Here is a 121,896-nt window from a genome sequence, read left to right as displayed (position 1 = left end):
TATGTGTACATATCATTTTTTAAAAATAGATGATGCTTAAGGCTTATTATTGGAAATACATTTTAATCAGGCACTTTTGTCAAGTATATAAAAAAGTATGTTTCAAAGGATTTAGGTGGAAACTGAACACAATTCAGTGTTTTCTGATCATTATTTACAATAAAACACCACCACTTATCATATTATATCAATGCTCTTGATCAATTGGGTACAAAGGTAAGACAAACAGCTGGCCAATTTTTTGGACCATAGTGCTACTCACAATTAATGTAAACAGATTTCCTTCACCTATAAATGAACAGTGACTTGAACATCATGAGAAACTTTTTAAATGAACACAAAAAAACTGAACATTATTTATTTTCCTTCAAGGCAGCACAAATATAACACGTTCACAGTTACGAGTGAGGAATTGTTTGTGTAAAAAAGTATCTGCCATAAATATAGGATACTTTAACACGGAGAGAGATTTTGTATCCTTAGGAAACACTGAAATTCTTCTGTGACCTTGAGAATCTGAACAACGAAAAATTTGAACAATCAGTTATAAACACAATCATGATTTTCTTCAATAGGCACTGTGGATTTTCAAAATGATAAGTTGAGCCTTTCAATGAACATCAAAATATGTTGACAAAAAAGAATCTGAGAAAAAAAACAAGAAAAAACACTAGTAAAATTTCTAGCACAGAAATGAAGTATGGTCAAAAGGCAACATTTACAATCATATTCAAAGTGTTAGAAAATAATTTACAAAAATATGTTTCACAATCTTGCTAGAAGAATGTTCAATGCTGCTATTATTTAGTTTGAAATTGTACAAACTGTACATTGTAGTAACAAATACATCACTAAAATCAAATCACCAGTGCTTTTCAACAAATATGGGTGTCATAATATTATTCAGCCATGTCATTTACATACACAAAGCAAAGTAATCCAGCATTTTATGGTATATTTAGCAACAATTACCAATTGTTTTGAGTAATGATTGAAATATGCTACACAAAATGTACCTATAAATGTCAGTACCTTGATTAGGGAACAGTGGAGTTTTAAATTAAACTTTCTTTGGGTCGAATTTAGTATAATAATGGATAGCTTGATGTATTTATTCAAACATAAACATCCAGTAAAAATTATCAGTCTAAGCCTATGACAAAAACAACAACAACAACAACAAAAAAAAAAAAAAAAAAAAAAACATCAAAGTTATCAGGTTATCAGCCTATATATTGTAACAACAACATGATACCGATTTTCACTGGCCTTAAAAATATGTGTTAGACTATGTGTTCAAAGACTTGATAACAAACATGAGTATAAAAAGGACAATACATTATTTCCAGTTACATTGGCAGCTCTTTCAAGGTGCTGTTAAAAGCTGCCATGACAATATCTTCAATTTCTGTTACTGTTATTTCTTTGCAGTTTTACAAAATTCCTGGCACAGATAGCTTGTCTTAGCTAATTAAGTAGCAACTTGGTGCTCGATTTTATAATCCTCACAAAATGGGGAAAAACTTTTTTTTTGTATATATTTCGTTTCATAAGCTACAATTGTGTTCCCATTAGTCAAGCTAAGGGAGGGGAAGCAGCATGTAGAAATCAATATGATCACTGTTGTCTGCAGGAAAAACTTCCAAGACTGTGTACATTGGCATTTTTGCAGATACTGTAAATGTTTTTGTTTTTTACTGTTTTTATATAAATACTAACAGAAAAACATATTCCCCAAATATTTAAGAGCTTAATACTGAACACACTTAGAACACTTTAGAATGGGAACTGTTAATAAACTAAAACAAGCTCTGATAACAAACATACTGTTACAGCAACATATACACAAATATAAATGTATGTCAATAAAATCACAGGTTATAGCAACCGCTTGACACATGTCATTCTTTTTAAACAAAAAACATCAGTACAAAAATATAAAATACAAAAAAAGTTTTTTCTTACAAAACATTGACATCAAACATAATGTCCTTCAAAATGTGCAAATGCTGGGCCAAGAAAATTGTCAATTGATCTTCAGGATCGTTAGAACAGCATTATAAAACAACTCAAGTCAGTAAGTCTAAAGAAGCGTGACAAAAGCACCGCTTTCTGAAACCTCTGGCCAGCCAGTGGGGCAACATTACATACAACATGATATTGAGGACTATGCCAGAGGAGAGGCATTTTTAGAGTACCTGAGCAGGTGGGAATGCTTTCTGGTGAGCTCTCCTTAGACAGCATTAAATCCTCAGTTCTGTCTCCTCATGTTCTAAGGAGTGCTCACTTGTACCCATAATGAAGGACGAGTGACCTCCAAAGGGAGCAATGGCTGGGGAATGGGCAGCAAGTGGCGAAAGAGATGGGGAAAAACTCGGAGACATGGCTATTGAGGAAACAGTGCCATCATGGTCAATGGGAGATCGGCGCAATGAGGACAGGTGTGGAAATGTTCGGCCTACAGCAGGTTTCGGCAAAACAGTTTTGGCCCCTGGATGTGCTACAGAGGTAATAAGGGGAGGAGGGTCAATTCTGGGCTTGGGATCTGTCTTTGCTTTGGGATGAAACGGCCGCCGAGGGTTAGGTGGCGCGTTCTCATCTTTTAATCTGGCAATTTCTGTAAAGACATTAGCCAAAGGCTGAAACTGAGGGCACCAATCGAGGAGGTAGTCCCAGTTGTAGCTGCCCCTCAGTTCCTCATCACTAGCCACAATAGCTGTAAGAGAACCATCCACAGCAGGTTTACCATCCTCCGGGAAAGCATAATCTTTCGGATGCGAGATGTTAAGCCCTCTTCCAACCCCAAGATAACCACCTCCTTCATCACGATAAGTTGGCAATTGGCTTGATAGTAGTGTCCCACTTAAACTTCCCAGTTTTTTCCCTTTAAACCATTGATTTGCATCCATCCCCGGCTCACAGGAAATGTCAGACAGCTGGTCTGCATCTTGCTGGATACCAGAGTCAGGTCCACGAGCAGCTATGTGTTCTTGCATGGAGGATGAGATGCTGGAAACTTGAGGATACTCATTAATCATCCGGATCTCATCATCTTCTGCTGCTTCCGCTTCAGCAGAACCACGTCCACTGGAGTGAGATGGGTCAAGAGACCCACCTCGTGCATAGGTACCTCCTCCGCTCCCAGTTTGGTCTGTTGCATACCCAGGAAGAGTCTGATGATACAGCTTATCACCCCCTGGAACTTTTGATTCTTCAAGACTCTCCAGAACAGTACCGTGGGATACTATTCTGGCGCAAGCCTCTTGTTCTTTGTACCTTTGGGATCTCAAGAGGAATATCACCACAACTACTATGATCAGGAACACAATGGCTGCCAATGAAGCTGTTATAGCACTGGCAAGTACCACATTTATGTCTGTGTTCAAGCCGAAGGATGTATGAGTGACGTCAATTGTGACCTGGGCAGAAACTTTTCGGGAATTCTCCAAAGGACTGTGAGCAGTAACATCCAACGTCATCTGACGTGTCTCTCTTTTGGACCGGCTTGTATGTCGATGATATGCATCCATCTTGAGGGATATCACTCCTGTAGTCGTGTTGACCTCAAAGTAAGGTGAACTGTTTGCGAGTGTGTAGAGGACAATGCCGTCCACCCCTCCATCCTCATCATTACCATTTACTTGCCCGATGCTTTGCCCTTTCTTGGCTCCCTCAGGTACATGGAAGGCGAAATCTGAGTTAGTGAAAACTGGGTCATACTCATCTTCACCAGTCACAAAGACTTGAACTGTGACTGTGGCCGAGTAGTTGCCTGCATCCATTGCCATAGCAATAAAATTGAAAGCGTTTACCTTCTCGAAGTCTAATGTAAAGCGGGTTCGCACCTCACCGGAAGTTTGGTTCACAAGGAAGGAATCTTTACCATTGCCAGAATTATGCATGAGGAAATATCTCAATTCTCCATATGCTCCTTTGTCATGATCAATGGCATGTAGTATGGTAACTAGAGCATTTTGGGGCTGGTTTTCACGAATGCTTGCTGTGAGTGATTTAAGAGGGAAGTAAGGCCTGTTATTATTGATGTTCTTGACCTCGACAGTTACAGGAGCAAGAGCGAAGTGGCCCTGACCGTCTGAGGCCTGAATGATGAACACATGAGAGGACCGTTTCTCAGTATCAAGAGACCTCCGCAGACGAAGGGACCCAGTCCAGCGATCTATAGAAAAGAGCTCAGACTCGTCTCCAGAACTGATTGAGTATTGAACCTCTCCATTAGATGTTGAGTCAGGGTCCACTGCAAAAAGCTGAAGTATTTCTTTTCCCATTTCTGCCCCTTCATTGACAATAACGTTGTACTCAGCCTTACTGAAGGATGGAGGGTTATCATTGGTGTCCATTACAGTGATTAAAACTGGAACGCTTGAGCTTCGTTGTGGTATGCCGCGATCTGAGACCACAATAGTGAGATTGTAACCATTCGCACTCTCAAAGTCAAGCTTATCAACTAATATCAGCATTCCAACTGTCTGAAATCCATGGCCCTCAAGGAAACGAACACTGCTCTCGATTTGGAAGGCGTTACCAATGTTTCCACTGGCAATGGCAAAATCAAACCCGCAGTTGTCCCTAGATAAATCCCCATCCACTGCTTCCAGGGTTAGGATGGTTGAACCAGGAACTTCGTCTTCAGATACAGAGGCTCTGTACTCAGTCTGGTGGAATACAGGCGCATTGTCATTGACATCAGACACATGCACCTGAACTGTGGTAAGGGCAGTCAGTGGAGGTGTTCCACTATCACTGGCTTCAATCACCACCAAAATGGAAGGGCGCTGTGAGTTAAACTCAACCTTCTGCTTGATGAACAGAGTACCTATATAAAGAAATTACATTATAAAGTAAGATCAGGGCTTTAACTAAATGCTTCAAAACAGTAGTTCTTAACTGGTGGGTGACAACCCAAAAATTATATCCTGGACAGGGTCCTGGACTGCGGTGCATCCAACTATAGAGTTTTTAGGCATAAATTGATCTATCACTGGTAATACGGCTAATAACAACACAATAATTGGAATAGTGTTTTTTAAATTCTTTAGGCTTGTAAATCACATTTCTTCTATTGTTAATGATTTACAAATTTTCCATTAATTTTTTCTATTCAGTATCATTATGGATATTTTGTGATCTCTGTAGTTCACATTACTTTTGTTTGATTAACAAATTTTAATACGTAATTGAAGTGCCACTTGACATCCTAAAACGTGGGCCCTGAAGAAAAACCAGCTGAGAACCACTATATCAAAAAATTATGTCTTGTTCCTTAAGAATGTATTCTACATCTGACAATGATTTAGATGAAGAACAATAAACAAAAGGAAAACAATAGGCACAAAAATTACAAATTACCATTGCTTGGGTCAATGTAGAACATGTCCTTTGTTGACACGACCCTGTATGTTATCCTTCCGTTGTCTCCAGAGTCCTTATCTGTAGCAGTTACTGTGATAACTGAGCTTCCTGCTGGCGAGCGTTCTGCTAGAGTCACCTGCCAAAGACATAAATCGGTCTGAACACTGACGGCTTTGAGCAGTACACAGCATCAATTTATTTTTTCTTTTACTTAAAGAAATATTTTTGTAAATGTGGTGCTCACATGGAATATTTTCTAAACAAGAAATATGTCTCTTCGACATTTAAATTAACTGCAAGTGCCTTTAAGGGTTTTACCAGTGAAACAGAGTGTAGAATATCAAAGTTAGAGTAATCTGTTATTATTGCAAGGCTCCCTAAAATACTTTTGATCGGTCAAGTAACTGTTTACTATGTTTTATTCAAACATCTTGGGTACCAGTCTTGGGAAAGTTACTTTGGAGATGTAATAGGTTACAGATGACAAGTTACACTTTTTGAAATGTAATACGTACAGTAGTGTAACTATTTCAGTTACTTTTTAACTGATTACATTTGATTACTTTTGAATGACTTTTCTAAATTTCTAATGAATGTTTTCAAAACCAGGCAGGGTTAACCTTACAGTAGTATTAAAAAAAATTCAGTAGTACTCAACACTGATTAATCCACTTCATCAAATGAATTAAGATTATACAAATTAAATTTTAAAGCCAACACAAAATCAGGCTCTAGCACCTCTTTTTACTTTTATTCTGAGGTCAAATACTGATTTAAAATCATAATAAGATATAGATGAATAGATATGTTACTGTTTTTGTCTTTTTGCATAGCTATGACCCACTTTGTAATCGTAAACATTTTCATAAGTAACTGTAATTTAGCTAAACATTTTTTCTAAGTAATTGTAACTGATTACAGTCACATTTATTTTGTTATTAAATTACTTAATTTGGTTACATGTAACTAGTTACTCCCCAACATTGTTAGGTACTTGGGTACTTCAAACATCTTAATGTACTTTTTCTATCAATGTTCATCCTGAACGTGTGATTTTTCCTAACATACCTCATAAAGGTCCTGGGAGAAGACTGGAGCATTATCATTCACATCCTCCACAAGCACGGTCAGATTTGCGTAAGTCTGTTGTCTTGAGTCTGAGGAGCTGACGGTCAGCGTGTACCATGTTCTATCTTCAAAGTCCAGAGGGGCAGTCAAAGACACCCCGCCTCCATAGCGATGTATTCCAAACTTTCCTTGAGTGTCTGAGTCCAGAAGTAGGGAATAGGAGAGAGCCGGCCCAGAGTCCACATCATTCCCTGTGACCTGAGTGATCACGGTTCCAATCAAGGTATCTAGAGAGAGAAATACAAAATCTTGATAACCCAGTGTGAAATGTAATTTATTGTTTCCGTCTGTGGTTGCACCTTTCAAAAGTATTACATATTCCTGGACAAGGCCCACCACTATTGGACACATTGTACAACATCAGTGACAGGAAATAACCATTAAGGACCTTGGCGAGAAAAACCCCTGATAATTGAGTCAATCTTTCAGCACGGTGTGCCTCACTGTTTGTCTGCCAGAAAAAATAGGAAATTTTGTTCATTGATTACAGGAGTGATATAGAGTTCAAACAGCAGTCAACTTACTCTCAGGGACCCGGACTTCACGTGGAACAGGGATGGTGGGACTGTTGTCATTCAGGTCTACGATGATCACAGTGAGAGTGGCAGAACCTGCTAACCGAGGACTGCCTCTGTCCGTTGCCATAATAACCAGGCTGGAGACACAACAACAAAATTCAGAGTCTGGACAATCTCACAGACTATTTTTATGCTGACAGGAAAGAAATTTAAGACGTTTTAAAGTGCAAACTCTAATAATAATCAAACGAAGATAAAAATCATATTTTCAGGGAATTTAAATGTTTGAACCGCATCGATGGAACTGCCTCTACAGAAGTGTCATTTCATCAATAAATACATGGGCGTGACATTTTTTTTCTTAGCTATTTAAAATTAAAAAGACATTACTTTTCAATCACTTCTGTTTAAGGATAAAGTTGGTAAAAGAAAATGATCTAAACTGCTATAAAAGCAGATGGAAGAACTTAGTACTTGGTCTGTGTCCAGATCTCTCTGTCCATGATGGCAGCGGTGGTTATACTGCCTGTGACAGGGTCGATCTTGAAGAGGCCGCTCATGGACGATGACCTTATGGAGTAGGTCACCTGCCCGTTCTGACCCTGGTCCAGGTCATTCGCCAACACCTGAGGAAATTACCGGTGAAATTGGCAATGAAAATACAGACAGATTCGCAACAGCTGCTCGAGCGTAACATGAACCTCTAAGCAATGTTGAGCTTGGAACTCAAATTATTTAGAAAAAAAGAAAAAAAACTTTGAAAAAGGGAATTGGTTGTGGCTATGTGGGACAGCTGAGCCTATATTCTCACCATGGACAATGAAAACATTGTGGGAAATGCAAAGGAAACTCTTTTGGCTTGCACTGAAAATATGCTGTATTTAGGCCAAGGGGTGTTGTACTCCACAGCTTTTATGAAGACTCAACCACTGAGAAAACAAATGGGAGATTACTGTACCTGAATGATAGGATGATCATAGCCCTGGGCCTCACGAACATAAGCAACGTAATTGTGAAGTTGAAAGCGTGGTAAGTTGTCATTGACATCCTGCAGGAGAAGGTTAACTGCCATGAAGGAACTGGAGGATGCGGTTTCAGCCTTGACCACCAGGCGGAGTCGTGGGGTCTCCTCAAAGTCCAGATCTTTAGAGCTCTCAACCCAAATCTCACCTAAATAAGGAATGTATTATGACTAATACTGAAACATCGTTCCCTTTTTGAAAGACTACTATCACAAGTAGTTCATGCAATGACTTAGATTACCTGTGTGGGGGCTGATGCTAAAGGACTGCTGCTTGTTGCCACTGAAAATGCTATAGTTGATGCCACTGCTAGATCCATCAGGATAGTGAGCCTGTATCTGAACAACTGCTGTACCTATAAGAAAAAAATACCTTTATTGATTAAAAGGAAATTTTCCATCAACTTGGCATGTATGAAAGATTAAGTGATGCACAATATATTATTACCATATCGGTTAACGTCTGATGTTTTATTTTATCATGCATCTCATTTCCCTTAGTTTTATATTTAGATGACTTTTGCCAACATCTAACACTCAGGATATTTATCTTTAAAAACTTTAATAAATTAATAACACTGCTGAATGTAATCTTTAGCAAACCTCAAAATTAATATCCATTTTTCATACTGTACACTGAAATATTGTGATGCCTAAATTCACTTGTAGCATTTAAAACAAACTGATTTTAGATGTTCCTGTTTTAATTTTTACCGTAATTTTAGAGTGGCCAAACAGTGTGTTAATATTGCTGCATTCTATTCTAAACTAGACATTCATATCCAGTTTTTGGCAGACGCTTTTACCCAAAGTGACTTAAACTGCATGCAAGGTATATATTTTATCAGCTCATGCATTTCCTGTTAATTGAACCCGTGACCTTGGTGTTGCTAGTGCTATGCTCTACAGTTTGAGCTACAGGAATATCAGTTGGATATACTGATGTACAGGGTCATTATCACACCTTTAGCAGCATTCTCCTGCAGGCTGACATCCCTGGTGTTGCGAGCGAAGCGGATGCCCTGGTAACTCTGCTCTCTGATGTACACGATCACAACTCCCAGAGAGGACTGCGATGGGTTACCCTGATCCATGGCCTCCACAATAAGGGTCCGCTGGCTCTGGGTCATCGTGTGGAGCTTTTCGGTGGCCTGGATGTCCCCAGTCAAGGAGTTTATGCTGAAGCCTTTGACAGGATTTGCAAACCGATAAAATACAGATCCATTTGCACCGAAGTCTTTATCTTCAGCTCTCATGGTGGCCAGCACCTTGTGGTTGGAGAGACTAATGCTGGACACATTGATGATGAGCGGGTCTGTGATGAAGAAGGGGGCGTTGTCGTTTACATCTAAGATGTGGACGGTGACTTCAGCAGAGGTGTTACGGGGGTTGGAAGCTGAGGAGTCTATGGCGTAGACTTTGAAACTGTAGGAGGCCACTTTTTCTCGGTCGAGGGCTGTTGCTATAATAATGCGACCTGTGTGTTGGTCCACAATGAACATACCTCTGGATTCGTGGCTCAGGAAGTAGACCACCTGACTGTTGGACCCTTCGTCCTTGTCAGAGGCTGAAACCTCCAGAACAAGAGACCCTTCTGATGCATCTTCTGATACCTCCACTGAGTAGCTGCTGCTGGGGAACACTGGGCTGTTGTCATTCAGGTCCAAGACACTGATGTCCAAAGTGACAGTGCTGGTGAGGGATGGTATTCCTTGATCTTGTGCCTCCAAGGTGAGGGTGTACTTTGCTTTGGACTCTCGGTCCAAAGGCCTGGAAGTGGACAGCACACCTGATTTCTTGTCCAGGTGGAAATCACCAAAATGGTCTCCATCTGAGGAAAGAAAGTTATGAAAATAATGTCATCTGAACGATTAGTGTTGTCCCTCCTCGGGTATGTGCAATATAACAATATGAATCAATTTCATTAATGCTGACCAATGAAGGGTGCAATGTATATATAGAATATATGTGTGTGTGTGTGTGTGTGTGTATATATATATATATATAAAATTCAAGTTATTATTCAATCCAATATAATACACAAATAAATATTTTTCTTATGTAGGAGGAATAAATAAAACTTTTCTTTCTATTAAATTGTTACTTTATCAAATGAAAAAGAACAATAAATAAATGGAAATAATTTAACATTTTCCTCACAGGACCAAGTAATTCATTAAATCAAATTAAGCGAAATATAATAAAATATTCATAACCATGATAGTTGGGTGTATTTCTTGTACATATGTCAGTACAGGCTGCCACATAATGTTTGACAAACTTTTGTGGAATGATGTGGAATAATGAATATTTACTGCAAAATGATTCATAACATCTTTAATGAAGTGACTAATAGTACATTACTGTTCAAAAGTTCTCAAGTGGTTATTTTTTTTATAAAAAATATTTTTATTCAGTATGGATGAATTTAATTACTGAAAAGTGACTTTAAATACATTATTAATATTATTTAGCTGCACAACTGCTTTTAACATTGTTAATAATAGGAAATGTAAACAGTGTTATTTATGTCTCTTATCATCAAATAAGCATATCAGAATGATTTTGGAGGGGTCATGTGACACTGAAGACTGGAGTAATGGCTGCTAATAAATTAATCTTTGCTATTATATAAATAAATTACAATGATTACTGATACTGATACTAATACTGAAAATGATTTTAGGCATGAGCTAAACATATGTGAACAACTAGCTGTTTGTATACAGTATATAATAATAATTTAACATATATTATACAACAACATAAGTATTGCTTCATGGCATTAATACCAATGATTTTGTAGTGCACCAGCCCACTGTCCCCGGAGTCTTGATCTGTGGCTCTAATGGTGAAGAGCGTCACAGGCTCCTGGTTCTCAGGTACCTCCAGACTATAGTACACTCTCCCAAAAGCCGGTCTATTGTCATTCTCATCCAGCACTGTGACGCGTACTGTGGTCTTGGCAAAATTGGGCGGAGAACCACCATCTCTGGCATAAACTGTTTATGAGAGAGAGGTTATAAACTGGCTAAACAAATGCTTGCACAACCGTGACATGACATTGGCAGAAACACAAAACTTCAATCTATGCTCTTAAAAGCATATCATTCTCATTGCAATTAAGCGACTGTGTTTTATCTGAAGTACCTGTCACAGCATAAACCCCTTGGGCTTCCCTGTCCAAAGCCTTGGTGGTTGTTATGACTCCTGTCACCGGATGAATACTGAAATCATCTCCTACAATACTTCCATATGTCACAATTCCATTGGTCCCTAAGAAAAAAGGATAAAGACATTATAAGAGATGAATCTACACAGTTTTCTTGAATGTAAGTCCAAAATATCACGTCTGTGAAAAGCCCATCATTCTTAAGAGGCTGTGTTCACTTTGAGCAATGGACTTTTCTCACGGAATGGGTAAACACATGGCGCACCCTGTTTTTATTTGCTTGTAGTTAATACCGCTGTCTAAGCAGTTGGTCTCAATCGCCCTCCCCCTGCTCCTTAGATGGCAGATCGCGTGCAAAAGGCGAGCAATCTGGCAGAGTGTCACCTGTTTACCTCGCTAATTGTTCATGGAGAGAAAGTTTATGATCCTTCTGTTTTATTTGCCCCTGAGTAAGTCCAAGAGAATGCAGCACTCCCCCCGGCCTGGCACCAATTAAAACCACACACTTTTATTTGTGATGGATTTGGCTGTGGTATCCAGTGTTTTCAGAAAAATGTTAGACAAACATTCGTGTCACATTTAAAGAGGACGGTGTGACCACCGCCAACTTCAGAAGGTGGAAATTAACTCTTCTCACTCGATGCGTGCGTTCACAGACAGTACCGTTTAGCATCACATCATCAAGTATATATGAGCCGTTGTGTGGCAGAGATACAGAAGAATGTAAACAAAATTATTAGGGCTGCCAATTTTCTGTTAATTTAGTGTGATTAATTAAATAAAGAACATAATGTGATACAAAATTACCGTAATTAATCATGCTCCTGACTCAGATGTACATTCCACACAGGATTTTCCTACCATCAGACCAATTCAAGATTAAAGTACCAACTTCAAGTTTTTGTGAGTCCACAGCTAATCTGTACCTTGCCAAACCATATTTACAGGGAGCATGTTGCACAGAATGAGTAAAGGAGACATTTGTACAAAACGTGTTCTTGTTAGGAATCAGCTACATAGCAAGATGTTTTGTTGAACTACTCTTACATCTTATAAATGTGGCACTCATGATGTAGTCTACATGTATACATAGCAGTGTTATTTTTGTTAAATAAAAATACAACTAAAAAAAAAGTTTTTGTTATTGAAACATAGCTAAAATAAATTAAACGGTAAATATTAGAGGAAATTAAATTTACAGGAAAAAAATCCCCAAAATTAGAAATGTTGCCCTTACCAAGTAACTGAACTAATTACTAAAACTAATCTGAAATAAAATACAGCTAAATAGAATTATAAAAAAAAGAATCAAAATGATTAAAGCACAAAACAAAACATTAAAACAAACTTAAATTAAACTCAAATCTGAAAACAAAAAAATCTCATTTCAAATATTAATAAATACTATAACACGAAATATAAACTAAAAATATTAATAAATAATACTAAAATGTCACAAAAATTATGCTTATAAACAGTGAATCAACAACCCTTTAGTCAGCCCCATTGAATATTTTATTTTCGTGAATTAACAATTATTTTCTAAATTAAATTTCAATATTTATAATTAAATGAAATTAGAATTAAATATGTAAAGGATAATCAATGGCTAGCTGTGCATTAAACGATTTGAATGCATGACGTGGAGGCGAAGAACCACCCGATGCGAAGTGCATTCAAATCGTTTAATGCACAGCTAGCTGTTGATTATCCTCCTTATGCCATGGTCATTTGCCAGCATTCACATATTACAGACATTTTACTGGAATGATAAAAATTATGGTTATTTTCGTCACATACAACTTGTTAGATGTTACTATGTTTACCGATGTTTATAGGAAGCGCATTAATATAGAACGTGATTAAACTGACCTGGAACTACCTGTGCAGTTAAACAAATTTAATCAACACCTGCCAGCCAATCAGAATCAAGTATTCAGACAGACCATGTCATAAATATCTAGATTTTATTTGATCCGTTTTCACCTTTTATTATGACAGGACAATATTTAGACAGAAAGCAAGAGAGAGTGGGAACGGAATTGGGAAAGGTCCATGGGCTGGGATTTGAACTCGGGACGCACGAAGCGCAACAACGCTATGCGTCGGCACGCTGCCCACAAGGCTACTGGCGCCAACATATAAATGACTTTTCATTAAAATTAAATTCATTATATTAATTCAAATCAATAAAATATTGCTTAATATAATTGAAAAATTATAAAATATGCTTCATTAATATTACCACCAGTGGTCCTTACACAACATACTGTAACCGCCATGTTTATATGTTAGACATATATTAGTGTACTTTACCTTGGTCCAAATCAGAAGCTGAAACCACAAGCACAGTAGTTCCTGGAGGCTGATTCTCTGCAATAAAAGCTTCATATTCACTTTCCTCAAAGTATGGCGCCTCATCATTTACGTCAATCACCTGGATTGACAGTAACTGGGAGCTGCTGTGCTGTTGTAAACCGTGGTCTTCTGCCACTATGGTCAGGTTGTAGAGGTCTTGCTCTTCACGGTCAATTGGTCTAAGAATAGACAAAGACCCTACAGGGGAAATAAGCAAAAGTGTTAGGCTACCATATGATGAATGTGATGAATGCATAGTGTCTGGTATTTCTTTTAAGTGATCGCCTGCTGAACTGCATTTAAACAATTAAACAATAATGAAGCCATGATGTAAATTGTTTAAAGCAAAACCACTCGCACTTAAGCAAAGCCTCATTCACACGCTCGCACGATGAATGATTTCCATCTTGTAGCACACTTTGATCTTGAATAAGCAACATCACAGCACGAAAAGTTGACGCCTTTCTGTTGTGTTAAAAATGAGTGGAAGTCATTTTTTCCCATGCACAGCCCTCCCTACCTGAACACTCGCCACTGTAACAGCTCAACTATCTGGCCACAGTTTATGAGTTTTTTTCCACAGCAAACAGAAAGAGCGCATAAACAAGCACTCTAGACACGCAACGGCCCGGCCTACCGTGCCCTGCTCAAATTTGGGGGTGCCAGCACCCCTGTCGTTAGCCTACCACAAGCGAGCGGTGCTCCTATTGATCCAATCTTAATTTCATGCTTTTAAAGAACCAGACGCAATGATTCAAAGCAGGCTGTAAAGACATGATGGGAACTGAGACACTAGAGGGTGTTTTCGTTCTGTTTCGACTTATTTTTCCCTCTCTTCTATCTCCATAACACTGAGCTAACATGCCTCTGAGGTCTTAATCTGGTAAGAATTACAAGTTTGAATATTTTCAGACAACTTGACTCCTCACCAGTCATGCTCCGATAACGTAAGGGGAAACCAAGCAGAAGAAAGAAGATGTTTTGCTTTTCTATTCTCATACTGTATTAATAGTTGAAAGGCATTCATTATGAGCTTCCCAAGCAAGTGAGAGTTTGCAAGATCGGTTTGTCATTTATAAAGCAGACAAATCTTATTTTAAAGAGACAGACCATCCTATGATCATTTTCTTAGCCCTGTAAACAAAACCTGTAGGATTACAAAAATGTGGTATGATCTAGCTCCATATTCTAATAAATTCTGGTTAAGTGTGGAGTCCATAAGCATATCAAGGTCCACAATAACAGAGAAACACAATCTGTTAGTGGTAAAACATGCTGTAAATAGTTACCAGCTGGTGTGGTGTGTACTGTCTTACACTCTTGCTTTATGTCATGATGTACTAATGGACAAACACACACACAGATGAGAGAAACTGTTCCGAACTCACAGCACAGGGCAGAATTTCTGGGAATGGATGAGATGTTGAGCTGGCAGTTTTTAGGATTAAGAGAACTACAGGGCATTTAGAGGATTGCAACTTGGGAGGAGAGGAAAGATGCGAGTCAAGCAGAAATGCAGAATCAAAATGATGGTGCATTTTGCATGCTATGCAATCTTCCACAGAAAAAAAGTCTGGAAGTCATAAGGGTCTGGAAAGACATGAGGTTGAGGAAATGATGAACTAATCCCTTAATGTCCTGTTCACACAAATGTAATCATAAACAGTTAACTGCAACTGCTGCATGTCCTGATGTTACTGGTGTTTTGAGTAATTTGCCATAGTATTAAAATCACTCAAAATGCAAGATGCATCAAATAACAAGGTTTCAAATGAAGATAAACAATCAAGATGCAAAAATACGCTTGCACTGCAGTTGTGCTTACCCTTCTCAATTTTACATAACTTCCTCACACAGTCTGTATGATGTGTAGCATAATCTTATAAAATAAGAGAGAAAAATTACTTTTTACTTTTAAAAACGTGTTTAAAATCCATTATTTTGTCTTGTGAAATAAATGTGAATATACACCACTGTTCAAAATATCTCAGGAAACAATTACATTTCTAAGTATTTTGAAATGAAAAACAATTACTAAAAATGTTAATAATATTTCAGAACACTACTACTTTTTAATCTATTTTCGATCAAATAGATGCAGCATTGGTGCCTTGGAAATGTTACTGACCACAAACTTTTCAGTTTTTGGTAGTGAATATTTTGTCAAATAGCTTTATTGGGCCTTCCATTAAAAAAAAAAAATATCAAATTTTATTTAAATTAAGAGCATAAATATATAGGGAACATCAAGAATTTCATTCAGAGGAAGCTGTTGATTGGTTTACCTGTATCTGGGTTAAGGCTGAATTTTCCTCCAGTGTTGCCGCTCTGGATACGATACGTCACACGTCCGTTCTCTCCCTGGTCTGCATCTACAGCCATGACATAGACCACGACAAAGCCCACAGGCTGGTCCTCCATCACACTCACCACAGACGGTGAGATGAACACAGGGTCATTATCATTCACATCAGTGACAAATATGCTGGCTGTGACCGTCCCACGGCGCCGCTGACCGACATCGGGGGCCAAATCCGTCGCCCGAACCACCAAGAGTAGTGAAGTGGTCCTCTCATGATCCAACATCATTCCCAGAGAAAGAACTCCTGTGGTTGGATCCAGGAACAGGAGATCTGGAACGTTTGGCCACTGCTGCAGGATGGAGTACTGTACTTCACTGTTGGGTCCGCTTCCGTCTTTATCAATGGCCTGGAAGGTGTAGATAGACGATCCAGGATCTGTGTTCTCAGGGACGACTATGATAATGGGATCTTCGGGAAACTCGGGAGCATGATCGTTGCTGTCCTGGACATCGATTACCAATGTAACAAAGTGACTTTTAGGGAGAGGCATGGAGAAGTCATCGACCTCAATCTGGAGAGTGTATCGAGGAGCTTTTTCGAAATCAAGCTCACGGGCCAGGTAAACATCACCCGTCTGGCGGTCTACCACAAAGGTGCCATCGCAGTCGGTGCCTCCCACCACAGTATACGTGACCTGGCCTACTTCAGGAAGAGTCTGAGAATCAGGTGAACGAACAGATCCCAAGATCGAGCCGGGTTTAGCTCCCTCTACTGAATTCAACATTATTGATTGGGAGTTAGTGGTGGGTGATCCTTTATTTGAGCTTACAACCTGTAAAGAAAGACGTTTATGTATTAGATTTAAAAAATGAAATGATGAATGCAAAGCACAGCTAAATGTTAGACAACAGGAATGTAAATATTGGGATTATACTGTACATGATACATTGCATTAATCCTGCTTTACAGATTAAAGAAAAAAAAAGAAAGAAGAATTCCTATTCAGGTTTTTGTACTGTATTTTTGTACAATGACTTTTTTCTTCAAGACCTACATTTTATATGGGATTTAAACAGGTTTATTTCTGTTAACTGAAATTAAAACGAAAACCACACACAAATCATTACTTACAATAAAATATCAAAAATATTTGTCTTTAAATTCATTTTAAACTACATATCAGAACAGATTTGTAACCCATTTTTAAACTGCATCCTGCTAGTTGACTGTTAATGAAATACAACAGAACAGAAACAAACTGCAGCCCATATTTTCTTCTCTTTTTACAAGGAATGAAAAACTTTTTGGGGGGCTTTTACAAGCTCAAACAACAAACCTGCTAGCATTAATCAGAGTTCATTTGATGGGTCTGTGACTGCCAGGAAAAATAATACTAGATTAAAGTAAACATAATCATAATAGGAAACTGTTAGAACATTCAAATGTGCAAATATTCTTAATAAAAATACAGAATCCTCATGGATGACTCCGAAACACTTCAAAGCAAAATAACCTCGCTTCCTAATATGGACGCCTGTGGTTTCTCTTAGCAGATGAGACATTGTTTTGATAGTTATGAGAGACTGTGTATGTGTGTGCGTGCACAGAAAGAGAGACAGACACAGAGAGAGAGAGATGGAAACAAACATTTAGATAAGGAAAGACACATATACAAACTCAGCACATGCGAGACACTTAACCTCAAAACCTATGCGTTAGAACTCAAACAAGTTTGAAAATAAAAGTATGCACTACAACACAGGTGCTCATGAAAAACCTATTATTTTTTGTACTATGATTAAATCATCATTATGCACCGGTGTGATTAGTATATTGGCAGTAACGAGATTCTCGAGGCCAAGTCTTCTAATGAAACATAATAGGACAGAGGGGTAATTAATCCCACATTAAGCAGTAAATGACATGTCAAAGCACGTTCCAACAAAATATCTACTCTTTTCACACAGCTGCTTTTGAGACAAACTATTGATTTCTGAAAGAATCAAAGCGTTGCCAGAGCTCTTTTATTCTAATTAGATCTCAATTATGAACTTTATTATTTGTCTTGGCACATCCATAACATCAATGAATGGTTATACAGCATAAATGTGTTTTCCAGGCATTTGCACGCTGGAATTTACTACTGTTGCTGCTCCGTTGACTCGTTTGAGAAATATTAATTTGATCACTGGGGTATTTTACAAGGAGTTTTCTGTTCTTCAAAGGGCTACTGAACTGTATTACGAGACTTTGACGCAGCATAGCAGAAAGCACAGCTGGCACTTGTATCGGTGCAGCTGGGAGTCAGTCACTCCTACTTTGAGTGTTTTACACCGTAATATGATGCTTAAAATGTTGCAGACAACAACGGAAAAAATGGAGAAAAAAGGTCTAGGTTAAGACATTCATCTTTGAGCACCTAAAATTAGCCAGCTGAGAGTATTTTTCCCGGCATTGCTTGGGGAAGGTTACATGACTTGGACTAGGAAAGATGAGTTGGCTATGGAAATCTGCAATGCAAGAATCTAAGCCTTGATTAGGCCAACTAGATCATTTCATATTTCCTTTGCATGATGTTTAACCTGAAAGTGGATGTAAATGAATCCATTCCTGTAGAGGATAATTTACAAGTTCATATTTTCATATAACAGTATTAAATAAATCATTTTGCATATTATGAAAAGGTGATGAGTAGATCCATGTGGCGGAAGGAGTTATTTTTAACTTGCGACAAAGCCAATCTCTGATATGACCAAAGACCTTTGTGTTAACTTCACTTTTTGAAGGTTTATAGCCATAACTAATCAAGGCATATACATTGCTAGGAAATTTGTCAGGAAACCTGCCAAAGAATGAGGGTCCAGAAGGCTGAAGGCGTATTACTGCTCAGATGTTTAATCCATCTGTCATCCAGTGGATTTCATTTGTATGATTTAGAATGGTTAACCTCAACCTAGTCACCGTTTCATCTGACCTGAATTTTCAATGTTATGGTGGAGCTCTGAGGAGGTGAACCTCGGTCCGAGGCCAGAACGACGAAATTATATTCAGGACGCTCTGAATGGCTCAAAGGGGAAGAGGAGCGCAGCTCTCCGGTGTTTGGGTTCAGTGTGAAACGTTCAGCTCTGGGACCTACAGCAAAGACAGGATGGAACGGGTCAGGTTTGTGTGCATCAGCGTGATAGAGAATGATTGGACTGACCATTTTTCTACTGTAGAAAGTGTGCATGACTTCAGTGTTGATCCCATCTGGATTTCATTTACAGATAAATTACAGAATGAAATAGTTATGTGTCAAATTCAGTAAATGTGTTACAAAACATATTTAATGATCTCACATGTCAACACATTACCTTCTACACTTCACGTTATGCTGTCTGAGCTATGATGAATAGCAGAATATTATGGCATGGGTCTGGTACGATATATTTTTGATACCAGCATATGTTTTTAGTATTAATATCAGTGCAAGCCTAACAACAAACTAAATCTTAGATTTTTAAATTAAATCACCAGTTCATTGTTGACTGACAATATGCTTTGCATCTGGTTTTGACACACTGTAAGACAACAAAACAACCGGTTTTGATTCAATGCATCTTTCTTACCAGACATGGAGTAGAAAATAGTTCCATTTTCTCCTTCATCAGGGTCTTTTGCATGAATGGCTCCCAGAAGGAATCCAGATGGCTGACCTTCTAACGCCTGTACAGAGATTTTAGTTAACACTTTTATCAGTACAGCTCATTCTCTATATGAAATTTGTATCATTTTTCCTCTGTAAAATCTTTGTAGAAATTTTAGAATATACAATATTTCATTCAAGAGTTTTGTAAACATTTTAATGGTTTTAAAAGACGTTTCTTATGCTTATCCAGGCTGCATTTATTTGATCAAAAATACAATTGAACTGTTTTCTACTTGAGAAGCTGAAATTTCATCAGCCATAACTCCAATGTCACACAAGCCTCCAGAAATCATTCTAATATTCTTAATGACCCCAAAGTCAGAGCTTTATTGCTTTTAGCCCATGTTTATTATCCATGACATGTGAACTCTTTGACGAAGCTAACCTGTAGCACATATACTGTGTGCATTTAAAATGTACAGTCTTTCTCCTCTGGATGACATAGCTTCGAGATTTATGAAGCTAATATTATATCTCATACCTGCAGCAGGAGCTCTCTTCCTGCATGGCTGAAGGAGGGCGCATTATCATTCTCATCCAGAACCGTGATGAAAGCAGTGCCTGTAGCACTGCGTGGAGGGGTCCCTCCATCCTGAGCCACCACCATGAGCTGATAGCTGGACTGAAGTTCACGGTCGAGGGAAAGTTTTGTGCTTATCTCACCTTTAAAAAAACAGAACAGATGAAAAATCTGAGAAAAAGAGAGAGAGAGAGAAAGACAAACTATTTTATTGCACTATTTCATCTGTGGCAGAAGGCACAGATGGTACATCCTGACTTCACCAAGAGGAACCCCCACAGTTAACATGGTGCCAGAAGTCTGGAGCTGTGTGTGATGGCTAGTATGTTCGACAGCTCCACATTGGGGATGTATCAGAACAGTCAAATAGTCATTCGATAATGGACTACAGGTTCACTGATGTCTAGTTTGTTGGTGTGTTAGAAATTTGGGATGTTTATTAGATGTTGGATTGTAGTTTGACATTCAAACTCAAAAATGAAAGCATGTTAACAAGAAGTCAGAATAACATTGTTTTTGTGAGGACTGTGATAGCTTTCAGAAATTAAAGGTTATAGTAATTATTTTACCCCATTTGTTGAATATCTGTCAGTTTGTATGTTAACAGTCAGTAACTGTGAGACTATCAGCATGACAAATCTCTCTTTGGGAAGATGTTACTGTCAAATAGTCATTCGATAATGGACTACAGGTTCACATTCAAACTCAAAAATTTAGAATTCAGACTTCAAATTCCTTTATTTGAGAAATATTCTCTATTTTAAAAGTTGGTTATAGTTACAGTATTTTGCATTTTGAATATCTGTCAGTTAGCATGCTAACAATCAGTAACTGTCAGACTATCAGCACACTAAAACTGAAACTAAAGCTGCTACACAAAATTCACAAGTTCACCACCTACACCTAAAATTACAATTGCAGATGAATCACTTGGTTTGAGCAATGTTCCACATTTTTGTGAGTAGTGTGAAAGCTTGGTTATAGTTATTTAGCCTATTTATTTGTTGACAATCTGTTAGTTAGCATGCTAGCAATAAGTAAATTTAAACATATGAGCACACTAAAAATCTATTTGGAATTTTTACTCTAAATTTAAATTCAAGAACTCATATCCATCAAAATGAATACAATTACCCTCAAACTTCAAATTATTTGCCTTTTTTTTGTAAGAACTATAAAAGCTTGGTTATAGTTACTTAGCCTATTTATGTGTTAAATATCTTAGCAATAAGACAAATAATGAACATGACATGAAACCAGCCAACTTATATAGTGCTTTCTTAAGACTAACTAGCTGACTAATTCATAAACAAGTCACAAACTAGTCAATTTTCAAAAAACATAGTTTCGCACATCCCTACTCTATACACACAAAGATAATACTACTAGACTTTTCTAGGTACCAAGCTGATCTTTTCATTCTGAGTCATTTTGGTCTGTTAGACCATATTTGAAGCTCACCTGTGTGGGAGTTGATCTGGAAGTGCCGATCCAGATGGAGCAGGCGGTAGCTCAGCCGACCGTTGAGACCAGCATCCCTATCGCTGGCAGACACCCGGCCGAAGCCAGTGCCTGCCGGCAAGTTCTCGCGCACTGCCAGGAATGCTCTCTCTTGGGTAAACCGAGGGGTGTTGTCATTTTCATCCATCACTGATACACGCACTGTAGCGCTACCCGTCTTCTTCAGCTGTCCGTTGCCTGATGTGGCCAGTACAGTGAGCAGGTACATCTCCTTGGCTTCTCTGTCCAGGGCACTTTTCACGAACAGCCAGCCGCTGTCAGACACGATGCCAAACCCTGCAGCATCACCATCTGGGTGCAGGTGGTAGGCTAGTGGGGCAGAAGACGTAGAAGACGGCCCAGGGGTGATGCCGCCATCTCGGTTTACAGCTCGCACCTGCAGGAAGCGAGTGTTGAGAGGTGTGCTTTCCTTCAGTTCTACTCGGTACGTGAGACTATCGAACACAGGGCCTTGGCCGTTCTCTGCTTGCACGTGGATGACCAGGGTGAAGGTAGAACTTAGCTGAGGTGCTCCGCTATCTTTAGCAATCACCTGCAGGTCATAGCGAGGCATGGTCTCGTACGACAAACTGCCAATCAGGCGGATTTGTCCGCTGTTGCGATCAATGCTGAAGGTTCTCTGGGCACTGCCGGTGAACAGGTCAAAACTCAGAAGACCATTAGGTCCAGAATCATGGTCTTCTGCTTGGACCTTATACACCACTGTACCCATCCGGGTGTCTTCAGGTAGAATCAGTGACTCGGAAGATGAGGGCAAGAAGACGGGCGCATTGTCATTGACGTCAGACACTGTAATTCGTATCCTAGTCTGGCCAAAGGCCGGGGGGTTACCGCAGTGCGCCTGGACTTCCAGATTTAAGCTAGGTTGGGCCTCGTGATCCAGAGGCAAGCTCGTTCTCAAAGCCCCAGTCTCCGAATCAACAGTGAAGTAGCCTGTGGGGTCACCAGAACTAATAGTGTAGGAGATATCCTTCGAGACACCTGAGTAGAAACAGGCAAATGGCCAGAGACCCATTATTTCACAGTGTAGGACGAAAACAAAGACGAAAAGTTATTTTTCAACACATGAGACCAGAATTTAGTGCTTCAAATATCCAAAGCAAATTGTTAAAAAACTAAGCGGTGAAACAGAATCAATGATTAATGTCGATTGTAAATGAGGTGTGTACAGTGGTTCCATGCATATTTGTACAAGTGGTGCACCATGGATAAAAAAGCCAGAAAGACGTCTTTCAGCACACTTGAACGCAGTCCAATGTGACTGATAAATGTGGGTACACACTGAAGTCTGGTTTATGTGTTTTAACGTGTTGAATAGGGATTTGTGACCAAAGGGGGGAATAAAAAATCTCTGAGATTAGCTCACCCACCATTCTTAGTGCTGGCCCGCACAACACCAACTTGTGTTCCACGCAGGGCATCCTCAGAGACCACGAAGAAGTACTGAGCTTGCTCAAACACAGGGGGGGCGACCAGTCCTGCCACTATGCTGATGTTGACCCTGGCGTTGACTGGAGCAGTAAGGCCCCCACCATCTTGGGCTGAGACCACCATCGTTATGACTGAGTTTGCCTTTCCATGTAGAGCACGCGACAGTGAAATCACTCCTGAGAAAATGCACACCCAGAAGAAATATTTTCATTAGGTTTAGAGGAACCAGAATACATCAAGACACAAAGCACAATATCTCTTCATCCTATACACACACCCACATACTACAATTCTAGTTTGGGATCAGTACAATTAAAAAAAGTACAGAAAATAATACTTTTATTACTTTTCCAGTGTAATAGTGAAAATTCAGCTTTGCTTCAGCTACAATAATACTGCTATTCTTACTGTTTTTGATGTAGTAAATGCAGCCTTGTTAAGAACAAGATTATTTGAAAACATTTTAAAATACCAACCTTTAAAATTTTGAATGAAAGTGTGTATTCACACATACATACCAACTAAAAATACATCCAAGCTATTAATAACTCAAATTAATGTGTACTTTTAATAGTCTCACCAGTATCTTTGTTGAGGGTGAAGAAAGGTGAGCTCCCTCCAGGTACAGTCCGATATGTCACTCTGCCGTTATCTCCAGCATCTGGATCGTGAGCAGTCACCTTCAGGACGGAGGTTCCTGGGGTGCTCTGCGTACTCAGGCTCACTGCATAGTTCAGAGGGTAGAACGCTGGTCGATTGTCATTTATGTCTATCAGGTCCACACGCACATAGGCCACTGAACTCAGTCCACCCTAGGAAAACACAGCCAAGATTAAATCTTCTTCAATGGTCATTAAAGATTGAACCAATATGAACATACAACAAAATCTAGCTAGGTAACAATACAACCAACTGATGAAGGCTGGCTCCATAGCCTTAAAATCTTAAGACACAGGAAATATTCACAATTGACTAAAGTAACTATACTAGACAAAATATTTGGATTAAAATATGCAAGAAACACTGAAACATTTCAAAGGCTACTTTTAGGGAGAAAATAAATTGGTTATATTCCCTGTAGAGAACTGCAATCTGCCAAGGGCACAGTGTACATGTGGGATACGGTTCTTGCTGCTAAACATCTTGCCCGCCTGGCATCCCATATGGAGCAAATGGCATGTCAGGAAAAGCCTCAACTTATTAAATATTACAAGCTGATGCTCTTTAGGGCCCAGCTGCCCTTGATTGCTTTAATGTGTCTCCTGAAATTTCCTTTCTTTGACGCCTAGCGCTTTAAAGTATTACTTAGGCACAGCATGCTAAACCGCTACTGAAGAATTACTATGCAGGCAATTTTTTCCTCACTGGCTTCCTAAACAGACAATATTTGCTGCACTTCTGAAAATAATCCAGGCACAGTTGATGTCACAATTGAATTGGTGAGGGATGTGGTTGCTGGGAGTCACTGGACACTCACCCCATCCACAGCTGTGACGGTGAAGTCGTAGTTGGCTGGTCCCTGGTCACGATCCAGGCTGGTGGTAGTACAGATCTGTCCATTGTGCTTGCCAACAGTGAACTGAGATGGGGTCACACTGCCTGGACCAGAGCCCAGAGAGTAGGAGATGGAGCCAAAAGAGCCACCATCCGCATCAGTAGCTGTAACCTGGAAGAGAAGAGAACACATCAGATTAATGTTTAGCCAAATGTCCCAAAAAGCTTAAGGAGAGAAGCCAGACACTTTCAAGTTTCAATGGTATTTAATCAAAGGTTCTAACCTTTATTTATACAGTGATTGTCTTTACACTGAATAGTAATAATTATGTAAGAATTGATATCCAACCAGCAGTATATGACTTTTGTGGGTAGGCTGAGTGAAAACAAAATAAAACAAAACAAAACAAAACAAAACAAAGAAATCGAAATATTTTCAGCCTTTTTTATGACATCCGATATCAATATTTATATGCAATATGCGTTGAAATCATGCCCTGAAATCATTCAAAGTCATGATCATTTTTCAATGGTTTCATATAAACAATCATTTTTAAACAAACTGTTGCCAAATAAATTACAAATTTAAAAAAGTAAATAAATAAAAAATAATAAATACTAAAAAATTATCTAGGCATGTTTACAATATATATTTTTTTCAGTATATATATTAATAATAATAAATTATATTTATTTATTTAAATATACCAATATGATAATACTTCGAAAATAAATCAATACAGTATTTACAAACATATATTTTCATTTAAAACATTTAGGTACAAATGTAAACAGATTATTGAATCCAAGGTTCAACTAAAACTAGTTCATTAAAACAACTTGAAATTATTAGAAGAAATGAAACTTCACTGCTGAAACTGAATTGAGACTATATATTAAATATTTAAGTTAAGTATATAAATGAGACTAGATATCAAAACATCAGTCAAAATACTGTTACTTTCATAAGGCAAGGAGAGATTGTGAAACAAAGTTACTTGATCTTCAGGAAACGTGTCTGAATAATATGTGCCTTGTAATACAATGTTGAAAAAAAAAAAAAAAAGAGTAGAAAAAATATATTGCGAATATTCAACATACCCTCAAGCTCTAGATTGAATTTAAATTTTTATTTTCTTCATTTTATATTCCAACAACACTCAGCACTTTCCTGTCACAAATAAACCTGCGACTCCTCTGAGCAATACCACTGAACACATTTATCTAACTTGGTTCACAGCCTTTGGCAATCAAATGTTGCTCTGGTGCTCTGCGGCAGGTACATATACTGCGGTAAACTAAAAGAGCACATGGAGAGCTCCTCTTCTACACTTGGGTTTGATCAATCAAGCCAAAAGGAGGGAAGCTACTGGCAGCTAGCAGACATAAAGACTTTCACAGCCACAGCGCACAGCTCAAGAGAGAACATCAGACAGATAAACAAATGGAACAAGAGAGAGAGAAAGAAAGACAGAAAGAGACTTGTATAGAGGTGATGACTATCTGGGAGAAAATGAAATACCATTCCATGCAAATACGGAAAGTGAAATTACTTTCTATTCAGCTTCTTATTCATCAAATAAAAGGAAAAATACCGCTTCGGCTGACATTTACCAACTCTCAAACAACATTACACTTCGGCCATGGGCCGTCTGGAGTGGATGACGGCTGAAACTGTGCAAACAGATCCTGATGACATTGAGATGAGGGTATTTGAGTCTGAGATCGGGTTCTGGCAGAGGCCGTGGAGCAAGTGTAGGAAAAATAATCATCATGAAGACGAGAAGTCTCAGTCCACAGTGGAGAGATGTTCCACGTTTTAACCATCAAGCAAACCTTGATTTTTAACAACCGAGCCGGGGGCAGGGGGTGGGGGGTGTTGGGGCACAATATTCATAAACACCACACTACCTATCTTTATTCCTCTCATGCTAGCTTGACAGAAGTTGGACGCCTGAGGCCTGAACAGCGAGAGCTTGAGGTAACAAACCATGGAAGGGGCGGTTTGACCAAGGATCTGCTTCATGGACAAAGCCATTTTCCATAAAAGCCTGGCTTGGGCAGAGAAAGCTGGGAAATGTCTGGGGGACTTGTGGGTCTCAGTGTAATCCAACTAAAGAGCTCCAAAGCAGCACCGTAAGATAAATATTTCCTCTCGGTCACAGAGCTGCTTGAACAGAAAAAGAAGCATGTTGGTCACAATAAGAAATCATGTATTTATTACTGTACTCAACAAGCCATCTTTAAAACATCTGTCAGGTTGACTATACGTATGGTACATGCAATAAGTCGATGGGAAACAATCAGTATTAAGCACGTAAAAGCTTCAAAGGTAGAAGACTGAAACCAGAAGTGGGATAGAGTTTCTTTTTCCATCTCGCCAACAAAAAGGATTTAAATAAAGTGGCTTCTCAAAAAGGGGAGAAACCCAAGCTCATAATTTTTTAGAGTGTGTTTGAATATGTGGTGAGATGCCAGTAATAATGATGACTGATTGAATGATTGTCTTTTTGGGTCCTGAGGGGGCACCTAAAGTGCATGCAAACACAAAAATACGCATATACGTTTTCACACACACACAGGAGCCGAGGGATTTGGGGATGTACTGTTCAAGAACAGGGTTGCCTTTGCCAGTACAATAACAGTTCATAAGAAGGTTAGTGGAATCTCAATCTTGACTGAATCATAAATGGGTCAAAGAGTGCTTGCGCTGCTTTCTCGAAATCTCTGCTAAATCCTCTGTGCTTTTCCTCACCTTAACTCATGAAGACACGTAGACTCAGACACGCCAACAGCACACAAGAGCTAGGCCTAGATGACCTCAAAAACTGAATTTCACCCAATAATTTTCTTAACTCATCTCAAAAGCTATAAAAACAATACATCACAGTTGTTTAAAAAAGCTAAAATGTGTAATTTTGCACCACTGAAGTGAATTCCAAACATTCAAAACACATTCTCTCCGTCTTACATTGGTTGGATAAACCGATAGTCCCGCCCCCAAACTCAAACTATTGGTTGAGCCAATGTTACTGCCTTGGGATACTCAAACAAACAGAGGTTTGGTCTTTAAGTTAAGTGTGGTTTAAATGTCATACATAATTTATTTTCAGGGTGTGAAAGTGAGGCAAGAGTGAGGACATTGGACACATTTTGGAGCTCTAACGGTTCCCGTGTCTCTCTCTCCTTGTGCGAGCGAAAGACGTGAACCGCTCTGAGCGAGCCAAGCGAGACTTTGGCTGGTCGAACTGTTACTGAGAAACGAGCCAAAGGAATCCAATGCTAACTTGTAGAGTTTTGTGGTTCACCCACCATTCTTCTTGACTTCTTTTTTTGGGGAGAAAAAGAAACATTCAAGTAAGCGAACATAAGATTAATTGGGAGAAAAAATAAGGTTTTCCAGTTCTTGTTAGTTTTTGCTAACGCAAAGGATCTGGTTTCACTGCATTTGGTTTTCTCAAGGCTACACAGCTCATTTAGTGACTAATGTATAACTGAGAGACCTGACTGATGCTTTCCCAAGAGGGACTGCTGTATATGACAACAAAGGTTTTTGATTTGCTAATTGACCACCTTGGAATGAAAATGCACAACTTTTACTTGGATGTCTGTAAAATGTCTTTCGACAAACCACTGACTCAAGGTCGCCTGTAAGTTGGTCATTTGATCACAATATTGCTTGGTTTTGTGATTGATAGAGGACTGTGAAACTGTTCTGTGGGACAATTTCCATGCAAATGAAGTTCAAGATCTATCATCCAACTATGGTACGAATTAAGTAGATTTGCTGCGTATAGCTCATTCAGCATGCATAACTGCTTCATTTAATTCTGTGGCACGTTCCTATTTAAACAAACCATCTTACAGCATTGCTTTTGCAAAGCCTGTTCTGTACTACTGATCTTCTCAGTGAAGACATCAATAAACATAAAACCAAAGATTACATCAGCCAAACACAGACAAAACCCCCAAATAACAGCAGTACAAGACAGCGAGTTGGTGTAACTTGGCACTGGGGTCATCTGGAGCGACGTCTCTTTTACAAACATGACATGGGGAGAGTACAGTGGTGACTTTGCTTAAATAACAAGCAACCCACAGGGTGATCCAACTGAAACAGCGTAATCTCACGAAAAAGAGCTCAGTTTCAAACATCTTGCCTTCTTTGCAGCTAATGTCAAGAGCTTTGATCGAAGAAATTGTTTTTTTTATTTAAATGTTGCACAAACTTGCAGCAAGTTCCACATATGGGAACTGTGGTTAAGTTGGGAAACTATAAAAGGCTAAAACACAATACAGGAACTAACAAAAGTTAAAGAAATAGTTCACTCAAAAATAAAAAATAGCTCAATTTCAAAGCAGATATTTGCAGTACAATGAAAGTAGTGGGGGTCTGAGACTGTCAAACCACAAAAAAAGGACCAAAAAGCATTTGAAAAAAGTATCGTAAAAGCAGTTAACAACTATAATGTGCCCAATGCAGAGTTTGATGAAAACAACAATGCTAACAGACAAAAGTCCTTACAATATAAGTGATTAAACTTGGCTAAACTTATAAACAAATAAAATCCTCGCCTATGTAGTAGATTAACAAATTGACAAAAAATAAGAACCTCACACAACATTATACATTAACCAAATACATAACCAAATGTACATTTTTTAAAATATCAATTCTCATTTATTTATTGGGAGGTCTGATTCATTTTAGCGAATTAGACTGTTTGGATGAATCTTTTCAATGAATTAAAGAAAATGATTCACCAGTAAATTTGAGTCACTGGCTAATATTCATGCACAGCATTTTACAATCTTTATTGTGATAAATAAATTTGTAGTTAAACACCATACTACACATGTAGTACACTCTACTGCACTTCAAATCTATCAATGACAAACACAAAACAGTTGAAAACAACTAGAAAAAAAAATACAAGCTTTTAAACATTAAAATAAAAGAGCAGAAGCAAAAAAAAAAAAAATCATGGAGGAAAGAAATTCTCTAAATATAAGACTGAAATAATTAAATGATGAAAAAATTTAAATTTGGGGGTAAACTGACCAACCAAGGCTTCTAGTTTAAAAGTGGTGTTTAAATACAGGTTACTGTCTGAAATTTAGAGTTAATATCAAAAGTCTCTCAGTTTAAGCCACAATATGGCTTTCATATTTTCAATCTGGTGCTATATCTCATTTCATTCCATAGCGGGGATGATAAGAGATCAAACAGAAAACAGCACATTCTTTTCTCAGAAGGATACTTACAGACAAAGCCAAGAACACCATAAACATACTATGCTCCCAATAATTTCAATAAAGCATTTTATTGAAGCTATCATTCACATCATATGACTTCAGACAGACTAAAACAGCACACTGATGAACGATTCCCAAACCCATGGGAGGACATGCACGAACAATGACTGATGGATAGATACAAATATGAAAACAGGGACTGAGTAAAAATAGAGATGGATGGAAGTGTAAAGAGAGTGCTGAAAGGGGACAGAAAGACATGGACTGATATATATTGAAGGACATGCTATGAGTTATTGCAGCTGTTTATTGAGCGATCTCTCTCTTTCTTTTTCTTCTTGGCATGACTTCAGAGAGCTGAGGAAGAGGGGGAAATGGGATACCTCCTACTACTTTCTGGCCCACTTGACCAGCGGCCGAGTGAAAGCCGCACATCCCTTCGGCTCATTACAGTCACAGAGCTGAAGCATGTAACATGTCTTGCTTCTTTAAGACCAGTGAGCATTCTTGTTTTATCCATGTTGCAAATTTATTTGATGTAATTTTATTTTATTGTAGCCTCTAGGGAAACCACAGTGGCTCTGATAAATGACTTGGTGTTTAGAACAACCAGACAAAATTTTATGACATACGTATTTTTCTAGTATTGCATATGCCTTATGACTGGGAGCGACTGGTTATTATTATTTTAACAGCAACATGTTTACATGTTTAAAAGCAACCACATATCTTGAATTATTCAGTCATGTGACTTGTTGAAGTTTTTTTTTTCTTTTTGATGAAAACAATGTTTTTAGGTATATTTAAGGCTATGTTTAAACTTGTGCGTTTTCGTTTTAAAATGCATAACTTTTGCTTTGGTTATGCCATTCGTTAACAATACTCTGGCATTTTTTTTTTTTTGAAAACTAAGACTTTTGAAAACGACTTTTGCTTTGGTTATGCCATTCGTTAACAATACTCTGGCATTTGGTAAACAGACCCTTTTGCTTTGGTTATGCCATTCGTTTACAATACTCTGTCATTTTTTAACCTTGAAAACTAATACTGTATATATCTATGGTTGTACCTGCATGAATGGTCATGTGACATGCGTTTTCAGTTTTGTAGTGTGGACGGAGATAGTTTCTGAAATGCAGTGAAAACGCCAGTGTAAACGCTATTTTAAAATGAAAACGCTCTAGTGTAAACAGGGCCTAAGAGTTTTTTTGATATTTTTTTTTTCAAGATAGTTTAGCAAATCTATCTATCTATCTATCTATCTATCTATCTATCTATCTATGATTTTTTTACACTCATGCTGTTCCAAAGCCATGTGACTTGCTTTCTTCTGAAATATATCTGAAATATCAAAGGAAATATTTAATGAATGTCTGATTGAATGATGAATGGAATTTTTTGCCTGCTTCTTCAGTGCAAAAGTTGCATGCCTGCCACCTCTGGATGGCAGACAATAGAATAGCTCATAGTGGTTATTGTGATTATAAAGTATAAATGATTACAATTTGGGTTGTGTTTCAGGCAAAAACAGTTGGAACATGTATTGCTTTAATCATTGAGGTGATTTATGATGTACACTACCACTGTCCTTAATGCACAGATATTCATTAAATTATCTCCTTTTGTGTTCCAAAAAGTCATATGGGTTTTAAATGAGATGACGGTGAATAAACAATGGGAAAGTTTTCATTTTTAGCTGAACTATACCTTTAAATACTGCTGTTTATCACAGTTTTTCTTACAATCACATCTTCCAATAAGCTACCCCACTGTCAAAACAGCTTACAGCTTGATAAAACATAACAGATTCACTGCATCCACTCACTGCCAAGAGTTGCTCAAAAATCTCCAATGGTCGTCCACTTGGACAAAAACAGCAAATAACATAACACAGACATGTTTTATGAAACATACCAGATGCATTCTCTTCATAGTGAATTTTTTAAATGACGCACTTTTAAGTGGCTGGCAGTAACCCCAAAGGTCACCGTGACCTGCATCTACTGCGTTGTTACACCTCAGAACAAGCTGTCAATGGGCGCAATATGGCGGTTTCATATTAGCAAACATCACTTGTACATATTTCCTTCCTTTGAGTAATGGATCGGCATGACATCATCGGAGCGCTCCTCCAGATCTGTGAAGTATACGCGGCACTCTCCAGATGTCCATTAAAAGGGATCTGCAGTATAATGGGATGCCTGTAAAACATCATATACATGTCAAGATCACTGAGCACTAATTATTTCTTCATGCAAGGAAGCTGGGCTCCATCCAGGTACAAGCCGCCCGCCAGGACACTATCATCAGGAAATGTCCAGAAAGAGTCAAAAAGTCTCAGGTTGAAAGAAGCTGCTGACATGGACTGGTCATGTTTCGCGTTTTTATCAGATGCAGACTCGTATTCTGGTAGTCGACCACAATTTATGTCAGGAATGGTGTAAATGTCGGAGTTTTGGATGTAAATATTGGGGTTGGAAGAATTTTGAAAGGTGTTGGTTTCTAAAATAACACAGCTTCGAGCTTTTCATCTCTGGCCTTGACGGTGACGGGGAGGGGTAGCAGCAGGTATTTTCGACTGGGGTAAGGTGCAGATTTTTGGCAGAAGATCACAGAAGGGCCAATTCAGCATAAAGAGGACTAATGACACCAGGAGGACCGGTGCAGAGGGACTATAGAGTACAGTTTCCCCGTTTTCTCTCATGTCTCCATAACTGTGAGTGTTTGTCTTTCATCTGGCCTCCGCAGCTGGAGGTGATTAAGGCATCAAACCATGTACGGAGAAAAGTGATAGATTGGGGATATCAGAGAGGAGAAGCAGAGACAGAGGGGTTAATGGCTGCAAGAGGAGTTATGGCCTCAAAATGGACTCGGGGTAATAATAACTCGATGTGCTTTCAGGGAATGTGACATTCAAATAAATGTTTGAAAATGCATTTGAATAAACACTGATGTGCCGACAATGTCTGCACAGTTTAGTCAATAGATCAAATTAGACTCAAAAATGAAAATTCTGTCAGTAATTACTCTCTCTCATGATGTTCCAAACCCGAAGGCAGTTTTTTTCACCCATTAAACACAAAAATATTCTTTTAGCTCTTTCCATACAACGATTTCATAACAAATTCAAAATGATCATGTCCATTAGGCTCTAAAAAGAGCAAAAACCTAAAAAAATCTTAACAGTAGTCAAGTCCACACACACACACACACACACACACACACACACACACACACACACACACACACACACACATATATATATATATATATATATATATATATATATTCATATAATTTAGATTAGAATTTATTACATACAAATTTTTATATTATTTTATATTATATTAAATCAGACAGATCGTTACTACAGCTTTTGATTAAATTATTTTTTACAGCCAGGTTATCTACTTATATAAGATGTTTTTAAGAGCTGGCTGTGTTTACTATTGACCTCTCTAAGGTCTACTAAAGCTCAGAGTGAGCAGGAAGCCAACCCTATCAAAACTAAGACTCGTGCCACCTCTGACAAATCTTTCCCTTGAGAATTAAAAGACCAAGCATTTCCAGTGGTCATTTTAACAGGAAAAATAAACATGCCAAAAGCACCTCTGGAAATGTACGCCGGGTGACCCTTTGCACTGACCCCATCACGCCTTACGTCTCAGAAGTCCCAATCACTGTCAATTCATTTTTGAATTGCCACACAAGAGACACGGCTCTTTTACGTTTTCACACAAGCATGAAAGCCCATGTTTTTGTTAAAAAGACAGAAAAGGAAATGGCAAAATCATATTGAGAGATCGGGATTATTCTGAACAACAACCTGCTAAGCGGATGTGGATATTGATGTTATAATAAATGCATAAAATAAAATCTAATACATAATAAAAAATAGATACAATAAAAAAGTGGGGATTTAATTAATTAATTAATTAATTAATTCTTATTATTTTATTTTTTGACCACCCTAATTTGGAAAAACGGGCAAAACAGCTTATTTATTTCAGGCATGTTGTTGACCAATGTTGCCTTTGAAACTGTAAACCAACTCCACTCTTCAGAAACTTGAATGAACCCAGATGAATTGCACTGAGAGTTTAGTGGGATGCTGAAGGGATGTCAGCAAAGATGGAATAATGCGAACCATGCTCGCTATGGGATCTAACAGTACTGATGTGGCTTATGGCACCGCTCTGCTGGTCAATAACTCCCTCGCAGGACTGCTTGCACAAACACAACACGCACACGGTAGCAAATTCCACCCGCAGCACTGCCGCCTGGCACCCGTGTTGGATGGGTTGTTGAGAGGCCAGTTGCAGAGAACAGCAGGGTTTTTCCGATGGATTGGGGCCGTCACACGCCTTCCTTGAAAAAAGTCAGAGAGCACAGCTTTTATACGGGTCAAATGTAGTACGGTCAGTGCTTTAAAGTATGATAGTGGTAAAATTGTCTGTGGCTTACATGAAAATACATGGAATGTAAGTGGACTTGACATTATGCACACATCATTTGAGTACGAGATATATTGCTTTCAGTTCAATGTCATTTTAGATGCTGGTCAGTAGGAATCACTGGCCACATCACTCATAAATGTCCTCAAGGCAAAAGGTAATAGCCGTTCTCCCGAACTCAATCTGGCCTGGTATTAATGTTGCACAGCACAGCAGAGGGAGCCAGATCAGGTTGTCCACTTTCTATTGTCGTTTCAAAGTGATCTGTGAGTGGCTACTGACAGTGTAATCATTTGCATATTCCTAGCCTGGAAATACTGGATTTGCATCTAATGGAAAGGGAGGTACTTTTTCACTATTTTCTTTTCCCTCTTTTCCTGAAACACTGAGCAATATGAAAATTGTATATTTTTATCAGCAGACCCAAATATATTTCCTTTGTAAATTGTAAATCCTTTGTAAATAAAAACAACTATTTTGGTGTAGATTTTGGCAAGACAGTTACAAAACTGCAATAGTTTTCCTTATTTTTTACTTTTAAAAAAATGTTAAAATTATATATATATATATATATATATATATATATATATATATATATATATATATATATATATATATATATATATATATATATATAATGTATGTATAAATATATGATTACCATAAATACATAGAGTGGACTTTATTTGAAACATTCATCCACTCATTCCATTATCAGCTTATTTACTTTATATACAGTATACTGCATCTGTTTTTGAGTGTGCTTTTGAATTATTGCAATCATGACTGTGTTCTCCTCCTAAAGATGCATGAATGCTGGGTTGCTGTCATGGCCAGATGTCTTTGATTTGTTCATAGTTGTTTCCAATTTGTAAATCAACTTTCAAAGCATAAATTTATGAGAAAACAAACAAAATCAACAATGCCCACAAAAAAATGAGGCTCATTCCTCTGTGGCATGGGTCTTATTTATTGAAAAACTGCTATTGTGAGTTTAAAGGAAAAGTAATTCGGAACTATAAACATGCCAAGTAAGGTATGAATTTAAATGTATTTCAATCAAAAAGATCTTCTACAAAGATTTGACTTTACAGCGGTCAACAAACACATAATTCAAGCAAACCAATAACTACAAATTTATAACTATGACGTATAATTTGACTCAAAATGTGTGATGAGAACAGACCACAACACCATATTAAACAAAATGTTACACACTGAAAACCTCACAGACAATCTTGGAATTGTGTTCGCAAGTTTTGTAGACTCTTACACATCACATTTTCTATAAAAATGTACTTTTTAATATCTTTTAAATACCTTTTTGCCACTTTGTTGATTGAAATAGTGAGAGAGGAGACATGAAACATGAAAAGACAAACTCCAGCTCATATTGCTTACTCACAATGTGTCGTTCCATATATGGACTAACCTCTAGGCTCAAAATATTTCTATTCACATCCGACATCATCAACTTACAACCTCTATAGAAATGTTCCCTGAGCAGAAAATTCCACGATTCCATTGTTTGTACATGACACTCTGAAACAACAATTCCTGAAGTGGGATGCAGTAAACTCTTGCTTTCTCTCTGTGGCTGCAGGCACTTCATGGTCCAGATACATATGACAATGGAAAGGTGCTTTACTGTTGCATAGGGATCTGGAGACCATTTCACAAACACACTCTTTAATTTCAGCAGGCTTTAATCACAGTCTCTGCTGGAGAGAAAAGCACTCGCTTGCCTCAAGCTCATCACTAACTGGCACATTGAGTTCAGCTTGCTGTATAGTATGGGAATGGAAACTATTTATACCACAATTGTGTTTAAAAGCCCATTTGGTTTTGGTTTCTTTCTTCTGTGAATTTAAAAAAAAAAAAAATTGTGGGTTTTCATACAATGGAGTCCAGCGTTATTTAAGACCTCATTGACTTTGATAACATGGACAAAAACTTTCTTATAAATATATTCTTTTGGGTTTCACGAACAAAAGAATGTCACAGTTAGTTAACATGGCATGAGGAATCATATAGTGTTGAGTAAATAAACTGAGTATAAAGCTAAATGAAGTGCCAACTGTTAAACAAACAGTTGGTTTTAATCCAAATGATGAAATCTATTTAAAATGTCCAATATATTAAATAAACTGAATATACTGTATATCACGGTTATCACTGTTAACCAAAACTATGAAAAACCTTTTGTTTAACTGAAATGAAGTTGAAATATATATAAATAAAATGTAAATATTAGATGAAAAACTAATAGAAAATTAGAAATGTTCCCTATTTAGGTAAGTTTGTGTTGAAGCACTATAATTTATAAAATCTGAAACTTGAAATAAAAAAATAAAGCTAAACAGAAGTGTTAAAAATAATAATAAAAATGACAAAAGCACATAAAATTACTAAAATCAAATGAAGTAAAATGAAATCCTAAAATATTAAAAGCTAAAATCTAAAAATAAAATCTAATTAAATTAAATTGATGTAATATGATGTAGTATAAAAAAACTACACACACATACAAATAAAGTTAATAAATTCTTTTACTAAGACTCATATTCCTCATTTTCTTCAAGATTCATGTAACATCTCATAATTCTTTTCCTTCATTAAAGTGCCTCTATTATACCATTTCCTACCAGTTCCTAATATTGCTCTGAGAGTCTCCTACAATAGGTTTACATGCATGCAAAGTCAAACAACGCTTTCATTTTCTCAAAATATGCATTTAATATCACCTCATTTTCCAACGATTCTCAAACGATTCGTTCGAAGCAGTTCTAAGATTCAGTCTCTCTAAACCCCTCCTTTCTGTGAGCCGAGTCTGCTCTCATTGGTCAGATGGACCAGTCTGTTGTCATTGGTCTACCCTGTACAGTGTGTGTCAGAAACGATACGCCCATTTGCCATAGCTCCGTATTTTGATATAAACATCTGTTATTTATCATACTTACAGGTTGTGATTAAGTTGAGTCAGCTCGTCCAAATAAACTGGGTACTGAGCCATCTTTCAAGAGCAAGTGTTCTGTGAATACCTCATTGAACTCCCCAAGATTAGAGAAGCAGTCGTCAGTAAAAAGACGTATTCGAGGGCGAGTCAAGTTGTTCGCGGCCGGCCAACGTAGAATGGGAACGGAATGGGATTTGAAGTACTAATGACTCATTTACACTGTTCGAGATGATTCTTTCTTTTGGGAGACAATAACTTTATTTATCGTGCACTTTTGGCTTTACAACATCGTTTGCATTCACATACTGCTACATTACACAATGCATGAAAGGCTATATATTAAAAATGGTATAATAGGTGCACTTTAACTTTCAGTTCTCATTACCCATTCCAAGGTTCTTTTATCCTGCCTGTCTATCATTTTCCTCACATCTTTTAATCTCAAAAACAATATATGTGTGATTACAGTGCAGAACGACCCCTAAACAAGTTCATATCTTTGTTATAACATCTTTTTATATAGGGAAGTTTTTTTTTTTTGTTGGGGCGGACGCAATCATTTTAAAATAACTGTTTAGGTCACACAGTTAATATCAGCTCTCTGGAGCCGTCCCTATAAACACACATGGGCCCGTGACACTGGCCGATAAACACGGCTTTCTGTGAGGCCCGCTGGGGCTGCTTACTGGAGTGTGCCAAGCCGTTCTATGACGCTCAGACAACTGTTTTTAGAGCAGTGGGATGGTCCCAGCGGAGGTCATTCCTCCTCCGGTTCAAGCCAGGGTCGAGTATAGAAAAACACACAGTTTGGTGAAGGAGACGGCACAGCCAGAGTGTGTTTAGATCAATTTCTTCGGTTTCGCTGGCACTTGTTCATGCAAGTAAACAGACTATTCATTTAGCAGCCTACACATGGTCACTAGAGGAATAATGACCTCTGTGAAAAATGACGGTGAAGTTGCTTTTAAAAGCAACACAAAAAACTAAATCTGTTGGGCCAAAGTTGGTAGACATCCTGTGATAAAAAACATGTGATGGAGATTCACAGTTTCTTACAGCTTGGAAAGTATTAATGTTTGGCATATTATAAGGTGTGACACGAATCTGGGTGGTGTGCATTATGATAGATGAAGTGACTAATGCACATTTGTATGTACAAGGCGAGCACAGCTGCAAATACGTTTAAAAAAAAAATTAAACCCCTCTTCTCAGATATAAAATAATTTAGCTGTCTGCATCAACGCACCCATTTATTAACTTTTGCACGAATGTTACACTGGGAAATATTTCATTTAAACCTAAACATTTATAATGATGAGTGATCAGAATGTAACTTATGCAATTGTCCCTTAAATACAAGCACACTTCTTTCACTATACTGAGTTAATTGCATAATTATATTGTAAAATAAGCTGTACGTAATATATAGCATTGAGAGAAGACAAATAAATCACTCTCTTGACAAATAAATCCAAAAAACAGGAGGTAGGCTATCAACAACTGTGTAGTTTGATGCATTCTCTTATTTTTCAATTCAAGTTTCACTGTATTGGCAGACAAAGAGTTTAGCCTCTGCTACGTGTTAACTTCTGGTTTTTGTTGCCACAATGCTATTTTTTACACTCATGAAGAGCTCCAAAAGCTCAGAGACAGAGTTTCTGCTTCAGTATCTGCCAATTATTCCATCCCTTGCTAAAAAAAAAAACTCTGAGATGGTTTACCAGTCTTAGATTGTCTCTCAGTCAGGTTTGAGTGTTTTAAAGGAGTTTTGGACTCTTTCAAACTGACCAACCAGCTAGAAATCAGTCTGCCAGATCTAGAGACCACCTTGACCAACTTAAATCAGCAAAACTCTTGAGGTTGTACTCACTGGTTAAAGAGGTCAACATTACATCACTGGTAAGCAAAACAAATTGTTTAGTGCTGTGGTAACACACACACACTCACACACACAAAACTCGTGTTATGTAATACAGAACCAGTGTTCTGGTCCAGCTGCTTCAGGCAGATCCCAGCCGGATCTTCAGAGAGAAAACAAAAAGAAATGGCGTGTGTTTTCTCACGAAACAACAGCTGGTGCCCAGATAGAACTGCTATTTCTCTGTTATGGGTTTTTCCTCATGTGGGTTTTCAATCATTCTGGTATGAAGACAGCTCTTTCTTAAAGGGATACGTCATCCAAAAATTTTAAAATTATATAACTATATAACTATTATATGACTTACTCGCCCTCATGTTGTTCTAATCCTGACTGTCTCTCATCAGTCGAACACAAAATAAGATATTTTCATCAACGTTGAAGTCCAAAACAACATTGAACCCCACTGACTTTCATTGTATGAACAAGTAAACAATTACAATTAATTGCACACATTTTTCAAAATAACTTTTTGTGTGTTATACAAAAGCTCTACCTGATAATTAATTTTTCTGACAGATTTGTGCTGATCAGGGTTGTTATAGTTAACTAAAACCAAAACCATGAAAAACACTTTCAGTACTTGAAATAAATGTCAGCTGAAATACAAATATTTAAAAATATATATTTATATATTATTTCAGCTATTTATTTTCTAATTTTCATTTCATTTAACTTTGTGTACTAAAATAACTAAAATAAAAATTAATAAAACCTATATAGACATATTAGAAAAGCTATAATAAAAACACAAAACTAAAAAAAAAAAAAAAAAAAAAAAAATATCTAATATCCCAACTAAAAAAACATCAGGGATTATTTTGACCATTTGAAGCCTTGTAGTACTGTTTTCATGCATCTCATTTTGTGCACAAGGCAAAATCTGTCCCAACTACAGCTACTTTATTAGAAGAGTACCCTACTGGTCCAGGGACAGTAATTTAAAACAATAATATTTTAAAAATGAAATGAAAAATAATATAATAATGTTGTGTAGTCTATAATACTATATACATAGCCAGTTAATACTGTCACATAACAAATCTGTTTCAAAGATAAAATTAAATGAATCGCTAATTACAACATTAAAATAAAAATGTAAAGCTAGAACAAAGCTCTTGACAGTCGCGGTATAGCATGATCTCGTATTTGTTTCTGACCATCGCAGCACAGCTATATGGCAAGAAAATTGACCATTACGTTTGTACAATAGAATGTTCTCAATGTAGAAGTAATAGTAGTAGATTATATAAGAAGAAGAAGAATATAATAAAACAATTATTAAAATTTATTTTTAAAAGGAACAATCACACTATTTTTACTTATTTTTAATTTATTTTTTTACAGTAAACCTCTGTCAAACCACTGTCAAAATCAAAAGGAATTGCAACATTTTCATTTGATTTGATTTTAAAAGATTAAATTGTCAATGTTTTATGTTTGTAATAAATTATAGACACAGAAAAATTAAAACAACAATTTCTGAAATAAGTAAAACATTCCATATGAATATATTATTGTAAAAATTGTAATACAATTTTTAATTAATAAAATTAAAGACTTATAAATTCAACTTATCAGAAATGTTTTAAGATTACTGATTGATTACATTTAATTAACCCTTTAAATTGGAATCTAGGAAAATGAAAAACGGAAGTTCTTATGGCATTTAAGAGTACAAATTATATGCTTGATCACTGTTGTAATTATGAAGGGGTCCTTGGCAAATTTTCTTACCTGTAAGGGGTCCCTGGCCCCCAAAAGCTTGAGAACCCCTGCTTTACATCACTTAATTCACCCCCTGTTAATTTACAGCACAGTTATAGTTAAGTCACTGAGATGATGCACTACTTGAGGCATCTTAAAAACAACCTCTCCCATCCTGGTCCAGACCTACATAAACATCCTCAAATCTTCAGCATCCTCCCATTCCATCACGTTATCACTCTGTGGGGATTTGAATTTACTTTAGATAAATGTATCACTTATACAGTTAAAGATTTTAGTTTCTGTAACACTGTCTTATGCTTTCTGTCTGTATATGGATGATATAACATGAGTGCTTTTCTTCCATCGTGCTGACTATCCTAAGGATCGACTCACTTCTGATGTATAAGCCTGCTTCTATTCAAATAAACAGATCTGATTCTGATTCATGATTCTTGTGAATATGGAATTCTTACATACAAACTGTCTGCTAGTCTTTCAAAAGCAAAGCCAAATGCACTTAACCTGAGGGTCAGCCATGAGTACATGATGGCAATAAATACTTCTGAGTTAAACTGTAAAAGGATATGACCGTTATTATACTGTAGGTCTGTGTCTGCAATATCCAGAAGATGTCTTAAAGATGATTTACCTAGCTGCAAAAACAATTAAAAGGTCATTCTGATTTCATTTTTATGTGGTTTAAAGGAATACTTCACCCAAATGTTAATTTGCTGAAAATGTACTCATCCTCAGGCCATCCAAGATGTAGATGATTTTGTTGTATTTGTTCATTAAATACACACAACTTGTTGATTACTCACACTACTTGTGGATTATTATGATGTTTTCATCCGCTGTCTGGACTCACATTCTGACGGCACCCATTCACTATAGGTAAGTAATGCTAATAAGAATAACATTATGCACTTTTAAAGTTCTGTAAAATTTGTCATTACAATCTGTCATTGTCATTACAAAAAACCCCATCAGTTTCACATTCTCTAGATAGAGAGATGTCACTGAAAATGATTCAGGGTTCATACAGTACGTGCAGCCAGAAGCTGTAAGTTATCAGATTGGCTCATGAATATTAAATCAGTGACGTAGCGTTCGCATTCTCTCTGTTTATATAAACCAGTACAAACCACAATCTCACCTAAGCCTTTTAAAAACACATAAATATAATGTGCTTTGACTATTTAAAAATTTAAAGAGATAAGACATGTCAGGGAACTGAATAATGAACCCATTTAATGATATAAAACAATTTAGTTTGCAAAGGCTAAGTGCTTGGTTATGTTTTATATTGCTTCCTCGTGGCAGGTTAAACTAAATCTAATCTGATCAGTTGTGGGTGTGACTGCCATGTGAGGTCTGGGATCAAAGGTCAGCTAAATGGCCACCTGCCCCCCTGTGACCTTTAACCCCAACACTATCCATTCTGTCTTTTATGTGCAACCCAAGCAGTTACCACATGGTGGGTGTCTGTATCTACCTGCAATGAGAAGGAAAACTGAGATGTCCAGATCAGTTTCTACAAAGAAAGGTAATACAAGAACAGAAAAGAACTAGTCAAAATTTCTAACATTTTCTTGAATTATAGGACCTTGGGATATAATGTTTTTCTTTTTTTAAAATACAATAACGATCAACAGTTTGGGTTCAATAAGATGTTTTAATATGTTTGAAAGCAGATAGCAGGCTGCACATATTTGATACAGTAAAAAAAAAAAAAAAATAGATTACATTTTAATTTAATAACTGTTCCATTTTAATATTTCTTTATAGATTTTTTAATATTTATTTGTAATATTTAAATATATTTCTGTGATAGTAAAGCTAAATTTTCAGCAGCCATTACTCCAGTCTTTAGTATCATAAGCTCCTTCAAAAAAAAAAAAAAAAAAAAAGTTCACTGTTTATGCTATATAATAATAATAATACAAACAAACAGTAATTTTACTAAAAAATAAGTGCTATTTTAACAAAACAAAAAAATGTTATTAATAAATATGTCGTTTATTGTTTTTATCAATGTTGAAAACAGTTGTACTGCTTAATACATTTTGGAAACCATGATAGACTTTTTAAGCATTCTTTGATGAACAGGAAGTAAGTTAAAATTTTTATCAATTTATATATCCTTAATAAAAGTATTCATTAAAAAACAATCTTACAGAACCTAAACCTTAAATTGGGTAGTTAAAACTAGCATAAACCCAATGGTTATGGTAGTGAAATTTTCCAAATCAAACGGTCCAACAAATCCATGTCCATATAATGTTTTCTTTTCCTTTTTTTTAATTTTCCATTTTTAAAATTCAAATGGTATTTTTGCATCTGGGTTATTCTCATCTGCCTCTGTAATTAAGTATATGCAATATCTCCTGCCTCTAAATAAAGCAAATGATCTTTAGACATCTCTCCAACTCAAGTCATTATTAAAGGAGAAATCCAGCAATGGAAAGTTTTCAGTGAGCACAAATATAAGTTTTTCAGCCTTAATATGAGACAGTGCTGTTTAAAGCCTAATCCTATACAGTAGAACCTTCAGAATGAATTCAGAATACTTGAGGATTGTCTGAACCACACAACTCCGTCCCAGGCTGGGATCAGGTTCAACTGTTACTCTGCCATTTTTCTGAAGTGGCTTTTTCATCTAAAAACATTTCTTTTTCACCGAGCCTGGTGTTTCTCATAAATCAGAGTCTCTATCACAGCCTGCTCTATTGTTATGAGTGATTCGTCACTCCAATGACTTTGGACGGGTCACAGTTTTGAGTTAAGACATCTGGGTCTTTTAATGTCAGTACATATATTGTTATCTCCACGAAAACATTACATGCAACAGCTTAGGCATATGAAAGAGATGACCGTAAAAATCTAGACAGGACGTGTGTGTTTGATTTCCAGTGATGACTGTGTGCACGCAGTGACTGATGCTGTTTAAGAGGGGACGGGTTATAGCAACACGCACATGCTGGGCAATTTGTCTTTCAGGCCATATCTGTCACAAAACACTCAAGCAATACATGCAAAAGGAAATTAAACGTGCAACACACACCTGCACCAAGATGGACTCTAAATTCTGATTGGATGAGCACTGTTTGAATTCTTCAATCATCAATTCATTTCTATATTAATGCAGCCTTAAACAACCTTTAATAATTAGCTTCTTTTCATCTTGACATGTATAGGACAAGTTCTGCTCTATTTAAATGACGTGAAGCAGTCTTATGCCATGAACATATCTAGCATGGTATAAATGGTGTAGGTAAATCTCCAGCAGTTGACACACACACACACAGTTTTATACCATCCAGCCCAGCTTATACACATGTTCAAAAACTTGCTGACAGCCGGCTTGCAACTCTCCAGAGACTTGACCCGTAACTTGACTCACTGGCCTCTTCCACTTCTGTTTAATTGAGTCGAGATGCAATAATGAGAACATGTCCATGAGGTTCACGCTGATGAACACCACACTAAATACCTTGTGTTTGCTTTCCAGATGCTTTATATGAGAGTAGAATGCTGAATCACAAGAAATCTTGGAAGTTTTATATCATTAACCTTAAAGACGACACGAAACATTCAATTTGTAGTCCATTTAAGCTGCTTAATGAGATATATTTCCAAATAAAATGAAATAATCAGTGAGAATTATCCACTTGGATCATTAGGTTAAGACATAATTGGATAAAAATGGTTACTGGGTAATATTATTTCTCCTCACCCACATGGACTTGGTTACATCCGCAAAAAAATGGTTTTAGAGACAGTTATTACATTTTGATGAAAGATTATGAAAATAAGCCTTTTTATTGTATATTTCATTTACAAAGAGACTGAATGCATTATAAATATAAAATAACAATTGGGTCAATTGTTTATGTTGACTTTCATATGGTCTTTTGCCTACTTACAGTATGTCATTCATCTTGTTTCTAACTACACAAATATGAAGAGGTAACATTATGTAAAAAATAATAATTTGCTAAAATAACTTATAAAATGTAATTTTAATACCAATGGATTTCAGATGAAAATAAAATACATTTAATTAAATAATAATACATTTTATTTATTCATTTTCACTAAAGAACAATGCATTTGAAATTAAAATGTTATTATAAACTATTTATTTTCTATTTTTCCCAAATTTCAGGGGTCATATGGTTCAGCTAAGCCCACATTCCAACAAGATCATCCTTTTTGCTTCCTCTTTCCATTTCATCTTGACTTCCATCTTTCTGTTCTCAAGTTACGCAATACTGTGAATTGCATTTTAAGACTTCAAGCACAAGCATCAGAGAACGTGGTCTCAAGACAGGAAGATTTATGCCATCTGTAATACACCTCTATATGGACATCCACGTGAGGCTACATATGGTCTTCATATCAGTAGCAGTAAACAGGCTAGATTTCTAAAGCACCTGTAACATGAAAGAGGCCCGTATCTGCGTGTGTTTTGTTCTGGCTTTGTAGGGGCAGCTTCTGAAGCCTCTTTCCAATGCAGGCCTCTCGGTATTAAACTGTCAATATGCTTCCTCAGCCGGATGCAGCCTTGCTAGAGTAATATTAAGAGGTAAAAAAAAAGAAAAAAAGAAGTGTATATATATATATATATATATATATATATATATATATATATATATATATATATAAACTATTTATTTATTTATTTATGTTCTATTTAATTATTTCCTATTTCTATCAATGTTAAAACATATGTTTCTCTTGAGTAGATCAGCAAACAGTAGACAAAGAAGAAAATACTGAAGGAATAGGGTTCAAACTTCCAGTTGGCACTGCAGAAATTACAGGTCTTACGGGAAGATTTGAGAGTGTTGGACTGAAATCTACTGAAGCTTTGCAACACTTTAGGGAAATTATGGTTCTTCTATTTTTCCGGCTTACAGGGGAAATCTGCTGATGGGGCAAAGAGAAGCCACTGGTCACAGACACTGAGCCACATTAAAACGTAAGTACATGACCCTAAATTACAGAGAGCCAATATTAGGTCACCGTTAACTTTAATAATTTAGCAGTAATTGCAAATCTACAGCATTGCATTTTCCAAAAAAGAAAGTAAGCACCATTTAACGTTGACTACTGTACGCATTGCACTGTATTTAATTGCAATGTTGGCGGTAATAATCATCATAGGTCACTAACCGCCACCTATAAAAACATCAGATCATTGAACCTGGGAGGTCCTGGTCTGTTTCTAATAACAAGAGAGGAAGCATCGTTATTTTCTTTTTCTGTACTGAAATAACATGTTACGAATAATATAATTTGGGTCTAGTTTATTAAATCCAAAGCATCACCAATAGCCAGTCGCTTCTGTATGAATTTAAATTAAGACTCTGTCCCAAAACCTTGTGAGCCATGAGTACGCATAGCAGAAAATAAATGTATAAAAAACATGCATGAACACACAAAATAAACACAAAAATACATAGTGGGTACAAAAAAGTCAATTTTTAACTATACTGAATTATTATTATTAAAATGTTTTGATACTGAATGAAATAAGGGCATAAACACTCAAAAAAAAAAAAATTTTAAAATCAAATGCATGTTGATCTTGTTTGATTTTCTACGTTTTCACATCCATAGCAAGCATTTTGATAGGATGACAAATACGAAAAATTATGAAAATTAAGTGTGCAATGACCTTAAGAGGTCTTTTTAGCTAGATGTGAAATTTTCAAATAATCTGGCATCTATAAGAAATTTAGAAAAAGTTCCCAAAACAAAATGTGAATAAGGTCCTTAATCATATAAACAGCAGAATTGGGGCTAATGAGGGATTTGAACATGCTTTCTGTAAGACTGAGTGGTGCTCAGGACAGGCAAGTGTTAAGTAGAAAAGCTGAACTCACTCAAAGAACAAGTGTATTGTGCTCGTGAGCAACAGAAAGTGAGAGATGAAGAAAAAACGAAGGGAGAGACGGATTAATGATGAATCATGGGATCTAGCACACTTTGCCTCACCAGTAAAACCTAAGCTCATTTGATGGGTTAAAGACTCAGGTCTCACATGATAGCCAATGTACTTTGAGAAGAAAAAACAGCAGAAAGTGTGTGAAGGGTATGGAGAAGGAAGGGGTCCGATACTCAAGAGGATTACATCTCATTTCTGGTACACGGCGAAGGGCTAAAGGCAGCCCGACACCACCAGATAAAAGCTATGAGGAGCTAAAGAGTTGAGGCTGGACTCTTATAATACATTAAGACAGAATGGGGGGCCACAGCTGTCATCCTGACAGTTTGGGTAAATTAAAGATGGGTTGAGCTGACATAGAGACCAAACTTTTGAGCCTTCACTACTAATCTCTCAGTAACTTCTAAACCACATTTAAAATCCAACTGGGCCATTACAGCGAGGTTTTATTTTTCATAATGGCATATGAAGACATAAAGTTGCATTTGAACTTGAAATAAATTCAGCTTTTTACAATCTGCAAATGCCATACACTTTGTATTCTGTCAATTATGCGTATCCCGAGAGCTAGTTCTTTGTTTTTGAAGACATAAAGGCCTAACTGGAACTAGTACATGTGTGAAAGTACTGTTTGAAGACATCTGCTGTACTTTTAACAGTGTGTATAACACATATTTACACCAAAATACCAATATCAAGACTTCTTACAGCTCAGAGTTTTGTTGTGAGGGCAGTTGAGATGTAAACAAAAAAAGATGCAAGATGCATGATTTGTGGGTGGTGTGGATGGAAAGTTTCTTGCATTTTTGCTCCTCATCAATCAGGAACACCGCTGACACTGCACTTTTGTCCATTCACGAGTACATCCACAAAGAGGTCTATCCAAGAAACGCAACATAATGTGAATAGAAACCGCTATGGTAGGGAAATCACTTTAGGTCTGTTCCTTCGCCTTTCTCTTGACAAAGTCACGGAAAAAAGCACTTGTTTTGATTTATTGCTGCTTACAGAGACTATTTCTGACAGCATATATCTCACTTTTAACTACACTCTTAAGGAGGCTGGATGTATGCAACTGCGCTAGCGAGTCCTCAAACAAAGTCTCTGTACGCAATGGCCAAAAAACTAAATTCCTTGGACCACACAATATCCACAAATACAGAGTTAACTGTGGCTCTCATAGGAAATAGTGCAGTTTTATCCGCTCTTCTTGTTCCATGTTCACAGTTCTCTGGTTTTACATGACATTTTTTCAGCAGCATTTGACGCTTAATACTGTTTTCTTGCCTTTTGAAACTGCCTACACCAGACGTTCAGAGAGAAACATTGTTAACCTTATTTTTATTCAACATTCAAAAAGTATATATATACAGCATTTTTCTAATCAGTTTAGAATTAAACCCAACCTTTGACTAAAATGTTCTATTTATATAATTTTACATTATCAGAGATCATTCCTCCTTAGTTTTTGCAATCTGTCTTGAGCAATCGACATAGCGCTTTTCTTGTTTTCTAAAGCTACATTGTGTTGTTCAAGATCAAACTCCTTATTAAACAGGCTTTTGAGAAGCAGATGAAATCACAAATTGGCAAGAGCGCTGGGTACAGCGGTCAGTGAAAACCAACATAAGATTTGGCAAGAGCGTATCGGTGACAAACGAAAAGAGTTGCAGGTACGCTAATAAAAGTCTGTGTGGATATGTTATGACAGGCCAGATATATCTACTGGGAAACAAATGCAATACAAATGATGCAAAACATGTCATAACATCTCAGGAATATGAACTAACTGCAATTTATTGAGACCCTTGAACCTGAATTATGAGCAACTATAACCTGAATATGGTACAAATTAGATATTAAATAGCCCATACAAATGATAAATGAGTATTTATATCAGCTCCTACACGTTTCTCAATCTGTATGGTATGTATTGAAAGTGCATGAGGTAATCTTTACAAACAAAACCACGGTAAACCTAGCAAAACCTGAACTATCAAACCAAGTATAAACAACTTCCTCTGCGAAGACAACATGACCTCTCGCAACCTTCCGTAGAGGAATGTGACTAATGTTCACTTAACTGTAATCAGTGACGTGCAGAATGAAGATGTATGCCACATTTTGTATTAAGGCCTATGCAAGCATATGCCTTTCATAAAGACTTGGGACAACTCCATGAACACCGCGATCCAAGAGTGGGTTCACTCTAGGTTCAGGGAGTCTTGCAGTGTATATAATTCACATGTAAAATAAGGTCAGCGTGAATGGAAATATGGTCCCTGGTGTACTCGAGACACTGTTTGTCTGTACTCCCAAAGATTTGGGAGGTGAAGAGGGAGGTAACTGAAGCCCGGTGCACTTGAAGGGACAATATCATGAAGATAAATTTAGCTTTTACCTAACTAAATAGCCAAGTTTCATCTGTGGTACACGTGCATCCATGACAAGCCTATAGGGAATGTTTTTCTCTCTGCTACCTAAGGTTCAACTATTTTATATTCAAGAGATAGTACTGAAATAGTACTTATAGAAACTACTGTCAATATTTACTTCATATTGTTCCAAATCCGTTTATTTTAAAGTTTGTCTCCATTGTTTTTTTGTCCTTAAACTGATACAATAATGAATATCAATCACTGAACTTCACAGACTTACATTATATCAAATTTTTTTTAAAAATACACTACCATTCAAAAGTTTGGGCTCAGTAAGATTTTTGTAAGATGGGGTTAGCATGAATGCATTAAATACATCAAAAGTGGTAGTAAAGTTATATTTTAGTTATATTACTGTTTTATAGTATTTTTGATCAAATAAATGTAGACTTGGTGAGGATAAGGGCCTTCTTTCAAAAACATTAAAACATCTTACTGACCGCAAACTTTTAAATGGTAGTGTATATGGTTTTATGTTCCACAGAAGAAAGTCATACAGGTTTAGAACAAGTTGAGGTTGAGTATAACAGCGTGAACTGCTTAAAGAAACAGCAGAGAAACACAATTTCAGAAGTAGCTTAAATTTAAGGATAGTCAAACCAATGTGTGATCATGCGTGAAACCACACAGTCATAAAACTTCGGTGGTGATGCCGAAAATTACACCATAGTACTAGTATACTGTAAAGACAGGATTAGCTTATAATTACAGCTGACTGACCAGTCTTTGAACTTCAGCATTCTTGTTGGCCGTGCATGCGAAGAGGGGCTCCAGATGTCCTCGACTTCATTGATTCTCCAGATGTTACGTATAGAATGGATAATGGATTCGCTGGCCCTGAACATAAGTTTTCAGTATTTACAGTAAAAGGTATTTAAGGGTATGAAAACATTGGCCTCACGCAACCATTCCAAATGATGGGTTTTAGGCAAAAATGTCTCTTTAATAAAACAATTAATATTTAGCACCAACTTAGAAAATCTTACCATGGTGTGCACCAATTCATATTTCTGTTGTATGTGAACTGAATGTTAAAGCAAGACCCTTTGAAGCCAACTCTCAAGCAAAAGTATACCAGTGACTGTTTAAGAGAACAAAAAGGCTTCTGTCTTTCTTTAAACACTGGGAAACAGCCTTGAGGGCCAGCTAATATCTACTGTAGCATTACATCAAGTTCTTCTCATGATCTCTACAATGCCTGCATTTTCTTTCATATCTCTGGGTTCTTCTCACACACACACAAACACAACCTATTCATTTGCTAATTGTTGACTCTCCTAGTAGAGCGCTGTGAACTCATGGCAAACTGCCCAGCGTAGTTGTAATACTAAGGATTCTTCATTTCATTACATTGTAAAAAGCAAAAATGCTGTTGTGATCTTTAGAAGCCATTTTGAACCAATCTGACCCTTAAACATGGCCTTTGTTTGTCTAATCCAATGCATTCTGATTGATTCGCCATGAAAGCTCAAGGATAAATCTGGGCAAAGCTCAGCCATAGAAAATAAATAAATATTTGTGCAAAAACAAATAACAAAATGTGTTGACAGTTACGTGGTTACAATGGAAGTCTATGGGGCAAATGTACAATAGCCACAAAGGCTTCCATTGTAAGTGGATTTCTGTCAGCACGTTGTTTTGTTTGTTTTTACAAACTGAGGGATTATTTACGGTTCACTCCAAATGAATGCATTACAGTGTGCAACAAGCAAATATGCATTTGATCCTCAGATCATTTATAAAAACCATATTAGTTCCTAACACAAGAAAACTTCAAAAAGTGTTTCTTTCAATGATTATCACATGCAGGAATGTGCATTACACACTAGTTTTTGTTGTACGAATGTTAGAAACTAGTTTTACCTTCCAAATGCTCTTTTAATTCATATTTTGTCTCTGAAATGCAGTAAAGAGCAGTGTAAGGCCCATGTTACACTATCAGTGCCAAAGAGAAGCTGATCCCAAACAATACAATATTCATTCCTGAAATGTTTTAGTAACTATTTTGTAAATTCATTAATCTGTGTTCTGAGAAACAGCAGTGAATCCCTAAAACCGCAACACATTTTGGAAGTGTGAAAGCGTTTTATGCAATTTAAATCTCAAATGTGAGGATTATCTTTGAAGAACTAATTAAAATGCCTGAGGAAAGACCTTGAAGTCAGCTAGAAATATAAAAAAAACAAGGGTTATTAAGTCCGGGTATCAAACTACAAGAGAATGTTGAACGACTTTCCAAAGTGGGACTTGCACTGAAAATGGATGGAACTTGTCAAAATAACTGACAAATAAAGATTAACATCAGAATCTGAAACTTAGAAGGTAAAATACTACAAAATGTGTGTATAGTGGTGTGGTTACTTGTCTATATGTGTGTACTGTATGTCTAAACATGAAGTTAGAAAAGTTTATTCAACTAGTGAAACAAGAGTCTGCTCAAGTGTCTCACATCTGTGGTATTTTCTTGTGTGTTTATGGGACTCCTGGGAAATCTTTGGATGTAACGTAGCTTAATGTCGGTTTGAGGCGACTAACAACTGTGTTACATCAACCAGCAGGAGGAGGCAGGTGAAATTTAATCCAATCAGTCTGGTTTATTTTGTGTGTTTTTGAAACAAGAGTAAACTTAAGCATGTCTCAAAAGTTCAAAAGGGACAAAGAAACTACAGGGTAACATCCAGACGCAACATGATGAAGTGATAAAAGCTCTTTCTTCAGTTTAAATCTGAGTTGCTTCCCAACCAGCTGTGACAAGGACAATCGTATGAGGAATAAACAAAAACAGAAAAAGGTAAAAATGTGAATGCCTACAGGTTTTGTGACATCAGCAGTGTTTTGCTGTGGTAATCTGTCAACCGTTGCCAGGGCGATGTGTCGTCATGCAGAGGGAACATTAGCAGGTCTGCCCAAACCAATGAACCATGATGATGAACCCATACAAAAGCACCTTTTTTGCAATTACTTCAATGAAGAACGCAGATTCCAAGAATTCCTCTAAGTGAATGCATATAATCTTGATGGACACACAACAGAGTAATTTAACCCTATAAATCACCACAGCTATGTCCATTTATCACAATTAATAGATTTTCTGAATAACATTTGCTAATTAAACCCATACTTGCACAGTCCCTAAATGTCTAGAGCATTAGATTAAGGCTGTCAATGACTAAAAACATTAATATAATCAATTTTGTGGTACATTAGTTAATTAACCAGATTAAATCTTAATAAATAGTATATATCAATATATCAAAGTTCATGCATGACTGTGGTGTTATAGTTGTTTTTCATCATTTAAGTTCTAAAAATAATTATTGCACTAAAATGAAACATTGAACAGACAGCTGTAAGTTTTTTTTTTTTCTTTTGGTACAGTTTGATTTTTCATGTTTGTTAAAGAAGCCTCTTATGCTCACTAAAACTATTTAAACAAAAAATGTAGTTCAAAAGAACAGAATTTATTTGAAATATAATCTTTTGTAATATTATAAATGTTTTACTATCACTTTTGATCCATTTAATGCCTCCTTGCTGACTAAAAGTATGAACTTTTAAAAAAAAATCTTCCAACCCCAAAATTTTGAACAGTAGTATACATAAACAGCGCACAAAGGTAATCCGTCTTAAAAAAGCAATAAACACCAATCAACCATCCCTTATGTGTGTGAACTGTTGTGTAATCATCTAATAAGCATGCTTTGGGTAACATTTGTGAGCTATTTCTGTACTTATATTGTTTAGCAACGCCTTACCTGACAGCCTTGCATATTTGGTTGCTCTTACTGCAGGGTTTGTGGTGAGATGAGTGGGTTTAATTGTCAGGTAATCTATGGTTACCGCATTCCACCGAGATGAATGCAACACTCTGGAAACCAAGCAAGCCATTATTCTCAGGTCAGAAGAACTCTTTAGGGCTCCATTCTCACACATAGAGCTCTAGAAAGTGTATGTGTGGTTGTGTTGAGTGGGAGAGAGGGTATTTGAAAGAGCTAGCGAGGAATGAAAGAACAGAAAGAGCAAGATCTGAAAAACATCATCTATATTGCAAATACGTCAACATGTCTACCAGGCAAATCAGCTCTTTTAATTAATAAAACAACATCAGAGCCTGCATTGTGCGTGTGTGAATAATTGGTGTGATCAGAAACCTTGGGGGCTGTTAAATAATCATGACATTACTAAATCAAAGGCTCAAAGAAACCATATAGAAGTAACAGCACCAGTCCAAATCACAAGTCCCATTTGTTTTCAATCACATAAGTCAACTTTCCTTTCATTACATTTACACTTTAGCTTTTGGGGTTGGCAGTGGCTGATTAATCTACCACATTAAAACCAGAACAAACACCCCGCTTCCGAGCTTGCTTCCAGCGGGCTCTGACAGTTTCCCGGGCCAACAAATTAGGGATGGATGGCGTGTGTGCAGAAATCCTGTTAGGCTTTCTGTTGATGGCTTGAGACTTTGTGACAGCGGAGACAATGGCTCTGCTCTCCGCACCGGGGTCATTTTCATCAATTAGCCCACATAGTCCTCAAAGGCTAATCCAATAGCCCGCCAAAAGTGTTCTCACGGTTACAGGGGGCTGTCTGAATTAGCCCGGTGGGCAGGCGGCCCAGGAGACGCAGACACACAACAATGCAGTCTTCAAAATGAGAGAAGAAATGAGATTTGGACAGAAAGAGAGTGCTGGCGAGGAAATATACGATGGATACGAAAAGTATTTGGGCAATAGGGCTGTAACTGGATAATGCACATTTTAGAAATGTACATTTTATATATTTATCTTTATATTACTTATAATGGAAATACATTCATGGATTTTTAAATGTGGTTTAAAGGAGTAGTTCACTTCCAAAACAAAAATTTCCTGATAACAAAAATTTACTCACCTCCACGTTATCCAAGATGTTAAAGGTGCTGTATGTAGGATTGACACTGAGTGGTTGAATTAGGTATTGCAGTCCAAATTCAAAATATTGGAGAGGGTTTTTTTCACTCTGTCCCTCCTCCTCGGACTTGACACACACGCAGGTTGGGACGAGTGCACTTGATGATGAATGAAATTAAATACGCTGTGTTTTCCACCAACTGGCAACCCGGGGTGCCAAAATACAATTGGGTAAACTGGCAGTGGGCGGGTTTCATAAACCAAAACAGAGACCAACATTCTGGCCCGGAACGCACATTTTCAAGGGAGAATAACTGACTGTAGCATTGTTTTTCAGATAAACAAGTATGTTAACAGCGTGTTTCTTAAATATCTGCAAACATATTATGGTATTTTTATGCTTTAGTAGAGTCAAAAACTTACATACAGCAGCTTTAATGACTTCCTTTTTGCAGTCACAAAGAAATTAAGTTTTTTGAGGATAACTTTCCAGGAATTTTCTCCATATAATGGACTTTGATGGTGGCCAATGGGTTGAAGGTCCAAACTGCAGTTTCAATGCAGCTTCAAAGGGCTCTGCACAATCCCAGGTGAGGAATAAGGGTATTGTCAAGTGAAACAATCTGTCAGTTTCTTACAATAATAAAAAAGGTTTTTTTTTTTTTTTTTTTTACCCACAAATGCTCGTTTTGCACCAGCTCTGCGATGCACATCTTCACATATTACATAATCACGTTGGAAAACTCACAGGCGGTGTCTGTGTAGTTTGGTTAAAAAAGGTAGGGTAGGATGAAAAACTCCATCATATTTTCTCCAACTTCAAAATCATCCAGCATTGTTGTTTTACCTTTTTTGTAAAGGGCATTTGACTTTCTTTGCACATTCATTCATCACACGTATGTGATTACATAATGCGAGAGGGTCAAGCTAGTGAAAGACAAGCATTTGTGTTAAAAAAATATCTATCAATTTGTATTTTCTTTGAAAATGACTGATCGTTTTGCTAGATACCCTTATTCCTCGGCTGGGCTTGTGTAGAGCCCTTTGAAGCTGCACTGAAACTGCAATTTGGACCTTCAACCCTTGTTCACCTTTGAAGTCCACTGTATGGAGAAAAATCCTGGAATGTTATCCTCAAAAGCCTTAATTTCTTTTCAACTGAAGAAAGAAAGACATGAACATCTTGGATGACATGGGGGTGAATAAATTATCAGGAAATTCTCATTCTGGAAGTGAACTACTCCTTTAAGTGTCCAAATACTTTTTGGGCTTAGAGAGAGAAAAAAGAGCTTCATGACTCACACAAACCACTCTCGGTTTCTTTATACAAAGATTATGTGGAGGTTAGCCAGGGTCAGGCTGACGTTTGCCACCAGGGCAATAACTCATCTGCACAGTCAATATAAAACATCGAATGAAATGATTGAAAATGATGGAATACCAAAATCTGCCAATGAAAATGATGCTTCAATGTCTACAACTTTAAAACAAGCAACCAGTCACCATGAATGTCCCAATTGTCCTATTTTGGCCAGGTAGCGAGGTTCTATTTACAAAGGCTGTGGAAACAGAAGATAACTTTTGGAGTAAAGTCTACTTTTTTTTGGAAAGACATGAGTTAAAACACTGAGTCACTATGTTGTATCAGTCAGACTGGGCCAATAGCACTACTTCACTTAGCATGAGCAATAAATACATTTACAATCAAAACAATTATAGGAGATTCTAGATTGAAACCTTCTGTTAGCATTTGGCTATATATCACAGACAACCTAAGAGAGCTAAGATATCATGTAAATTTCAATTAATTTATCAGTGATTTACAAAACCTCTCCAGACTGGAGCAATGCTAAGTGTTGATGGAAATCCTGATTAAAACTAGCATCACTGCTAAAGCTGGCATTTCAGTGTGATGGCACTCCCAAATTCGTGCAAAGGTCTAGATAGATCCGCCCATCTGGACCACAATATTCAGGCAGCTGGGTCCGACTGCGTGATTGCCAAGCTAACAACAATGCTAACTGGCAGCCACAACCACACGATTCCTTCCAGGAACTGTATAATTTGTGTTACTCAACAAGTGTCATGGCATTCAAGCCAGGTGCTTCATTTCCAAAGGCCGCACAATGAGGTTCAACTTGGGCGAGTAGATGAATTAGATTCCGTGATTTATTAACAAAGCAAAAATATATGCGGATTTGGCAGTCGACATGCGAAGCTCAAAGGATTTTGTTTGAGCGCAAACAAGGCCAAATCAGTGAGCTGAGAAATTGCCTCAGTCTGTTATTTTAGAAATCTAATTTATTACTGTTACTTGGAATTGATGCTCTTATTTATTTTTCCGCAGACATCTACAGAAGGTATTTCATTCAAAACTTTTATTTGATTTCAAAGACCATCCTGATTGTGACATTCACTGAACAATATGCAAGTAGTTAACATCAGTGGTTGCTAAAAACACCCAGAACAACAACAACAGTGGTTAGGGTGGTTGCTAAGGTGTTGTGAATATTTTTTTAAAAATTGTTATTTGGTTGCAAAAGTGTTTTGGGTGGCTGCTAGGGTATTTCTATTTGGTCACTAAGGTTATCTTAATGTTTTTACAAACTTTCTATGTGATTGTACAAGTGTTCACATGTTGCCGGGGTGTTGCTATAAGGTGGCTAAGGTTCTGAATGTTTTTGGGGGGTGGCGGGATTGGAAAAGGTCCTCGAGTCAGGATTCGAACTTGGGATGCCCGTAGCACAATGACGCTGTATGTTATTAAGCAGTTGCAAAAATGTCCTGGGTGCTTTCTAAGGCAATTTAATATGGCTGATAGGGCATTCTGGTTGCTTCTAAAGTCTACAGCAGCATGAATTGAAGTATCATTCATGTCTGTAGCACTGCTCTGTGAGAGAACTGCATGCTGAAAAGCAATTAATTAGATCAATTAGCCTATATATTTAAATTTTTTTTCAAATATGAACATTAGTTATAGTGATGGCCATACCAATGAATAATGGTGCACTGGTTAAAAGGTGAGGCCAAGACGTGAATGAAGATTTGTGAGGTCAACTACAATGTACTAGAACGAATAAAGCAGCAGAAGTCAAAGACTCACAGATAAGACTGGAAGTTATTGCAGCTGCTGCCCTGAAGCACCTCCCACACACACACACTTTATCAGTCTGGTGTATCCTGAAGATACCAGCCGAATAATTTGTAAACACGCTGAGAGAAAGCAGAAACAAGACATTTGCAAAAGTTGCTAGATATCAAGCTAATTAGAAACGTACATGATTTACTATTTTAAATAAAAAAAATTCAGTTCCAACTGAATTTTTATTTTGTAATTCCAAGTTCAGTTTGGGTCATGAGAAGCCCTCTGTGTGGCTCCTAACTGAACCGTTTGAGATGGATGGACGCAACTGCCAAGCGGTGCAAGTGAAAATATTAAAATCAGCAGAATCGGAGCCTTGCGGAGTGCCTCCAGCGTATCGCTGGATTTGGACACGATTTGCAGGAATGTGCGGAAGCTAAAAGACTAACTGAACCTGTCGGACAATCTTAGAAAAATATTGTTCCCCGGTCTAGTCAGACCACAACAGGCAACTGGACTAACTCACCCTGACGTTCACCTCTTATATCCCCGTCCATCCGCTACCCCTGCCAGACCAGAATTTGAACCTGTGGGATGATGACTAGGGGGGGTGATAGTTGTGGGTCGCAGACATCCCTCCTCTCAATTTCAATCCTCCGGGAGTCGCGCTCTCCTAGCATTTCATAAACAAGCTCAAGAAGTGTGATTCAGGATGTGGGGGTTGGGAGGTGAACGACACCACAGATGAATGAAGAAGGGCACGGAAATGCATGGAAGGGCAGCGCATTTCTCAAGACCCAGTGACCCGAGCGTCTGAAACCCAACAACAATCTCTCTTTGATAGGCATGAAATGTGGAGAAAATTCAAACAACTTCAATCTATAAACTCAAGCTGTTGACTGATATGTTAGCACACTTGCTAACACACTAATTTGTAAGCGGATCAGCAAAGGTGTGAGTGAAGTGTGTGTGTACGTGTGTCGGAATGTGTGAAGCCGACCAAATGTGCCGCTGTGTGTGGTCATATCACACACTCTTGGCTTCGACATGTGCGCCTTTTTTTGGGTGTGGCAATGATCTGCACTACATAATAGCGCACACATCTCACCAGGCTTAGCTCAGACGACCAGACGCAAATGCATGAGCAGGCCAAGCTCTGCATGATGAGATGAATATTAAAAATCTGAGCTGAGAGGAAGACACATGCTCACTGGGGGAGGAAGAGTCAGGACAGCTGGCCTGGGAAGCACCCTTTGGACGCCTCAGATTGTGTTGCTGTGGAATTGCAGAGAGTTACGCTAACCTTTCCCCTGGAAAAACAAAATGAAAAAGGGGTTGATGTTCTTAAGGTTGACAAGTTAAGCCTGTTGTTGAGGTGTCATCTAGTTAAAGGGGTAGTCAACTCAAAAATGTCATCATTTATTCACTCCTCATGTCGATACACACCAGTATGACCGCAGAAGACAAAGATGTTTTGAAAGAATGTTCCAACTATTTTTAACAACAAATCGGGTCCAAAACAACACCAGACCAAATTCAATTTCATTGTATGGAAAGAATATTGTTTTATTTGCTTATTTAAAAAAAAAAAGTCAACTTACTGGCAATATAAAACATACTGACTAGCAACATCCTGGAAACACACTGGCAACTACCCAGGATACTTCAAGTCAGGATGAAATGAAGCATTGTATAGATCTTACTGTGAACTATTCATTCGTATGTATGATTTATTCCTAAAAAGATTATTTGACCTCATAATTCTTAATCAAACTGTCATAACGTTTTTGATTTGTTCTTTTAATTCGTACTGGTGACATATGCTTGACTTCTCAAGTAATTTAGTCCATTTAAACCCCATCCCTCCACAATTGACGAAGCTTGCATTCATTTTTTGATTTCTCAAAACCCAATCAACAACCTATGTATAGAACCAAGTCCCTGCCCTTATGGTGTGTGCAATAAGCAGTCCACTGATTGGCTTGCGCGACAATGCATCATACAAATTTTCCTATCAAGCTAAAATTTTTCAGCTTACGCAGAAAACAGGTTTGAGGCATATATCTTGCGTTCGCAGCAATCCCGTCATCCAATTTGTGTCACCTGGTGCGCATTCATGTCTTTGCACTGACTTTGTATGCAAAAGTCAATCAAACCCAGAATTTTTTTTTTTTTTTTTTACTTTCAGACAAGTTTGATCACTAAACCTTTTACATTTTAAACAAAGCTTGTCAAGGTAACATCCTTACAAATTAGTTACATGAACTGCAATTCTGCTTACTGGTATAAAGATGAGATTCACTCCATGCAGGGGTGTGGGAGGACAAAGATATTATGAACCAGAGAGAGATTTTTGTGGTACACATTGGTGTCATCTGACATGATGTCTGTCACTTCGAGGTTGAGGCCTTTAGTGAAGGATATTAACCTCTGGCCCTGCCTGGCTTTCCCCAGGAGATATGTAGTAAGGGAGGGGAAATCTGTGCACCATCTCTAGTTTCAGTGCCAGGCAGCTGGGATTCTGAAATGGGTCTATTCCCTCTAACTAATCACAGAGGGCCATCTCTGGCCTATTGACTCCCAGAGCTTTGGCGAGAAGAGCCCTTGCATGCTTGTTCTGCCTGACTCATTTTGGGCGGCTTTGGTAAGAGACTCTTAATTTCCTCCCTAGTGCACAACTAAGAGCAGACGTCCAGTATCCCACAAACCCCAGGGGCAGAACTGCACTAAACTTACCCTTTTTCCTTGACGAGAAACTTTCTAATGGCTCACATTGGATGTCTTTGTGTGTGTCTCATACAGATATTAAGTTCAGAGATGGGTGTTTTATCTTCACGCAAGACCTGCTAATATTACTTTGGATCCTGGTGCTTTAGGTCTTTCGCGCTAAGCGGATATGATTAGCTCACATCTTTTTGATAGCTACAGGCTATCTTAAACTTCCATAGTCCTTTTTGTCATTAGTTTTGACCCAAATAAATTCAAACCGTAAGAAATAGAACTTTCTTCCTCTGGTTTTGCTCCATTGGAATGTCCATGTTAATGCATTGCCTTTGATGTCAATTATTATGTTTCATTTTAAAGCTATTGTTTCTATAAGACATTATCATTGAAAACATCCACGATCCAAGATCATTTTATCGAGAAAAAAAAAAAGTAAAAACAGGGTATATATGTTTGGCACATATAGTATAATATATCATGAATGCATGATACATCGGTACTATTTCAGCCAATATTAGAGTTTTTTTGCATGCTCATTTCTATATATATTGATTCTCATTTTTACATTTAGATTACATTTGCCATCATCTTTTGTATTTTATTTATTTATTTATATTTGTCCTTTATTTAACCAGGTAAAACTTTCTGAGATTAAAAATCTATTTTACAGAAGTGACCTGGCCAAGATGCAGCACTACATTTCATAAGAACATTAAAACAATATGTTGAAAACAATTAAAAACATTTACAAATGAATTCTTCCTTTAACAGCTCATTAATCAAGAATTTTAAATTGTTCATTGACACTAAGGTCCGCAACTTCATGTTGTGTTGTAAAAAGTTCCAATCACTGAGGGCTGCAAACTGAAAAGCTTGTTTGTGCAAATGGACCCGAAAGAATGTACAAGTCCTGTGAGTGCAGAGAGTAAGCTCAAAGAGCTTTAGGCTGGGTGAGAGAACAAAGATATGGAGGCAGCAAACCCAAGATGGATTTATAAATGAACATGTACCAGTGATTACGTCTGCATGTTGATAATGATGTCCAACCAACTCTTTTATACAAATCACAATGATGGGAACTAACATTACAATTTAATATAAATCTGAGCGCAGAGTGTCCAGAAAACCTAAAAGTTTGGTAGATGCCGATTTATACAGAATGTCTCCATAATCAAGGACTGGCATAAATGTGGCAGAAACCAATCTTCTTCTTGCCTCGGATGAAAAGCAGGGTTTATTTCTGTAATAGAAACAAAGCTTTACCTTTAGTTTTGTCCTTAGTTGATTAATATGGGATTTAAAAGATAAAGAGTCATCAAGCATAAAACCGAGATATTTATATTCTGTCACTACATCAATTATAGTACCCTGTGAGGTTTTGAGTGATAGTTGATTTGCTGCTTGTTTCTTTGATCTTGAAAATAACATGCCTTTAGTTTTAGTCACATTCACAGTCAGTTTTAGGCCACAAAGCCTTCTGGAGTAAAGACACAGTTTGGTGTAATTAAGGTGCGCTACAATAAATGACAGTGTCATCAGCATAAAAATGAAAATATGACCAATATTAAAATCAAGATTATTAATATAAATAATATAAATCAGAGGCCCCAAAACAGATCCCTGAGGAACACCCATAGTGTTCTACCCACTAAATAGCATCATCTAATGCTCATTTAAAGTTATTCCTAAAAAAAAAAAAACACTAATAATTAATTACATTTATATTTTTTTCTTTTATCCAAAGCCACTTATCCAAAAACAATTTGTCAACAATATTCATAATACACCATACATTTACAGGCCTATTAGACAACTAAAATAGGAAGCAAGCTAGAGATGAGAAGAAATGCAGAGAAGAAATAGAAGTTTTATACAATCATACTACTATCATGGCATATTATTCATATGTATTAATTATTACAATTAATAGCAATATTAATGCAACAATTCCAAAATGAATATAATTTAAAGGGGTCCTATTAATCTCTTTTACAAAGTCTTGATTTTGTTTTGGGGGTGTAGAACAGCCTCTTATACTAGGTTGATCGAAAAACTAAATTAAAATAACGGAATAATTTTTCACATATTTTATATTATTACAACACCTCTCTGCCCAGTCTGGCATGAACGGCTGGAATAGTTCCTGTATCAAATGAAAGCCTTCTGAAATACGAAATGTGCTGTGACTGGTTAGCTGGGCCAGTGTGTGTTGTGATTGGCAGCACTCAGCGCCTGGTCGGGAAATGTCATGCCCCTTGCCATAGCCACCTGTGAGCTTCAGTGTAATATTGCATCAAAATCAAATCAATTTGAGCGTGATTTAAACCCGGATGATTGTAACCAAGTTTGTCTGCCTTGGGAAAGCTAGCGTGTATTCGACATAGTGATAAAACTTATAGCCTTCTCTAGTGCAGCTCAACCAGGTCTCATCCCATTCGTCGGTATTTGTGATATCACAAATCCCGGAAAATATGCGTTGTAGTCCAAACAAGTTGTTCGTTGTAGTTTTTGAAAAGTGATTTGTGTTAAATAAAATATCTCCTTTTGAGGCGGACTTTGAGCTTTGTAATTTTACAGATCTTTTTTTTACGCTCAAACAGCAACATTACAGACTAAACAAAAGTTGAAAGAGCATAATAGGACCCATTTAAAAATATATAGTGAATATATGAAATGTTATTATCATCCATTTATCTTTTATCGTCCAGAACATGACAATTATTATTGGTTTATTGGTCTCTGCGAAAATTTTTAAACCATTCTATGTATATATTATAATAATTATCAGTCTATATATTGCGGTTACTGCTTGAAGACACTATGAAAAAAAATCTGAAAGTACTACTGAGCAGCAATACTGAACAGGCTCTCTAAATAAAAAGGATCCCACCTTTGATCTCCTGTATGCCATTCATCACAGCCTGCACCTATTCACACTGTTTTCTCAGGAGCCGCTGCAATTCGTGAGCAATTTAAATCGACTTTAACCAAACAGAGCACGGTGACAGTCTGTCCAACATGAAAAGGCAGACCCAATCAACTCCACGCACAGTGCTTGACAAAATTAGCCTCATTACCCTCACAAGCCATTGTTTTCTTAAGAATAATGAGCAGACAGTTACTGCTGACCAGAGGTTCCATGTCGCATTAAAGAGGTCGAGTTCGTCTTAAAATAAACACGCCGCATTTACAAATCCAGACCTGCATCAGCTTCATCCTAAAGCAATTACATGCAAATGGCAAAGCTGAGTTGGTGTTTTTCCATTTTAAAAGATCATCTATTTCTCCCCACATTTACACTCAGTGTCCTCCCCCCATCCATTCACTTTTTTTTCACTATTCCATGGGCAGATGACAGTTTCTGATGAATTGGACTGTGGTTGGATAAAGCAGGCTCACAGAAAGATTGCTACCAGATGAAGGGTCTTAACTTCTGCCTGGAGATAAAGTCATCGGCCCCCTGCTTTCCTTCAAGAGATGGTACACTCAACTCTCAAATATCAAAATGAATGATGTCCCGAGTCAGAACCGAGGGCTTGCTTTGGTAATGAAATATTTAGGCAAACAAAACCCCCATTTTGGTAAAGCCACGTCTAGTCCTCAAACTCCGCAGGTTTCCAGGGAAACACATTATGCGGCAGCATTTACTGCATATACTCGACAGGAATAGTATGCTAAATATTCATAAAACTCATTCAAGAATTTGCGATAATGAAATGGACTGCAATCCTGCGGCTTGAGAGGTTTTTTTAGGAAGGGGTTAAGGAGAAAACAGAAAGAGACTGAAAACAGTTAACTGTTTGAGTTGGAGAAGTCAATAAGAAAGGTGGCAGAAGACTGAAGATGGTGACAGATATTCCAGAACAAGACCAACAGTGTAAGAGAGGATAGCGGCCAGGAGTTATAAAGTAAAATGAAGTAAGTGCTTTCCGGAGTGCCTAAAACAACCAAAACGATCCACATTAATCAAATGACCTACAGAGAACAAAACACACCAAATGGAACTAAGACACAGAAAGGCAGATACTCCAAACAATCATATACAGTAATGAGACCCAACTGTTCATAGGATTGTACAAAATGCGATTAACTAAAGAAGAAATCCATCTATAATTTTAGATAAGATCTGAAAGAATAAATTTGCAAGTATAAAAAAGTAAAAACGGCAACACAGAGCTAAGATCACTTTGATATCAGTCAGTTATGCAATACCAGGAATAAATTAGCAATGGGTTAAGTAGCAAGCATTAGTGCACATTAACGTGCTAAATGTATGTGTGTTTATAAACATATGTAAATGTGTGTGTGTGTGTGTGTGTGTGTGTGTGTGTGTGTGTGTGTGTGTGTGTGTGTGTGTGTGTGTGTGTGTGTGTGTTTTCTGCTTTCCTTATATTTCAGAAAAAAAGTTGAAAAAAATTCTTGTGTTTTACAAACAGAAAACCAGCAGCCCCTTTTTAAACTCATAAAGACAATCAAAAGAAGCAGTGTCAAGAAGACATACAGAGAGAAATGAAATATTGTCCATAAAAAGCTAACAGAATCCAGATGTTCCTCTGTAAAGAAGAGAGAAAAAACGGCATACAGTCTCCTTAATCCACTTAAAATCTAAAATTTCCAACTGTTACGAAAATATTTTTCCTTTAAATGCATTCCATATGAGGATGTATATACAGTTCTGTTGCATTTCCCTGCTGCATTGAAGTTAATTGCAAATTCACTAATGCTACCTGGCATGTCCTAATGGAGTAAATAAGCAACTCAAGTCACTCAAATCTAACTGAAAGAGTCTTTTCTACTCATACACAAAAACCTTTATTTTCTGATTGAAAGCTTTTCTAATGTGACGTTTTCCTGAATGCAAATCAAACAATGCTTTCCTTCAGCTGTTTCCTATGAGAAGAACCTAAAGAAGTAATGTTGTAAGTGATGAAGTCATCAGCTAAAGGGTCACTGCATCCCCCGAGGTTTATGTCAGGTGGAACAGGCGCCTCAGTACAGAAACCAATGCTACGGTGGATCTTTTTCTGTTTAAATGGCAGAGTCATGAGTATCAGTCTGACTCATTTTATCCGTTTGCAGTCTGCTGGGTCAGTGTCAAGAACCGTAGAGACTCTTTAATCAAATGTTGGATCGTTCCTCGGTGACGTCTCTCTGAAACTGGGTTAGCAAGACTTTCTGCTCGGCTTTGCTGTTATCTTAGCCTTTTGCAGAATGGATATGACACCCTTAAAAATAAAGGTTCGTTATTGGTTTATTGGTTCTTTACGGTTCCATGAAGATGCTTTTACATATGGACACTTTCTACTTAATAAAAAGTTCTTTATAGTGGAAAAAGGTTCTTTAGATTATTGAAATGTTCTTTTAACAAAAAAGAAAGGGTTCTTTAAAAAGAAATATTCACTTTGGAGAACCCAAAATGGTTCTTCTGTATCATCACTGCAGTTTTTAAGACTGATATGACAAAAGGGGCTTTCGCACTGCAGGAAATGATCCATAGTTCTAGGAACTCCGTTTGGGGGAACTAAATTAGCTGCTACTTCAGAGTAGGGTCTAAAACAGTTCTATAGAAACTACCAGTGACATAAGTGTATGCTGATTGGCCAAACACATAAGAAACACCGGCTACCCAGCATTTTCAAAAAGTCATGTAAAAATATTTACTCCACAAACATGGAAAACAGCGTTAATGGCGCATTTACCTGTTGTCTGCAGCGTTATGTTCTTTGTCATATGAGATTTAGTCCGATTTTCATGCTCTTCCTATTGTGTAAATTTTGAGTTTACATTCCATCTCTGTTATTACAAAACCCACGTCACGCAACAAGAACAGCTCCAATCACGGCACCCTCCATTCACCGGATGTTGACGTTTGTAAAAGTACAAACGTTGTGAATAAATATGTTGATGATGGCTGCTTCAGTGTTTTGTAAAAGTACGGAAAAGGTTGTTCTTGCTGCCGGTGCAAATGCAACCAGGAGAATCAGCTAGTTCCTAGAACTATGTGGTGCGAAAGCCCCATAGAAGAACCATTTTTGTTCCCCAAAGAACCTTTCAGTGAACAGTTTTTGAAAAGTGAAAAAAAAAAATTTTCTCTTTTTTTTATTTTGTTAATATCTTTTTTTTTTTTTTATAAAGAACCTTTTGTGAAATGGAAAGTTTCCATAGATATTAAAGGTTCTTCATGGAACCATCAACGCCAATAAGAACTTTTGTTTTTAAGAGTGTAGATCAACACACTTAAATAGTGAAATCGCAAACAAACTGAATACAGTTTTAACTCAACAGCTATCTATAGTTTGTAGTAGCTGTAGACCCCCAAGTGAAGAGGTACAACAGACTCTGCAACCAGATGGTTTTGTGGTCTGGCCCCTCCCGCTCCTGGAGCCCGCCTGAGCCAGTGAGTGTGGCGCCTGAGAGGTTAGCGGGTGGCCCTCATCAAGACACCATCTCCATCCAGACTCTATTTTTATTTCAGTCGCTACAAGACCCCATACCCTTCTATTTTCCACTTTTACCCCTCGTTCTTCATGTCTCCACAACTTTTTAGTTCCCTCACTCCTTTTTATCCTGATCTCATGAGTTGGGATTCTGTCTCTGGAAAACAGACAAAAAAATTTTGGTTTCTGGATCCCAATACATTTTAACAAGTATTTGTTTTCCTTGCCAAACTCTCTCTCCAGCAATACCATGGCAGCTGTACCCGAGTCCAAATGCATTACAACAAGTTCTGTCGTATTGCATGCTCTGATGACTTTTCTATCGGCGTCTCTCAACGTCTATGCTACACAATGGCATGCATTCACCAAACGAGGGATGTCTCGACACTTCCGCATGGGGCATTTTAAGTGGACGCTTTCAGGGTTGCCAAGCATGCTGTTGTGATCATCGCACTGAACAGCGCGTAGAAATGGAGCTGGCGGATGCTGAAAGGACCATGGTGGCCCTTTCTGAGACCTGCATTCAAATGCGTTAAATGTCACGATTGTGCATCGGAGGGAAAGGATCACTGTATTTAACCAGATAATCCAACATGAGGAGTCAATTCACGTACAATGTGGTTATGTGTATGACCCCAGCTGGGGTTCCCTCTGCTTTCAGACGGGACGTTTACCATCACAATGTGGTCGTCCTGCATCCATTCGCCCGGGAGATGGAGACAACCTGGTGTTGATGATTCAAATATAGAGGTTTAAACAAGAGATCTACCCCACTTCAAATGATCTTGAGTTGTGGGTGTCAGTTTGCATGATGATATGTTGTCACAAAATAAGTTAAGGTAAATTTCATCAATTTACAGGTCAAATCAACTGTTTGGATGAGCAGGGGATTTGTCACGGCACACTCTTTGTGAGAGTGAAGACTCAGTATTAGCATTGCGAGCTTAAAGGATCAGTATACATACAACATTAAGCTGCACAGTTCTCTTTGTTCACAATGAGGTGATAGGTCATATTTGTCAGACTCAACAGTAAGCCATAGAAGTTTCTTAAAAAGAGCCCAACTGACAGAATCATGAGAGTTTTATTTGAAATTATTTATAATATGAGTTTCATAATTACCAAAAATGTCACTAATATTTCAAACTAATGAGCTCAAATCAAAGAATGTAAGAACTTGAGATCTGCTTTCTGAATCTTGAGAGAGATATTCCAACACTTTGCACTACTGTTCAAAAGTTTGGTGTCAGTAAGATTTTTTGAAAAAAATTAATACTTTTATGCAGCAAGGAAAGAAAACTATTTCAATAAAATGCTGTTCTTTTGAACTTTGAAGTGAGTATGAAGTGTTTTCAACATCATAAGAAGCACCAAAGCTTCTTAAACACTAAATCAGCATTTAAGGATGATTTCTGAAGGATCATGTGAGACTGAAAACTTGAATAATGGTTGTTAAAAATTCAGCCATCACAGGAATAAATTACATTTAAAAATGTAGTAATACAGTGAATTTTTATTATGTTTTATTTGATTTTGAATATTTTATTATTGGTTGTTAAGTTTTTTTAATATGTAATAATATTATTAAGTTTTCCTTTTTTGTTGTTTGAGATTATTCAAAAACATTTAAAAAACACTCACCAAACACAAACTTTTGAGTCAGTTGCGTGCACTTGGACCCTGTTACCCTGATACACTTGCAGATTGTTCTAGCTCCATCACGAGTAACAGGTTTTTATTCCATTTAAAGGGATACTCCCCCCAAAAATATTTTTTTTTTCATTAATCACTTACCCCCATGTTGTTCCAAACCCGTAAAAGCTTCGTTCGTCTTCGGTACACAATTTAAGATATTTTGGATGAAAACCGGGAGGCTTGAGACTGTCCCATAGACTGCCAAGTAAGTAACACTGTCAAGGTCCAGGAAAGTATGAAAAGCATCGTCAGAATAGTCCATCTGCCATCAGTGGTTTGGAACAACATTGAGGTAAGTGATTCATGACAAAATGTTCATTTTGGGGTGGAGTAACCCTTTAATATTTGTCAATGTCTGTTTATGCTGTTTATAAATTCAAAAGGCATGGTTATATCAACAAATGCATTTTTATATCAGTTTTGCATTAGTTAACATTATCAGGTAGGTTTAGGGTTGGCTGTAGGGCATATTTCCAACATTAACTTTTAGCGACAGTCCCCGGATATTTGAATTCTGAACCGCGGCATTACATACCAGAAGCAACATAATAAGAACACAGTAATACTTACCTATATCAACATAATAAAAACGTGCCAGGGTTCACGAATTGAACCAGTGTTTTAGCGCATCTCAGTGGACATTTCTCTTGGAAACTGTGGCGAAACATGCAGTAAGGTACATAAAAATGGTGTTACACAAAAAGTGCACAGAGAAACATATTTTTATGAGACTAGGTTGGTTAAATGACAGAGTAATATATTTATATATACATATCATTTAACATGCCCCATTAGAAGTGCTAACACTTGCAATGCCTACAACTGAGATGCTTGTCTTTTGAAGTTGAAAGTAGGCATTAATATTGTAATACTTACAGAAAGAACCCAGATCTTTCCATTAGAGATCCCCTGACATCACATGGCTAATACGGTCACCACACCACCCAAGCTTTTCTCAAAGACCACACCAAACCCTGGTGTCTCCAGCATTACTGAGCCTAAGCTACCAGTTGACTTTAATGAGCTTCATTATTTGACCCAGCGATGGTCTGTGATATGGAAAAACGATGGTTGCTTAGCATGAGAAAGCAGCTGCCTCCACCACCACAAGTCATATCAAAGCACTGAAAGCAAAAGCAGAGTCTGAAGTGTTCATTAAAACTGTGCTAGTCTCAGAACCAAAGCCTCTGAGGCTAATGAACTCAACAGTGAGCGTACGCACACAGTGGAAAAAGTGTCACAAAGGGTCTAAAATGTGACATGTTCTTAAAAGCTTTTAAATCAGGACTGCTTTTTTAGTTATATCTTAAAAAAACTTTCATTCCCCAATATAGTGCACTTCAAACCACCTGCCAGAAGGAAACAAAGAGGCAGCTGCCATGTTAATGAAACAAATGAAAGCATTTTCAAGTAAGCAATAATGTACAATATTAGCTAATCTCTGGTCCTTAGAGGAAGAGTTTGGCTTTAACACTCCTCTAGTCATGTAGACAGTAGACACTGGGTCAAAAACCAAAACAAAATATTCATTTTAAATCAGTCTTTGGTGTATAATGCTGACCTAAGAAAAAAAGTGCTTTCAACCAATGGGAATTAGTCTGTGTTTCACTGGAAGAAACACAAGAACTAATCTTTCACAAAGCACCAATTTGCCTGCATCAAAGGTAGTTCATAATTTATAACCTACTAAGTGCTATAAATATTTAAGAACATCTCTGATTACAATCATCAACACTTTGTCTGAACAAATTAAAACAGATGGTCTATATGAGGATATGTGTGGGGTTCTTTTCTACTTCTAAAAACCCAGACCAAAAAGAAACAATCAATTCACTGAATAAGATGATGTCGGATGGATTGTTTTGGAGACTCCTCTGTCTGTGTTGGACCAGAGAGCTCAACTCTACTATGGAATATCATCAGAGTCTCGGGCCCATATTCAAGTTCCTGACAAACAAAATGTGACATATAATCAAATCACTTAAGCTTCACTGGTTTCGCTCCAGGGAGAAAATCTGAAAATTAATTAAAGGATGGATTGCAAGGTGTTTTTAATGGTCGCCAGCTCTAGCCACCTTGATCGACACTCCAGCTTTTTTGGTGCCAAAAAAATCCTCACCATTTGTGTGTTTTGGCCAATCTTTTGACAAGGTTCACAGACGCAAAATAGGCCAAATCCTGTAGACTTTGCAGCAAGCTTCTTACAAGGAAAGAACATAACTCAGTGAAAGCTATACTGAAAAACAAAGATCTCTCTACCATGTCAACACTGAATTAATTGTAGCAATTCATTCTAGTTTCATTCATTCCACTAATATTGTTATTAGGATCAATGATGAATTAAGTGTCGATGAGAAAGCAAGGAAATATATATAAAAAAAAAAAAAAAAAAAAAAAAATTTATATTAGACTTTTTGCAATAAATAAATAAATATATATATATATTTATATATATATATATATATATATATATATATATATATATATATATATATATATATATAAAATTGTAAATATTGTAAAAAAAAATTACAAATATAGGAATCAACCACGATATGAGTCACACCACATAATGCTTATTATAGTCAAATCAAAGAATGCATACATACCATTTTAAAATGCATTTTTTAAATAAATTAATAGCCTAGATATGTGAAATTAATTACAATAAGCATCATATATAGTATATGACCCATTAACAACCCTATAGCTGGCAGTGTTTGCTCATCAGTGAATGTGGATAAAAGAGAGACTACATTATTTAGGTGTGAGATTAGTCTCTTTCAAAAGTACAAGTGTTGTCTACTTCGATAGCGCCTCGCTTCTTCCCTGTCTGGTGGAAAACAGATAATAAATTTAATCTAATCATGCTGGCACCTCATCAGACCACCCAGATCCCTTATCAGGACCCTGGGGAGACAGATCCGCCAAGACAAGGAAGTTGCCTCATATGTACACAAACAGGAAACAAAGAAGAGAAAGAAGCGGAGGAGGAGGGGGGGGGATGAGTCTGCCGGTGTGTCCTTTGAGTTTGGCCGTCAGTGACCCATGCCCTGCTGCTGCCACTGTCGGCCAGGCATACATCACACATACTAGATAAACACACAGAGACCAGCAGGCTTTCATTCAACAGACTCAACAAATGTATGTGCTCTTAAACAGCTCATTGATTTTCTGTAGAATAAACTCACTCACTTGGAGACATAATCCGCTAATAGCTAAGCAGCCTTTGATGAGTATATTGAATTAGACATGTACACAATGAAGAACTTCACAAAGACAGAGATGCTCTATTTTCTTAACCAATAAAAAGTCTAGAAGTGGCAGCCATAGTAAAGTATAATTAAGGAACAGCAGCACAAGAAATGGCACTCTCAATATAAAACTTGTCTTCTTCTTATCATGCACACGTAGTGGGTCCCATTCACTAATGAGCAGAAAAGGTTTCACACAATTTTTAAATGCTCTTATCCACCAAGGCAACATTTATTTGATCAAAAATGCAGTAAAAACAGTTATGTCATTACAACTCTCGGAGGGATTGGCATGGTAATGTACATGACAATGTTAATGTGTTTGGTCTTGCCAGAATAGATCTGCTATTCTACACTTTCTACTGCCAATATATCAACAACATGCTGCTGTGAGCATGTAAGAAATACTGCTGCTGCTGCTGCAAATATACAGTAACATATATGAAATAACCCCCATATAGCATACAAGAATCACCCCACAGCAGATCTATACAGGTGGAGCTGGGGAAGGTGGAGGGTTTCTGAAGCGTGCCACAACTGCTACAGCAAGCACTAGCCATGTATTTGAATGTTGAGCAGTGAGCTCATTGACTGCTGATACAAAAAGAACCAGTCAGCGGTGTCATTTGATAATGATGTCATTATGTCATATTGAGTTTGACCTATTGGACTACACCATCTGTTTCATGACAGAACTTTGGATCAATATTGTGAAAAATATATTACATTTAAAAAAATGATTGTTTTGTATTTTAATATATTTTAAAATCAAATTTATTCCTGTGATGTGAAGCTGAATTTTCAGCAGCCATTATTGCAGTCATCCGTGTCATATGACATATCAGAAATCATTTTAATATGCTCATTTTGGTACTTAAAAACATTTCTTATAATTGTCGATGTTGAAACCTTTCTGCTTAATATTTTTGAGAAAATCATGAACAGCATTTATCTGCTTTCTGAACTGTCGCTTTTGATTAATTTAATGCGTCCTTGATGAATAAATGTATTAATTTCTTTAAAAAAAAAAAAGATAAAAAGATTTGCAATAAACTTATTGATGATTCATAATTTCTGCATTAAAACTGCATAGAACTACAGAGAATAAAACCCAGGCCAAAAATAAAATCTAAGAAAGAAAACCCCCATCAGGCCAAACTAGTTAGCAGTATGATAGCAATCCCCTTCAAAACTGAAGAAAGACACAGAACAAAAGTCTGTTCTCATTGTCATGTCAACCAATACTGCAGCCCAATTCCTAAGATGGCTATTGCTCATCACAGTGAGTTGTTTAAAAGTCCCTCCACCTTTCCTTATTTTGTCTTCTCTATCTGAGCCTCCATCAATCAGTATTGCTCTACTTTTTTTAGAGCCTTCACCACTGCATGCCAATCACCTCCTTCCTGCTCTTTGTTCTGTTCGCTCATATTTTCCGGACTTGTCCCAATCCATTTTTCTCTTTGTTCTCTCTGCCTTCGGTGGCCGCTCCACAAACTACCGGTGCCAAGAAATGATGAATAGCTGTAAGTCATTTCATCGATAGCAAACGCAGATTAATAGGGATATTTAAAGCCTTTACTTATGCTAAAATCCATCGTGAGACATCAGCAAAAACCCTCACAAGTTTCTCCTGTAACCCACGTCATTAGGCCCAGATTCAAACAACCCGCAGCGGCACCTCTTACTGGATCATAAACCTTTTCGGCAGCTGCCAATGGTCATTTTTCCTTTTGAGCCTACCAAGTTTGGTTCTCTGAGATGATGTGCTGACAGAGCTTCAATTAAAAATGGAATAAAGACAGAAATGTCATTTTTTTCTCTGTATACTTGAACGTTTACATGCATGCAAATCAACAACTATAACAAACCTTTGCTAATGTCATTTGCAATGATCTGGACATTTGAATTGGAATCCAAGGTTAATTTTTTTCTTCTCTGCAATAAAAGGAAGCATGCATGGACTTTTTGGATGATATAAGGAATAAATGAGAAATAAAAGCCTCTGTAATGGATCCTCCAGGATACTGAACTCGGCAAGCTAGAGAAAGAGAAAGCCAGAGAAAGGTCATAAATAATCACATTTGAGTAAGCATAGATGATGGTTAGCAGTGTTAGAGTTTATAGACACTGACACCAGTACAGATTTATGCCACACAGACTTATAGAAAAGAAAACCGCACTGCGGCGTGTTCGCTGTAGTCCAATTTAAGCACAGTACTGAATGCATCTTTAAATATTTAAAGTCAAGATGAAACATTATTCTTCGCCATCCAACAACCCATTCGACATATTTCAGAGTGAAGCAAGACATTTAATAAGGAAAATTACTTTAACCAACTTAAAATGTCTCTAAAACCAGCCAACAGACCAGCTTGACCAGTCTAGGACCAGCAAGCCAGCTAAGGCTGGTTTAAGATGGATTTCTTCAGAAGGGATTTAGCTTTTCAGATGATGTTACTGGAAAAAAAGCCACATGAGATATCGCAAGTTATCAAATTTTGATAAGTATTTTTCTTTGAAATGAAGAATCGTCAAAAGAAACACCAGAAACATGTCCAACGAAATAAATACGGTCCATTTTGATTTCATGTTGTCTTTAAAGAATAGTTTCTGAGTGTCATCCAGGAGAAGAGGTGATCAAGTTCATTGAGGAAGCAGCCTAAAATGTAAGAAGCACTTCTCAAACAGAAAAGGAAGGCTTTGATAAAGCAGTCAGGTTTACACTTGAACCAGACTTCAAACAGAAAGAAGAATCGCTATTGCATCAGAACCCAGTAGGTCCGCATTTCCATCCCTGAGTCAAGCAACACTATTCTGACAGCATTAATGTTTTTGATTAGAGACATTTGATGATATGACATGCTCTGAAATTTTTGCCCTGTACAAGGTGCATTAGCAATGCATAAATCATCTTGTGTGGGATACCTCCTGGCTGTCTGATAGGAGGAATACATTTGAAGGGAAAAGCAAGGTTGTAGTTGAAATAGCACAGGGATGCTAAAAGATCAAAGCGTCGATGCTTCAGAAGATGACGGTGCACAGATTTGATTCTGAGATCAGATTCCAGTGGGACACCTGATGGAAATACATTAGACCAGTGGTCTCAAACTGTGCTGACTCGAAGCTGACACGCCTCATGAAAATTACGACATTAAAAAAATATAAACATAATATAAACTGGTATTGTTATTTTACCACATTTGATATCTAATTTTGGAACTACATACAATTTTAATATTGTCTTTAAGTGTCTAAGTGCATAGCCTATATTTGTACTTCCTTACAGAAAAAAAAGCTTAAACCAGCCTAAGCACATTTTTCTAGTCTTAGCTGGTCTCCCAACCTAGTCAGGCGAATCACGTTGGCTAGTTTTAAAGAGGTTTTTGGGTCCTTTTGACCTGAGAGACAATTTGACCAGGTTGGGAAACCAGCATAAGCCAGCTAAAACCAGCTTAAACCAGCAACCTGACTGGCCACAATGCTTTAAAAAATACAAAAAAATAATAGAAAAAATAAATCAACTTACAAAATGGTGAGACATTTTTCAGTTTGCTTTTAAATTTATTTTAATATAATAAATAATATTTTAAAATACTATTAGTCAAAATATGTAATTATGTTGCTCACAAAATAATCTTTTCTCAATGCTAAAACATGACTGAGAAAATATGTGGTGACTAAGTGGTACTTATACATACTGATTAGATGTTGACTGATATTTTGCAATATTTGCCTTTTTTGTTTTTGGTCAATACATGTCAAAAGCTGGACTTTTTTTTAATGATGTAAAATAAATATAAATTGAATTGCAGCATGTTATTTATGTTATTTACTAACTCATATAAATAGTGGGCTATTATATACAGTATACCGGCCATTGCCACCCTGCTCTCTAAGATATCATTAATATAAAACACATCAGTTGATCACAGGTGGAAAAGTTTGAGAAGCACCACATTAGACCTTTCATTTACTCTCCAGCACTCCATCATGAAGCCCCGATGGATTCTGACTTGAGGCAGAGCTGGAAACATGTGTCCAACCCCTTGCTACCCTCTCAGCAACACTGCGCCTGTTTTACAGAATCATTGACAAGCCCTCTGCGCTCCTAGCTACCGCCTCCAGCCTCTTTTAATGCAGCCGAGGAATATTTGAGGAAGATGAAGGTGCTGTCATTGATGACCACGTTTCTGGGCAATGCACCATGAAGTCTTTCGAGAATGACTGCACTGCCCTACTCGAGAAAAGAGAAGAGGGAAAAAAGTTACTCCAACACCTAGTAAAAGCTCAGGAGTGGAAGGTCACCGGTATTCCATTCAATCGGCGAGAAGTTCTAAAGATCCTTCCTCCTCAAGGATGGACGCTTTAATTCCCCCAGTATTTATGAGCTGTGAGGGATGGCGTATGGAACATCATTTTCAGGAGTGAAAAAGCTTTAAGATCACTAAGCTCCACGCTTGTTCTTTCGCAAGCTCGCGGACTATCTGAGGAGGTCGCCAGCTTACCATAAATCCGATTCTCTCCTGGATTCCTCCTGGCGGTGTATTGTGTCCCACAGGTGCATTTGAGACGATCTAGAGAGGAATCTAAGGCAGATTATGATCTCTCTTCCCACCTTAACACCTTACGATTATACAAATCACTTACGAAGAGGTCCTCAAGAGATCTTCTAATGATGATTTATAATACAACTATGTGGTTTTTATGGAAGCACATCTGATTTACTGCAAAACTATATGAAGGTGCATCTGATTTACAGAACAATTATATGTGTTCTTCATGGATACACTTCTGCTATGTCAGAAACATTTCTAAAACAAAAACATCAAATAGACATTTTTATTAATGTAATCAAAAAGCAATGTGAGCTGAGTGCACAACTTTATGTTAAAATACATAAAGAAATCAAGTGTAAAAATGCTGAAATGTTACATTTCCTGTCTCCTTTTCTGATGCAGGACATCTTGTGTGTTCTGCTGTTTGTATATCTGCTGTACTAAACCTTGAGATTTACAGATGTGTTTCTTTCAAGCAAGCAATACACTTTCAAACATCTTACTCTCAGCGTTATTCAACATGGACCTAAGTCATAAATAAAGCAAGTCAAACAAAATTATGTTCTCTCACCTTTACACTAACAATTACTCATCTCACTGAACTCTAAGTAATCCTACTCACAATGAGAAACAGGACAATCTGACTTGGGTTCAGTTCCAGAGCGCCGCCTGCTTGGTAGCATTATTGCATTCTCGTTATTGCAACTGGCAGAGTTTAATCAGGGGCCTGAGGTTGCTGGCAGACATAAGGGATGCATTCTTTAAAGCTGCGACGCTCGGAATATGGAGACAATTTGCTCAGCGGTTATGATGTTTAGGCCGGAATATATATAAAAAGACAAGATGAATTACGAGAGGGCACTTCCATGAAATTATAGTGCGCATTGCAACAAGATGTGCCTGACATGTAAGGAAGCCCATTTCCGCCTCAGAGCAAAAAATAAAACATTTTTTTTACAAATTATTTTTGGGAGAGCCATATTGTGAGACGTAATAAAAACCCAATTCTGAGTAACATTTATTTATTTACAATCTGAGGTGGAAACAGACTTCCATAAAATCCTTCTGAAATAAGTAAATTTACCTTGTTTAACGCTGTTTAGATATTTTTGCTTGGAAAAAAAGACAAAAAAACATTGATATCAAATGTTTTTTGTGAGTGAAAGAAAAGGAAGAATAAGGAGACGCCACGCACACATTGGACAGAGGAAGAGACACCGGTGGGGAAGCATTCACAGCTAACTCCAGCTGCTGATTTGAGGCTTCTCTCCAACTGCTCAGACACCACTGTCCCTCTGGAGTGTATTTTCCTTACTCTCTTTTCTATCTCTCTGCCGCTCATCCATCACTATCTTCACAGAATCTTGGCAGTGATCTTCAGAGGTCCTGCTCACCTGCAGCACAAAGTCTGGCAAAAAAACAGCGTCTAATGACAAGCACCCAAACAGCACTACCTAGATTCCAGATGTGAGCTTTGGACCCCAAAACCATAGTAAAACAATGTTGATATAGTGCCTGTCCCTCAAGAGAGATTGGATTTATGTGAATTATAATATGTAAAAAAATTTTTGTTATCGTGTATGTCAATAGAAATAGGATTGAATTGAGTAAATATAGTTTTTATCAATCTGCTGTAAAAAACAAGCTATTAATTGCTTATACACTTCTAAAAACTACAGTTTTTAAAGATTTATTTTAAGTGAGCATTAAGCGATGACAAAGGTAATCTAAATTGTAAAAATAGAGGAAATGAGCATGCATAATATCAACCGATATCTGAAAATCTCCAGTACTGTCTGCTAAGCCTCACATTTTCATTTGTGTCAAACTTAATATGGCATCTACCTTGACTAAGATCCAAAGCCTGACTAGCGAATACCAAACAGCTATAATGAAAACACAGAACAAACCACAAGACCCGTCCCAAGTAACTATTCAAAAATCTCTAATACCAAAACCACCGAGCGGTCCATAAGTCTTTCATCTCCCTCTTTCTTGCTGTTGTCTTACCACACAAATACATCTTAAATTTGTCACAGCTAAGCAATGCACTGTGAGCACTTTCCTTCACACCCTAGTAAGTCACACATTTCCCCCCTTGTTACAGTTGGACAGATGCATTGGATTTGAATTGATGGGCTCTACGTGCTATAAAAACACAGGCAGTTGCCTCAAGTAGAGCAACTCTGACCTGGACACCCACAAAACGTCCAGATGTGCGTCCATGTTTATAATCCCTTCAGTGCGCCCGCTTGGCCTCAAACGAAGTGTTCGAGGAAGTATTATATTTGCAAACACATTAAGTAGTACATCTCGTTTCCTGCAATTTGGCTGCTCTGTGTAAATACTGTGCTAAACCACAGAGCCAGGGTAGCAGGGGCACGGCAGTATGCGGCAGGAAAGAGCAGCACGGAGGAGAACTAAAAACAGTGGAGGCTTGGCCCAAAAGTGATAGAGCGCCTGCAGGGGAGAGGACAGCAGTATGCCATCGAGACTGTCTGCCTGGTTTTCCCTCTTCTTGTATTTGCTTAGTTGGTTACATTGATTGCAAGGTTTGGCTGTAAACAACTGCACACAACTAAACAGGGAGCTCAGAAGTTAATATTAGCAAGGCAACATTCAACAACATGAAGAGAATTTGGAACCGTTTAATGGGCATTCCATTTCTTCTGTTTACGCAAAAACATCTACAAAACTTGCAACTATTTGGAAGCTACTTGTAATTGTTTAAACTATGCCATGTAATGAGAACAGCAATTTATCAAAGTGAACAAAACAGCCCAATAAGTGTGTGTGTGCATGTGTGTGTGTACTTTTTCCCAGTCTCTTGCTTCCTATAATTAATTTGCTTTTTTGATATGTTTACATTTTATTTACTCTTTAATATATATACATGATAACTGCATTTTATTGAAGTATATATTATATTTAGGTAACAGTTTAGTGTAGGGACAAATTCTCTATTATTAACATTTGTTTATTAGTACTTAGAAAGCACATAATTTGCATTGTTGTATTCTACATCCCTAATCCTACCCAATACCTAAACTTAATAACTACCTAACTTACTATTAATAAGCAGCTAATTAGGAGTTATTGAGGCAAAAGACATAGTTAATCATGGTTTATTAATAGCGAGAATTGGACATTAAAAAGTGTGACTGATATTTGTTGTTTTAATTTTTAAAGGGTTATATATATTTAATTTGACATTGGAAAAAAAAAAAGTTTCCCTAGACCACAAAACCAGTCTTTAATAGCACGGGTATATTTGTAGCAATAGCCAAAAATACACTGTATGGGTCAAAATTATAGATAATTAGTGATATGCCAAAAATCATTTGGATATTAAGTAAAGATCATGTTCCATGAAGATATTTTGTAAATTTCCTACCATAAATATATTAAAACTTAATTTTTTAATAGTGATATGCACTGCTACGAATTTTATTTGGACAGCTTTAAAGGTGATTTTTTCAATATTTTTATTTTTATTTTTTGCACCCTCAGATTCCAGATTTTCAATTAGTTGTATCTCGGCCAAATATTGTCCTATCCTATTTTTTTTTGAATGATTTGATTATTTATTCAGCTTTCAGATAAGGTATAAATCTCAATTTCCAAAAATGTACCCTTATGACTGGTTTTGTGGTCCAGGGTAAGAAATATAGATAGCAAACTAATAACTGGAAAAAACAAACAAAACAAAAAAAAATCATAAATTACAAATTTGTCATTGTCAACTAGTTGAACTAAAAGACTAACTGCAATCACTGCATTTTGCATTCACGCAAATAAATGGCATTCAAATCGGTCTGTTCTCTTTATTCTTACAAAAACCAACTACATAAATAGTCTACTTCCATAACCAAAAGTGTTCATGTTGAGCTCCCCAGGCATTTTCTACACATTTTCTGCAACAGAATCCAAAGAGATTTATCAAAAAGTGGTTGCTATGATTCTCTTATTCAAGTCTGTTGTGAAAACGAGCAAAAACCATGCAAAGTTGTCTGGCACCAAACCAGACTGGAGGAATGATCGTCTTTTGTGTCCACTAAAGCAGTGTGACCAAGTCATTGGAAAAGCGGAGAATGGCTTTTGGAGACGAGAGGAAAAAGGCAACATCTGAGGCATATTCTGAAACAAAAAAAAACTGGACATCTGATCAAGAGAAAAATGCCATATGGTAGTATGTGTGCAGCTTAATGAGGCATGCAGACATCCACTCCTCCTCAGACCAGGAACCAGGACCATGCAAAAGCCTGCTGAGCTCCACTTGTCGATATTTTGAGTCCAGCATTCAAAGAAACTGAGCCAGTGAGTAAAAGCACAGCAGTGAGATCAATATAAATTTGCTGTAAACAATTTTTGAAGGAACACAGCAAAAACAGATTACATTAAATACATATAATTTCTGAAAGTCCTAAAATATTCATAGAATTTCATCAAATATGTTTAAAGTATTTGGAAATAGATGACTCAAATTAATTTTAAGTGCCTAAACATAATATGTGGCCAGTACTGTTGAAGATTCAGAATCAGGAAATAGAAACAAAAATAAATAAATAAATAATTTTAAAAAAATATTAAAATAAAAAATGTCTCATTTTAGATGTTTGTTTATAAATATATTAATTTATGAGAAATGTTTCAAAGTCCAGATGCATTCTGGATCTTCTCAGTGTTCTGTTAATTGCTAGGGAAAAGTATGGAAAATAAGTAAGCTAAGGAATTGCACATACTACTATCAAGTTTTTGGACAGCAGTTGCTGTCAGTATCCGGAAACCTCTTTCTGCTTCTGCCTTTCCAACAATTTGGCTGATTTAATGTCTAAAGATGGAGGAAAAGAGACACAGCTGGAGTGCACTTGTCTGATGCTGTGAGTGATCACATCTCTGGCTGCAGTGATATGAGTAATATGCCCCAAATTGTCCCGAACACGAATACACCTTTGAAAAACCTGGCAACGAGGTAAAGACATATAGTGCTGCCCCTGACCAAAGAAAGCCCTGCGAGTCTATTTTTTAAGGCACGGGGGCAATCAAAGACTGTGGAAGATAAATGGAACCATATCAGTGATGTCTTTTCAAGGACAGTGCAGGGCTTGGAGTTCACTTCCAGCAGAGAATTGCCAAGGCACGACTGAGACAGGAAACGACTTTGAGGCTACAAAGGAAAACTGACAGACGCACAAGTTGTACTCAGTGTTCTGAAACAGGCAAATGCCAAAATATTTTGGTTTGGCTCAAATATTCGGACTCCTCTCAAGTTCTTAAAGAGCCTCCAGTGTTGACAGATCTCTCAGAGAAGTTTTTGGGGTGGTGAGGTTGTTCTGACACCCTCCTAATGAGCTGTGAAGTCAGATCAGATAAGGAGCTGTGGAGACACACAGCTCCCCATGAGGAAGGAAGAACTTCCCATAAAAGCCATGACAGTAGAGGATTGTTGGCGCTCATTTCGCCTCCTTAGATGATTATAGGACTGGAAGGCTGGAAGATTTTTTAACATTTTAATATATATATATTTAATTCATATATTTAATCTAAAATGCCGTCTTGCTTTTTTCTCAATAAGAAGAATTATAATTTTAAATTTAAATTCCAACCAACCACTGTAGCTAAGATGATTCAAAAGAGTAAAAATCTAGATAAAAATAAAAGGTGTTTTACACAGTAATTTTACAGAATGAACGCAAGGAATAATATTTAATGACTATAAAGATGAAAGCAATATTTATCAATATACTTCATCAAAATATTTTGAGATGTGAAAAATCTGAAAAAACAGGCACTTCCATTAAAATTTGTGAGCGATGATGAAAACAAAAGGTTGAATCAGAGTTTGGAATCAATTCACTAAAATTGATTTATAGAAACTGATTCAGTGATTCACTTAAATCTATTCCTTGAAACATTAAAAAAAATGTTTTTAACTGCTTAATTTTATAACGCTAACAGAATACTGCTTATATAGCCTTAATATTCAATTTATCTCCAGTCCTACTGTGCATGAGAACGGTACTGTTTTCTGGAGCCCATTATATATCATAGAAAAAGAGCACAAACAAGCACAAAGATGAGTGTTTCAGGGGGGAAAAAGTGAATAAAGGGTTTAGAAATAGAATGCCATGCTAACAAGACTACGCTAACAGATGATTGTTCAGGGCCCTCAATGAATCTGAATAGGACAAAGGCCTTTCCTGCCTTATTGTGCTGTGGAGACCTGTGGAGCAACCACACTCCATCTTTTTCACAGCTCTCTCAATTCAAATCATTAAGAAAAGGGAGACTTGACTAAATGTACCAATTATGCAGCTGCCTCACACAGAGTGAAAAACGCTCGTCACCCCGGTGGTGAACATGTCCAAGACCGCAGTTGGAGTGTGTTGTGAATAGTAGCCTTAAAAAGTGAAGTGTCCTAGCAGAGGAGACAAAACAGCAGCTGAGTTCAAGCCATTCTTGTGCATTTACCAAGGAGAAGCCTTTCATCTGTGTCCTCCATAGGAGCTCCAGACTCTCAGACTGGTTAGAGGGTTCTAATAATTACACAATTTACTTGCCTGACTGGACAAGGAGCCTGATTAAACGTCAATAACAAAAATAACTAGTGAAGCACTGAAACTTGGTCACCAAATATTTTTGCGCGAGAATGATTCTGATTTTACTGCAATCAGAGTAAACAGAGACTGATAGGTTATAGATAAGCAACATTACACAACCAAGTTTCCCCCAGTATCAATACAATTGCAATGTGACATTGATTTTATACAACAGTAGTTCAATAAACAGTAAGTTTTATTTCAACTTTATTTAACAGTAAAATTAAGTGACATTTTAGCTCAATTTTGCTGATGAAAATAGTTCCAATCAAAGCCACAACAGTTGTGTGTATCCGAGCAACACACAGCGGTGTTTTGTTACAAAATGTATCCACGTTTTTGAACGAATCGAGTGAGTCAATGATTCAGTGGCCCATTTATAAATAAAGTAGTCACTTGCCTTGTTTCTAAATTAATCAGCCATTTGAATGAATAGGTTGAATGAATGAATAAATGACTCACTCATTAAAACAGTAATTTGCCACCACCTAGAGTTTGGTTTCATATTTAAAAGTATCATTGCATTTTTCCCAATTTAGTCCAGATTGGGGGAATTGTAATGCTTAATAATTTCTTTTTTTTTTGTAAATGTTTTGCATTGAAAATATTTTGATTTTTGCGTATGCGTATGCTGTCAATTATAGGTCTTAGAAAGAAAATCAGACTCTGCAAAAATCAGTATCGGCAAGGTCACACTTACAAAAAAAATGGAAATCGGAACTGACAAAGAAAATTGCAATCGGTGCAACCCTAATGAAAATTAATAAAACAAAAAACTATCATAGCTATCATAGGGAAAAAATCATATATTAAAAGCAAAATCTTTACAACCTGCCTCCATTAATAATAAAAAGCCACTACATACACATAACACTAGACTACGCTGAGAAACTGAATTGAACTGAATTGAATTTGAATGGAATGATACCAGTTAGGATAACTTTGGCAGCCCTAAAATACAAAAACCATATTGAAACTAGAAAACTCCACAATTAACAATGATATTATATAAACGAATGAAAACTAAATTGACTGATAATTAACTCAGTTTTACGCTTTATAAATAATAGCGTGAAGTAATTGAAAGCAGTTATGGTCATAAGAATTTAGTAACATGTCTGATCATTTTAGACACCCTTGATTCCAATGCCACAAGTCTTTTGCATGTTATCTTTATGGTTAAAATAAAACTGGGTATAGACGCTAGAGTTTTCACACTACAAAGGGTGGAAATTCCACCAAAATAAAAATAAAATCCAGTTTATTATTCCTCAGCCCAATGGCAGTGAGGCACAAGTAAAGTGACAAAACCTAAAATGTAGTAAATCTGCAGTGCCAGTACACATTAAACTAATCATGCTCCGCTGTGAGGGATACACTGGAAAAAATGAAATCAAGCCCAGTTCAGATGTTAAATGAATGATCACAATAGCCCCATTGTAATGGCATTTGGACAGAAGCTTTGATTCAGAAAAAGGGAGGCGGTGGGAACTCTGCGCTCAGGGATCTCTGATGAAGGGAAAAAAGCAACTCATCAAGTGCCGTGCTGTGATGCTTGGATGTGGATTTGGCAGTGATTTCTGCAGTCTGTGCATCATCAAACTCCCAACTGCTCTTGAGTGGCATGCCAGCTCCCATCTACAGCAGTCGTTCTTGCCACAGCCTGAGAGACAGTTGGTTTGGACCTCGTCCTTGGCAAGTTCGCTTTGATGGTTGTAAGGATAGACTTAGTAACTCCTTATATTGTTCTCGTGTTGAAAACTGAAGTCTTTTGGCAACTGTCTGTAAACCATTTGCACTCATTCAATGAGGACGGAAACTGACAGTAAGACAGGAGCCACTCGATCAGATTTGATTTGCACTTGATTTGTAGACCCGAGTGCTGCTGATCCGATTCCTAATTCCGAACTTAAGTAATACCACTTTAAACTTCTAATTTTACTCCCAGACCTCCCACTTGACCCTGCGCAGCTCCTATTCCCACTCTACAGCAGAACGGAGTCAGCCAGTCCCAAGACCTCTCCCAGGCACGATCCTCCCTCTCTCCGGAGAAACCCCAGGGCCAAGTTCCCGTCTGCTGGGCCCTCTGTCAGCTCGCTGAAGTGTGTCTCAACCCCCGCCAGCACAAATCCACCACAGAGAAAGCATTAATGTGTCTTCACTTGATATGTGACCATGTGAAATTACACGTTTTGATTTACTAGGAAATGTATTACGAGTTTTGAATTTGCCTGTGGAGAAAATTATTAGAAAAACACTTTGAAGTACCTGTACAGACACTGATAAAACACAGAGAACAAAAAAAAGTTTGTGTCTTTTATAGTCAGCAGACAAAAGGGACTATGAATTCAAGGCCAGATGAGACCAAAGTGCAAACCTCAACTGACCTCTTTTCACATGAGTAGTAAGATTATGAATCTAGAACCGGTCCTTTGTAAATACCAGAACCAAAAGACGTTCGCCCACAAATGCGGACAGAATACCATACTGAAGTAATCTGGCAGAGTTTCCTACACTACGTGTTCAGTGACATCACAACACCTACTGAATCTACAGCTTGAAACAGAGAGCAAGACTAGTCCAATCACAGAACAAATGTCTCTAATGATTCGGTTCACTGTAGTGAATCAAACACATACAGCGCAACCAGCATAGTCAAACTGACTCATTATCTAGCAATGGAATAATTTCTTCCAGAAATATTTTTATATTTAACATTTAACTTAATATTTAATAAAAAAGAACTAAAAGAATCACTAATGAAACCATTAAAAAAAAATCATCAAGAGGAACTGCAGCCAGAAATGCTTAATTATTTATGATTAATTTCCCTAGTGAAAAGTCCTTTACCTTTAAATGTGAACTCATCTGCAACACCTTCTGCACTACAATGAAAACCATTGTGAGGTGTATGGAGGACTAGAAATGACTTAAGTATAAATAAATAAATAAATAAATGTAGAAATACATAAATAAATGGATAAAATGTAAAATAAATATTACAATTTCAGATTTTTTTATGATTTAATGTTTGTGAATACATTATTTTATTTATTATTATTATTTATTTTTTGTGCATTAACATTTGTATTATATAATTAATTAATATTTATTAATATACATCATTTATTAATGTTTATATATATATATATATATATATATATATATTTATACATACATACATACATACATATATGTGTGTGTGTGTGTGTGTGTGTGTGTACTGTCAAACAATTAATCACATCCAAAATAAAAAGGATTTGTTTACATTATATATGTATGTGTATTATGTATATATAAATACACACACATTAAACGGAAAGATTTTATAAATGTTTAAAAAATTATAAAAATATATTCTGATGTCACTTTATGTTTTTTTAGGGTTAAATTATGTTTTATGCAAACATATTTTGGGTCACTGTGAACAGCAATCTATTGAAAATATCAGCAAAATAAAGGAAACGCTGTTATGACGGCGTCTTTACATCCATTTTGACCGCTCCCAGCAGCCTTTCCGTAAGTGCGCTATTAACATACACACAGAAATAAATAAATGTAGAAATACATAAATAAATGTAAAAATAAATAAATGCAGAAATGCATAAAATGTAGAAATACATAAATAAATATAGAAATAAATGTATTATAACACAAATGGTACAAAAATAGCACAATTAAAAATGACACTTTTGACAAAATCATTTATTCACTCATTTATGCATATCTGCATTTATTTATTTATTTATTTAAGCATTTAATAAATTAATTATTAATTAATTAATTAATTAATTTGTTTATTTCAGCATTTAATTATTTATTTATTCATTTATTTATTTATGTATTTCTACATTTATTTATTTATGTATTTATTCATTGATTTATTCATACGCAAGTCATTTCTCGTCCTCCATAGAAGTGTAAGTAAAAACAGTAAAAAAACAATCCCCTCCAGCCTGAGGAGAGTGAGTAACTCCCAACCAAAGCAGTCCAATCTAAACAAAGCTTACTTAAGCTCGCTTCCCAATATCTTACAATTCATCATGCTGATTTCCAAGTCAATTTCCTAAAAAAATTACAATTCAATTTCAATGTACTCTGTTTACACACTTTAAAGGTGCTCTCTAACAATCTGTCTTAAATATACAGACATTCTGCATTGGGGTTTTCACTCATTTCAGCATTTTCCAGACAAAGAAATAATAGTCCTACCTCCATGAAACAGGTCCCTGCTGCGGTGTTCTCCTTAATGGATGCATTGTAGAACTTGCTGCCAAACACAGGTTCATTATCATTAATATCCTGTAGGATCACTTTGACCACAGCTGTAGAAGATAAAGGTGGTCGACCCCTGTCTGCAGCAACCACAGTTATACTCGGCATAGGGTCCGTTTCGTAATCGAGCTGGGTCAAGGTGGTGACGATACCAGTGACTGCGTCAACACTGAACCAGTCTGAATGAGTTTCTTCGTTCTGTAGGATGCTGTACTGAACATCTCCGTTGGGCCCCTGGTCTTTGTCCCGTGCTGTTACCTGTACAACAAAACTTCCCGGAAAGGCAACCTCTGGAATAACCTGGGTGTATTCTGGCTGGTCAAACAAAGGTGGGTTGTCGTTAACATCCGTGACCTGAATGGTAAATGAAGACTCTGCCCGTAAAGGAGGAGTGCCAGAATCTGTGGCCAAGACTCTGAGTTCATAATGGTCTTGCTCTTCACGATCAAGGATCTGATCTACGCAGATGAGATAGATGATGCTGTCTTTGGTGGTCAAAGCAAACTTTCCATCACCCCCTTCCAAAGACACATTCACATTGGCATATTCTCCATAATCAGGATCCGTGACCAAAATCCTAGCCACGTACTGGCCAGGCTGCGCTCCTTCAGAGATGCGTGGAGAACCATCCTCACTGAGGAAGATGATGGTCATGGTGGGCTGGTTGTCATTGTAGTCTCGCACCTGGATGGTCACGAAAGCATTGGTGACCTCTGGTTGACTAGCATTGTCCCGAGCCTGTACCACAAGCTCGTGAACTCTTCTCATCTCGAAATCCAAAGGCTTGTTCAGAGTGATAACTCCAGTTCGAATGTCAATGACAAAGTAGCGATCAGGATCGCTCTGTCTCCTGTTGATGTCGTAGAGCACCAACCCGTTGTCGCCTTCATCAGCATCTGAAGCAAATACCTGCAGTATATTGTTCCCAGGTTGAAGGTTCTCTGAGATCACTGCATGGTAGCGACTCTGGTTGAAGACTGGGGCGTTGTCATTGATGTCCTGCACAATCACATCCAGGATCATTTGCCCTGTCCTCTTGGGTGAGCCACCATCAAATGCTTCCAAGAGTAGAGTGTACGAAGATCTCGTCTCTCTGTCCAAAACTGTATTGACTACCAAATCCAAGTAGAGCACTTTGTTGGATCCTCGTTTGGTTTCAAGAAGAAAAGCTTGTCCTACATTTCCATCCGTTATGATGTAGCCTTGCGTAGTGAGCTGGTCCTCATCTGCATCCAAAGCAGGCTCAAGAGGAAACTTGGTGCCAATGGTTGTCTGTTCTGGAATCTTAAACGTGGCTCTTTTTCTTGGGAACACTGGAGCGTGGTCGTTGATGTCATTTACTAAGATGGTGACTTCTACAGTTATTCCAGTTATGGTGACTGCTATGAAGCTGTAACGGTCCCGTACTTCCCGGTCCAAGACCTTTGCGGTTTTTATGATCCCTGTACTCTCATCGATGTCCAGATCGGTGCCGATGCCTGTACCCTGATGATCTGAGATGAAATAATGGGTTGCAGTCATGTCAGGTGGGAGGCCAGCACTAATGTCTCCTACTACAGTTCCTGCTGGCTGTTCCTCATCTAGCTGGAGCTGCAACGTTCCTGGCACCATGGATGAGTGGATGGTCATGAGTTGTAGCGCCACATAGAAGATCACCAATATCCACCACCAAGTCCTGTTTTGATGCAACGGATCCATAATCGTCCTTCCTTTACTCTTCATTTAATATTCTTCTTACAAAACCTGACAGGACAAATGGAAAAGGACATTAGTTAGAGAAACAAGCATAAGTGAACTAACAGAAAGCGGTTCAACATTATCCAAAAATCTAAAAAAGCATGCATTACAAAAAGATGGATTACACAAGCAGGCTCAGTTACAGTTATGACAAGAATGCTTAAGTGGCTTTCCACATGTTGCATGGGTTCACCTTTAATAACACAGCAGCACATTATGTGCACACATGTTGTACCTGCATTTTACTGTCAGCTAATAAGTCAAGATATTATTGCTATAGTTAAAATGAGAAGCTTCACTGTACTAAAATGAAAAGAAACCACAAAGTGGTTAGACACGTCCCAAAAAGGTCTTATAGTCTTATTGTCTGATTGTTTTAGTCATAGTTTTTGCCCTTCAACAAAAATATCCTTTAAATTCCTGTCATGATGATTATTTTAGTTAATGTTGACATGTTTGTTAGAGAGATCCAAACTTAAAATACTAAATTTTCCCTTCAACTCCTATTTCTTTTGGGGTGTAAACTTAAGGAATGTTCTCCTACAGAAGAATATCTGTGCAATGATGGACAGGAGCCTTAAATAGAGACTGTGGCTAACATGACCCCCCTTTTTTAGTAAAACTATTCAACTGCAGCCCACACTGATGCAAAAGAGAGCCAAGAGAACCCTTTAAAGCCAACTGAGTGTTAACCCTGTCGTATATTAATGCCAATACTAATGCCTAAAATGAAGCTAGAAAAATGCTGGTGGGCCAATTCTTATATATTAAAACCACAAAGGTCTCCTCTGAGTGTTCCTCCAGCTCCTTTTTAAATTAGCAATTTCTCATCCATAAAATTGTAGCTTGTGGACCTGCAAACTATGACGACCTTATTGTTGAAATTATGATTCCTGGATTAGGCCCTTTTCTAGGTCCAAATGAATTATAAACATTCTGTAAGACGGGAGCTTAAATATTTACGTATGCTTGTTAGAAGAACTTGACTCATCCAGCCCAGCTATTCAAGTATGAAGGATCTGCAAAGCAGAAAGGAGATGAAAGATTGAAAGTTATGAGAGAGCTTATTATCCGAGATATTATGAATTGTGTGGTTTTCTGGTTCCCTTTGTGGAATAAAAGCATTACAGGAAAATTGTATTCAGATACAAAGGGACAACTGAACCCCGCATTTGACTCAGCCTCTGACTAAATCTCTTGAAACAATACAGTAAATCAACATTGATCCCCTTTATAGCACATTTTTAAAAGTAAGCTAGATAGAGGTTGCCAGTGCCACTTAGATTTAAACACAAACAGTATGGACTGTATGCAGTGTAATTTTCCAAGAAAAAAAAATAGCAATTTTTTAAAATAGCAATGTATACGTCTTAATTGATAAGTCCTGCACATACTGCGACTCATGTTTTTTTTTTTTTTTTTGACAATTTAAGCCTAAGTCTTAACCAAGGACTGAAGACAAAATGAAGACATGAGCAGTTCTAAGATCAGCCTATCACCATCTGCATTACTATGAAAAGCCACAAAATCAATTTCAGGCCAAGGGAAATAATCATGTCATTCTCAATCACTGTGAAAGAAAAATTACTTCACAATCAAATTCTTTACAATCGACCACAGGATTTCACATTTTTTCATAAAGTAAATAAAAACAGAATCACAGGAAATACTTTTGCTCTGTCATACTGTAGGAATCAGAGAGGCTCCCTCCGGTGGTGGACTACAGAAACATATATATTTCCCCCTCTCCAAAATTCTAATGCTACTTCTTTCACTTTCTGCCCCACAGGGTATTTGTTTTAAGTAGGTAAGTATCTCTCAATGTGTCTGCAGGTTTTACTCGGTTAACTCCAGAGTGACTGGTGGTGTTGAATCTTGAGCACAGCTGCACATGTGGTTAATCTAAAATGTGTGTGAATGAGTCTGATGATGCAGGTGTCCACATAAAAGTGTGTGTGAGCGCCTGTGTGTGTGAGTCAGATCTGTGCGTGCTGTGCGCCTCATTGCGGTAGTCTGTCAAGTCTGTGGTAGTGACAGTGTGTGTGTGTGCCTGAGCGAGGGAGCAGACCAGGAGGGCTCCACACAGTCTGCCCTGCACCCTCTCTGGCTTTGCTGCATTGTAATTGGGGTCTGCTGGAAGCCTGCCCTGTGCATATGGGAATCCAAAGCTAATTTCAGTCTGTCAGCATCACAGGGACTAAGAAACACACACACACACAAGCAGGAACACTCTCATATGTTTAAGAAAGTACAGGCACACACACCCACACACAATACCTCCAACGTAGATTATGTGTACTGAACATTTCTTTTCGAAAGTAAAGCTTCCAAATACATGGCGCCCATAAGTGAGTATATACACACACACAGACACACTAACACACATTATATATTATACATTTTTATTGTGAGATTTCAAAACAAAAATACAATTTAAAAAATGTAGAAACATATCTTAATTATAAATTAATTCATTTAACTTAATTATATTTATGTTTCATATTGTATAATATTAAACAATATAAATGCCATTTATATAAAATTATATAATACTTTTTATTTTATTTTAAACACAATATAAGCCTTCTTAAACTGTTTATTAAAGTTTTAAGATAAAAATTTTTACTCTGAACAAAAATATTATGATTGGTTCTCCAGACATTGAGGCAATGTCCCAGACTTTGTCAAAGGCTAAAACAAAGTTAAACAGTTGTGTTCAACGGGCACTGCCACTTTTACTTACTTCTGGAACCGACCTCCAAAGGGCTGGACATGTACCATGGCAAACAAACCTAGACAACTGCTGTTTTGTCCAAGATAAGTTTCTTTTTCTTGCATTTAATGTCTCGTAAAAATACATGGCATGAAGAGAAATACTCTTGGATTCCAGCTAAATATAAAAGGGTTGCAACCAACTATACCATATTATTCATAAACTATATATTTACAGAGTGGAGTTCATACCGATCAAATCAGGTAAAGACATTGGCCATATATCTTATAATTCTGCTAATTTTATAAGAGCATGTTGAAAGTCTTATATCACTGTTTCTGACTTTCCATCTTTGGGCATCTTTCCAACACTCTGGGTCATGTGTTTTACCCAGACCACTTAATACGACAAAGGGCTTGCGGTTTAATTATAGAAAATGGCCCATTTGAAGAAAAAAAGAAAACTCTTGGTGTGCAAGGCACAGTCAATCCCTTGACAAAGTCTGAAACAGATGAAATGAAAACAGGTCTGCCCTATTTAATTTAAAGCATGCCCTCAATAACACTTAATAACGGTCTCCAAGCTGTTCACACCTGCTGATTCCAAGCACCTCAGGGCAGTTTTGTACTTTTTTTTAATAATCTTCCATTACAAAAAGGAGAAGATAGCAGATTTGTGGGTATGTAGACCACTAATATTTCTGAGCAAGTGTTGCTGCCTTCCTCCATTAGCCAGAACCTCCATTCCACACAAAGGTTCCAAAGATCTGACAGAGCAGAAATCTGGAGCTAAACAATCCCAAAGAAACTGCTCTGTTAAACACTGAAACCACTCTGGCCAAGACGCTGGGGATGAAAACAACCACAGCTGGCCAGACCAATGCTGAACATCTATCACTCTATGTCCAAAAACGCTTTCCCAACCAGTGGAAGATGTCCACGTCGCTCACGACACCTCAAACAACACTCTCGCTGGAAGACTGTAATGAATGCAAACACGGCTTTAAAGAATTATGTTTTTTCTCAAGTTCATTTTGGTTAGATTGAGAGGGCGGATGAGGTAAAGACAATATATTGGCCCCTTCAGTGTAAATGATGAGTGAGAAAAGGCCCTGAAAGCCAAAAAGACCTTAAGAAGAAACCCTAAGCAGCCATAAAGTAACACCATCAATCTCAACATTGGGTAACTCAAATATTTCCATTTTAAAGGATGTTTTGTGCTGGGCCAAATTAACTTCATGATGACTATCATTTGATCTCAAGCAAACATGCTGTCACACTGGGATTGTTTTCCTAAAATCTCTTGCTTTTACAAGATAACGGAAAGAAATCCAGGAAAGCAACCAACCTGGCCAATAGTGATCAATTCCAATACAACTTCTGCTTGTTTGAGCAATTCACTCACTCTGAGATCCAGTGAGACTTGGCAAGAGAGGCTTCATGTTGAAGCACTTATCTACAATAATAGAGTATCTTGAAGATCTGCAAACACCAACCACACACTGAGCCTTATAACTACAGTTGGAAACGGAGAACCAATTCTTATTCAGAAGCAGTTCCATTAAAAAAATGAATAGATAAAAAAAATACCAGAACCGACTCCCAAATGAATTAAATAAAAAAATAAAGCACAACCAGTGGAGTCTAATTCAAAATCAAATGAATCAAATGAGTTGATTCTTCTCACTAGTGCAGTCCAGTTCCTGAGCAAATGACTCTTATAAACAAGTTATTTTTAATGGATCGAACATATGCAACTTACAACTACCTGTGAGACTTAAATCAGTGTAGGCCTAGTTCCTGACTGGTTGTTCAAATGACTTGTAGTTTTTTTCTTTTCTTCTTTCAGTGGTATTTAAAAAGAAAATGACCACACATATGCATCTATTTCAGCTCTAAAAACTAAAAAGCAATTAACCAGTGTATGAAAAACATCCACAAAAATTGTTTTCAATTTATCATTAAAAATTATCTTATTAAATTACTCCAAATATCTATTCCTTACAAATACTAAAATACTCTTAACTAGAACCGATGAGGAACCAGACAAATCAAACCATCAAAATTATTTTTAATTTCCATCCATACTCATAATAAAACAGCAATTAAGGATGCTAGGCTTCATTAAATGCATTGTGTGCCACCATCCCTTTACCTTGACTCAATGGTTGAGTTGAACCTACGTTCTCAATACAGTAGTCCAGTATAAGCCGTGGTAGATGTGCTCCACAGGAGCTGGTCGGAAAGAAGGAAACCATTTGCAGGCCTCAGATATGTACGTGCACTGCTAATCTAAATTAGATACATTTGTGCCATGGGAAAAAAAAGAGGCTCGATCAGCCTTGGTTTGGCCAGCATTTAGGATATTCTGGCTTCAGGGGACCATCTTTTTCCCACACCCTCCAACAACCTGCTGAGTGTGTTTGTGGAAATGTTTGTGGAAGGAGGTCTGCGTGCTGAACAAAACAAAGAACCACACGTGCTCCTCGGTCCTTTGAACATGACACCAGCTGATACAGCTTCGGTTACGGTGCGAAATTGGAAACATCTGGCGGCAACGAGGGGACGAGTTCAGTACAGAGCTTATGAAATTCACCGTGTGTAGTTTTAACTGAACACAGACTGTACCATTCCATTTGCAGATTGTTTCAAAGAGAGGTATCGTGTCTGGTATGCCTGTTGCCATATGAAGAACCGTATATTTGAGTTGTTGCCCCCACAGTCAAACAAATCCATATCAGACTGAGACGTACAAGCCATAGCTGCAGTATTTGGTCTTCCTCCGTCCCTCAGGAGATTCAAGTTACACCTATAACAAATGCTACTTTGACAGTTATCTATGTTATGTTTATGTACTATCTAAAGCCAAATCTTTGTCTTTTTGATCGACATCTACAGAATACAAGGTCAGAACAGATTCTGGGGGCAAATCTGTAGAATTCAAGACTTAAGAAGAAACAATGTTTACGAACCATTTTACTTCCATAAACATTTCAGGATGAAAAGGAACATTCAGTGACAATGTATTGGAAACTGTCTAGGCAATAATGAGAAGCCATAATAACTACAAATAGATGACATAGTTGAGTTGTGCACTTTTATATCCCCTAAATCAGTGCAGAAAACATGACAACCATGAATTTTTCGAAATGTTACTTAAAAAGACAAACACTTGACCCTAGTACAAAAACATAAATGGGATAATGATAATGACATTTGTAATGAGTGTAACTTGATTCTCCTAAGGGAAACCTATGAAACCTAAACCTAACCATAAAGCACAACCTCTTACCCAAACCCTAAACCTAAAATAATATGAAAAATAAAAATAAATACATTTATAAAACCTATACAATTTAATAAAATTATGTAATTAAAAATACAAAATGACAATAAATAACAATAGATCTATATATATAGTACAGTGTATATATATATATATTTATTTATATATTTAAAATAAATAACAATAGATCTAATATTTATTTATTTATTTATTTATTTATTTATTTATTTGTTTTTGTTTTTTGTTTTTTGTTTTTTTTTGAAACTATATACTTTCAAATCCATAATTACTGAACACACAAGGGGCAACAAACAAGTATAACGTCTCAATTTTTTGCGGGCATAGCCCAAAGGCACAAAGGTGATAGTTCATGTGAGATGCGAACCTACAGCTTTTCTGTAAATACAAGAAGGAGGTCACACTGACCCTACATGGCTTTATAAGACATGTGTACAGACCAACCTCCCTTCAGAACCTAATGAGAAATGCAGATGCAGGGGCAACAGCCCTCTGGCATGCAATCTCTGCCGTCCACTCTGTACACCACTCTGGAGACCAGATGCTGCAACTGCGTACAGCTTTAGTGCTCCACCAGAGACCTGTAAGGATGAGTTTAACTACACCACAGCAGAGGTACTGGAACTGTCTGATCATAAGAGAATCCTTGCCTAAGCCAAAAGGATGAGATCAAGAGTGATGTAAAGTTGTGAGTGGATGACTCCACAACGACCCCGTTTTTTTTTTCCCATTTTTTTCTCCTAACATTCGACTGGATCTCTGTTCACACGAGACGGTCCGAGGTCAGGGACAGAGCTGAGAAATTAACCGATCGTCCACTGGGACAAGAGTCTGGTGACATAATCTTTGGAATGTCTTAAAAGCCCTTTGGCGTTCGATCTGGTTCTGCTCTGTCTGAGGGTCAGACATCAATTCTGCGGCTATTTTCAGTGCAAACTTTATGAATTTCACTCAGTCCAGTAACTAATAAAAAATGGTTCAAGTTCTAAACCTTTCTTCGGCTCGGCTCACAAAAGAATCAGCTACACTTCCTGTCTAGCATGCAGCCGCCTACTAGTTTTATCTTGATTTATTAGATTCTCAATATTTAGTTGTGGCTGTCGAATCAAACATGTTGTTCTTATTTAAACACCATTATAATATAAACGACCCAGCACAGTCTGCTTATTTGCGTGAGGAACACGGTTAATTTTCAAGATCATGACTTCATCTGAACAAACTGGAACTTGAATTAACTCGGGATGTGACTCACTAATCTTATGGATCTATCCCAAAACCGAGTGCGAACATGTGGTGCTTAGCAAACGGGTGATGATGGGCGGTACTTTATATTCTAATAGCCTCTAAGTTCAACAAGAGCGGCGGAAACAGTAGCTAAATCACTGTGGTATCGCACTATGGCAACCAACGAACCAGACAAATGGAAGTCAACTGAGCTGAATGAGTGAAAACAACCTTATTATCTTGATGGATATTAATTATTGTCGTCCTCAGAGGGAGATTTGGAATGCGGTCTGGATGATCCCCGGCCAGTTACCAGCACAAAAGCACAGCACTTCTCTACGTCTAACAAAAGAATTCCACTGATGAACCAATTTAAGAGGAATGTCTTGCAAGGAGAGAAAATCTATATGCTCTGGCGTGTCAAGAAAGTTAAATAAATGATCACTGCACATCTGCCCCTGTTATTCTGCAACTGATTACCTCTGAGGTGCAACACATTGCCAAAAATATCATCTGAGATACACCAGCCAAGAAAGGTCAGGCTGTGCTGACATTAATAAATACATTAAAATGACAATTTAATTGGAAAAGTTGCATAGCAGATACAACGCTTTTATTTGTTGGATTTGAAATCCGATACAATAATTTTGTAGGGTTTATTAGATAACCTTCCGTTTTCTATAATACTGGAGGTCTAGATTTATAAAGCCCACTTCTTAAAGTTTTAACAGGCTGCCACATCTGGTATATTATGTTTTTTCAGATTCATTTTCAAAAGCAAAGAACTAAAGTTATGCAATACACATCACCCCCACAATGAAAAGAATCGTTGGGGAGGCTCTTGTGGCCTGCACAAGGGTTACACCAATACCAGGCTAGATTAAAAACAGCAGTGCAGAATATACAAATAACTGGATCTCAGTGGTCAAACTGCAGCAGTTGCAAGCACAGTGAACCACAGCATATCTCTGAACCAATAGACTTCTAATGTGTCTTGTGAGTCATGGTTAGGAAATACAACAGCTCCTAACTTCAAATTTAGTATTCATATCAATATCAGCTGCATTTTGACACTGTCTGATTAATTCCATTGATTTATTACAAACAGCATGGTGTAGGTCTGATTCATTCCACTAAACATTTTTTTTTAGAGTTGCCTAACATCCATTTCTACCACATCCACCAGAAACAAACAACGATGCATGCACTTCCACTACAGAATGTTTACAATAACCATCATAAATCAATTCATATCATACTGTAGAGTGGACATAAACTGCATTAAACTAAGATGCAAACAACTGACTTGATGCATTGAATCCAAAATTAAACTGTGACTAAGAAACAATGCACTCAAGTTTGAATCACAACTTTCCCCTGATATCTCAATGGCTTCATCTCAGCTTTGGATTGCACATGAAACACTACATAGTGCATGGCTATGGTCTTCTTAGCTAGATAAGTGATCAAAAAGTGCAGTGATTTCAGTGTTTACTGAAATGAGACATTCTAAATGTATTTTCTGTATATTAAAGCTACTCAGCATGCATAGTGATACAATCTGACATTATGCTTTCATTCTAGTACTCTAAGTCTCTCTGCAAATGACTATGGCAAGCTGGCTTAACATTTATTCCTAAAAACTAACTAGCATCTGTTATTGTTACTAGTAGGGGTGGAAAGGTTCAACTTACTCATGGTTCGGTTTGTATCACGGTTATAGAGTCACGGTTTCGGTATGTCTGCTATAGGATACTTACCAAGATGGGCATTTTGTCAATTTTTGTGTGAATTTGTCCATTTAAAAACGATACTTCAAATGGAGCTTAATATATGTGCACGCTCTAAGGCGTAGGTTCACGCGCATCAGAGGAGCACAAGCACAGATCTTCTCACTGCGCGCGCGATCTCGCATCTTCTGGCTCTTAAATGTTTAAACTGGCAAAGCTTAAACGAGTTTAGTTTAAATACAGATATCAATGTGTGCTGTTCAGGTCTCACCGAACTCATATGCTCATATGCAGACGGCATTCGCATTGAACAAGAGTGAATGGTTTGTCCACGTTTTATTTTTATTTTTTTCTTGCTGTTTTTGTAATGTATTGGAATCCAGAATGCGTATCCATCAACAGAAACATGTATTAGCCGAACCCTGTTTGTTTTACGTGTTATTTATAGCAAACCATATTACAGATGTTAAAGTTAATCCACGGTCCCAGCGCGCACCGAACTGCATGTGGAAAACTGTATTGTTCGATTTTTTTCCGCAAACCGTTCCATCCCTAGTTACTAATGTTTTAATGACTTAGTAACCCAACAGTGACAGATAACTTAGTAAATATTTGAATTAATAATGTATTCCAATTGTTCATGTTTCCCATTTCAGTTTTACCAGCAATGAATAACAGGTCTTGTTCTTTAGTTATGCATTCTAACTATCTAGGCTATACACTTCTAAAAAGTACCCTTTTTTTCACACACTATGGTCTATCCCAATTGTTACTACATATTTTTTTTTAAATATCTCATTATTACAATTGATTTAAAACTGCAATTTTTTGTTAATATATAATAATTATAAAGGAGTACAAATATCCAAGTGATCCAAGTTAGCCTTATTAAACTATTTATTACTAGACCAAATATAAGTACTACTAACATCAAAATAGACGCTAGTCCGTTTTAAGGAATAAATATTAAAACAGCTTGCCATAAGCGCGCGCGTTGACTGCGATGGAAGCGTTGTAGTTTGCCGCGTTTCGGCTTGATGGGGTATAAAGTCGTAGTTTAAGGACACTGACGCACTTTTTCCATGAAACACTTACACTCATCTGTTCTTGCTTTTCAGTGATAGCGATCAGGTCTGTGCCAACGTAACTTCAGTAAAACCAGCCAAAAACAAAATGCCGTTTCAGAAAAATCCCTTTTAGATTATATCCATCTTCCTACAAGTTATCTTTCGCGTACCACACCAACTTCCACTAGTAGATTTCCAGTTTTCTGTGTTTTCCCGTTGTTGTCAAGCTCAAAATACGCTGCGCCAATTCAAAGGGGCTCTGTCCTCCAAACTGAGCGCAGCAGACAGGATGAAATCAGTCCGTCAGCATCGACAGCAGCATCCAACTCTAGAATCCACACTTCCAACACACGCTCTCAACCTCCTGGAGTGAAACTCAACACCAGCCCTTCCCACTCTCTCATGAATATTAATGAAGTACGTGTAGAAGCGGGGTAATGGCGCGACCTCACCGAACGGCGGCGACAGCGAGCAAAAACAGTGTGACGTGATTCGCTCAGACTTTGGTGCCACCACCAGTCTTCTTCAGACGGAACTGAATTTATGTGTTGTTAATACATTTAGGGTAGAGTGGGGGGAAATCGCCCCCCCCACACACACACACAACTAACCCCATACGCCCCTCAAAATAATCACAACATAAAGTCAAGATAATTTTTTTATTGTAGCTATGGACAACGTTGACAAGATTAATGTTTAAGTATTCACCATGAAGCTTATACTGGTGATGTACCTGAGAGAAAACAGACTTCACTGTTATGATCTAATTTTCAGCAGTAAGAAAAAAAGGGTTTTAAAGCATGTTGTTTTGTAGAACATTACAGTCATATATGATATGAACAGTGGGTCCTGTAGATAGGGAGCACATGTTATGTAAGAAAAATATAGGCTAATATATTACTATATACTATATTTTCAGAATGACTTTTTTTTTTCTCAAACATAGTCAAGTGGGGTAAAATGCCCCCCAGCCAGGTGGGGTAAAATGCCCCCAGGGGGCAATGGGCAATTACTCTAGATATTCTGTTCTGAACGTTGTTGTTTTTTTCCCATCAAATGTATTCTTAACTAGCTGGTTGAACAAAAATATTAGGACTTTAAAAATGACCTCAAGTTAGCATCACATAGCTAGTTAGATCAGCTAACAATTTTTCAAATTACCCCACAAAACGCCCCCTTGGTACAAAATTATTTTTTGTAAAAAATCTGATAGCATGAAAACTCATGGACATTTTTCATACTTGGTTTATAATTTATGTCATTGTCACTAAAACTATGATAACTTTTTTGAACACATTCACACAAAAAAAATACACAGTTCTTTGGGGTAGTTTTCCCCCACTCTACCCTAATGTAAATATAGAATGAATCTATATCTATATCTATCTATCTATCTTTTTTCAGTACCATGTTTATTTGTTATTGCCTGCGAAAATAATTTAGCACACCATCTGATTTATAATTCAAACCACACAATCCATATTATATAATATACAGTTCTGACACAACAAAAATAAACACACATGCTAAATATATAAGGAGAAAAAAAGGTGTAGGAAGAAAAAATTGATCTTGAGAAATCCATCATTCTTACAGGTTTGCGATGTGGTCTGGGTGAGAGTGAGCGAGAGAAGGCCAAGACAACAGATTTAACGTCAGGTCATGTAACTGAACGATTCCTCCCATCTGGTGGTTGTCTAAGAGAAGCATGTTAAACGCCCTGGAGGACGTTTACTTTCATCTGCGGCAGAGCTGGAGCCATGACCTTGGATCACTTTCTGGCCCCATCAATCCTACGAGACAACAAAAGAACAAATCACTGTCTGTTTGCATATAAATCCTTTTGACACAGATAAAGGCAAAGTACTCCTAAGGACCTTGTACTGTGCAGAACCCACTCAATAGTTTCATTATGGTGCAAAACACCTTTCCAAATATTTTTATCAATGCATCCATCAGGAAAATCAATTTTAGCCTCAAAGGCAACTGCAGTCTACTTGGATGAGTACCCATATAATATGTGGTAAAAAAAAAAAAAAAAAAAAAAAAATTGTTTTATTCTTTTTATTTTTTGTTGTAATGTTAATTTTATATTGTTTAAACAATAAATTGACGGATAATATAATTAGTTTATTCCATGTAAGTATATTGCAGTTATACATTATATGCTCCTTCAAAATAACAATAATGATTCGTAATAATACTTTTTTTTTAGAAAAGATAACATCCTAAAGCACTTTGCAAGATACATTAATAGTTTTATATCTGTGTCAACCCTCTTTTAAAAAAAAAAAACTGGTGCAGCATTTTTAATGTTGTTTTATTTAAAGCATAAATATTTCATATTTCTTCATTAGCAAAAGAGTGCAAATAAATCTTGACAATGACCTGGAAGTTCATCCATCGAGCAGAAGCGACACGTACTATAGTCTACATGGTATATCAAGTGATAATGTTTAAGAGCTCATGGGATTGCAAGGCCATGCCAAAATCGAGATACAAAAATACATTGAAAGTGAAAGTGAAAGTGAAAGTGAAAGTGACGTGACATTCAGCCAAGTATGGTGACCCATACTCAGAATTCGTGCTCTGCATTTAACCCATCCGAAGTGCACACACACAGAGCAGTGAACACACACACACTGTGAACACACACCCGGAGCAGTGGGCAGCCATTTTTTTTATGCTGCGGCGCCCGGGGAGCAGTTTGGGGGTTCGATGCCTTGCTCAAGGGCACCTAAGTCATGGTATTGAAGGTGGAGAGAGAACTGTACATGCACTCCCCTCACCCACAATTCCTGCCGGCCCGAGACTCGAACTCACAACCCTTCGACTGGGAGTCCGACTCTCTAACCATTAGGCCACGAGATGAAGTTGGACAGGAGATGAAGTTTGCCTGAAAAAATATACTATATAGTTTATTTATATGAAAGGAGTTTAGGGAGAAGACAGGCTTGGCAGCGAGTTAGGCTGAAAAATGAAGAAAGATCTGTCTCATACACCCTCGAGTCCAAAAAACCTGCAAATTTTCATGTGTGCTGGATGGGAAAGAAAATAAAGATATACTGTAGATCCTCTTCTTTCAGTAGCACATGGCGAGAGACATCTGACTATTACAGGGACAGTAAACAAGTTTCAGACAGTTTCACTCCTTAAACAATATGTTTCCTTAGTGGCCACATGCAATGATCACTGATTCAAGGCAGTAGAGCTACATTTATTTGATTAAAATACAATAAAAACATTTAAATTGTGAAATATTATTAAAATGTCAAATAACTATTTAAATTTACTGTAAATGTCATTTATTCTGTGATAACAAAGCTGAATTTTCAGCATCGTTACTCCAATCTTCAGTGATACTTCAGAAATCATTCTAATATACTGATCTGATGCGCAAGAAACATTTCTTAGTATATTGTAAACAGATAAGATTTTTATGGAAACTGTGATACATATTTTTTAATAGACAGTTCTAAATGCGGCATTGATAGAAATCATTTAATACATTTAAATGTTTTTACTATCACTGTCACCACATCTTGCTGAAAAAAAGTTCTTTATTAATAATAAAATCTTACTGACCCCAAACTTTTGGATAGTGTAGTAGTGTACCTGAAATTTGAAGTTCGAAATTGTTTAAAATAGCATGCAGTTGTGTAGTTGTAGACCTTATGTAGCTATTTACATTTTTTTAAGCAAAAATGATTTCAAAATTCACATTTGCGGTACACATATGGTATCAAAATAGGTGTAATTTATTACAATCTCTTCAAGTAATTATAACCACAGACCTTATTTTACTCATAAATTAAAAGTTATGCTAAAAACCATTTAGAAACTCCCAAAGGAACAAACAGCTTTCCAAGTTGGCCTTCAAACTGAAAAGCTCTACATGCACCTAAAGGGCTAAAAATGGCGTTCAAAACAACTATAAATGTATCTAAGCTAATAAACGTATGTCCACAATTTGGTAAACACTCAATGAAATGTTTACAATCAAGACGACTAAATGTTTTTAGGATCAGCAGAGAAACCAGAACATTTGTATCTGGGTGGAGCGGAACCCATCATGCAAACAAGCCTTTCAGATTTTCAGCATGCAGTTGATTCACGATGTCTGAGCGACCACAGTTATTTCCTGTCAAATTCAAAACTGTCATTCTGTCGTATTTATTTGTTTGCGGTGAATATGTTAAAGCGACATAAAATGCTCTGGAGCCGGTCATTCTTTTAGTATTCAGAATCTGATTCGGATTATGACTTCAATGGCAGTTCATACACTACATTTTGCACAATGAGGTCATGTTTACAATGTTTACTTCATGTCAGATTGATGTATGCTAGAAAGAAGGTAATGGGCGCAGAGCAAAGTACTTTCAGTACAACATCTTTGATTAGGCCAAATAAAATGAAGCGGAAATTAAAATGTATAATTTAGCAGACATTTATCCGAAGCAATTTAATGTAAGTCAATTGCAAACACAGTCCCTCTGAAGCAATTCGGAGTAATAAAAGTCTTAGTTTCTGGACTAATATCACAAAAAATTCCCACCAGCTCTGCACAAACAGCTTTAATCAGAAGAATTCAATCCAGGCCTTCTGCTGACAGGAGAAATAAATAAATAATATAGACTTAATATAGATTTTTTAGATAGATTGTCACACCAATTTTGATTTCAAAGCACAACCATCATAAACAGGATACTATGAAAAACCGAAAAGATTCGTCAGTCTAACGTAGCCGCCAGCAAACTACAGCAAGATACAAAACACACTGAAAGATTAATCTCACGTTGGAAATGTTTACGGTCTGCACAATGCTAACACTGATTAGAATGATCTATCAGGGGAGCATATGCAGCCAACATGTCAGAGACGTAATAGAGACGGCCGGGCCGAGCCGAGCTCTCGTGAATCTGCACGACTGTCTCGAAGCTTTTGTGTAAACCACAGGAAAACAGAGTTAAGATGCTTTGAACGCATTGCAATGTCACTGTCATTCCTGGAAATAACATTCAAATGACTTTCCACAAAAGGTCAAACACATAATTCTAAGCAAATCTCTTATCAAACATATAAAACCAACACATATTCACTAATAAAAGAAATCTGCTGAAATGTGTTTATATTGGCTGGTTCGCATCTCTTACCGGTTGTCAACAGCATTTTTCCATTGCTGTCTGCGTTTTTTTCCTGCGAGGAATCCAAACAAACTCTGCATGGTGCTTATTTCGAATGTTCACATCTCACACATTTATCACCCAGACATCAAGACGTGCAAAACACAATTGTTTGTTAACTGAGGGATATTGCCCGTTTTAGCTTATAAACCACTCGAGTGGAAAAGCCAGGTAATGTTTGGAGGGATCTGCTGCAGTACTTTGAGGTTAGAGTTCTGGCCACATTACACAATCACAGACTTTGAAATTGCTCCACCATGGCTATTTCAGTGACAGTGGTCTGAATTATTCTGGGGCGCTCATGCAAGGGTCAGTAGTGATCGGTGGTCTGGCTTGTTGATTTGTGATAATATGTTGAGAGGTTTATTATGAGGCGACATGAAAAGTCATTTTGCTAATTCATTTAGTCAATCGTTTGCCTCTTGTTACCTCGCTGTTCTTGGCTCGTGAAAAAAAAATTACAAATCACAAAAGTTCAAGTGTCTGTTTTAAAAAAGCCTCCAAAGCACCTGCTAGTCGAATCCCTTCACATAACATCAAACTGTCACTTACCTCATTCACATTGGATCCATTTACTGACTGTTTTTCTCTTCTCCTGGCCAGTTTCCCCGCACTGCCGGGTGTGTTTGAGGCGACTTTTCATGAGAAAGTGCCTGAAACCTTCCCATCTCATCTGTGAAATTACAAGAGGTAGATTTAGATGTTACTTCTGAACATTAACAGAAAAGGTAATGAGTTAATTTTTAAACATATCAGACTTTTAACAAACAGTTTAGTTTTATTCTTTTTAAATTTACCTTTGAGAAAATACTTACATGTTGCCTGAGGCCCTTGTTTGACGGCTCCTCAGTCTGTTTACACAGTCCCTGTCATATCAGAGAGACACATCCCTGGCAATCTCAACTGCTCTGTCTGCAGTGATTTACAACTCTGTCAAAATACTCCTGCTTAACTGATTTAATGGATACAGTGCAATCCAGACAGAATTGATCTTGGCTTATATTTCATTCTTTTCAAACTATACGATAAAGTAAAGCACTAAAGACTTGCCAAGCACCCATCTAATAGTATTCATTTAAACTACAAATAGACGTAGAGCGAAACCTTAAATAGCAGGGCATGTTGTTTCATTGTCATTATAGACAATGTGACAATATGCCCATAGATAATAATACTACTACTAATAATAATAAAACTTGGTGATTACAAAAAAATAGTTAATAATAATAATGTATCATCCCTGCTGTACAGTAAGCTGGGGCAAGTTGTCACTTGTATTTTAAGCACTAGTTTAACTGAATGTAATATAGTTTGTTAATTATATTATGTTGGCAATCACATTTTGTTGCATTAATTTATTTTGTTTCATAATTTTTTACTATTTATATTTGGCTGAAAAATGTCTGATTATTATGTCTATGATGATAATAATTATAATAATAATAACAACAACAATAACTTGCTGGTTACAAAATATATTAATAATAATTATTATTATTTAAATATGTTAACGCTGAAATTTGATTTTCATCTGAATATTACAGTTGTTTGAAAACAAAACAAAACAAAAAAAATCTAAATGAATCAAAATAAAACAAAACAAAACAGTAATTGCACTCTTGATTCAAAACCTCTACGGTGAAAAAAAATATAGCAAAGTGCAACAAATATCCCTGGTGCTTCTGTAGAAACTGACAACAGAATTGTGTGTTAGTTCAGGATCAAGCATTTACCTTTATTTTTTACTAGAAAACAAAACAAAACAAAACTATTGCTTAAAAAACTCATAGTGAACGAAATATCCCTGGTGCTTCTGTAGAAACTGGCAACAAAAAAATGTATTAGTGTAGGGTCAACCCTATAGTTTTATTTTTTTTACTAGCCAGCCAGTGTTTGTAGCTTTACCATTATTTATGACAAGGAAACTTGAGCTTGGGACCATTATTACTACACATTAAAACCAGGAAGCACATATTTAAGCATCAGTACTATGGCCTGGGTAGATAAAAACAAGGCAACACCTGCCCTTTTATCTTTACATTTGTCTTAAAAGGGCTCTAAACACTGCACTGCATTCATCCTCTGATTGAACGCAAATGGTAGATTCCATTTGAAATGTAAACAAAGCCATTAAAATGTATATTTACTGCCAAATTACCATGTAATGGTGTGTCTGTATGTGTATGTGGTGACAAAGTAAATTTAAGCAGAGGACAAAACCTTAGACAGACCCCAAACGGCACATGGGTTCACAGCTGGCTCAAATCAAGGGGAACCGTATACCAGCCCTCGTGTCATCTTTTTGTTCTCCGTCTTTAGACAAGAGCACTTTTACAGACTCCCTGTTTAGTGCTGCTTTACTTTGGCACTAAAATTGAGCCGCTGAATTTTCTAAAGCCATTACCGAGGTAAATACATATAATGAATGACAAATGACAAGTAATCATGAATAGACGAAGACTGCCTAGGATGAAAAAAGGGCGGGGTGGTGTTGTGGGTTTGATGTATGCTTTAGTATTGAATTTTAATACTTGTTATTTCCAGATGCAGTTCATGATTAAAGCAAATCCTCCATTATGACTTGAAGGCCTGATAATTTGCCATCGTTTTGCAAGTGCAGCATGGAATATTTAGGTATGGATTTGATTTCTAGCAGGATTAAAGTAAGCAAAGAAACAGGGTATAAAATTAACACTGCTTGTTTTCAATGCACATGGTGAAAATGTCCTGGCCTAAAGTGAGATTAGTTTGTCCACTTTAATCAAGGGCTAAATGTTTTGCTAACCCTACAAGCAGGGTGAACCAAAAGCGCTTTTACATTTTGCCTGCCAAACCCAAAAAGTTCCTGCATACAAGAAGGATAATCAAAGTCCTGTAAGGCCTGTCTTCACAAATATTACCGTCCTTAGGCCTGATCTCAGCCCTTTTCTCGTTATTCCAGCAAAACAACTAACTTCATTATTTTATTCTCAGTTATCTTGGGCTGTTGAAACAGGAGAGAATTATTGTTTCCTCAGCGAGGGCCAGGCTAGGGTTCAGTTACGTTTGGATGGAGATGGAGAGATCGCCGTTTCACAAACCCACAAGGGCTTTGCATCACTTCAAAGCGCGAGGCTTATCAAGTGTATGAATCGAATGGCCCTTCCTTATTATGTTAAGATATACAGTAGGTTAATACAGAACATATAAACAAACACTGTAGCCTGCTGTTATCGATGTACGGTATTATAAAAAATACTTTCAACTTTTTTTCTGTATGTTTTCTTTTCCACAAAAGCAGACTAGATTTTCAGTAAAACAGTGCTACACGATTTCACATTCCTTCAATAGCACTTTACAATAAGGCAGCATGTATTATAGGTAAAAGAAAAATATATTTGCTGCATTTATAGGTTAAGTTCTTCATAAACTGATATATTCTTACATTTCAAGTTGTAGGAATCAAAATCAAATATTTTTAAAGCAGTCTCTTATTCTCACCAAGGCTGCATTAAAAAAAAAACCAACTGTGTAAAAACAAAATAGTGATGTTGTGAAATATTATTGCAATCTCAAATAATAGTTTCTATTCCAATAAATCTTAAAATGCAATTTATTTCTGTGATTGAAAAGCTGAATATTCAGCATCATTACTTCAGTCTTCACTGTCACACAACATTTCTCATAATTATTAATGCTGAAAACAATTGTGCTGCTTTTTTTTGTGGGGAGTATTTATATATATATATATACACACATGTGTGTGTACAGTATATGTATACACGTATCATTTACACACTTCATCCTTTACAAATTTAATTATTTTATATTTTTAGTTTTATATTACTTTTTACCACTGTTTGCTCTTTTCCCCTGAAGTAGACTACGGTAAATTACGCTGCTTCTAAAACCCAAGAAAACCTATGAATCTAAATAGAGACAAGATCATCAAGTAGATGTTGATTGGAATGCATTTGTTCCCGTATTGTGTCTTCATTTAATTTGTATCTTAAACAGATTTCTTCTATCTGGGATAGGATTCCTATGCAGGACGCCCATCTGTTTGTGACTAAATGGATTGCAGAATTGGCATTACAAATGGATGCCTATTATCCATGTTGGATGATCATTGGAAGGACTTCGACTGACCTTTCCCGCTGTTAGCTCATTTAATTCCCTACCATTTCAGTCATTGTCTTCTCAAGTGTTCTGTTGGCTGGACAAACAGACCTCACAATATCTGACAAAGAAAGAGGAGCATTTCAGAATCAGCGAGATACATCGTCCAGATGGCTGGGTTGATTCGGTGCAGCTATATGCTCTTGATTACCACAAGAACAATGCCATCATTAAGATGAACTAACTTGGCCAAGTTATTAGCCTACCACAAAGAGTTCTGGAGTTTTATTTTACTCCTGAAATGTAAACAACTATGCTGTGAACGCTGTGAAAATATTGGCCATATGGCTTTGCTTTGTATTGAGTATCTAGGAGTCTTTACTGGCTGATATCACAGATCTGATCATGAGCCTCTTTGTTTTCCAGGATTGCATAAACACAACGCTAGCATAGAAACTGCTTTCTGACCTCTCAAACTGAAGAAACTGTTTGTTTGTTTGCAAAGGGATAAGTTCACTAAACAGTTACAGCATTTTTGCATGTTCACTTTTTCATGAATTACAACAAAAATCTAAATTGCAGAAGTAAACCTCTGTTTAACAATCAGTGAGTAATAATGCTATACTTTATTTCGATATGGATATCATTGAAAATATTGCAGCTTAACTAAAAACACTTGTAAGACATGTGACTCCTCTTCATTAAAAGAACCAGTTCATTAGAGTTAATGATTTGGGAATCATTTTACTGGTCACGCTGCATGTTTCCGATTGACTACAATGAACCAGAGAGTAATTTGTTTGGGAATCAGACTATACTGGTCATTCGGGATATTTTTGATTCACTGAAAAGAACCAGCTCACAAGAGTCATTTGCTCAGGAATCGAACCACACTGATTGCACTGTATGTTTTTAATTTACTAAAAAGAATCGACTCATCAAAATCATTTGTTCAGGAATTGGACTTGTCATGATGTAGGTTTTTGATTCACCAAAAAGAACCTGATCATAAGAGTCATTTATTCAGGAATCAGACTACACTGGTTGCACTGTATGATTTTGATTGGTTTTTGATTTTGAATATGAATGTTAAAAAAGAAAATATTACTGTCAATACATAGTACAATAGAGCTAATATATTAATGTAGATGAGGCATTCCAAAAATGTGACACTGGAAGAATTAATGAACAATTTTAGAGCTCATAATCCAAGGGAAAATATGTTGAGAAGTAGAAGAGCTCTCCACCATTTAAAAGAAAAATTGAGATATATAAGAGATGTCACTTGTGCTTTTTGGTTTTAATGGACACTGAGCAACTGAACAAACAGACTTAACCAAATATCACAGCATTTCCAGAGATTTACTGACAGTAAACAGTCAGCTCACTTCAGAGATCATATCCTGCTTTGATGTTCGGTACAACAAAAGTACAACCATACCCAACTAACCGCAGATGCCCCCTGTCCTCCTCCACCACATCCTGACAGACAACATAATCCCACACAAGACATAAATCATCTGCCAACCCACACAATAAGAATCATCACCGGATTCATAAACCGTAAACAGAGGGACAGAAACACTTCACTCCTGCAAGGGGGAGGCTATTAAACGCAGGATAGTTTATTCTGCCCCTTTGTAGTACTTCATACTGGCTACAGATGCCAGCACTCCTCTGGGTGAGACCAACAGTAGAGGAACTGTGGGACGGAAGGGAACGATTAACAGACTCATGCCCTGCTCAGCATCTGCTGATTGATTCTAACTAACTGCCACTGCTCTCCACATGGGGCCGTGGCGTTTGGTTGTGAGCAGCACATTCATTTGGACCTTTACAGCTTTAGAACTAGAGAAATTCACATTCTCAAGTTTTCAAGAAAGGATACTTTATGGGGAAACTGACAAAGGTGTTGCATAAAATGCATGTGTGAACATAAACAGGGATAAGAGTTAAGGCTTGAATGTGTGGAGGACACGCTTTTATGTGATGATAAAACTTTGGAAGCTCAGAGAGTACTTCTTTGAACGTAGGTTACAACAGGACTAAAACAGCCCCTTTAATAAGATGAAGGTGATTTTTTTTCACATCTGCAGCATTTCAAAAATATGTTATACAGTGCATTCATAAAGTATTCAGACCCCCTTCACTTCCAAATATTGTTAAACAAACAAATAATTAAACAAACTGTTAAACAAGCAAACAAACACTTTTTACCACACATCTGATGTTGGCTTTTAGGTGTTTTGGGAGAATAAAATAAAAATATTTTTTATACTTTGTTTATTGAGGATTTTAAATAAATAAACACACATTTGATGTTGATGTCTGGTGCTATTCGGCATATATGAGAGAAATTAAAAGAATATTTATAATACTTTATACATGTTTTACAATGAATAAATACATTAAGTAATTTTTAACCACATATTTGGTGTGTATGTTAGGTATAAGTTGCTTTTCAGTGTTTTAGGAGAAAATAAAAATAGTATTTGTAATACTTTATTTATGGATTTTTTAAATAAATAAACCATTAAATAGTGAATAAGTAAATATTTACACAGTTAATGAATAAATGAATAAACAAATATTCCATTAAAGAAAGTAAATCATTTTATCCCACCAACAGAGAATTACAGATATGGAGTTCCCTCGTTTTTTGTGACTTTAAAGGTGTTTTTTTTCTCTCTAAACAAAAGATTAATGAATGAAAAGGGAATTCAGTGTTAACTAAACAGAATGTTGAGGAGAGAAAAACTTCTCTAAACATAACATCAATCTCAGAGCAAGCAGGAAGAGACGATTTAAGTACTATTGCATGAGTGCTGTAATATATACACTGAGTGGCATGTGAATTGAACCTTCTCAGAGGATGTATGGAAAGTCACACAGGAAACACATATCTGCACTCAGAGGTAAGAATATATGGATAACGATGCTTCCTCAAAACACTTGGACAAGTTAAAAAAGGACCAATCAACATTAAGCAGTAACATATTTTTTCCCATATTTTTTGGCCTAGCCAGGCTCCAGACCTCAATCCTATAGAAAATCTGTGGAGGGAGCTAAAAAAGCTTTAAGTTGCCAAACAGCCAAGAAACCTTAAGGATTTAGAAAGAATCTGTAAAGAGGAGTGGACCAAAATCCCTTCTGAGATGTGTGCAAACCTGGTGACCAACTACAAAAAACGTCTTACCTCTGTGCTTGCCAACAACTGTTTCTGCACCAAGTACTAAGTCATGTTTTGCTTGGGGATCAAATACTTATTTCACTCACTGAAATGCAAATCAATTTCCAACCTTTACAATTTTTTTTGGTTGGTATTCTGTCTCTATACGTTAAAATAAGCCTAACATAAAAATTACACACCTTTCATGTTTGCCAACTTACAAAATCAGCAGGGGATCAAATAGATATTTTCCCCACTGTATGTATTTTACAAGGTGGCAAATTCATATGACCTCACTTGTACAATTCTTGTGAGCGGTAGGTTTAGGACAAGGTTGGGGTGGACATTCATATGAATTCCTACTAATCTGCCACCTCATAAAATCTGTATGATTTTTTTTTCACAAATCATACAGGTGAGGTCATACAAATTCGTACGAATTAGCAATCTCATCAAATATGTGTGAACTGCTGTGATATTGGGATGTTCAATTCATATTGGAAAACCTGTCAAAAACACAGAGAAAGATACTCATTTATAACTTTATGAATTAAAGGGATGGTTCATCCAAAATTAAAAAAATCTGTTATCATTTACTTATCCTGTATGAGGAGTTTCTTCCTTCTGTTGAACACAAAAGAAGATATTTTGAAGAATGTTGGTAACCAAGCAGTTGATGGTAGCCATTGACTTCTTAGTATTTTTCTGACATAAATTAAATGAAAGGAAAACAAGCAGCAGCATGGCAAAACTGACATCCTCATTTTGCTACTTACATGACATATTTGAGTAAACACAATGAGACACAACCTCTGCGTAGCTGTATCCCAGATGGACGCTACAGCACTCATGGCTGTCTTGGGTCACTTGGTCTGCGGGGATGTGACTGAGTGATGTGTTTTTGGCTGACTCCCCGAGAGGAAGGTGAGGAGACAGATGTGAGTGGGGTGCTGAAGAGCTCCAGCGTCCTGAGAGTGGCTGGAGGCCTTCCTGAAATTAAACCAAATCTATTCCTTAATCCAAATTCTTATCTAGAATGATAAACTGTTTGGTATCCATGTGTAAAGCTCCAAATTTTTCGTATAAATGCACTTGTTTAGACACCGGAAGACACCACTGGTTTGTACACGTACACTTTGTGTACTGGATGAGTGGTGTGACACGCATGATATACTGCATGTTTTTGTCTACGGAAATTCCTGCATTTGAATGGGAATTGTAGACAACAAAATGAGGGAGATCCGGTAGAACATTACGCATTTGAAACAAGAAAGTAAACAGAACTGAAGAGGTTTGCCTGACACATAAAAATTCCTTACTCTGATTAGTGGTGTGTAAAAGTAGGCAGTGACTTTTAGCACATATTTTAACATTCAGAATGGAATTATATACATGCATTATATATTTATATATATATATATATATGGCTATAACATGATTGAAATATATGATGTAAATTACTTGTTTTAAAGAAATGAATTATATATATATATATATATATATATATATATATATATATATATATATATATATATATATATATTTTGGGTAAATGCAATAAAAAATAATATCATATATATATATATATATGTGTGTGTGTGTGTGTGTATATAATTTACTAAAATGTATCAAAAAAAAGAAAATAGAAAAAGAAAGAAAGAAAGAAAGAAGAAAAGAAAAAGAGTAAAATATATATTGTTTTTAGGCTGGGAAATCTTAATGCTACTGAAAGTGAATTAGATCTTATCATTCTTATTAACTAAATTTGAGGTACTCTGGAAATTAAATATAGTGTCAATCGAGAAATAAGCAGCTGATTCACAATGATGTTGACTCCATATAAACAATGAAAACAGTCACAGCCCAAAATACCCATTATGGAAGAATTTAATAATGGAATATTGTCAGCAAAACAATGGTAAATGAAAAGTGGAATTTATTTGTATTTGGTAAGAATGTGCATTAAAAAAAGCCTAAAAGAATTTAGAAATTACAGTGTTTGTTGGCCCTTTTTGTAATCATTTGTTGTATAGAAGAATTGGAGATCTGGCCTTCTGTAAGCCATTTTGGCTTTCAAGACTTACGTGCCACATTTCTCCACCTCCAGTGGCACCAAAACTAAAATGCAATAGTTTTTTAATTATCATGCCATTGGTCGAGCCAAAGTTTTATGTCTAGCCATTCAACCAAAGAAGTTTGATGCTACTATTGGTGGTAAAATCTCACTTATTTTATAACTATACTCAACTTCTCCATTTAGACAACCCTGAATTTTCTTTTTTCCATTCATTCACATAAGTAGGATTAGGAAACGAGAAGAGACTATAGTATGTAGTTCAGTAGATTCCCACATCACATTTAACAGCTACATCATCTGAACTGTTCACAAAGCTCTGCGATCTTTTGTGCCAGTTCGCTGTGTCGAGAGTATTACCTCAGTGATGTGCAGCATCAGTGTCACCCCTGGAGAAGAGCAGAGGAAATCACTCCTGTAGCAGTCCATGGATCATATATTTGTTATTGTGTTCATCCTCTGTAGAGCCAAAGCCACATATCCCAATGAATCACAGTGAAAGCTTTTATGTCTTTTACTTAAATCCAGTTTTGAATTTAACATGCATATGAAAAGCATGTTTTAGCCATATGGCCAGATAATTCCTATTGCTGCAGAAAGCATTTTAGATCTTTTTATTCTCAAATAAATTTTAGGTATAGTAGTTATTAAATAATAAATATACAGGTAAACAAACACATTGTGATACATTCGGAAGAATGGTAATGCATTTAACCTTCACAAATGACCAAAAAAGATTCATAAAAGTGGTTAGAATGCCCATACACCATTTTAGTGAATGTTTTACAATGGTTTAATAGATATTTGATGATTTTGTAAGGAAAAGCACTGTGCTGCACCTTCAGAACCAAACAAACCTGTTAGCTGTGCATGTTGGATCCGAATCCAGGGTGGGGTTGTAGTAAATCTAATAGATAGGCAGCCCATAGGAAGTCAACTCAGTCACGTCACCTAACAACATTAGTCATGCACAGATGTTTTTACGAGCAGCTCCGTTAGGCTGCATTATGGCTGAGGGCGAGTTGGTTTACATAAATACTATAATCAGTAGCAGTCAATTAGGTCTGCTGACCAGGCCGACCCTAAAAATACATCTCCTGTGTCATCCATCATAGGTTTACCTTCAGTCCTGTAAACACAAGACGATATGAAAGAAGCTTCCGATGCAGACGTGGACACAAATCAGAGAATCTCTGGGCCATTGATGTCAGGATGTCTATTTTCCCTCTCCAGTCCTTCAAGGTTTTGGACAGCGCTGCAAAACATGAGGAGACGGGAGCCATGACTCACTGCTTTGGAAAAACATCATATCTGACGGGCCAAACCGTAAACAAATGAAGGGTTTCGTTCATGAATGAGATCAAATGGGCCAAAGATCAGAGGGGTGTATCAGGGGTCGACGAGGGACGTTTGATTATCTGCTACATTACTTTTAATAAGAAGGACACATCAAGTGAAAGCCACTTGAAAGATGGAGTTGGTTCCTGCTTAAGCTTAAAATTTTAACTTCATCCGTTTTGAAATGATTAAATGGGTTTTTTTGGGGATGGGAATCTAGGGTCAAATGCAAATTTCCACTTCGTGTTGAACTTTCCCTCTTTTCTGATAGTGTTGGGTTCGGTATAATGATAAAATCAAATGGGTTGGGATAAATTACACATATCCTCAATGGTTTAAATCCTGTTGACACTAATCGATACAACATGCACAGGATAATTTTGCAATCCACCAAGCAAAATTTCTAAATACCCCTTAAGAATTAAAAAGATAATGTAATAGCATTACAATCAAGATCTTTGGCAACATCTCCTCTAAAAGTATTTCATCCATGTCTGAACAACAACATCAGTCAACACAGCTGAGAAAGGCATCGTTTACAATTTGACTTCATCTTCTACTTGACTGTAATCTGTCATACAATGGCTCTGTGGACCCAGACCTATCAAGACAAAGAATCCCAGACTGGAGATGAGCCATACCTGAAGCTTACATGTAGAGTAGTCACCACAGGAACCTTGTTCGTAATGATTACTTACAGAAGGGAAACAAGCAACGAGGGAATTTAGGTGGATGTAATAACCATTGATGATGATGATGATGATGACAGTAGAGAGAAGTACTGCTGTAATCTAAACAGCAGAGTTAATTTCAGAAAGGAATTCTAGAGGAACAGAAAAATATTTAGGGAACAGTAATGTAAGCTGTGCCATTTTTTGCTTTTAAGAGTAACATTTATCATTGTACGGCGCATTTCCCTGGGTGAAATCCAGTCAGCTTGACCGACAGGCGATCTTACCAATCATAATGCTGAATTCGCCATTTTGTCTGATAAACAAATCAGACGGGTAGATTAATTTACAAAGATGATGTGTACTGACATCTTTCTGTGGTTAAAATAAAATGCCCTCTGATGTTCATTCATGTTTATTTCGTGCTAGATAACTAATAAATATGAAAAGACAATCGGTTCACATGGCACTTGAACTGAGGCAGTACAGTGATCTGTCATAACACATTAAAGAGACAAAACGATATTTATTGTTAGAATTTCGTACAAAATGACAACATTTGAAAGCTTAGATTTTGTTTCATACCTAAAGTAATCGGCTCTGTCTTGTCTGTCGGCATGTTGTCAGTTTCCTGTTTGCTCCGTGATGTATTTTTCACTGCATGAGAACATGATGTGATGAGGATCATGGCTTGTCAAACATAACAACAATAACTAGGTTTGGGGGGGGGGTCTTTACGAAGGGTCACACAATTGGGAATTCGGCGTGAGGGCAAAGGTTTTTCCCAAGCAGATTTTGCAATTGGCTCGTCATGTGAATTGGCCGTGTTGACTAACAGAAAGCTTCTCGGTTTGAAAGTTGTGAGCGGAGCTTCATACATCTCTACAACGATAAACAATGGACTTTTTTTGCTTGAGAAATTTACCTGCAATTTTGCTAATGTACGCCTAAATTTAATGACTGCAATTACAGTAGTACAGCTAATAATTCAGAATGTAGAAAGCATTAATAAAATATAATTTCTAAAAATGTTATGCTCACGTAAGCGGAGTCATGTTAAGGTCTAAGTTGGATTTTTGGGGTACATTTGAATGATTAAAATGATATATATAATTTTGATACACACTCTTCTCATTTTCATAAATCAGCCATGCATGAAAAGGTTTAGTGTTCAGAATATTTGAATGTAGCGACACAGTTTTCAATGTTTCGTAGCTACTAGTACAGACACTAATAGTTGATCAGTTGACACCGCTTATCCCAAAGCATGACACAGATAAAATAAATAAAATAATTACAGCATATAAATGTACTTTAGCTGTAGGGCCCTTCCTAAACATATGAATAATATGCAAAAAATAGAAAATAAATAAAAATACAAGCTTTACACAGCTTTACTTAACACAAGTCCTGTTGGAGAGGGTTCAGAAATTGACTTGTGATGTTCTTCCTTCTGACCCAGACACAGACATATTATTCTAATTGCCTAAAGACAGAAAGCTGATGGAGGGACTGCAGAGAGAAAGAATAACAGGAATAATATCCACCAAAGTGTTTTTCCAATCCCTACAGGGATTTTACAGACACGGAAGAGCAGGATGAGTCTGGACCGGATCTGGTGCTAACATCACTCGTGCACGGCACATTAAGGTACATGCTCTTCAATGAGATGTAATGCATCTCATCATGTCTCCACTCTTCCTGACCACAACATTTACTTTCAGTGAACACAAACTAATCCTATTACATTAATTATACCCTTTATTTAATTATGCCCCTCTTTCTCCACTCTACCTCATCAGACCATTGTGCTTCACACGAGAGAATCGACACCCCTCCTCAGCAGTGAGTGGCTTGGTTTCCTTGGGAACTTCCGTGGAAGAGATTGCCGTCGACTACTTGATGTCCTTGAAGGCGTCAGACGCTGAAGGATGGTGCGCTTCCGGCAACGAGACCAAAGCCCTCCCTTCATCCCAACCATCGTGGCCAAAACTGGGAGCTGATCCGTGTTCTCTCCAAGGCGATGGAGGATCTGGGTCTCGATTGGTCAGCTCCAGATGAGCCAGTCCATGGACTCTTAGATGAGTGGTTCCTGCCAGGAAGTCGTCAGCAGGCTTCCCACCGACGGCCTGCCCCGTTCTTGCCTGTGGTTCACAAAGAACTGACAAAGACTCGGTGCGCCCCCTATTTGGCCAGAGTTAGCTCCTATTCCTCAGCAGCTCTCACCATCGTTGACGGCGCTGAGGAAAAAGGCTTTAGCAAAGCTTCCCCCTCTGGAGGAGGCGGTAGCTGCTCACTTGTGTCCGCCGTCTGCCCTGGGATTAAAGGCCCATGCAGCACATCCCTCAAAGCCCTGCAGGACTTCTTCAGCTCTGGCCAACAAAGCGTATGCAGTGGCCGGTCAGGCCAGATCAGTGCTGCTTATGATGGCAGTTCTACAAATGTTTCAGGCCAAACTTCTTTGATACATCTGTGATATGGACAAGTCTGGCCAACATCAGGATGCTTTCAAAGAGCTGCGCACAGCGACTGATTTGGCTCTGCATGCTACGAAAGCCTCAGCTCAGGCTATTGGCAAGACCATGGCCAGCCTGGTGGTGTTGGAGCACCACCTTTGGCTGAACCTCACTGAAATAAGGTATGCCGAGAAGACTTTCCTTGATTCTCCGGTTTTGCAAAAAGGCCTCTTTGGTCCCTCTGTGGAGACAGGTTTGCACAGCGCTTCTCAGAGGTTCAGAAGACGTCGCAAGCACTGCGTCACTTCCTCCCGAAGCGCCTCAGAAGTCTGAGCCAAGGCTTCAGCAGCACCCCCGGAAAGAAAAACGGTTTCCTTACCTGAAGCGCCAAGGCCAACAACCTCGACTAGTGCTGGACCCTGAGCCCCAAAAGCCGTCCTGACCCATCAGAAAGGAAGAGGAAAGGGTCAGTTCTACTATCAAACAGATCCTCGCGCACATTACGCTCCGGTTACTGATGTAACTTCGGTTCCCTGAGACAAGGGAATGAGCGTTGTGTCACTTTTTATGAATCCAAATCAGTCCACAGCTGTCTATCTATATCTCATGTCTAATCTAGCATGTAAATGATATTTGAAAAATAGAAATTTCCACTGTTCTTTCCTGTACAGCAGGCAGGTTGCATAAGATGATATAAACCCATAATCAGATAAACATCTGAAACAGGAAGTCACCTCGGTCACAGCCGACATAGGGAATACTGATTTGGCATCTTTTTATGTCCTTTGAGACTCAATTTCAGGAAGTGACAGTAACCTGTGGATTGACTGAAACATCCTAGGATAATTCAGGAATGATTTCATTTGCACCTGCACCTTCATTAGATTCCCACTTGTGCCTGTGAGATTTCCCATCTGCATTAATCCAATTTAGAAAGATGTCTAATCTTGCATGGGAAGTGCTCAGCAATTTTGAATAGAGTGACATAATGAGAAAATATAGTTTAAGGTCGATGAAATTTGCTTGACTAATGCCACAGTCCTAAGTTCAGTTCAGTCATGACACAGAAACACTGATAGAATACATACCACAAATGCATTTGAAGTCTCCTGAAAGCATAAAAATGGTAACTGTATTTATATCAAAACTAATTGTTTTTTTTAGAACATGTCCATAACTATAAACAATATCATAAAAATTATGGGAATTTGTTTTAAAGAAATTAATACTTTTACTCAGCAAGGATGTATTGAATCAATCAAAAGTGACAGTAAGGCCTTTTTACATTAATTCATTTACTTAGAATGTAAAAAAAAATAATAATAATAATAATAATAATAATTTTGAATAAAGGCAGTTCTTTTGAACTTTGATCAAAAAATCATGAGGGGGAAAAAGGTATCACGGTTTCCACAATAATATTAAACAGCACAAATTTTTCAGCATTGATAGTTATATAAAAAAAGTTTCTTGAGCACCAATTCATCATATTAGAATGATTTCTTAAGGATCATGTGACACTGAAAACTGGACTAATGATGCTGAAAATTCTGCTTTACCATCACAGGAATAAATTACTTTTTAAAGTATACAAGAGTTATTTTAAAATTGTTATACTATTTCATAATATTACTGCTTTTACTGCATTCATGATAAAAAAAAAAAAAATAAAAAAAAAAAAAAAAAAACAATGCTGCCTTGGTGAGCAATAACATTAAAAATCTCTTACAGACCACACATTTTTCTAAAACTAGCATACATAAAATACATATTGTTGACATTACTACTAAAATTCACCAAATTAGTCAAACCAATTTGAAAATGGAATTGATTAACACTTGTAAATTGTAGTTGACTCTAAAATTGACGTTACAATCAGCATTATTTGTTGTTGCTCTACTTTAGCCTGATCAAATGCAAGCCTACCAAACCAAAGCCAACAAAAACTGCAGAAACTCAGTGTTGTTTTGCTATACACTATCAACTCTAATTGAATCTCATTCTCAGTGGCTGTTTGTAGCCTGTCCCACAGCTTCACATGCAAACTGGGTGTAGCAAAACAATCTAAATTTAAAAAGTATTTCAGACAAAAGCACAGTTAGCCTTGTGGTGGTCTTGAGAAACACAACATCTGTATCTTACGTGAGATGGACCTCTTCACATCTGGACCGCATCCTGATGGTTTTAGGGGTGTGGGCATGGCATGACATCTGTACCCAGCTGACACCAGATGTTTGTAATTGCAATGTGTTGGGCTGTTTGTTAGGAGGGAACTCATCTTTGATCCCTTATGCAGATTTGGCTGCCGTGTTATCATGACAGGACACCAGCCACACGCAGCCGGGGCAAAACAACGTCACTGTAAAACTTGTGGTGAGCTGCAATCGGGACAGCTGCTTCTGTGGTGACTGTTTAGGAGGGACGTCCTCTGAAAGAAAAAAGTACTAAACATATTACACTTCCATTTCAAGAAAGCACTTCCTTCTGAAAGAGGATCAAGTGTTTAACAACAACAGTAATGATAATGTTTAAAGGGTTAGCTCACCCAAAAATAAAAATTCTGTCATTAATTACTCACCCTCATGTCGTTCCAAACCCCTAAGACCTTCGTTCAAATTAATTCGGAACACAAAGATATTTTTGATGAAATCTGAGAGCTCTCTGACCCTCCATAGACAGCTAGGATATTACCACGATCAACGCACAGAAACGTAGGAAAGAGATCGGTAAAATAATCCACGTGACATCAGAGGTTCAACCGTCATTTTACGAAGCTACAAGAATACTTTTTGTGTGCAAAGAAAACAATAATAACATAATTTATTCAGCAATTCTTCTCCCCAAGTTACCGTCTTCCACCATTTTGGAGAGTGCCCCAGAACGTAATTAACGTAATCAGCGTTGTTTACATTCAGCATGCGTGCGCTGTCTACTGAATGTTACGTTCTGGGGTACTCTACAAAACGGAAGGCGGTAACTCGGGGAGAAGAACTGCTGTGTTCTTAATTTGTGTTCCGAAGATGAACAAAATTATTACGGGTTTGGAATGACATGAGGGTAATTAATTAATGACAGAATTTTAATTTTTGGGTGAACTATCCCTTAAAAAAAAAAAGAAAGTATGGTATGGTGCTATTAAAATTTTTGTTGTCATTGCAAATACAAAACATTGGGGCATTTTGTTTTTAAGCTTTAAGCCAACAGACAAAACTACTAGTTTGTCTGGAAAAGATTTATCCCAACTAGGAATGGAAATCATAAAGAACTGAATGATTCGGGTTCCTAAATGGTACCAATAATAAACGTTTTAATACTTAAAAGGAATAAATATTTGGAAAATGAAATGTAATTCTGTTGCCAAATGATGAGATGGTTATAACAATAAATATATTTTAAAGAGTTTAAAGCTATTAAATAACGTTTCATGGTCATTTTAGAAATAAATGAAATCCAATATAGTAAACAACAAAACTAAACAAACAAAAATGTGGTAACATATTTAATTCATTAACATTTATGAAATACCACTGCCAAAATGCACAGTGTGCATCTCCAAAGCCACATGTTTTTGATTCCCTAAAAAATGGTTTGTGAGGCATTTGTTTTGAGTCACTAAATGAATCGGCTCAAAAGAATCATTTGTATGGTTATTGAACTATAGTGGTTGCGGTGTAGATTCAGTAGTGGCATTGCATCATTATTGTATAAACAATGCAGGAAACTTGTGTTTCCCAGTCCAACACCCAACATTTCCTAACACTATCCAATCTCTTTTTAATTTTAACATACTCCCTTTTATTTTATTCCCTCTCTCTCTACATCTTTTGGTAAGATGGTCAGCGCTTGGCAGTCTTTCGGAGCATGGCATTTTGTTTTACAGAGGAGATATTTTCAGAAGAGAGTTTCGAAAATAAATGCAGCATTTACAGGCCGGAAAAGGCTGTGCAGGCCACACGGTTTCCTCTGGTGTAGGGCTTAAGAAAACACCTCCAGGGCCCTCTGGGAGGCCTGAGCACTCTGGTAACAGGTTCTAATGAGGCACAACGGCCAGAATTAGGACATGAAGCTTGGCAGAATTACTCACAGCTTGAGTATTTACAGTGGAAGATATGAGATCACCCACCGCAAGAAAGGTGTGTGGGCATCCAAGACACTGACTGGAGAGGGTAAAACAATACAAGCAAATCACCATCTGTTACACAGAAACCATAAACCACAGAAGTGATTTTAAATTGCGGGGCAAAATTTATTTTCATATAGGAAGGCATTTAGGATTTCGTATAGGATTCTATTTTTTTGCCCGAAGAGAAAAGCAGAAGATCTTAAGGTGTATAATTAGTAACACAATTAGCGCTGGATGGAATAAACAGCTTGAGGCCGGAACTGTTAGTCTAGTCACAGAGTTTCTCT

General features: G+C 37.1%; 2 protein-coding genes across 6 annotated transcripts in view; both read right to left on the bottom strand.

The window, feature by feature from the left end:
- Positions 1 to 342: 342 nt before the first annotated feature.
- Positions 343 to 98,873, bottom strand: LOC109103615 (protocadherin-16-like). 3 transcript variants are annotated; one of them, XM_042739773.1, is made up of 21 exons: positions 98,506 to 98,873; positions 86,661 to 88,466; positions 24,508 to 24,696; positions 23,611 to 23,842; positions 22,970 to 23,206; positions 21,540 to 22,580; positions 20,040 to 20,221; positions 19,479 to 19,575; positions 18,845 to 19,002; positions 15,853 to 16,702; positions 13,526 to 13,765; positions 11,188 to 11,313; positions 10,830 to 11,039; positions 9,002 to 9,868; positions 8,280 to 8,393; positions 7,975 to 8,186; positions 7,491 to 7,642; positions 7,023 to 7,153; positions 6,439 to 6,725; positions 5,368 to 5,506; positions 343 to 4,834 (listed from the first exon to the last, which is right to left on the bottom strand). In XM_042739773.1, the coding sequence occupies exons 2-21, from the start codon at positions 88,443 to 88,445 to the stop codon at positions 2,244 to 2,246; spliced, it is 9,840 nt and encodes a 3,279-aa protein (XP_042595707.1). In that variant the 5' UTR covers positions 88,446 to 88,466; positions 98,506 to 98,873; the 3' UTR covers positions 343 to 2,243. The 3 variants fall into 3 exon arrangements, with proteins under 3 accessions (XP_042595707.1, XP_042595705.1, XP_042595708.1); XM_042739771.1 differs by having other exon boundaries at positions 98,526 to 98,873; XM_042739774.1 differs by lacking the exon at positions 98,506 to 98,873 and adding an exon at positions 89,424 to 89,442.
- Positions 98,874 to 111,798: 12,925 nt separating this feature from the next.
- Positions 111,799 to 121,896, bottom strand: part of LOC109103614 (breast cancer type 2 susceptibility protein homolog) — a 27,459-nt gene continuing 17,361 nt past the window's right edge. Inside the window, exons 28-31 of one of the 3 annotated variants that reach the window (XR_006156588.1) lie at positions 114,143 to 114,276; positions 113,382 to 113,480; positions 112,040 to 112,146; positions 111,799 to 111,937 (exon numbers count right to left, since the gene is read on the bottom strand). The gene's annotated coding sequence lies outside the window, so the exon portion shown is untranslated. Of the gene's footprint in view, positions 111,938 to 112,039; positions 112,147 to 113,381; positions 113,481 to 113,900; positions 114,277 to 121,896 lie in introns of those variants that run through there. The other 2 variants (XR_006156589.1, XM_042739768.1) reach the window with 2 other exon arrangements.

Source organism: Cyprinus carpio, chromosome B15, assembly GCF_018340385.1.
Source record: "Cyprinus carpio isolate SPL01 chromosome B15, ASM1834038v1, whole genome shotgun sequence".
Taxonomy (NCBI): Eukaryota; Metazoa; Chordata; class Actinopteri; order Cypriniformes; family Cyprinidae; genus Cyprinus; species Cyprinus carpio.
This window is presented reverse-complemented; position numbering and strand designations above follow the sequence as displayed.

Coding starts and splice junctions, on each gene's coding strand:
- LOC109103615 (XM_042739773.1), bottom strand. CDS start 88,445: ATGAAGAGTAAAGGAAGGACGATTATGGATCCGTTGCATCAAAACAGG. Junction 24,697..86,660: donor CAGGGACCTGTTTCATGGAG/GTAGGACTATTA, acceptor CTTCTCTTCCAG/GTTACAGCTACTGATGCGGA. Junction 8,187..8,279: donor TAGCATCAGCCCCCACACAG/GTAATCTAAGTC, acceptor TTCCTTATTTAG/GTGAGATTTGGGTTGAGAGC.